The sequence below is a fragment of the Lampetra planeri genome, chromosome 3 (genome assembly GCF_965212315.1).
Source record: "Lampetra planeri chromosome 3, kcLamPlan1.2.h2, whole genome shotgun sequence".
NCBI classification, from domain to species: domain Eukaryota; kingdom Metazoa; phylum Chordata; class Hyperoartia; order Petromyzontiformes; family Petromyzontidae; genus Lampetra; species Lampetra planeri.
Genome location: NC_136109.1, coordinates 16,020,593 through 16,164,771, shown reverse-complemented (window position 1 = coordinate 16,164,771; position 144,179 = coordinate 16,020,593). Strand labels below are relative to the sequence as shown.

General features: G+C 43.7%; 1 protein-coding gene across 9 annotated transcripts; it reads left to right on the top strand.

Annotated features, from left to right (window-relative positions):
• The first annotated feature begins 40,138 nt into the window (after positions 1-40,138).
• LOC144738869 (RNA-binding protein, mRNA-processing factor 2a-like) lies at positions 40,139-118,505 on the top strand. Of its 9 annotated transcripts, none has more exons than XM_078621882.1 (10): positions 40,139-40,658; positions 47,345-47,407; positions 70,035-70,112; positions 80,498-80,536; positions 94,203-94,265; positions 101,174-101,324; positions 109,114-109,265; positions 113,119-113,191; positions 116,283-116,410; positions 117,730-118,505. In XM_078621882.1, the coding sequence occupies exons 1-8, from the start codon at positions 40,596-40,598 to the stop codon at positions 113,182-113,184; spliced, it is 675 nt and encodes a 224-aa protein (XP_078478008.1). In that variant the 5' UTR covers positions 40,139-40,595; the 3' UTR covers positions 113,185-113,191; positions 116,283-116,410; positions 117,730-118,505. The 9 variants fall into 9 exon arrangements, with proteins under 9 accessions (XP_078478008.1, XP_078478039.1, XP_078478016.1 ...); XM_078621868.1 differs by having other exon boundaries at positions 40,396-40,658; positions 109,072-109,265; XM_078621913.1 differs by lacking the exon at positions 47,345-47,407.
• Positions 118,506-144,179: the final 25,674 nt, after the last annotated feature.

Genomic DNA, 144,179 nt, shown 5'->3' with positions numbered 1-144,179 from the left:
AACTGTAGTGGTTATTTTGCCACTACAGTTATTTTGCTGTGCCTTTTCACACCTTATGTTGCCTCCGAAACGTCGTGATTTAATTGATTTATTTTCATGTATTATTATTTTATTTAGTATTTTTTTATTTTTTTACCTACGTGACTTTACCGAAAAAACCTAAGAGTATAAATCCTTGCAGTCACGAAAGCTTCAAATCTAGAAAAAAAATATGTTCGTGAGTTCCTAATGCAGCTCCCATCAAGTGGAGGTGAAATGTCGGTGGCTGATGCCAAACGACACTGAGAGAGAGAGAAAGAGCTTAAATGTTGCCGGGGGAACAGGTTTGTGCATCCGATGAAAGCCTTTGTCGAGTGAAGCTATTTTCGTGTGCTGCGCTCATCGGCGTCCAAGTCATTTTATCACTCGGCGATAACGAGGCCCTGGCTCCCGTTATTTTAAGTGAACGTGACAAAGGTAAGCATTTGTTGGCCACTCACTTGTGGTGTGCGAAGTCTAAAAAACAGCCTCGTTCATACCACTGCGTTGGTGTCAGCCGTCGTGCTGTATTTCTTTCCAAAGTGATTTCGGAGCGAGGTTGGGTTTCATAATTTACTGATGTGTCGGTGGTTTGAACACGGAAATGCTCTCTTACCCAATACATAATATACCACGTGCGTGTACTTGGCTTGCTTAAAGATTTACTCGTCCACCGGCTCCATTCATAAAATTTTCATATCCAGACCAAATTATGCCTATGAACAACACAAACGTATATCTTCAATTCGCCTAACTTTGGATTTAAGTTTATATTTTGTAACATGATGAATATGCTGCAGCAACTCCACCGTGTTTGGCACTGCGCGACCTTTATTGGGTTGGACATACGGGCGAGGTCATTCTGCAAGGTATCTTTCTTAGATAGGACCACGGGCTGAGATAATAAAGGCTGCGACCCGCTCGCTTTATTGCAGAGAATGACGGGGATCTTGACATTGACGAGTAAAGGCACGAGATAACAGCGAACAAGCAAAGCCACTTACTTGTATGTTATCACATATTTGGTGGGCCACGTTTCATTTTAATTGGCCATTCTCTTCCCAGTGATTACCATTGCCCAAACGAAGTGTTTTGATTTTAATTAGCACGCCTGTGCCTTTTTTGCCGAGATGACTGGTGTACGGTCCCTGCCTGCAGATAAAGCGATGTCACATCAAAGGCTTGCCCGCGACAATTTCACTTTCAGCCAGAAATCGCGTGCCTGCGTGCACGTGTGCGCGTAATTTGTATTGTGCGAATATATTTCACTGCATAGGTAAAGGTGCGGCCCTGCAATTTCTTACTCACACCACTGCTGGGAGCTGTATAGAGCCTCCCTAGGGAGTATTTGGCATACTGCTGCATGCTGGATAGTACATAAAAAGGTGATATACAGTGTATGCACCGTATGACAAAAAATGCGCACGCGTGGGTATTTTCTGGATACTTTGATTACCGGCCACATTAATGGAGTTGGTAAAACATCCAAATGTAGGACAACAGAGCTTGGGAAACTGTTGGTACCGGTTCTGGCTGTGTTTCCCACATGTCTGTGGTTTCCCGCGCCTCCATGAGAAAAGTGTTCCCTCAAATTTCCACAGCATTTGGTTTGGAGGCAAAAATATGGAATTATTTTACGCCATATATAAAATATTCACTATTCTCTGCAGCCTTCATATCTGCGACTTCTAGTCACTGTAGGCCCAGGCTGATGCACACATGTTCATGTGTTTGGAAATCAAACCTTCTGGCATCGTAGTGGTGTCCACAAATCCGGTGACCAAGGGGATGGTGACCTCAGACGAGTTGGTGGGGTAATGTTCGGGCAAATCCTGGAGGCCACGTGCCCACCGTGGAGCAGATGCCGGATCTGGAGGACGGTGGAAAACGTCGGCGAGGTGCGGTGGCATTAACGGCTTTGACCGTGATGACACCTTGATCTGAAACTTCTGGGCCATCACTGGAAGTCCTGCTACAGAACGAACCCCTTGAGGACGATGTTGTCGTTAATGGTCATGATTCAGGTGTGGAGCACAATGCTGCCAGTAATCGTCTGCTAGTATCAGCAGCAGAGGTCATTCATTTATTCAGGGAAGGCTTCAGTGACTCTAAACACTCCTTCAGATGAGTCGTTTACATGTTGGTATGCGAATAAACTTCACGCATGTCAGAGAATAGCACTCAAAATCCACACCGATGCATTCAGAAAAATCACTTGCTCTACTCTCATCACCTGACCATGCAACCTAGGGGGTTAGGGAGTTTCATAATGTATCATGTTCCACCAACCCTTTTCACGAAAGCATCGGATCATAACCAATCACCACCACTCCAGCTGCTACTGTAAACCATGATGCTTTTGCTGCTGCTTGCTGCTGCTAATGATGAAAATGACGATGCTGATGTTGATGATGATCATCCCGTTGCTGTTTATACCGATGATACTTCTGCTGACGATTATGATTGTATTATTGCAGCTCATACAGTAATGATGTTTTCTACTGTCGCCGCTGATGATGATGATGTTGCTGCTGATATTGCTGCTGCTGATGATGATGATGATGTTGCCTCTGTTGCTCATGATCTGTATCTTTCAGGAAAGGAGTGTTTGGTACGTGAGAGGGAACAACAGCGGCACCCGGAGAAACCCCACGCGTGCGAGGCAATAACGTTCGAAGTTCCACCACCCACCTGGGTTTAGTTTAGGAATGTAGCGAATCGCGCCCCAACGAGGCAATGAACCGTTAGTTAAGGAGCGATTGTAATTCGATTCAAGAACAGATCATCTTTGTTTTAGTCTCGTAGCTATCGTCTCATTTGTAGTGTGTCGTTTACCTCGATAGCCCTCGCAGTATCGCTGTAACAGATTGTCGGAAACGCACGATTCAATGCATGGATCGTGTTGGAGTATTTCCTGCAGTCACGAAAGCTCCAAATCTCTCATTGACATGCTCATTTCTTTACCCCCCCCCCTCTCTCCCTGCCCCCACTCTCACTCTATTTAAGGCATCGACACAGAGGCATCGTTTCTCTGTGTGCCTATGTGTGTGTCTCTCTTTGTGTGTCTCTGTGTTATCTCTCTCTGCTTGTGTGTTTGTCTATGTGTCTCCATGCCTGTGTTTTGTTTTTCTCTCAAATTTAGCAATCTTTGGAAGAACGTAATCAACAAGGTGGGGTGTTGACTGTTATGTTAGCCGACTCTCTGTATTGTATTGCATTATATTTCTAAGTTTACTATGTTTGTTTTCTCTTTCATTTGTACCTGATGATGATTGCTTGTGTTGCAATCGAAACGTCGTATGCTATTATTTAATTTATTTTCTTTCTACGTGACTTTACCGAAAGAACCAAAGAGTAATCCCTGCAGTCACGAAAGCTCCAAATCAAGTTAGAAGCGTCACTGTTAAGTGTAATTCCGTATAGGGTATTCGTATCAATCAATACACAGCGCATAGGTCTGTTTATGAAGCACAGCATTAGATGTAGATTGTTATGGCATTAGCATTGCAAACTTTTGTGTGCTAGCACTTGTGGGCATTTTAATGTTTTAAATTATGCAATTTTTAAATGATCCCTTTTACTAACGAAAAGCAACCTCAGGAGGGCATCAATTAAGATCCTCTAGCTCACTGAGACTTGGCACACATCCTCGGAGCTCCACTCTCTCTCCCTCCGAAGTTGCCCTCCCCCCCCCATAGCTACCATGTCTATGAGTGTGCTTGCTGGCATGGCAGGGCTCTGGTGGAATTGCCGTCATTCCTAAACTTGTCTTTGAATGCTCCAAAAACATCACCTCTTTCGAGGATATATCCCTTCACCTGCCCCGACCTCCTTTCAACCTTAATCTCTCTGTTGTCTACCATCTGCCAAAACCAAACCTATCCCCTCTAATCGCACTCTACCCCCCTTCCATGCCGCTCTCCGTTTCAGCAAACTCGGCTTTCTAACGAAGCTCCAGCCAACATTCGCTCAGTGGGAGGTCACCCATCCCCCCCCCCTCTGCTGCCCACGTGGTCTGGATCTCAATGTTTCCCCCATCCATCCCCGCTGTTGACTCCCTGTTCAAGTCCAGGCTCAAGACGTTGCTACCCCCCCTCTCCCCCGCTGTGTTTATGACTGAGTGACGGTGCGAAGCGGTTTATGCAGAGTGCGATGTACTCCAGTGACATGAGTTCAATTCCCAGCCATGCCTGTTCATCATTGGAGAGTGATACGTGGACTGGTTATGGGGAATCCACTCCGCCAACCCACACTGTGCGTGTGGTGTGGGAGGCCTTGATCGAGTAGTGGATTGAAAAGGGTTATAAATTATCAATTGTTATATATTTATGACTGCACGACTGCCTCTTTCTCTCTAGAAAAGAAATAAACATGCCCACTGCTTCGGTAAATCATCTTGACATGCGGTTACGTTTAGATCCTATATAAATACAAATTGTAATTGTGAAACTAGATGACCTTTTTCCATGTTGGGAGACAGTTCTCCGCCAAGCTGTGAACAAGCGATATTTTTCCGTGCGAATGAAGAATTCGTACGGGTTATTACAACTGTAGATGGAAGCGACTTCAAAGAACGCATGGACCGAGGATGTACTTATGTAATATACACGACTCTATGCTGTATAGTATTGTATATAATTTGACATATTGTATAAACACATGGCATGTTCTGACTTGTACCCAGTGTAATGGTTAGCACACCGCACTTGCAATCCGGAGGTCGTCTGTTCCGAGGCCTACAGTAGCGTATTGTATTACTCTTCTCTATTCTGTCAGATACAAATGTTTGACAGCAATCAGTCACTCATTGATATAAGTAAATATTGTGATAATTTAAATTGCTGTATGTGGTATCTGTGAACTCGTTAAAACCAGGTTTAAACTCTCGTCATGTTTTCCCCTGTTAAACAAGTTCAGTTTAAGCTCATTATTTGAAGCCGATTAAAACGCAAAATGGAATTCCATTCACAAACACAAACTACCTGAACGTACTCTACGTAAAATGAGCGATGCGGGGCCACAGTAAGTGCACGTGCTGTGGCCATGTAAGAATCTTGCAAATGATTAACCCAGGAAGGCAAAAATTGAGTCTGAAACACTTTGTTTCAGGAGGTTCCTGCAATTGGGATGTTTGGCCGGGTCTACGAATGAGTGTTTGACACGAGGGAGGAATCCGGAGAAGCTGGAGAAAACCCATCGCACACAGGAGAGAGAGGGAGATCTTCAACTCTGTCATCTCCTGGCTACTTCACAACCCCATGACGACAACACCTTGACATCTCTGGTGGTCACCCACACACAGCGTCTTTCCGACAGACCTGTTCTTCACCTGAGGACGGCTGCTTGCGTTGTGGCCGAAACGTCGTGAGAATTATTTTCTTATGTTTTATTTTTATTATTTTATTATTTCCCTTCTACGTGACTTTACCGAAAGAACCAAGAAGATTAATCCCTGCAGTCACGAAAGCTTTAAATCGAAATACACACGTACGTAAGACAAGATCAGGCACATTTATAGGGTGAGTTGGTCACGTGCTTTTTAGAAATGTAGTGTTTGTATATACCGGGTACAAATGCATGTGTATGCATGTGTTTGTGCATGTGTGTGCATGTGTGTGCATGTGTGTGCATGTGTGTGCATGTGTCTGCATGTGTGTGCATGTGTCTGCATGTGTGTGCATGTGTGTGCATGTGTCTGCATGTGTGTGCATGTGTGTGCATGTGTCTGCATGTGTGTGCATGTGTGTGCATGTGTGCTGCGTTGAGTATGAGCAGTGGTCGAGATGGACGTTTATAGGTCCTTGTGTGGGAGTCCTTTTCATGCTGCCGCCCATTGTTAACTGCCACTTCCCCTCAAGAAATACTCGCGATTGTTTACGGCTCAAACATTTTGACCACTGTCGACATCCACGGCGGCGCCACGGTGGAGAGAGTTTAACTACCCTTGCGTGGTGTTTCGGAGGTTGTGGGTTCAATCCCAACCCTGACGCGCCTGTGGTCGTGTAGATTTTCCTCCCGGGTCCTTTCGGTGTTTCCTTCCACATTAAACAAAAAAATACGTGTTGTACATTTCCACGTGATAAGCCACTTCGTTTAGTTATCATTTGTGGCCAGGTCGCATCTGAAAAAGAGCTAGATAGCTCAGTGGGCCTTACCTGCTAAAATAAAAAAACGTTTTCAAAACACGTTGGGTGTTCTGAGAAGTCAAGCCGTATTATACAGCCCCGGCTGGATCACGAGACACGAGTAAATAAATATCAAGTCAAGAGTGATTGTAACATCTGTGCACTCGACCGCACTACCTTGATAGGTGCGCAATTACCGTGCATCGAATCTCTAAATGACGGACGAGAGAACTCATCGACAGACAAATCAGCACATGCTGGAAAACCACAAATGACTTTGTATCCACGGTCGAGAGGTCGTATCAGCAAATGCAGTTGATGCCACCGCATCATACCTTTCTTTGAACAGATTTCTGCGGCTGTTGCACGGTCAGCTACCAGGAACCCAAGTGTTTTCTTGCAGTATCCAAACCATCTGGCTGTAGGCATCTCCCGGAGTCGCCAACCTCTGGGTGCTGCTCCAATCTCCGTCTCGAGAATAGGCCCTCCTCTGTCAACACATGTGCCACACACATCGCAACCGCCTCTTCCTGATTCATTAGGAAGCCCCTGGAGCTATGCAATATTAAATATAGATTGAAAACTAATTTCTTTAGAACTGTGTTTCGTTTGTTGTCCTTCCCCCACACCTCCGATTAGCACTGTTGGCTACAGAAGGTGCGAAAGAAGTTCAACATACATATTTACGAACTTTATATCGCATTCTATGATTAACCCCCAAGTGTTGCACGCTGCTACGCCATGATATTGCTATCATTCTCCTTCTACCATATTCATACTGCAGAAGTTGTTTTTTAAAGTTGCGTTATTAATGACCCGCTCACTCACAGATACTTGGACGAAGATGCTACTGCCATGTGAAAGAGTATTTCACGTCTTAAGGAGGACAAGCGATGTATCAACGGGCCACATTTTTATGGGCTCCAAAAACCACTTTGGAAGTGCGGAGAGGTCAACTTTCGTGTTAAGAGACGGTTGTTAGAGGCGAGAGTCATATTTGTGTTACTCTGTGGGTCAGGAGGCTAGAGTTTAATTAAACAAATCTGAAAGAGCCATTGCCCTTTGAAAAATAGACAAATGTGGAGGAGGCAAGGAATGTCATTGTATGAAAAGTTCATAATGGAACGTGGCACAGAATCATTGTGAATATTATCAGGAAGGGGAGATTGTGATCTGTGGGACACAAACGCTGAACGGAGGAGATCAAATTAACCCAGGCAGGGATTTGGGTGGGCGCCAAAAGGTTGGCGACAAAGGGAAACATCTCAAGCCACATGGCTGCATACAGCAAGAACCGCACTTGGGTTATGGGGCGGTGAACTGTGCAACAGATGCGAGATGTAGTAGATATAAGATGGAGGGCCTCATGGTGAAGTATGGTGGCATCAATGGCATTTTGCCCTGGCGACTTATTGACCTCGGATATAAACTGACAAAACTTGTATGAGTTTAAATAGCACGCCCATTCCCAGTGTGTATACTGTGGCAAATGTTCCCTGCTCGAAACATATGTTTTTGTACCTTTTTATGCAGATTAGGGTTGCCACCTTTTCCACTGTAGACCAAACCCAGACATATTTCTCAGTCAGCCTAGGTCTATCAAAATCATGCTCTATACTTTAATGAAGTTAAATACAATACCACCAGATTTCGGTACCGATCAATCCCTGCCCCCTTTAAAACAGATGCCAATGAGTGGACTGTCTGGGCTAAAACCCAGGTCAAACCCAGACAGGTGGCAACCCACTGTGAAATTCGTCGATATTGCATTTTTGTTGGCCAACTTCTTTCCACATATTGTCAGTAACAATATGTGCATATTCCTGCTGTCTTTCCAGCTTACAGATGTGCTGTTGATGAATCTACCTCTTAAAGTGGGGTAATGTATTTTTCCAGTTCTTCAGCATTCTCCACCTCTCGCAAAAATGTCCTTCCTAAGTTCACTGATGTTTATCAATGATTCCCCCTTGAGTCTTGTTGCCCTCCCCGTTTTAAGGCTGTTATTCGGAATACCGTATTCCAAAAGCAAGAGACATGGATATCACCATATCCTAAGACGTAGATGCCGATAGTTTACATCATAACCAGTTAAGATCACAGGATATTTGTTTTGAGACTAGTGTGTTTGCAGGGCTGCAGAACTCTAAGCTCAGATCGTGACCCGGTTGTTGAGCAAGAGTACATCTGTCACGTGAACAAGTGGCAGCTGTAGTAAGGGGTAGATAGCTCTCTGATGTGTTTTCAGGTAAAACCCAAGAACACATAGAGCTGTAACATCGCATTGCCATATTCATTGACAATGCTGAATGTGAAAATGCTCCTGAATACTAAGCTAAGGTACTTAGAGGCACGAATACAACATGCGGATGTGTCAAGTCAAAATGTGAGCTGGGCGCGTGCAAACAAAATTGAAGCACATGTGGTACCACCCAAAGAGAGGTATACAGCACAACCGCAGAAGTCTTCGCAGAACAGTAGTGGCGTGGGCTACATTTAGAAACATGCGTTGAGATTAGTCGACGGCTATAAATAAGTCACTTCGATAAACTATCATATGTGGCCATTAGCTGAAAAACAGCTAAAACAGCTAATAGCTCAGTGGGCTTTACCTAATAAATGTAATAATATAGTAGATATTCTTGGTTCTTTCGGTAAAGTCACGTAGAAGGGAAATAATAAAATAATATAAATATATTATTTTACAGAACCAAGAATATGAATCCCTGCAGTCACGAAAGCTTTAAATAAAAATATAGTAGAAATTTTAACACAACAGAGCTAAAGATTTATAAATGCATCATTGATGCCATGTAAACATTGTGGGTGGATTTTCCCGCGATTACAAACCTTACGTAAGAGGGCAAAATCACATGCAGAAACACCTGCAATTGATTTAAGGAGATGGCTATTTTTTTTTTCAATGAAAATGTCATAGTTTGGCATTACAATGTGCGTGCATGATCCGGTGCTAAGGTCTGATTAGCTGTGGTGAATGCGGTGGTGATACAGTATATATATAGCCTATGGTTGATGCCCCGCGTATCTCGATTGTGTCTTATTGATCAAAAATAATAAGGCACATCACACATGTAACAACATTATTTGATTCAATTTGGTTTCGTATCGCATCAAATCACCATGTTATTCCTCAATAGGCTGGCATGCCTACTTGTTTGTTTAATTCAGCATTAAATTACGCTTAGCTGAAAAATGAATTAAACCCCATTGAGAAAAGAAGTATCTTTTTCAAGAGATTCCTGTGGTGGGCACAAGAGCGTTATGAGAAACCCATAAGTCTTAATTGGAAAATCTGCAAATCAATTTCGTTAATTTTGAAGCAGGTGACAGCCCTGTGATATACATTAGTATTATTTTTTTGTCAGGGAGCATTCATAACAACATAATTAAGTTGTGTATAATTGTCAATTTATAATTCCCAGTTATGACTTGAAACACATCTGTATGCTCTTATAAATAGCCCTTGTCACTGGGTATTTAATATCTACATTAGATTCCCTGTTCTCTGGTAATGACCACAGAATTAATGGCCGTCTGTGGGAATTGTACTGTTCATCCTGTCCAATAAATGGCATCCCTCTCTCATACTGGGCGCGGAGCAGTGGCGCAGTGGTTCACACGCTGCGCTGTCAACCCAGAAGCCTGAGTTCGATTCCCTGCCGTGGCTAACAGTGGTGAGTGATGATGTCTGAATCAGTCCTACCCCATTTGCACACCAATTGTATCACCCCCACGCTGACTTTAGCGAGTGTATCAGCAAACAATCCCCATAACGTATACGGCTTAGGGGAACCCTTTGTCTAGCAGTGGATTGACAAAATGCTGGAAATATGACGATATATCATACGGGGTGTGATGTTACTGGATCTCTCTACCGCAACATCGGCCACTGAACTGAATGTTTGTCCCATCCGACAGGTTTACAATTTTACTCGTTGCATTCTCACTCATGAAATAACCATCGGGTTGTCGAGAACAGCACAGCAGCACTAAGAACGCTAGATGGAATCAACTGAGGAAGCATGCTGAAACACATCTATACACACAAGCGTATGGAAATCAAGTCCGACAAATGTTTGTGCTTGCTGTCTGTACGTGTGTCTTTCTTGGTAAGCCCAATGGCTCAACTTCGCTTTGGGCTGGCTCAATTCACACTCTCACCTTACAGGGCAGTCTGCAATGTCACCAGCAGCAGTGCACAGCTAAAAGTCTTGGGGGTTATGGTAATGCTCTAGTTTGACACACAAAAAAACCCCAGATAACATAGGGCACTTTCACGTTTTTTTCCTAAGTGCGCTTATTGATTCCACATGGAAATTGACAAATCATGTCGCCTTAGAGGATCCCCCTTGTTGCGATGGAGGTTGAAGAGAGAAACTGAGTGATGCACAAGGGTTGGTTTACCTTGTACGTCCCATGCCCTTGAACACGTTTTCACGTCTTGTTACTCACGAATACACTAAATACTGTTGTGGGTAGTTGCTGTTACTAGCAGCTACTGCTGGAGGCCACAAACAACTTAAAAACTCGTTGGTATACGTTGGCATGTAACTAACGATGGATTGGTTTATCAAATAAAAGCCATTAAAATTCTTATGTTCCCATTTGGTAGAATTATTTATTTACTATGAATTCAAGTATATGTAAATAACAAGATAATGTTACATTTAGGGTATAAACAACACGCAAAAAACCCAGAAAAAATATGAAGACGATAAAAATTTAACAAAATAAGTATTTATTGCATTACACCATGTCCCTGAATTGTGAAAAATTATTACATCGCTGGTTGGCTGAATCATTATATGTCCATAGGTTTTAGAAGTAAATATGTTTGGGTATATGTCAATGTGTGTTTGCTATGTACTGTATACATGCCACTTTGACACCCTCAGCACCCTTGTATATATGCATGTTGAACTTCTTTCGCACCGTACGTAGCCAGCCGTGCTAATTGAAGGTTTACACGACACATACATTCCATCCCAAGGGATTGTCGAGGTAAAACAAGAAAAAAAACCTGCCTTCTCGTGCTCACGCGGACCCCGAGGGCCAGTGGCGCGGTGCTGGCCTTGAGGATGGGACATCGCTAGCCAGCCGGGTGAAGACTGCACTCACTCAACAGTCGGATGGCGAGGAAGGGCACGGCAATGCGTGTAGTGAACACGCCACGAAACGACTGCTAAGTGCATGCTGGTTAATACGACACGGCCGCATCACATCCAACCCGGCAGCTGTTGACCTTTCTTGCAGGTGGAGCTGTGGTGCAGCGGTTGGGTTGGTTGGCTCGCTACTCTACGAACCTGAGTTCAACCCCTGGATTAGCCTCGTGGCAAAAGTAGCTGCATATGCTACGGGCCCCGCACTTTCAAGGGCCCCGCGCTAAATGCTTTCAAGCTATCAATACCGGTTCAGTGATTCTGCACTTGCTCTATTACTATAGTACTATACTGCCTTCAACTTTTATGAACGACTGGGTGACTTTACCGAAAGAGCCAAAGAGTATGGGTGTATAAGGTTAGCGGTTTGTCGTATTTGGCTGTGTAGCAAATGAAAAAATACAATTACTTTACTATGCAAGTTAAGAGTTTGTGTTTTAATATTTAGGGTACATTTAAAAATATATATGCTACAGGCCCCGCACTACCTTAATCCGGCACTGACCAGCATGAGGAAGTATGACCAAACCAACAATAGAAGGCCTTTAACCAGCAGCTTTTATCCAGCAATAGGTTGACAAAACTAAGGTGGTTATGTAATTAATGCAAAAGTCAAGTACAATTAAAACGTCCCACTCTTTTTGACCCGCACCGATTTTGACACTTTTCAGACGTGGAAACAATCGGGTTGCCAGTGGCATTACCTTGATGCAGTGTACGCAAATCTCGTTCACGCAACCTCTACGGGCGATACACTTATAGATGCCCCACTCTTCTCAACAGGTGATTGAATACTGTGAAAGCAATGGCTCCATGTCTTCCAGAGGAGAGTGCTCACATATATACTTTGAGATTGAGTTAATGGGATTTGTTACACAAATGAGATTGGTGGGGTGGATGCGGAGAGGCTTTGAAAAGAAAATGCAGCTCTCTCTATAATGTCGCCCTATTATTTTAGTAGAGTATCAATATTCACCCTGTACAACTCATGTGTGTGTGTATATATATTGTAATGCATAGGCGGTCGGGCGTAGTGCTGGCCAACCCACTCCCTTGCGTACCGTTTTGGCCTGCATTGGTGCTCGCTAACAACACTTGTTCCAAATCTGTTAAGGCTATACGGGGGATCTTTGTTTTGTAATGCATATATTGGGTAATCAGCCAGCTACTGCCAGCCTCTCCCCTGACAGCATCACACCACGGTGTGACCATCTGGCAATACGAGGTAGGGGTTATTTTACCAGACGCATGTACCACTAAAACGTTGCTGGCAGTGTCACCTCTATTGACGCCACTGAAGTAAAAATGTTGATTCGATCAGCTGACTTCAAGGGATGAATCCGTGCGTCGGTAGCCGACCGTGCGAATCGGAGGTGCGTGCCGAGTGTTGTGCGTCGGTGGCGCCGCGCACGTGCGATGCGACACACCGCGTGACGTGTGCACGCGCACGCACGCGCTGCCGGCTCACGTGACACAGGCCCAGCGGGTTGTTTGAGATGATCCAAGGGCAACAACCCTCCTTTTTGCTCACGACATTCTCTTCGCCGCAAATGCAGCCGCACACACTTCATCGCGGTGGTCAAGAGTGTCGTTGTGCCGTTTGCTTGCGATTGCAGTTCGACTTTTGGCTTTGTGTCGGGTGGGAATTTGGAAAGGGGGGAAGGGTTGAGTGGATTTGTTGCTTGACGAACTTGATACTGGACTGTACATTGTATGTTTGTATCATTTCTCCAACTCGTGTTTGTTTAGTTACGATGCCGTGCTGCTCGTGATGACGCTTCGTGTCCTCGAGGTGAAAAGGCACTTGAGGACAGAAACATTTTATGAGACTTTAACACGAATCTCGACATTACACTGTCTTGTTCTTTCAGTATACAACTCGAATGTCAACTTCTATTCAACGAAATCCTACATTCCATGCAGAGGTGGTTTCAGTCGAACCGAGGTTTAAAAAAATACATATTTATAGTTACAGCCATACTCTGTCAGTCCCAAGGTCACAACATATTTTCTTAGGATTCCTGGAAGCAAAGAGCGTAAAGCGTGACAATCCATCAAAACGAAACCAAATAAAACATAAACTCGGTCTTGTATGCACCATTATTGGCACTTTAATCTGATGATACACAGTACTAAATAATTGAACAGATACAGGCTATGAGTGAGTTGAGATGTTGCGAGCAGAAACATTAATGAAGTTTATATTCAAGTTGACGTTAACAGTTTTTAATAGATATTCATAAGCAGTGTTTTTCTTCTCTCTCATTAAAATGTCTCAGTTTTCTCAGGATCACACGTGATATGGCGCAATCTCCAATGTAACTCATTGTGATCACCCTCTGCTCTGAAGAAGGCCCATGGCCTAAAATGTCAGTCGACTAAATATTTCAGAATCAGAATCTTTATTGAGACTGGAAGAATCCGATGAGCTATGAAGCTCTTTCCCACAGATGTTCATGATGATTACGGTACATTTTTTGTTCGTGCACCGCAAACACAATTTTTCTCTCTTAGTTTTTATACTTCAGAATCAAATATACACGCAGACTCTCTACTGCTATCGTTTATGATCAATACACGATTCAAATGATGTATGGGATTTCCAATCTAGCATAATATATCATCATCTGATTGTATCCTCAGAGCATTTTAAAGTGTTTTTATCGAAATGTATTTTCTTCCCCATGTGGTTTTGTTACAGTGTAGGGAGAATGTCACTTGTTAGCGGGAGCCTCTGTGACATTTTAGCGTAGAGTTTGTATTGCTGGTGTCATTGCTTCATGCAAGTCGTGTTAATTATGCAGAATGGGGAAGCTACTGTTGACATCCTGGGGAATGTGTTTTTTATTATTGGACGAAATCAGGACCCCTGTGCAATGAGGCTAAGGTGATGCCAGAGATCTGGTTGAGAGGACACGGAGAGGCCTGCTTACAGAGGTGTAACAGCTACCAATGCATTTAAGCAGCAATACTGAATGTCATTTATTCAACAATGCATTCACGTTTTCGTCTCCTTCAATAAAATACGTATCTGGTTAGTCTGTCTTTTTTTGTCTGAGGTCGCAGTGCAATATACTGGGGACAAACTTATGCAGATTCTTATATTTTTTTTAGATGTTAGAGGTATGTGGAAAAAGTTTGCTTTCTGATCAGGATGAAAATGCAGATGCCAGAAAAGAAATTGAGCAGACAAACATAGGGTCATCTTGCCTTGATGAAAGACCGTGGTCAATAATTGCAGAAAAATGCTTACAAAGTTGTTTTATCACTCTGCGCAACACGGTGGTCACCACAACAAAGAGAGTCTTCAGCTTCAGATTTTAATAAAGAACAGGATGTTTGTAGCTGGAAATATGTTTTTCGCAAGTGACCCATGATGAAAGGGATGACTTGGGGCCTCCCTCCAGGAGACCTCTCTTGTCGCATTGTCCTCAGAAATCCAGAGAATAGGTTGATCGGTTTAATTGGATGGTGTCACAGTAGGTCAAAATAACCTCCTCTTGCACATCCTACGTGGACAAATGCCTGATACAACTCAGTTGTTGAGATTCTCGTAGACTCTGCTACATCACGCAAAATGGGATCCAGTTTCCCTCTGGCAAACAACTTCCGTTGGGTGTTTTAAATCCCGTTTGTTGACAGCATCGCAAATTCAGTATTAACTCCTGGCTGTGTGGCGAAAATTTTGGGGCTCTCAACGGTGACCACTGTTCTATATCTGGACCGTTAATATGAGAATTTTTGGTGTCTTTAGAAAATTATGCTTTTATGACCGAGGACGTTTCTGCAGTTGTTCCGGAGGAATCCATCTCTATTTTTTGTAAGCCAGGGGCCTGTTCCCAATGGGACCATCTTTAGCTCTTTTCCACTGGACAACCGAGCCATGCTGGCGTCATGCCGAACCAGTTTGGCGCAGCTCTGAAAGGTACCTGCCATTTTGTTTCTTCTACAGAAGCTGAGCCATGCCATTGTCGTCACACGCAATGAATGAGTTCAGATTCTTGCAGATGACTTGGTTATGCTGTCTTCACCGTGTACCGACTAACTTTGCAATAAATGAATAATTCAAGGCTTTGTAGATGACACAGTGAGGCTGTTTGAGTTGTGTACTGACTGACTTCACATACAATGAATGCGTCATTAGGCCCACCCCTAGCCCTGCTTAGCCCCTAGCCAGATTCAGATGTCTTGCGAGGCCAGTTTTGTTCTCCCTCGGTTCGGCAAATAGGCAGTGGAAAATCATCCATAATGTCCGGGTCCTGCAGTGGTTTTACTCGAATGTTCTAGTGTGAAAGAGGTACTTGGGGCTTTAAGGATTGTTTGGGCCTTTTCTCTCCTTGTCTTCCCCAGTATGCTGGGTATTGGCAAAAATTAAGAAACATCCAGGAAAGTTTGACTCCAGTCCTGCTGACTCGCTTCAGTCACGGATGCTTCTGCACAACGGCATCACGAGGGACGAACCTTGGGAGTTTACAATTTTGAGTGGAGGCAAATAGATCCACTTTTGGTGACCAGATAGAGCTGAACGTGTCGTTGAAGACAGCGATTTAGTTCCCAGTCATTTGGGTGCAGTCTGCTTCTACTCAGGCTGCCCAAAAATTTAAGTCCTTATCCATGTGAAGTGTTGTGCATTGGACAGCCCTCTCCTATGACCACACGAATAGGAGATGCTTTGCACGAGGTTCTTGTGGTGTGCAATGGTAAACATGCCCTGATTGTAAACAAGCCCCCCTGCTTATTTACCATTGCAACCACCAAAACATTGTTACATCTCATTAGAATGCACATCCCCATGACATACGTTTTAAAAGCTTTTAAAAGCAAGTCGAATTGCCCTTCACTCTTCTCTGTTTATATCTCAGCCGGAGTCTCTTGGGAGCCAGGCTCCTTTGGCCAGTAGACCTCGCAGCTGAGTGTTCTAACCCCAAAATTATACAGTACAGCTCGATCATATATATATGAGAATAAACATCTCTTTGACATGTGGACTCAATCATTGTCAAACTTAAGTCTCTGTCTGCATCACTTTGTTTTCTGAGCACTAGACCCAGAGGCCCAAAATGCCAAGCAGCTAACTACACACAGCGCTACTGAAGGTTCAATATGTAAAGACTGTGTCAGCAAGTCTCGATGTGAAGACAGGGTGTCAGCGAGGCTGGATGCAAAGACAAGGCGCCAGCAAGTCTGGAGGATCTTGGTTGAGAAATTCCCCAGAGTGTCCAACACAGGCAGCTGGGGAAATTCCCCCAGAGAATCCACGAGGATAAAAGCAGGGCAAGAAGGGATGTTCAAGGCTGTCGAGAGGGACTCGGGCCATCGTCGCTGTCTTCACGTCGTCACTGTCTGCTCGGTCATACGATCTCCACGTCCGCATTATCTCATGACGATGTGGTCCTAAGCTACATCACGTGCAATAAAATAAACCTCTACAGCTCGAGTCCGGAGTCGATACAAATATATAAAAAAAAGTCTGATCCTGGTCATCTACACATTTTCTGAGGATCAACTCAGACAAGACTGACTTTCTCCTAAATGGCAAAATCTACCTAACAGATTCAGCTTTAATGAGATTCCAATTATAATTCTGGTCCTTCCAATATGAAACCTGTTTCTTCCATAAAAAAACACAACAGAACTGGGTGTATTTTTTAACGAAGAGCTGAGATTTGAAAAGCACAATCACCACTTAACAAAAGTCTATTTCTCTGCTGCGAACAGCGCTGCTCTGCTATTACTATCATTGGTTTGTGCAACGCTATAATGGTAGTGCATACCTTGAGAAGCTCATATTAGGTGGTAACACTCTTTGTCTTAATGCCCCTCTTATGAAATATATTCACTTTCAACAGCTGTCAAATCGCTATGTGCAATGTCCTTTCTCAAATACGTCAGCAATCATTGCCTTTCATTTAGCACTGTTCATGTTATTACACAAAAATAGAGACTCCTAGTTGTATCCAATTGTTTAAATTGAACAAGTACTTAAATTGATGTCTTCCCAGGTGTATCTATATTTTATCAGTCAATATATTGCCATATGTTGTGCCAAAATACTTACCAGCGCAAAGGCATCGCATTATATTCCACCTGTCTTAAGACTGCTCCATTGGCTTCTCATTCGAAACTGTGTACAATTAAAAATTCTCCTCATCATCTTAGAAGTAGTTCAGACTGCAAGCTGGGAATGTTTGAAAACACAACATGGCTGGTCAGCTTCGATATCTAATGTCTGCCAAAAGATATTAGGTTCAGGGATATTTGTTTTAATCACACTCCACAACTTTGGAACAATCTTTCCCTAGCCATCTGACCTATAGATTCAAATGACATTTTAAATAAAGTTTAATACGGCAATCATGTCCAACCTTTATTCAGAATGTTTAATTATAAATTTCTCTATGCGTGCATTTTCAACTAAATACTTTTATAGAAGTGAAGCTCATTTTATATTAGTCCTAACAGGTTCTAACAATTATCCAGTGAAGCCCTTTGAGGTGGTCCTCAATTAACAGTGTAATTCAATAACATCGTAAATTCAAAATCCTTTCATGCATCTTATTTACAATTCAGGTAAATAGGAACACATGGTTCAGAAAATATGTCCAAAAACATCACATTAACTGTTAAGAAATGTAAGGTTGATTGAACAAGACTCTGTCATCAGTAGCCAAGACTGATGACAGAGTGGCAGCCAAAGCTGAGAACACGCCGAAAGATGCCCAATGTGGAGATAGGGCAATGCGATCAGTTCATGTGCTACATACATTGTTGTATCAGAAGACCGTGAGAGATGACGATGACTTGGGGGAGGCCTTCATCCAGCAGATGACGGCTGATGCTGATGCTGATGATTAACATATATATTTATTTTTAGCGACTTTTTTACCTTTCCTATACTTTGCTCTCCTGTCGGTTGTCGTATTGTTGTTGTAGCTTTCTGGCCCACCCTTGTCACGGTGGCGAGATGTTAACTACCTTGCCTGGTATACAGGAGGTCATGGGTTCGATCCCGACCCTGACGCCTGCTGTACATACTCTTTGGTTCTTTCGGTAAAGTCACGTAGGTGAAAATAAAATAAAAATAACTAAATCACGACGTTTCGGAGGCAACACAAGCTTTCGTCATCAGGTGGGACAACCACAGCAATTTTTTTTTACTGTAGTGAGTATTCTCATATATATATATAAAAAATAAAATTGCTGTGGTTGTCCCACCTGATGACGGAAGCTTGTGTTGCCTCCGAAACGTCGTGATTTAGTTATTTTTTATTTTATTTTCACCTACGTGACTTTACCGAAAAAACCAAAGAGTATGGATCCTTGCAGTCACGAAAACTTCAAATCTAGAATTAGCCTGCTGTACATTTGGAGTTTGCATTTTCTCCCTGTAATCGCGTGGATTTTGCTCTGGGTCCTCCAGTTTGTCCCTCCACATTTAGAAACATGAGTTTAGAATATTTGGCTGCTATAAATTTCCACACGATAAGCCACTTTGTTGAGCTATCATTTGTGGCCAGGTCGCTTCTGAAAAAGAGCTACATAGCTCAGTGGGCAATACCTGGTAATATAAAAAAAATTGTTTATTTTTGTTTAGTGGATGTCTGTGAAAAAGTGCTTCATAGCTCATCGGATTCCTCCAGTCTAAATACAGATTCTTATTCCGATGTATATGCCCAACACGACATATTCCTTTTCCCTACATTCTCTTGCACATGCGATATAATTTGAATGACTTTTCACAACTGCGATGCTTAAGTATTTGTGAATAACTAATGATAGCTGTCAGTTGCGATCTAAAAATTGACCTTGACCGAGAGGCGGGCGGAAGCCAAGCGTTTTAGAGAGCAGAGTCGGCGCTTTGAGAGCGATTGGAACCCGAGGCACCCGCAAGAGATGACGCGGCTCCACTGGATGGGGAATACACAAATGCGCCACTCATTCAGTTGAATTAATGTCTCTGATTTTAGGGGGCCGCAGTGTTCAGGCAAAAGAAGAAGAATAGTTTGGGCATTTAACCAGGATAAATAATAGGCCCGGCCATCTATGAGTATAACTGCATCGGAGAAATTGACCTTCAGTCAGAGGATATCTTCTTTCTCTTACTCGAATATTTGCATTGATCCACTCAGCAAATGTTGATGCGGTATATTTATATTAACTTAAACATATCTATGTAAATATGTAAGGCCTCAAATAAAATGTAATGCGAGAATAACAACTTTGCCCTCCACCCAACAGTTAAATGAATTGTGACGATGCAGGACGGCGATCCAATTGAAGAGCTAATAAATACAAAAATATGATAATTGTTTTTTACCCTTTTATCTGGCAACAAAACTGACACCTTTTTTTACAAGGAGTCATGTTTGCATAGACCACAATACCTGCAGTCGTAATGCAAACAAAAAACATAACTCTGATCATGTATGCACTGTCTTTGAAGTTGATTGGTCCAGAAGAAAAAATATGATAATAGTTTTTTTACCCTTTTTTTGTCAAATGAGGTTCCAATGGTGTAAATGCTTACCCCGAGCTCTCATACGCTGATGGTGCATTGTCTTTGAGTTGTGCGCCTTTTGGCGTCATCTGGTCCAACACCATGTGAGACTAGGCTCAAAGGAAAGCTATCTCGGGTGTGGACCAATCAACTTCAAGGACAGTGCATACATTATCAGAGTTTTGTTTTTTGTTTGCATTACGACTGCAGGTATTGTGGTCTATGCAAACATGACTCGTTGTAAAAAGGTGTCAGTTTTGTTGCCAGATAGAAGGGTAAAAAACCAATTATCATATTTTTTCTTTTGGCAAATGAGGTTCCAATGGTACAAATCTATTTTTTCCTCGTTTTTTTCCATCTTGTTGGCAGGATTTGTCATTATTTTCCTGCCTTGTTTACACAATCATGTTCACTCCGCCAGCCTCAATGCAACGTTAATATATAATTTTCACACGTAAAAACAACAACAACAACAACGACGCATTGATTTTGACATGTCAGATTCTATGCCGCTAGTGTGAGCCTTGCGAATCTAAATTAATCAAGTGAATCGAAGTACAGTAAAACCTTGGATTCCGAGTAACTTGGTCTGCGAGTGTTTTGCAAGACGAGCAAATTTTTTAATAAATATTAAATTGATAAACGAGCGAGGTCTTGCAATACGAGTAGTGCGTGTATACGCTTTGTCTGCCGAGCGTCACGTGATCACAACTGATATACCGAGTGCTTTGGATTACAAACACGTTTATGGAACGAATTATGCTCGCAATCCAAGGTTTTACTGTACCTTTAACCCCCAATAACACGCTAACGGCTAATCATAATATTAACATAATAACACATTTAATAATAACAACGGTGACGTCCCACAGCACCAACGTCTCGCAGCACGAGCAGGAGGGACTAGGGAGCGATGTGGAGCAAAGGCGCGACGTAAATCCGACGTGGCGTTAATGGGGCTGGCGTAATGCAAGCGTCTCAGCGTGCTGCCTGCCCAGCTTGACTCCCCTGACCCCTTTCCCGACTTCGCGAAACGAACGAAACGACTGTCTGGTCACAACAGGCATTGGCTTAGAACGTGGCACGCGCGGGTGGTTGCATGAAGCTTCCATCGTAGTGCTGTTGTTCACATCACCCTGTAATGGGGGGCCCGGGGAGATGGATTCTTGATGTATGGGCCTTGTTTTGTTGTTGTCGTTGTTGTTATAATATGGTATCGTCGTCTGAAAAAACGTCGTGCTTTCTTTTTATGCCCAGTAATTTTTGTCACGTTGTAAAACGTAGTTTACATATAGATGAAAATTAAGTGATGTATGCACGTAGAGAACGTACATTTTTCCGATGTGGTAACGTTTTAAATATTAAAGAAACCATTGGTTGAGTTTACACCCAAAATTGGGCTTTGAATCACAAAATTCTGAGTCAAATGCTTTTAACTTTAGCACCACTCAGCCAATCGACACGGTCATAACAACAACAAAAACTCAACACATTCGTCATCAATAACATCGCCTTGACAGGAAAGAAATATAGATAATTCGTGACGTTTCAGGCAATGGGCCTTCTTCATAGCACATCAATTGCATGTGGTATGAGCATGACCATTGCCCAAAACGTTGCCTATTTAATATTCCTCCTTTTAAGGCCACAGCGCGATTGATGATTGTATCGAGTTTTTATTTCATTTGTGCTCGCGAACCACTGCCAAATCGCCAAAGCCATGTCCCATTATAACAAAGTGGTAACAATTAATATTGTGACCACGCCGATGGAGTGGAGCGATGGCACAAGATAGTGGTTTTGCAATTCCCAGCCATATCGGACGTCAGCGGCGTGTGTGACGTCTGAAACCGGGAGTAGATCTCCCTCCATCTCCCCTTTGCCAATCCGTCCTGTCCCCCCTATTTAGGGGCAATTGTTGACTTCAACGTTATTGTGCCGGTGGCAACCTGATGTCATCCCTGTTTTCTTCACCGAGGGGTTAACTGCTTGGTGAAGTGTGGTCAATCAACTGCCTTGGCCGATATGATGTGGGGAGCTCTTCATTCGGCAGTGGATTGACAAAGGCCTGTAAATTCTCATCAGTATTATTATTATTCGTATCAAGAAGTACAGGAGTCATCCTAGCAATCTGGTCTGTGCCCTGGGCGGCCAGCGCAGATGGGTGCTGCACTATCCATATTCTAGACAGATGTTGACTGTAACGTTGTTCTGCTGGTGGCAACCTGGTTTCATGTCCGTTTCCTCCATGAATCGATACTGACATTGTGTAATGGTTAGCACACCGGACTTGCAATCTAGAGGTCGCCGGGTCAATGTCCTGTCACAGAAACCCTCCGTCCACCCAGCAGTATAAATGAGCATACCAGAGCTGGTCGATTTTCAGGACGCGTCGGGTTGGGTAAAATGCAAGCTGTAAATGAGGACACAAATTTGCACGGCTGCACCGCTACCGTTGTTTTAGCACGAGAGGTGTTGCATGAGAGAGACACTGTCATTATTTGTCCAAGGGTGGACAGGTAAATACTGTAACTTCACTCATGTGCGTGTGTAAATCTGCAATAACGTATGGGATTATTCTTATCCAACCTTCTATCACCCACTCATTCTATTATCTGTAACCCATAATTGGAAATCGTATTATCCACGCATCGAGCCTTTATATTATCTGCGCTCATGTGCAGATAAGTGTAACCCAGAAGTGGCAGCTATTATTTCTTATACGCAATTATCCATGGATCAATCACCCAGAAAAAGTGAATACATTTTCTTATCCGTGGCTTTCTATAGATGACAGTGAAACATAAGTGGTGGAGAACGCATCCTGTCATCTACATGATGTCCACAATAACAGCAGTAATCTCTACAGATGAATGTGAATATTAGAAAGATGAATGTGAATATTCACATTCATCTCCATATAGCCTTAACAGATTTTTATGGCAAGTGCTGTTAGCGATCACCTGTGAAGGCCGGCACGGCACACGAGGGGTTAGGTGGCCAAACCACGCCTGGCCGTCTTTGTCTCCCGAGTGGCAATGTTTACACATCGCATCAGGTACTCATTTGAGGCTGAGTCGACTTAGGGGAGGCCCAGAACCGGTTCAGATAATCGTTACTGTGTTGGCCGTGAATAGGAATTGAACTCAGGTCGAAATTCGCTAAGCGCCATGCCACCGCTCCCCAACTAGTAGCACCAACCACATGAGCACAGGCTACAGAAGTTTCATCCGTAGGTTTATTGCCAGTGTCGGCTTTTCTCCAAAAAATAATAATTGTAGATTTAGCACCGCCCTAAATCCCTAGTTAAATCAAATGAACATTACATTAAACATATCTCAATTGGCTTTCGATCAGGGACGTCATGCATGTGTAGATGGGCTGAGGCAGGGCAGTGAACGCCACGAGCAGGGATGATGGTAGACGGTCAAGAAGCGTGATGGGAGTGGCAGCCAAAGAAATTAATCGTGTGCGAGAGAACGTCCAGCAAGGATATGGAATGATGAATTCAGCTCGTGTGCAAGGAGAGGTGAGGTGGGTAGGACACGGTAGGATCAAAATCAGAATTTTTATATTAGACTGGAGGAATGCGATGAGCTATGAAATGGTTTTTTCACAGATGTCCATATAAGGGCCAGTGCAGAAATCCATCATGAGAGATTTTTGGGTTAAATCGCGTAAATATATAAATGTGTCATTAAAACCCGCCACCACCCGACACAGCCAACTAGTAAGGGTTGTCACGTAAAAAGAACGTGCCAATTTGTCACTATGTCATACTGTCATCAGTATGACATAAGTATACCAAGTTTGCAGTCGATACCACATTGGGAAGTGGGTTAAAATTGAGTTACAAGATTTGAGGATACGACAACAACAGAGTGTGTTCATAGAAAGCGTGTAAAAAGATAGTTTAAAAAAAAAGAATGATAGACTATAGTATTGTCATCAGTATGACATAATTACACCAAGTTTGCAGTCGATACCACATTGGGAAGTGGGTTAAAATTGAGTTACAAGATTTGAGGATACGACAACAACAACAACAGACAGAGTGAGTTAAATAAAAGCGTGTAAATAAAAAATACCGGATCATTGAGAGATGGCGGTGTCTTGGGTAGGCCTTCGTCCAGTAGGGGTTGATGGCTAATGATTATGAATAACCGTGATATTACTGCTGGACTGTGCATTATGCAATGGGGCACCCGCTAATATATGAGGGACACCCATCCCGACTCCCTCAATGTACAATTCTGTATGTGGAATACTCTTAGATCAGACTTTGGAGGTCAGGTGTCAAATGCAGCTCCCTTGGGATCTGGCAGAAGAAGAGAATGATGACGAGATACGGTGGCATCAACGGCATTGGCCGTGATGACCTCTTCTTTAATTTGACCTTGAGCGCCTCCCCTGTCACCCCAGGAGACTGCCTCTGAGTGGGGCATCATGCAGAAAGAGGTGAGAGGCAATGCCCTTTTAGTGCCCTCCCATGAATACTCTTAGAGCCCTCCAATGAAAACACCACTGATGTGAGTTTTTGCGACATTTTTTCAAGAGTCTCGTAACTTATACGACAAAACACAAGTTCAAATGTTAAGTGTTTGCTAACGTAGTGCAAGAACACAACGGACCCGAGTTGGTGTTGTTAGAGAAGATCTTTCGTGAAACGGTTGGAGCACGTTTGACCACGGTCCAGCAAACATTCGTCCATGGAATGCACCTGGGACGAAGACATTAAACCCATCGTCTGTCTAACTTCACCGTGGGGAGAGGAAATGAATCAATGTGGCAAGATAGAAGGCGCACAGTGCCGGAGTGCCACAGGAAATCAAGAAAACTTGGGTTTATCCTGACATTGGGGTTTGTCTCGAATAACAACATCATAAGCACCATCATCATCCTGCTGTGAAGTTGGCTCACTTCGACGCACTGCGAGGCTGCAGTGTTGTCAGGCTTGGACCGGGACAGAGTGACCATGGATTGTGTGTGGATTTTTATCTGGGGGGGGAGGGGAGGAAGAAACAAATATTTTGGGGGGGAGGGGGTAGGGAAATGTGGCCACCCTGCCCGCATGTTTATACGCAAGTGAAAGAAAAAAAGTGACTCGTGTGTATGCAACTAATGGTGGAATTTGTTTATAATAAAGAAGGGAAAATAGAAGTTATTATAAACTGCACGGATGACGTATTTTCTCAATATTTTTGTTTCATAAATTGGTTAATTATCAACTGTACATCGCATACCCGAAGTGACATTTTTTCATCTCCATTATTACACTTCAAACCGCCACGGCCAAAAAGGGAACACTATTTCGCATTTTGACAACAACATTCGCAAGACTCAAAATGCATTCTCTGAAACATCGGTAGGCGCACACACTTGCCAAAGGGGCACAGTTTGTGTTTAAGAGATTGTGATAAAAACACTCCGTGACAAATGTGCGGCCAAATAAATTGCGTGCACGTTCCACTTTGGGTGATGGAGGGGGGTTGGAGCGGTGGGGGACGAGGGGGTGGGATTTAGAATGAGCGGGGAGGGAGGAGTAGAGTTGAGCCAAATAAATATTATACAGTGTCTATATATGGCCGCAACGTCTTTTCAAACAGGCCAACAAAGTGTACGTTACAGATGTTTCCATCCATTCAGAAAACATGGCTATTTTAGGGATTTAAACAAAGCTCTGACAATCACTGGAAAACAGCCCCATCACGTTGCGAGCACAGCGGCCGTGCCGTTCATTGTCCAATAGAATCGCTCGACTGTGGTTGCTCATTTCAGAATACCCCGGGCTGCTGCCGTTGCTGCCATAGGCGACTGTAGCCACCTGCCCTAGAGTGGCCTCCTCCTAACGCAGTCACCCTCTGTTTGCGAGATGACCCCGAAGAGTGTTTTTTTTTCTTTCAAATCTGCACCGCAATCAGCGTACCCGTTCTCTCTGCTACACACACGCCTATTCATCCACTGTTGGCAAGGCATCCAATTGCGCACACGGACAAATATGGCAATACATAAACAACGACACAACCCTGAGAGAGTGTTACATTGGTGCAGTATTTTTTCAATGGAATCATGGCTTATCTTCTTGATTCTTTCGGTAAAGTCACGTCGAAGGGAAATAATAAAATAATAAAAATGTAACATAATTAAATAAAATTCTCACGACGTTTCGGCCACAATAAAAGCAGCCGTCCTCAGGTGAAGAACAGGGCTGTCGGAAAGACAGCGTCCGAATCTCATTCGAATCTCATTGAGACGCTGTCTTTCCAACAGCCCTGTTCTTCACCTGAGGATGGCTGCTTGCGTTGTGGCCGAAACGTCGTGAGAATTTGATTTTATTATGTTTCATTTTTATTATTTTATTATTTCCCTTCTACGTGACTTTACCGAAAGAACCAAGAAGATGAATCCCTGCAGTCACGAAAGCTTTAAATCGAAATTTAATCATGGCTTAAATAATGCCATTTTTTTTTACTCACACCCATTCCAATGAATGTCTCTATAAAACCGATTTCACGATAATTCTTTAAATACTAGCCTTTGCCCATCCAAGGACGGGTGTATTGCAGTAAATCTGAAACTTGCAAGCGAAAAGCAGACCGCGACGTGATATATTCATTGCATCAATTCGTGTGCAATTTGTCAGGCCGCTGTGACACAGACTTACTTCATTTGAAGGTTATAATCCCTTGTTCATCGTGACGTCCTTTTTACTTCGATGTCTCAACAGCGTCACGGAGATCGCGTGACGTGCGGGTTCTGCCTTTGTAGTGAGGGTTGTCAGTTGACGCCGAGGAGGGGGGAGGAGGCGCCTCGGCCCCCCATGTGGAGTGACGTCACCCGCTGATTATTATTAATGAGGGGGGGGCTGTCCATTTGGAGGAAGTCGCCTGTTCATGATTATTAATGAGGGGGGCTGTTCGATGTGGAGTGACGTCATCTGCTCATGCATATTAATGAGGGGGGCTGATGTGGAGTGACGTCACGAGCGTTAAGGACCTTTCTGGGTGATTATAGTAGGTATGGCATTTATCGTTTAATACAAATTGTGATGATTGGAACTTTTGAAAGTGCCCTTTATATACTCGGAGGGGTGTTATCAGTTTGAGCGATGTGACAATTTGACCTGTTTAAGGCTGTGATTATATATTCTGAAGTGGCTTATTTTGTGCATGCTTAAAACTACACAATGGGTGTCTGGGAATGCAAACACTCACAATATTTTTTTGCAGAAAAGCCTTAGAATGGCCAAGTGAAGACGTGTCGACTACAGCAAGGAATCTATAGGCCTCATCTGCAGTAATCTACCCAAATTAAAGGCTGTTGTGCTGCAATTTCTTATCATAAGTTCTCAAAATTGTAAAACATGTAACTTGTTAATTGTAAAAGAGTAGCACAGCTTACCGTATATTGTAATTACCTCTACATCAACACAGTTGGGGAAAACAATCAATCATACGACCATTGATTTATTGAAAGATTTTTGTGTTCCTGCTGTTTGTAACCCAAGGGCCAAAGTGGTAGAAGGGTGAGCAATACACCACAGCCAAAATTTCCTTTTTCAAAACACGTGCTTGTGTGAGAGGACATGACCTGACCTATGGGGAGCGGTTGTGTAGTGGTTAGCACGCTGCGCTTCGAACCCGCCGACCCGGGTTCGATTCCCCATCACACCAGTGATGATTATATGAACTGGTCCTGGACCTCCCCGAGGTCGACTCAGCCTCAAATGAGAGCTTGGTGTGGTGTGTAAACATTGGCACTAGGGTGTGGTGTTGGTCACTTACCCCCTTGTGTGCCATGCCGGCGTTCATAGGTGCTCACTAACAGCACTTGCCTCAACAGTCTGTTAAGGCTATACGGGGGATATTTGTCTTTGTTGACCTGACCTAGAGAACGGCCAATACTGTTTCATGGTGATAACATCTTGGGGACCAGACCACCACCTCACTGCTACCTGCAAGTGGTGAAGCAATAGTTGCTGAGGGAATTGCGATGATTGTACATCAGTGCAAGTTTAGAGAAGGCAAAGTCAGTCGGACATCGTCATCCAGCCATTGCAGACAACAGATGACAACTCTGTGGATATGGTGGTGGTAGTGAGATGGCACCAAAGGCGACACGGCGTTTAGTATGCTATGGCCAGTGGCCAGACTAAGCGGTGGATTTACCAATGCTGTCATGGCAGCGAGTGTTGAAAGTTTTCTGAGATTTGCTTTTTCAAATCACTCTATATTCAGTTTGAGCAGATATCGATAGAAATGTTTTAACTACTTTGACTCATACCAAGAAAATTTAATGTGACTCTACAAACAGGCCTGGATCCGGTAAAAAAAATGGGGGCATCGTCTCAGGCACAGTACTTGAAGGCCTGAGATACCTCTTATACCACTGGCACATCCAAACCATGCCAGCATGGAACGCTCATGGTACGGGTGGTTTTCCACTGGCTATTTGTCCAGCTGAGCCAGAACCAAAGCGTGAAACTCTGAATATTATTTGGGGCCAAGCAGAGCCAGGGGGTAGAGTTCATTAATTTAATCATACATTGCATCAGTACACTCGAACGTGTGAATTTGACGTCACATGCAATTAATGTGATGACAGCATGGATCGGATTCTTCAGTGGAAAAAAACAACCACGGGGCGCCTTGAGCTCTCCGGGCTAGCTCAGCATGGCTCCGGCACCGCTCGGTTGTGCAGTGTAAATGAGGAATCGGGTTTCTTGGGGTCCAAAATAGAGGGCTTTTTTGGGTTAGATCGCATAACTATAAATATGTCGTTAAACCCACCACCATCCGACACGGCAAATTAGCATGGTTTGTCACGTAAACAAATCATGCCAATATGTTACTAAACAACCTTCATAATGGATAATATTGTTCGGTTTTGCGACCAATATTAATATTAACATCAAACGTTAAAGTCTATCGTCCTCTAGATTTTCCAGGCCAATTGATGAGCACAATCGTGATGGTTGAAACCGGTTGAGAGTTTGGTTGCTTTAACAGTTGTTGCTCTATGATATTGTTCTGTAAAGCCCCATGGGATGATAGGCGAGCACATTCGATTTGTTTATGCCGTGAGATGAATGGAGGGTCTTAAAAGCGGATGTTGATCAGCACAGTTAGCCACACCACAACGTAAAGATTAGTCAGCTCCATTGTGGCTGGGAGAGCATTGCAAATAGTTTCATCCTATGCCACATCCGACTTGTACAGTTCTTGCTTGTTTGGATAACTGTTCATCAGCCTTTGTTTACAATATTATTGTTTAGAAATACAATACCAATGGCAGCGGATCTTCCAAAGTGACATTTTTTTACTGTAATATATATTATTCAGTGAAACTAGTTGTTAATAATAAACTTGTTTCAAGCTTCCAATTTGATGTGAAGAACTTCTCGACCTAAAACTTGGGAGACACATTGCTGATGATTAAAGAGAGAAAAATTATTTCATTTTCAGTACCTGAGAATTGAGTTAATCTGAGTCAGTTGGAGAATACTGTAACGAGATGGAAGCGCTGCGAAATTATGATGAATATTGTATCAATATTTATGACTCATGAATTGAATTTTAAATCATTCATTTTTTAAATAATTTTCATTCAAGCAGTGTAATAAATTGATTGCAATTTGTTTTAGTTAACATGGACCAGATATGGCTTATTGCTTTCATTACATGCATTGAGTCATTTTATATGACCAGTAATTTAACATCTGGTTATGAAATAATGTATATCTTCGTAAATAATAAACAGCCTTGAAGTGGTGGCAGAGTGGTTAGTGCACTTTAAAATGAACCAGCCAACCTAGATATGATTCCTGACGACAGCTAACGTCATTGTGAGTACTATCTAAAACCCTTCAGCAATTCTCACTGAACAGTTTGCCGAAGTATGATCAGAGTACGGTAAGACAACCCTCATGACCGGCCCGGCATGGTGAGGCCTTCACTCACCAGCCACTTGACAAGGCTCTGTAAAACAACATCAATGAACATGTTCTATTTTATATAACTGAATTCATTAATATTGTTAGGTTTTTTTTGGTAAAGTCACGTAGGTAAAAAAATATAATTAAAATTAATGAAAGTAAAATAAAAATAAAATAAAAATCACGACGTTTCGGAGGCAACACAAGCTTCCGTCTTCAGGTGGAACCGTCACAGCACGATAGCTGTATCAAGCACGATAGCTGTATCAAGTGATACAGCTATCGTGACGGTTCCACCTGAAGACGGAAGCTTGGGTTGCCTCCGAAACGTCGTGATTTTTATTTTATTTTTATTTTACTTTTATTAATTTTAATTTTCTACCTACGTGACTTTACCGAAAAAACCTAAGAATATGAATCCTTGCAGTCACGAAAGCTTCAATTCTAGAATGAATTCATTAAGGCTGTCGACACTATATACAATAGCAAGTCTTGACATTAGACTGTGATGGCTGTTAAAGATGATGATTGAAAAGGTTTTGGCTGTTCCACGCAGAAAGTCGAAAGTTAACGTGCCTTGCTGCTCCAACAAGAAATGGGGCAGCAATATTTTTGTGTTGGCAGTCTCAAGCCAGTGGTGGAAATTCCACATTGCTATGGTAGTACCCAGTCTCTCAGTAAGACCACCACTGTAGGCTGAGTTGACCCCTAGTTAAGGACATCACTATAAGCATTTTTATTTCTTTGTGGAAAACTTTACTACTTATATTAAACAGTGTTAACTTAATGCATAAACTTTAACATTTAAAGAGGAAACAAGTTCAATGTGTCTTCCACTCATTTATTTTATACAGTCCTAAGCCAGTCATGGTTAATTCCTCATTCGCGTGGTGGGGGTGAGTCTTCTTTAGGACAATCACAGTTGAATTTTCCCACAGCGTGGTAGAGTGCTCAACTTGTATTATTGCTGTGTCATCTGGCAATTAAATTGAAAAAGCATGAAAACAAAATTAAAGTGGAAAATTATACTAAATAGTACATGAAAAAATTGAAAAGTGACTCTAAGAGTTGTTTTTACAAGGGATATCTAATGCAGTTGTTTTCGGGCCTCATAACATCATTACTCGGCTGTGCCATGAAGGTTATGTCAACAAAAGAAATTGTATGTGTGACAACTGCCTCACAACTGGTTCAAAAGTGCATCCTGACAAGTCCTTTCAACAACATCAAGAGCATCCGCACACATTCAGTAAGTGGCCCGTCCCTTCATCGGTTTACTCAAAAGTCTTTGAAACCTTTAGTTGCATTCAGTGGGGAAAAAAAGCCCACTGGTTACTTTAATGGCTTTCACTCTTAATGTTTACTGGGTAGCTGTGTGCTCGCACATTTTCTTTAATGTCTCATGATATGTTTATCAATGCTGACAGTTATCTTTAGCTGCTTGCAGTATGCGCACCCCCCCCCACACACACGCGTCAACTATGTTACGGTAAAATCTTGTGACGGGATATTTTTTTTTTCCCATTATAAAAATTTACTGCGGTTTTCAAAATTTTGCCTTGCGAACACTAATGACAATTCTCTTACTCTATATTATCTATTAATGAATTCAAACGTCTCATTACTGTGTATCACACAACAACGGAATTTTTTATTTTATTTGATCAGGTATATAGCTCGTTTTCAGAAGTGACCTGACCACAAATGATAACTCAACAAAGTCGCTTTTCATCATCATGTGGAATTTTATAGCAACAGACGAATAATCTAAACGCATGTTTATACATCTGGAGGGAAAACCCGGAGGACCCGGAGAAAAATCCACGGGACTACGGGGAGAACACGCAAACCCCAAATATACAGCAGCAGGCGTCAGGCTCGGGATCGAACCCACGACCTCCTGTATACCAGGCAAGATAGTTCACATCTCGCCACATTGGTGTCTGTAATTATTCCCCACACATAGTTCTCTGATTCCACTCTGTAGGATTTCATTGCTGCGCTGTATAGCTCTCCGATGTGTTCTAGAGTTGTATATTTTGCAGTTCGGCGTGATGTCCCATGTTTCGCTCCACATGTTGGGAGCTTCTTCAGGAATGAAAACATCGGACATCACGATAAACAACTCGTGGTAAAAGCCGAAAACACATTGGACTGGTGACCTTGAATATCTTGGCTTTTAAAAATATATCTAAAATCGGCTATATTGTTCTTAGCTTTCCTATTAGTTTCATAATAATTCACAGCCCTTTGATAATCTACTGCTGGATTTGAGGTTTCCCCATACAGTGAAGGCCAGACAGGTTATTTGAGCACACGTCACCACACTGGCTTGTGCAAGTGCGTGAGGCTCAGCCCAGGTCCAGTTCAGATATCACTCGTCACTGATGTTAGCCACCGGGCAGGAATCAAACTTACGCCAGGCCGGTTTTGAAGTGCAGTGCGCTAACAACCACAATAATGTGCCATGCGTTATTGAACATGTCCGTTCAGCAAAAGTTACGCAAAACTTCTATGCAGATGACAATACTAAACACCCACATATTGCAATGTACATTCCAGAGTGTCAACCCGAGTTGGAGCAGTTGTTTGATGGTAGATCAAAACTCCTCTTATCTGTGGCTCACTTTTCCAAGACTCCTTTTTTTGGGGGGCACTGAGAGATCCAACATTTTTCATGCTACCAGTGGATGGTGCTGTGCAGTCGCCGCAGTCTGCTGCTGAATTCGCCATAACTTAAACTATTAATCGGGGGATAATAGATAATGATGAATGACAATGATTACGGTGATGGGTGACGATAACGACGGCTGTCATTTCCGTTTTTCTTCACCATTCGGCCGCCTCTGCTGATGTTGCTGCTGTCATCGGTGATGGATGATAATGACGACGACGACGGCGACGATGATGATGAAGGGGACGATGAGGGTAATGGTTGTCAATTATTGCCGCTGCCATAGCCATTCACTTCCACTGAAAGGGCTTTACCTGGAGAGGCGATGGAGTAGCACCCAGGGTTTAGCAGTGATGCGAAACATTCGCAGCGCACCGGTGTCACGGCATGACTGACATACGGGCCCTGGTGCAAGGAATGAAATTGGCACTCCCGTTCCAATTTCCCCCTTTCTCCGTGGCCTGGCACCTGGGTACCCCCCCCTCCTCCCTCCATCCCTTCCCACGGGTCCTGGGGCAGGCGCCACCTCATCCACACTCAATAGCTACGCCACTCGCAGTATATTGTGCCGACACGGAGCGGTGTAAGGAAAAATAAAAACACGAGAAACCTCGGGAAATGAATGCGGATAGCGTAACAGCTGTGGGTTACAACAAAGATTACCGGAGGACGATGGAGGGTGATGCGAATGGAGATTGACGGATGAGGATTTCACCGCTAGTCGCCAGCGATCACCAACAACACCGCAAAAAAAGTACTGTGTGCTCACCGCATCCTGTTATAAGTAATTGCTGTAAATTGTAGTCATAGGTCAACCATGAAACTCCACGATCGTCGCAGATAAGAGTTGCAGATAAGAGGCGACTTGTCTTCTCGGGATATATGTGCATATGAACAATAACAACAAATGTATCTATATTGTGTCTAAATACAATTGCATATCAAGATGCTGAACAAAAAACAACTACGTTTACAGTAGCTAAGAGGCGCTAAACTATTGTCTCAATCACAGAGATCTGTGAGTGAGATGGGCAAATCAGGCACTACATCCATCCCGTTATCTATGATTTGCTTCGTAAATGCCTTTGGCTGGCTGTAAAACATAGTTTAAACCACATGTTTGACAAACTAATCACGGTCAAATAGACGACGACGACGATGAAGATGATGATGGACACAATTAATTATGACAGTGTATAATATGGTGATGCTAGATTATAGCTTAAATTTTGTTTGTCTAAGTTTGTTTCGTCCGTTGCCTGGCTATTTGACAAAGGGGAGATCCGTGGTGCATGAGCGCAGCAGCAGCAACAAACACAAAAGAAACCCCCCCCCATCAATATCGCAAAGAACGAGTACAGGGTGCTGAAGCAATATTGCACAAATAACAAACAAGGCGTTCAATGGTCATAAATGAAAACATCGTGAATCTAAAACTGTGCAAATATAATAGAAGAGCAAGAAGCTCCAGAATAAGTTAGGCGCAAGTGCAAGTGAGCTGCATCTTGTAGTCTAACAGAGACATGGATCCCCGATATGGCCTAGAACAGACTGATGAGGCAAGTACTCTGAGCGAGCACCTACAAAGGCTGGCATGGCACACAAAGGGGTGGGTGGCCAGCACCACCTCCGGCCACCTTTGTCTTCACAGTGGCGGTGTTTACACACCGCGCCAGGTTCAAGTTCAAGTTCATTTATTAGGTATAGCCCTGTGAGCCATTCGGCTCTTGAATCGGGTGCAACCGCAACAAACAAAAAACAAAAACATGAACAAAAAAACATCTTAAAGTGAATATGTCACTGAGTGCAAACAGAAAATTCAAGAAAAGACAGCAAAATATTGCAGAAAAAATATTGAAAAAAAGGTACTCATGTGAGGCTGAGTCAACCTATAGGACGCCCAGGACCGGTTCAGATAATCGTCACTGGTGTTGGCCGTGAGCGGGAAATCAAACTCGGGTAACTGGGTTTGCAACGCAGCGCAGCGCTAACCGCTGCACCACCGCTCCCCACAACAGTCTAACAGTGACATAAACAAGCACCGTGGGAGGAAGCCGATGCTATTAATGGAGTAACATATCTTAGTTATGATGGAAGATGATGATAGACGACTAATTAATAAGATGATATATGATGATAGACGATGTACACAAGGAGAATGAAAACATTGCACGAAATCAGTGGCTGGAGAAACCCCAACCAGTTCACGAAAAGAACTCCGCTAGAAGGGTTAACAAACAATGGTAAAGAAGGAAGCGGCTGACGGTTCCCATCCCGAGGCTGTGATGAAATCAGCTCGCCGTGCAGGAGGCGAGACAGGATTCTGAACATCGCAGGATCGTGAAGGATGGCGCCGGCTTGAGGACACCTTCATCCAGCAGTGGATCAATCATGGATGATGATGATTATGATACTCTGCACAAAGTTCACAACGCTACTCACTTTTACCAACTTCTACAGGTACCCCAATGTAGTTTTGATGTATGTTTGTTGACCTTGTTTTGTTTCGCACGCAGCCAACCGTGCTAATTGGAGGTGCGGGGGTAAGCAGAACAAACTAAGCGCAAAAAATAAGTTCTAAAAAAAAAACATTTACAATCTATATATATAAAATCGTAAATCTGTCTGTCTGTCTGTGTGTCTGTCTGTCTGTGTGTCGCCGGACCATACGCAGTTTCATTGGACGAAATGTGAGGGATTTGCGAGACACGATTGGTCCGTTTGGTTTTCCACGGCGGTTGCCCCTGGCAACGGCGAGCGACGCATTCGCTGCGGGGTGGACGCCATTTTTAATTCCCGTTAAAAATATGCGCACGCATTAACACGCGACTCTGAGGTAAATTCATCAAAGTTTCACGTCCTCTTCACTCCCCCCCCACCCCAATGTGTGCAATTACTATTATAGGGTCGGAGGCTCTGCACGGTACTAGGCCTCGACACCCCACCACACTATAGGCCGTACATATTACTGCACAGCGGCCGAGGAGATCGTGGCTGGGGGGGGCAGGGGTAGCAGCCCATCTGTGTATATATGTAAGGTTATTAAGAAATATATTTTTCACCCGGGCAACGCCGGGTACTTATGCTAGTCTATATGTAAAAGTGCATAGCTCCAGTGGCTTCCTAATATTAGAAGATGGTTCCAGACGGCCGCAGAAGCTCAGCTTGAAAGCGCGCGATGCGGTGACCGTCTTGAATCGATGATGATGATGACGATTAGCCGAATGCCGCTGCTGTGATGGGTTTTGCTCCTTGCCGAGATCAGCAGGTTAATATCGCGAAGGCGTTTAAACAATTTGTTTGTGCGAAGCGAATGTTATACCAGACGATGTAGTTCTAGTAAAATGCAGACTGGACCCCCAACATAGCAATTAAGCAACGCGCAGGGTTTAGTCTGCGCACCACCAAGCGAGCCGCCACTTCTGGAGCGTGGAGACGTTGCAACCTTTGGTGCAAATTCCTGTAACTCGCGGTTATTTTAAGACTTACAGTAGTATCATCACACTGGCAACGCACGGAGGCAATCGAAGATGCGCGTTTCACTTATTCTGCATCGTCTATTGCGCGATAAGAGACACCGGGACCGTCCATAAATGACGTCACGCGATTTTGGACAATTTTTGACCCCCCCTCCCTCGTCACACGGCGTCACAAAAAGTCAGACCCCCCCTAATATTTGACGTCACAAAGCTCTGCTCCCCCCTCCCCCCCAAATATAAAACACGCTTCAAATCGCTTTAAACTATTGTCATTGTAGTGTGTATTTAATGTGGCGCTGCACTCTGATGTTGTAGGATAAATCATTTATTAAAAAGTATATTTAATTAAGTAGAACGTGTTGTCTATATTTATTTAAAGTTTCGCATTTTGATGTGACGTCACATCTCTCACCCCCCCCCCCTCGTCACACATCGTCACAAATGTCTGACTCCCTCCTCCCCCTAGGTGCGTGACGTCATTTATGGACGGCCCCATATCACGCGCATCTGTTTACCAATCCGCTGCTGTTTGAAGGCCTCCCGATACCATGACGGACATGGGTGAGGGGAGGGAGGGTTGGTGGACCATACTTCACCACGCTGGTCAGTGACAACGCTGGTGAAGATGTATGCACAATGAACTTCTTTCGCACCGTACGTAGCCAACCGTGCTCATCGGCGGTGTGGGGGAAGGACAGCAAAACTCAACACAAAAACACCGGATTGCCTTATTGTAACAACAGCACCGAACTTTTCCCAAGCAGCCAACATCTCAACATACAGTGTTAACAAAAACGAGCATTGCGTGTGCCCCAATGTGTTTGTACTAGGCTGCCGTAAATAAATTAACGTAATACACGGTCCTTTGTTAGACTGCATCAGTACATACACACACACACAGGCTATTAGGCTCGCGAAATTGAGCCGCAGATGGGTTCACTGAACCCATGCGCGGCTGGACGGGGCCACGTGGACTCAGGCGTGGCCCTCCCAGTGGGACACACAGGCGAGTGGCCAGGGGGGTCCACACAAACCCTGCTCCATCAACACAAACGCTTGAAACTCGCCAACTTCACAATGATTAGTATTCATACTTGTACGACGCCACACTGTCGTAGAGAAAGAACGACTCAATGGCACAGGCAGGAATCCGAGACAAGGCGGAAAGGCAGCAGCCAGGCAGTGACCCAACAATTTCCCAAGCTCTGCGGTCCTCTATATAGAGAGGTGTTATCGTCCAATAAATAATTGTTTACATATTTTTTGTTTCTTTCGGTAAAGTCACGTAGGTATAAAATAAAATAAATAAAATCACGACGTTTCGGGCGCAACACAAGCGTCCGTCATCAGGTGGGACAACCACAGCAAGAAACAATTGCGCCCGAAATGCCGTGATTTAATTTATTTGATTTTATACCTACGCGATTTTACCGAAAGAACCAAAGAGTATGGATCCCTGCAGTCACGAAAACTTCAAATCTACATTGTTAACATGTGGAAGGAAACTGGAGCATCCGGAGAAAACCCAAGCGTGCGAAGGGGAAACACTCTATCCCATACAGAATGAACAGGGAGGGAATCCACATTTTTGCTGTACCGCCTTCTCCTGGCAAGCCATGGTGTAGCATCTCAGACGCCCAAGGGGAGTTTCACAACCATGTGTGTGATCCACCGGTTAGCAGTCCTTCGACTTGCGATGCCAAAGACGCCTTCTTAGCATCCGATGGCTCGACTTCGTCAGAAATGTCACCATTCCCTCTGCGACCGGTCTCCTAGCAATTGAGAGTTCAGTTCAAGGGAGACAGCTGCCACTTTTTGGACACGTCGCCCCGTCCTGATGCGCAAACTCCAGCAAATTGCGCACTTTAGTTGGTCATTGACGTTCGAAATGGACTTGCGACCCTACAAGGAGTGGTGCCTCCCCCGTGGTCTCCCCGCGTGATCTGTGGATCAAACAACTCACTTGAGACGCCAATACGGCAGCAACAGCAGTCTATGCGAATGCTTTCGCAAGGGTCACACGTTTGGCGCAACGGTCTTTCGCTGACTATGTGTGACGAATGAATAATCCACCAACACTCGCTTCCACAGTGCTAGATTACAGGCGTGCGCTACCACGCCTGTGATCTTGCACTGTGTTCAGAAAAACGAGTAATGCGTGTGCCCCTACGTGTTTGCACGAGGATTCCACACCTCCGACTCGCGCGGTTGGCTACGTACGGTGCGAAAGAAGGTCAACATACATACCGCAACCAGGCAAAATATGTGCAGTCTATGCCATCGGTTTGGTTAATAACTCCAAGAATAATAATAGTCGTAGTAATAATAATGGAATCTGTAAATGACAAGAAACCCCCATTGTAAAAAAATACTTGCGCAGGCTGGAAAAATAATACGTTTTAAACAATGCGCAAAAACATGTAGTATGAATCCTTGCAGTCACGAAAGCTTCAAATCTAGATGTAAAAAACACTTGTGCTTTCATGCAAAAAAAAACAACAGCAGCAGTTTGCAAAGAAGTGCACTGTGGTCCTGTTATCAAAAATAAATGTGAGTAAATGTGACCGACTGAGGCTGGCAGCGGTGATATAGTGATAGACAACTGTGAACCGGTTAGATTTGATTATTGTTGGCATGAGCCAAACCAATTGGTCCCCATAGTGTAAACTCCGCATGTATGGCTTCCATAGGCAGTCTTTGCAGCAGCGAGCGTTGGTGACTTTAACTGTGCTGATGGATGTATGTGAATTTCTTTCGCACCGTACGTAGCCAACCGAGCTTGTCGGAGGCGCGGGGGAAGGACAGCGAACGCACACGTGTCAACCCCTTATCAGTGCCCTACCTTATTACAGATCAATTCAGACCTTACTGGTCACCCAGTGCCCTTATAAATATCAACGTGCATCCTACAAAGTCGCAAGACAAAGGAGAAACAAACAAATAAACAACAAATGCTCGCCCGTTTTGAAACGGCTGTACGCCCTATGGACCTGAAAACTCAATTTCCCTGTACAAGAATACGGGTAAACCGCGTGGGTTGACACGGTATGCAAACTTAACACAAAACGCAGTTCTAAAGAAATGCCTTTTCAATCTATATGTTAAAGTGCAATTGGTTGCCTATCGCTGTATCACACTTGCCCTGCCCGTCGATCTTCACATTTTGCTCAAATTAAGTTTAATGTTGACCCACACCTCTCTTTTTGGTGACCTCCACCAAGCAGCTGGGGGCGGTAGGGGGGGGGGGTTATATAGCCCCGCCCCTCCAAACAACCAAGGGGGTTGGGCTCAATGCAAGGGGGCGTGGCTCTGCGTGGTAGCCCCACCCCTCCAGCACCCGGGGAGAGAGGTGGGGCTCAGTGCGGGTAGGGGGGAGGTGTGGAGGGGTAGGGGAGGTAGGGGGGTCTGGGGGGGGGGCTGTAGGGGGGGGTAGAGGGGGGTGTGGGGGTAGGGGGGTGTAGTGGTTAGCGTGCTGCGCTACGAACCCAGCCTCCCCGAGTTCGATTCCCACTCACGCCCACCAACGCCAGCGACGATTTATATCTGAACCGGCCTCCGGGCCTCCCCTAGGTCGACTCAGCCTCAAATGAGTTTCATGGTGCGAGTGTGTAAACGTCGCCACTGGGGGAGACAAAGGCGGCCGGGCGTGCTTGCTGCCCCCCCCCGTGTGCCCGGGCCCCTTCAATCGGTTTGCTCCTCGCTAACAGCACTTGCCCCCAACAGCCTGCCCAGGCTACACGGGGGATCTTTGTCTTTGGAGGGGCGAGGTTGTAGTGGTGGGAGGAGCGGGGGGGTTAGTGGTGGGAGGGGCGGGGGGTAGTGGTGGGAGGGGCGAGGTTGTAGTGGTGGGAGGAGCGGGGGGGGTTAGTGGTGGGAGGGTCGGGGGGGGGTAGTGGTGGGAGGGGCGAGGTTGTAGTGGTGGGAGGGGCGGGGGGGGGTTAGTGGTGGGAGGGGCTGTTGTAGTGGTGGGAGGGGCGGGGGTTAGTGGTGGGAGGGGCGGTTGTAGTGGTGGGAGGGGCGCGGGGGGGTGAGTGGGTGGAGGGGCGGGGTAGTGGGGGAAGGGGCGGGGGGGTGAGTGTGTTATTGCGGGGCGGGGCTGCCCCGCTCAGCTGTGAGAGGCGGCGCGCGCTCTGGATGAGCGCGCACGCGGCGGAGGGGTGCGGGTGCAGCGGGCACCGTCAGCTGCGCGCGCGCGAGCCGCTCGTATAAAACCACCGTCTTCCCCTCTCTCGTTGTCACACTCGCACGCACGCGCGCCACGCGTGTACATCTCCCACGCCGCACGTGTACATCTCGCACGCCACACGCACGCTACACGTATAGAGATCTCACAGCGCGTTCGGAAAGGAAACAGGAGCCGATCGTAGCCACTGAACCCGCGTCTTGAAGTGTTAAAATACGAGTGGTTACTTGGTAGCCCTAGAAGGTTTTTTTTTAATCTTTTAGTCCTGTTTCCAACTTTGCTAGCCGCAGTCTGTTTTTACATTTCTATTTTTTTTTGTTAAGCGAAGATATTTGTTGGGTCCGTGTATTTTTAAATTACATCAGCACTGCTTTATTATTAGCGACATTACTTGTCCTTAGTCGTCAAGCGCAAGCTTTGAGCGGAGTTCACGGCGTCACTTGCGGTGTTGAGTTAAAGGGCGTCAGTAGCAGCAGCAGCAACAGCAGCAGCAGCGGCCACCGGTGAAATGAGTAAGAACCACTCCGAACTTGAGACCTGCCTGGTGGTGAGCAGCCACCACGAGGACGAGGTATGTTGTGGACGCGTGGTGCTCACAAAGTGTTCCATTGCTGCTGCTGCTGATGTTGTTTGTGATGATTGTGGTGGTTGGTGGTGACGATTGATGATGGGTGAGCGTCATCGCGAGTGCGTTCACCGGCAACTTGAGAGTTTGCGCAAAGCCGTGAACTCCGGCGTTAGAGACGGATTCAATGGTCATTTGTGCCCTTTTGTAAATTCCGATTGAGATTCATATTCTTAGGGGTTTTTTCGGTAAAGTCACGTAGGTAAAAAAATATAATTAAAATTAATGAAAGTAAATTAAAAATAAAATAAAAATCACGACGTTTCGGAGGCAACACAAGCTTCCGTCTTCAGGTGGAACCGTCACAGCACGATTGCTACGTGACTTTACCGAAAAAACCTAAGAATATGAATCCTTGCAGTCACGAAAGCTTCAAATCTAAAACCCAATTGAGATATTCACAATCACATACATTTGCGCGCTTTAATTAAAATACGCAACTTGACCATTCTGAAACCGACCACCCTAATGCCCTTTCAATGAATGTAGCCACATCTGTTTCGCTGTTGTGTTTAAATTGCCGGATCGCTTTAAAAGAGTCGCAAATAGATGAGAATGACTGCCACCAATTTGTTCGACTGCGCGACATTTGTAGGGAGGAAGTGGGTCAGTGTTTGTCTGCGGCCGACACTGGCTCCCCGCCATAGACATGTGGAATTGCGGTCATTGACTCAGGTTCGCTAAAGTTACAGAAGCTTTGCCCACAGTGGCTTTACTCTGGATATGAGGAAGCAAATGACGGGATGTCTGCCGTTAAACCAGCGGGGAATGGAAACTTACATGACTCTTAAAATATTTTCGGTGGCTTTGAAAGTGCATTGGTATGAGAGTGAATATGAGAATAAGCGCAACATAATTTCGTTCCCCACTGTGTTTAAAAGACTGTTTTGTTTGTTTCTCTCGTAAAGACTGATTGTGTATCGAGATTCTGCATACATTTTTTGGGGGAAAGTTATCTGCGCACACCAAAGTTGTTTTAAAAATACATTTGTAAAAAGCGAATGATTTATGGTGAGCCGGAGATCTTAACGTGTAATGTGCACATGACTTATGTGAAATTTAGTGTTAATGTTTGTCACTTGCAACACTATTTTTTTATTATCTCATAAAACAGCTGAAGGGAGAAGAGCTATAAAAACTAAACGTGACATCTCATAACCTTCGCACAGCGGAGCATTTCGGGCTTGCAACATCAGCAAACAGTAAATAAAAAGTAGTGCCTTAGACGTCCCGTGTAATTTTTTTTCTCCCTCCCTTGAATAGAGTTTTTATCGGACCATTTCAGTCCAGCTTGCGCCAATTTCTGCTCATTAGTCAGGCCACAGCTGTTCCACAATGTATGTAAGTTGAACTTCTTTCGCACCGTACGTAGCCAACCGTGCTAATCGGAGGTGCGGGGGGAAGGGCAACACGCTTAACACAGTTTTAACGAAATGAGTTCTTAATTCAGATTTAAAAGTGCATAGCTCGAGTGGCTTCCTAATATCGGAAGGAAGAGCGTTCCAGACGGCCGAAGAGAAACGCACGTGATCGCGCGCAGTGCAGTTTTTGTGTACGCCAGCCTCTGATGTACATTGTGAAGCATGTGTTTGCAGTTCTAGATAAGGTTTGCGTTTACTATTAACATAGTCCGATGTGCGGTAAGTGAATATTGTATTTCCTTCCAAAGCACTTGGCTCACATTTTAATTGGACAAGTTAAACGTTTTAAATAATTTTCTTTGTATTCCTGCATTTGGGTACATTCGCTTTGTAACCAGGTGCATTTGTACTTTCAAAATGACCAGTGAATATTAAATAATTTAATGCCATAAATTCTCTGATGCGTTTTTGGGCTTTTGCACTGCCCCGTTGTCCGGCATGCAACCCGACATTTCACTCCACGTTCCTGAATAATCCTCCAGCCACTCGGAGCGAAACGCCAGACATCCCAAACAACCCGAAAACACATCGGAGAGCTCTTCAGTACAACCACAAAAACCTACGCAGTCAAATGACCTTTCCCACTTGTAGACTATACAATGGGGATCAGCCGTGAGGCATTTCAAACTTTTGACCGTCCCCAACATTGGGAGTTAAGATCCATACATTAACGTGCACAATCCCTGCAATGGGTCTTTCCCAAGTTAAGACTCGTACTGTGATTGTAATGCCTGGTTGTATCGTCGGCGTCACGACTACTGGGAAGACACCCGCTGGTCGGTGCCGGTTTCCTCTCTTCCTCCTTTATCTTGAGGGGGTCACCATTTGTGTAAATAGCCTGAGACATTCTGTAAGCAATGCCCCCGAGATTAAGTGAAACAAAGGGTAACGAGTTTAAAGCCACGAGATCCAAGATGCGCTAAATAGAACGGCATTTGTTCCAACAATTTCAAGCGTATTCTTAGTTTATTTTAAAATTTCCAGTCAAAAACCGCTAGAGTCATCGTTTCTTCTGAAACGTCAGCTGATAGAATAACAACGGCAAGCGCCTGGTTTTTGTTACTAAGCATGATACCAAATATATTTCATATGTGGGGGTCATTAATATTCCAGCGCAACTGCATAGGGCTTTGCTTCCAAAGTTCTACACATAATGTTCCAAATTAAGCCAATAAGTTCTTGTTACATAAGAATATGGGTTGTTGAGAAAATGTAAAAATAAACGTAGCAAATTGGTCTAGTTTATTTAGGAAATGTTACACTGAATGTTTTACTCCTGTTTTGTAAATGTAAAATGAGGTTTAGCGCAAGGTAACGTAACATGTAAGAGGGTGAAGTCACTACTGTAGTGGCAAATCATGTTGTTGGTAGAGCAGTGGTGTTTGTTACTGAAAGTAAGTAATCTTTATCCTTTCACATTTATTTAATTGGTATTTAATCCTCTTAAAATAAAGGCACTACGTCATACGTACACACCCAAGTATATTAAGCATTTATAGTGCATTTAAACTTTTATTTACATTTATGGGCTTGGTATAAATTAATGGGCTCCTATTTTAATATTTATGATGTCACTAATGTGCTATCATAAAATCACTTCCTGGCATGGTACACAAACTGATGCTTGAATGCACCGGTTTCAGAAATGACCATTTTGCAAGAATTTCAGTTATGCATCTAAAACCCTGAACAAGCACACAATGAGCATTACACATATGCATGGTTTACAGTTCAAGTCACAACATTCCATTAAATATACGCACACATAGACCAATTCATGAATCATAGTTTCATAAAGAGTTGGGGGTTTCGGACCAAAGCAAGTCAAGTATATGCATATATCCTGTTAACAATTTTATCGATATGCTATGAACTCTATATGCTATATTGTGTGTCAAGGACCTGGCCATGTAGGCGCAGTGGTACAAGGACTTGTCTCAAAATGATAAAAGTTAAATAATAATGTAATACTCTTTTGGTGCTTTCGGTAAAGTGACGTAGGTAGAAAAATAAATAACAAATTACGACGTTTCGATCTGCTGAACTTGTTCAGCAGTTCTACGGCTGTATCTTTCTACCTGATGACGATTGCTTGTGTTGCGATCGAAACGTCGCAATTTATTATTTATTTTTTCTACCTACGTGACTTTACCGAAATAACCAAAGAGTATGGATTCCTGCAGTCACGAAAACTTCAAATCAATATTTAATAATGTAATAATTTACATTTGTCAGTCCACTGCTGGCTGAGACGTTAACTTCGCCTGGTGTACAAAAGGTCGTGGGTTCAACCCTGACCCTGACTCCTGTATATTTTTAGTTTGCATCTTCTCCCCATGGTCGCATGGATTTGTATAGGTATCTGGGTTTTATCTCCACATTTAGAAACATGCGTTTAGAGTATTTGGCTGCTATAGATTTCCACATGATAAGCCACTTCGTTGCGCTATCGTTTGTGGCCAGGTCACTTCTGAAAAAACAGTTATATAGCTCAGGGGGCCTAACCTGGTAAATAAAAATAGTTTAGTTTGTATGTATGTACGTTGAACTTTTTTTGCACCGTACGTAGCCAACCGTCCTAATCGGAGGTGCGAGATTGAAGGCCTCCCTATACTGTGCCGCTCATGAAGAGTAATGCTGCTGGTTAGTGTGGGCTGCTAAAGGAGTTGCCCAGTACTGGTTCAGGTTTCACTCGCCACTGATATTAATCGTGGTCAGGAATTACTGAGTTCACAGCAGGCTGCGCTCATCACCGCACCACCACTCCACCCCGTAATTAGAGAGTTGCGATTTTGAATATTGCAGTTTGGCGCGGCTAATCATCCCTGGAAGGTCAGTAAAATTGCTATCCCACAGAATACGCCTCTGTGGGATAGCAGTGGTCGTTCAAGTTCATGTTTATTTTGTTTAACCAGGTGAGAACTCAAGAGACCAGACTAGGATAGGTTTCTCGTTTGCAAAAGTGACCTGAGAAAAACTTAGTTAAAAAGGAAAACGAAGTGTAACGTCGTCCTCTTAATGGGAATGTCGAGTTTGCACCACTGACTTAGCACCATCAACAAATATGCTGATGCTTGTTTAGGCAGCGAGACACTTCGACTTTTAACTTTCTGCACGAAAACCTTTTGAGAATGATAAACAGTTACAGCAGTCAAATATCAAGGTGTATTATATTTTGTTGATGTATGCAGGAGCTCGTGGGCTTCGATCCGGACCCTTGACGCCTGTTTATTTAGAGTTTGCATGTTCTTCCCGTGGTCGCGGGGATTTTTCTCCGGGTCCTCTGGTTTTTCCCTCCACATTTAAAAACATGCTTTTGATTTCCACATGATAAGCCACTTCGTTGAGCCATCATTTGTGGCCAGGTCGCTTCTGAAAAATAGCTATATAGCTCAGTGTGCCTTACCTGGTAAATAGAAATTGTTTTAGTTTAGTTTATAGTTAACATGATTTAGTAATATAAAATGTACCATGTTCATTGATGGTAGGGGATACTTATTAAAAATGTGTACTCCAAAAAAACACGAGGTTAAACAGAATTGTAAAATAACATTGTCACACCATATACCACCACTTTTTAAATCCTTTATATTAAGTTCGCTTGCTTGCTTGCTTGCGTGCTTGCTTGCTTGCGTGCTTGCTTGCTTGCTTAGGACCGTGCAAATCTTTCGCTCGTTTTTTAACCCACTTCCCGTGATCCAATCGAGCTGACATTTTCCACACAGACTCGTTGTGCGAGACAATTAATGTTCGTGAAAAAAAATTCCCAAAATTTTACACTATTTAGGGAAAACAAATTAAATATTTAATTACCAATTGCTTAATACTGGCAGACAATCATCTGACCCATAGGTGGCAGCCATCTCAAGCCAGAGGACGAGAAGACTCTAGCCGCCACGCATATAAAGGATTTATAGTGAAAAACTTTGTTTTTACGGGTTACTTGTTTATTATGGTTGAATTCTAAATGTGATAACATAGACAGTATAATAATATTACTACGTGCCGATACTTTCTCCTGTAGAGTGTTCATACTATGATTTGGTTTCGTCTTTAAAATATCTTCTAATAATTATCATTATTTACTCAACAAAGCATAATTCCCAGAACTTTTCAGGAGAGGGTTCTGGATATGCATATATTTGGCCGAAGGGGGGTAAACCACTCTTAGGCTCCGTACACAGAGATATTCAAGAATTAATTGCTGTACTTCCATCTGTTGGCCAATGTGCAGCTCAAGCCTAACAACACGTGGTATTCCCAGACAGTCTCCCATCCAAGTACTCGCCAGGCTCAGGCCTGGCGAGTACTTTAGCTTCCGAGAACTGACAATATTGGGTACATTCAGGGTGATTTGCTCCTAGGCAATGTAATGTTTACGAAGCGAGATTTCACACGCAAAAAGATATTTTTTAATGTGTCACATCGTTACATATGAATGATGGTCAGAATAGGGTTTTTTTTTGGTAACAAAATGCCTTTGTGTGTCCCGTTGTAAAACAGGCTGTGTACCGTTCTTTGTATGCACACTGTACAGCATAATCTGCACTTGCATGTAAATATATTCAGGAAAATTCACTCAATAAGTCATACATACTTTCATATGTGTTGGATCTCAGGTTCACCTCCTTATCAACAATTCAAGTTTAGATACCGAGATAATAAAAAGGGTAACTTCAAATGAACGTTAAGCATGAGATACTTTATGTATGTGTTTGTGCCTTAAAAGCATGACCTCGGCAAGTGTTAACCACAACTTATGTATATGTGCACTCACACACACACACAAAGGTCTCACAGACTGTTGGGAGCAAGCTATGTTAGCGAGCACCTATTTAGGTCAGCACGGCGTTAGTACTGATGCTTACACAGCTCACCAACTGCTCATTTTAAGGCTAAGTTCACCTTGGGGAAGCCCAGGGATTGGTTCAACCACGACTTGCTCATTCATGCATCTATGTCTGGAATCGAGCTCAGGTCGCCGAGTTCGTAGTGCAAGTGTCTGAACCACTGCACCATCGCTCCACACTCGCACACACGCACACGCACTCACACGCACGTGCTTATGTACTCAAAGTGTGCTCTTTGGGAGTGAACATTACCTACAGATTGTATGAAAACATTCTGGGGCCATGTGTTGGAATGTTACTGAAAACAAACAAAAATGTATGATTTCTTTCCACCAATTTGACCCTTTTCCTGCCAAAATAGGCAGAGAGCGCCGTGCCACCGCTGTGCGAGGCGGACCTTCTGTGTGCGCAACCGTTACGTCAGGTGAAACATTATGCTCACTTTTTTTCAGCGATTGTTTTTTTTCTGTTACAAAAATGTGCCCGCATTGAATGTAATTTTTTTAAAATAAAAAATCGCCTTCAGTTTAATGGAAAAAACGTAATGAATACTTTTGTGCTTTAAACAATGAAATCGTTTCACATCGTCTCAGGAATAAATGTAAGTGTGGTTCCGTGTCATACATGCCATCACGTACGACGACATCGTCATCGCAACATGTGTGATACCATAATATCACATTGTGCTTCGCATTTTTATAAAGGTACTTGCTCGGTTTTGACTTCATCTTGCCTTCAAGTATAATGGATTGAACCCGAAAAATAAAAAAAACAGGATACAAAAGCCCTATGGTGGATGCCAGATGCTGAATTCAACTAAGGCAATCGTGTCATGTAAAATCCTCCCACTTACCCGAAATAAGATTTCCATGAGTGTGCGCCTAATGGCATGTTTTTATAAAAGTGTATGTAAGCACATTCCAGCGAGAGAAAAAAAACGTTGAAAAACAATGAGGAAACTCGCTGTCCCATCGTGTGGGGGGAGTTTTGGTCATTTGACCCCTGCCGTTGTTTGAAAGACCCAGTTCATTTTAAAAGCCAATTTAACACCACCACTCTTCCAAGTGGACAGCATGACGTTGATAAACATTTTCGTAATGATTTTAGAAATATTGCTGAATTATTATTGTTTTGGCGTGCGTTCACATATATCCCTTGTGTCATGTTTATATTGCAAAATCCCACTCTAATTAAGTCACTGCCTGGTTTAATCATTAACCGTGGGAGCTTTTAGTCTGCGTGCAGTGTCTCTATGTGTATAACCTCTGCAAACTACACAGTGCAGGGTTTGAGTTGATAGTCACAACCCATGCCTGTATGGTCACAAACTAAGCGTGTTCCTTTATCATCTTCTTCAACTCAAGTTACCGCTTTATTTTTATGACATTGCTTGTTTACCATGGAAAGCCTCACATATACCCACGACTCTTTTTTTCCGGAGCGTACTGCCAAGTTTCCACAGTAGTGAGCCATGATAGAAATGTATAATCACAATTGTGTTATTTGCAGGTATTTTTTTCTTCTTCAAATTGTAGTGCTTTTTTTTCAAATTAGAAAAATTTGGACATACAATCTCCTGCTCTTGAAAATGCGCCACAGGATCTTTAAACGTCCACTGTACCTTTACGGTGCATACACCCGCAGTAATGACCAGGGGCGGCCACTCATTTCGAACCGTGAACCTCTGCAACAAGCAGTGAATGAATTTCGATTTAAAGCTTTCGTAACTGCAGGGATTCATCTTCTTGGTTCTTTCGGTAAAGTCACGTAGAAGGGAAATAATAAAATAATAAAAATGAACATAATAAAATAATTCTCACGACGTTTCGGCCACAACGCAAGCAGCCGTCCTCAGGTGAAGAACAGGTCTGTCGGAAAGACAGTGTCTGAATGACGCTGTCTGAATGACGTCTTTCCGACAGACCTGTTCTTCACCTGAGGACGGCTGCTTGCGTTGTGGCCGAAACGTCGTGAGAATTATTTTATTATGTTTTATTTGTATTATTTTATTATTTCCCTTCTACGTGACTTTACCGAAAGAATCAACACGCAGTGAATGCACTACCGCTGGGCCGTGCCACTGCCTTAAACTTTCATCCAGGCTTTTTTTAGTACGGGCTAAGCTTAATTTGTTTTTATTAATGTAGAAAAATGATGAAACTAATCCCGAAAGGCAGTGTTTTTGTGCACTGTACCTGGCAACCTAAGTTCAATCCCAGCAACGGCTAACGTCAGAGGGGAGACATCTCTCAACCGGTCCTGGGCTGTGACTCCTCCAACCCGCACTGACCAACGTTGCAGGCCTTCCCACATCGGTGGATTGACAAAGGACTCATAGATGAGATGAGAATCAATATTTTCCACGACCACACTTTGTTTGATTTTGTAGGCCTATGCAGTCAAATGCAGTGAAGCATTTTATTTACATTAAAGTGTAACCTACAAAACAACACATGTAATGCATTCATTCAATGAACAGTTAAACTGCGCAGACATGCATTAGATGCCGGTAATTGTTGGAAATAGCATTGGGAGTGCCATTGTGAATACAAACATTGTTATGAAATAATTAGTAACCTAATTTTGTTTGTTTACAAAAATGCAATTATTTTTATTTAAATTAAAATAAATAAATGAACCCAACGACAAACACATTGCGGAGTGCAGAAACACAGACGCTTGGTTGCATAACTGTGCGTAAGGCTACAAGACTTTGTCACGGTCAGCCTTGCTCGTAGACACGTCCACGGCTGTTCGCCACGCACGGTGCAGTGTAATGTATTTTTACGACATTATTTAACAGTATACTTTATGCATACTCTGTATGCGTGCGGATTTAAACAACGAAAGTACCTCCATTCAATGCATCTACGACTGATTCGGTCATTGGGGTGGAGCAGCGGCCCATTGATCAACGTACTGGGCTAATAATCCAGCAGACCTGAGTTCGATTCATAGCCATGGCTAACGTCAGCAGCGAGTGATATCTGAATGGGTCATGGGCCTCCGTTCTCTAGTAGCTTGCACTTGGCGAGCATGGGGAAGTATGGTCAAATGACCCTCCAACACCGGCAGTAGATTGACAAAGGGTTGTGCACAACATTCTGCATCTATTAATTGATTAATATCGGTCCTTGGGCCCACAATACAGCCACCGATTCGATCTCGACGTATAGCTTGTGTGCAATGGGTTCCCGTGACTTACGGTGGTATAAGAAGTCGCTAAATTTACCAAAATAGGAAAATAAGAATACATTATTGAATCAAACTTTGATTCCAAATCACGACAATTCATCTGATTGTGAAGGCAGCGAAACGTGACAAATGCTTTAAATAAGGCGCACATTCACACAGTGGATAATTAGCCTGTTGAGTGGATTAATCAACTGAAAACTGCAATCGACTATTTTGCCGTAATGGATTACTCGGGCCCACTTTTAAATAGCGGCCGGCCCCACATATCCTGCTTCCTGAAGGCAGGAAACCCCCTACTACTACTACTACAAGCCACACTCGTTGCGACGCAACTAATGATGTCGGTGCCATCGTTAAGCCCTCACCCATCACCATCTGTCCAGTGGCACACGTGGGAAAAGATGTGATACTCCCCCCCCCCCCCAAAGTTTTCTGTCGTCCGATTATTCAAATAATCCAACCGATACAACACGGTAAAGTCATTGATGACATTACTCAAGTAGCTTTCGTGACTGCAGGGATTCATCTTCTTGGTTCTTTCGGTAAAGTCACGTAGAAGGGAAGTAATAAAATAATAAAAATAAAAATAATAATTGTTTTATTATGTTTTATTTTTATTATTTTATTACTTCCCTTCTACGTGACTTTACCGAAAGAACCAAGAAGATTACTCAAGTAATCAGATATCCGAGCTCGAACTCTATTCAAATATATTTCAATCTATTCACTGTTGCAGGTTTAACACATCCACGCGTACACACACCAGAGGTCGCAAACGGGTTTTGATTCCTTACCCGTACCCGTACCTGGCCGCACCAGGGTCGCAAATGGGTATCCGTACCCGGCCGGGTACGGGTACCCGTTCCCTACCCGTACCCTACCCGAAATGAGTGACAAACAGTTACTCACCAGTGACTCACGGCCTACCCGTACCCGGCCGCACCAGGGTCGCAAACGGCTACCCGTACCCGTACCTGGCCGGGTACGGGTAGCCGGGTATCGGGTAGGGTACGGGTATCGGGTACCCGATTGCGACCTCTGACACACACCCACGCGTGTGTGTTCGTATTAAAAGTGACGTGACAAATATGCGATGGAGGCTTTGTTTGTTCTTTTAGGTGCTTATGTCTGTTGTCATGAACGTGTGTAAACAAACTAATAAACGGCTCAGTCCTGGCTGAAACTTGAAAACCATTTATGGGCATTATGTGTGAAGCTAATGAAAGCCCTTCTATTAAAACCCCCACATAAATTACTCTTGCAAGGGCAAAGCAAGAAACACGGTGTTCCGAATGAAGCAAAAAATTGCCCAACATAGGGAATGGTCGAGATTGTGATAAATTGTTGTCGTCATCGGTTTGACAGCCCCGTGCTGAATTATGATGAACAATATGCACCTTCAACCCCGGTAGGACTTAGTTCAACATTCCTGGTGCTATTTTTTGCACAGACCGTTCGTTTCCATGCTGTTTTAAGGTTACGCTATCTTTCTGGCACTGGCCTGCGTTGGTATTGGCTGCCTCCATTGGTATTTTGCATTGTTACTACAACAAAGGTGCACGTTAAATGACGATAGTTCCTGTCGAATACAGTAGAACGCCTCTTGATCACTGCCTCGTAATCCCCAACGCTTTATTATCCCAGCGGCCTGTAATATTCACTCCCAATGATCCATGCCACATATTCTTTCTAATAAATGCGACTATCCATGTCCATCTCCAGATCACCGAATGGCTTCCTATTACAATATCTGCGATTTTTGTTTGCAGATAAGTGGAGGCGGGTGCAAATTCATCATATCTCCCAATAATTATCCGTGAGATGTTTTATTCTTGGATACGTCGAGTGAACCCGTGAATAACCCCTAACGATAACAGGATCTGTGATGTTCGCCCCCCACATTTCCTTGGATAAGAGGGCTCTTATTCTTAGGTTTTTTCGGTAAAGTCACCATGTAGGTAAAAAATTTAAATTAATAAAAGTAAAATAAAAAATTCACGACGTTTCGGAAGCAACACAAGCCTCCGTCTTCAGGTGGAACCGTCACAGCACGCTCGCTGTATCAAGTAAATGAGTCGTGAATTTTTTACTTTGTTTTATTTTACTTTTATTAATTTAAATTTTAACCTACGTGACTTTACCGAAAAAACCTAAGAATATGAATCATTGCAGTCACGAAAGCTTAAAATCTAGAAATGAGAGGGCTCTGTTGTTCCATTACGATTATTTGGGGGGGGGGGGGGGTAGGAGGGTTTTGGAGGTCATTCCAATATAAATAATGAGTTAATGAGTCCTTGGAGAATAAGCACCTTGGTGCTGAGTACGAGATGGTGATGTGCTACAATCGGAATGTGAGCCGTGCAGTGTGCACAGCATTGCGTAACCTGAACGCAAAGAGTTCACCAAGAGAATGGAGTAGCACCTGCAACCCGTGGCCTCTTTTATCGTTTTGGAGATGTTAAGTGCTACGCTGCATTGGGGAAATCTGAATTTAAGTTCAAGTTGTGTATCTGAAAACATTTGTTATCCAATGTCACATCCTGTCCGTGACAATTACACTATTTTTAAATTCGCAATTGTATGAGCCGCATCTGACCAAATCACCCAGAATAGGTCCGATGTCATCATATCTCGGAAGCTAAGCAGGGTTGAGTGTGCCGAGTGCTCGGATAGGTGGCAACCATGCACAAAGATAGGTGTCAAGGGCGTTTTACAAGAGAGGGCAGTGCAGGAAATGTATTATTGTTCTACCCCCCACCACCACCCCTCCTCCAATGTACTGTCCAGTGTGATGAAGTATCGTCAAATAATCCCAACGACCAACAACAGCACAGTAAAGTTACAGAAGCGCACAATTGTGCAACCTCAACTGCCTCGCAGGAGTCTCGTGCTCCTGCCACGCATTAGCAGAGCACAGGTACACAGGTGCACGCCTGGATGTTATAGCCTGTACTGGTAAAAGCCATCATAAACGCGTCGCGACTGGAACAGTGGAAACTAGAAAAAAGGTCGCTGCTTCAATATGCATGCAATTACCATAAATTACATACTCAACACAGGACACATTGAGCATGTAATAATATAACGTATGCATTAGATTTAACTTCAGAAAAAAAGTTAAATGTATGGGTTTACTAAATGTACTTACATTTAATTTCTATAACGACCATCGTTTAGGAGTTGAGCTATTGCGAGGGGCGCTTATTGTTTGTAATGCAGGCGTGGGGAATTTTAACTGCTGCACTTGGAATGGCATCACAGGGTCTGTACCATCCAGTTTTCAGCAATAATTAATCACAGGATGTATCAGGTGGTCATGGGAATTAAACTAATGTTGACTTCGTGGCCAGTGGACTAACCATTAGATTTTGGTCTGTGTACAATTTAAATTAGCACGAGACAAAACGGCAAGCTAACAGTGATATTGTCCAATTGGGATGGGTTTAGTCAAGTGATAGCAATATTTCCAACGTCAGAGTAAAGTGGTAACCGAATGCTATTCCAATGAGCAACCGGAGAACATACAGTGTTGCACGGTCTCTTGAGTAGCGTTGACATAAAGGGTTTAATGAGTGTGGTCATGAACTGTGGAAGTAATTCATGATCCACTTTGAAAACTGAGATTTGAAATCTGGTTTGTAGTTTTAGTTTTACGGTACTGAAATAGGGGTGCAATAATAATTGTTTCAACAATTGTGAACAATCCGATGACAATGAAACTAACAGCAGACAACATGCTTTATTCAATGCAACACTGGAAACACTCTCATGATCTGACACTGGTACATCATCCTCAGTTGGGCGATAGCTCGCAACGGCACACGGCGAACGCGCGACTGTTCCCCAAGTTAAAACGGCACCGTGTAATCAAAAGCGCAATCATAAATAAAATACGGCGCTGACATTTGTTTACGCTGGAACTTTCCTCTTTGCGAGAGATGTTATTTGTTTCCTTACGGGTGGCCGGAGGAATTGCCATAATTATTGAGGAGAAGAAACAAAAAATATGAACGTTCATTTTGGGGGGCAGTGGTTAGATTAAAAAAAACGAGTCGCTGAATTTTGATTTAAAGCTTTCGTGACTGCAGGGATTCATATTCTTGGTTCTTTCGGTAAAGTCACGTAGAAGGGAAGTAATAAAATAATACAAATATATTTATAATACAAAAATAGTAATATTTGCATTATTTTATTATTTTCCTTCTACGTGATTTGTAATACAAAAATATTAATATTTTTATTATTTTATTATTTCCCTTCTACGTGACTTTACCGAAAGAACCAAGAATATGAGTCGTTGAATGTTCATCAGCACACTCTGCTCCCTTTTTAGCCCGAGCGCCACTCATTAGTGCACGCGGAGCCGTCCTTGAGTCTCTGAACTCGAGCATCTGATACCTTTCAGCCATTGTTCTTTTCCCGTGGGGATGGAGTGTCATTGCCTTTTATGTTTAATGTATAGCTAATAAAACACGAGGCTATGGTTATTTTTGGAATGAAGCTAAGTATGGCACCAGTGCGCACTACCTAGTTTCGACATGTGGTGCAGAAACACGGTCGTTAATGGGGGAAATATCGAACGAGGACGGAAACGTGCACCAAAAGCGGCGTGGCAAAGACCAATGCTTGGGGAAACAAGAGGCGTTCGTGGATTCAAGAATGCGCACGTGTTCACTACATCTTCCAAACTCTCAAGACGAGTCGGCTTGGGCACGATGTGTTGCTAGAAGGGATGGTGGACGATGGTCAACAATAACAACGGGAAGGAATGGAATTTGTCTGGGACGATGCATGCCGTGTTAGATGGAATCATGAAATCAGTTTTTGCGTGCAGGTGCGGTGACAACTTGGAAGGCTTACCGTCCAGCAGTGGATTTGGCATGGTCGATTATGGCGATGGCATTTGTATGTGGGTTGTAAGGAAGTAGAATGTCCTTCGTCGTAGTCTACGGTCTTGTAAGTCAACTCGGGCTGCTGCAGCGGTTAGCCAGAGCTGTCTATTGTGTTTTGATGATGTAGTAGCGTGGCCCTCGTTAATTTGCGGTGGTTCCATGTGTTTCACTCCTTTCAATGCATACTCGAGTGTGACAGCCCACACGTGCCACTTCAAGTGCAGAAACTAAACTCTTCACGGTAACATAATCTCAGTTGCTCATTTCAATTGAATTCAACGTCCTTTATGTGGAGATGTGTTTAGAGGCAGTTAACAAAATATATTTTTTACGGGGGAAATATTAATAATGAAGTGTCAAACAAATTGCTTCTTTCGATAAGTTCGTCATGATTTAAAGTAGCGATTTCATTAATATTGTTTTGCTTTACCGTGATGTTAGTCGTCTCTAGTGGCTGGAGGGGGTCACGTGAACCCATTTTGTACAACATGAATCCATAAAATTTGACCCTTACACAATATGATGCATGTATTGTGAGAATAATGAACATTAATGGATGATTGATGAATTCATTACACCCCTATTGAAAAGACAAGATGTATTATTATGTTTGCTAATTATTTCCTTTGCTTTCGCATTTTTACCTCGATCATAGGTCGCATGCGCAATGCGCATAAATTTGCTGAAATGTCACGATGTCTCACTGCGCTGTGATGTGACATTTATTCGCACTTAATTCACTCAGTTTGACGAAATTGTCACAACCGGAACAAATAGTCGACAGTGGTTGGTGAATATAAACTGTGTCGGTGTCGAGAAATCTCACATGTTACTGCAGATTTTGAGGATTTTGAGAGAGTTTAATCACCCAGCCCCCCAACATCATCCAGAAACCCACAATAATCAAATAACATGCCAACGATACTTGAACATATCAACAATCAAAGGGTGTCACAACAATACTCTTCCGCCATCCAGGAGGAATCATGTTTCAAACAGATTTTACAACCAGCGTGTGTTTCTGTCTTACAGTAGCACATTCACAGCATATATATTTTTTTCACAGTGGCAGTGTTTTTTCCCCTCCATCACCGCCACCCTCATCAGTTTTACACAATCGCACATTCATCAGAGACTGACATCCCCTTCGAGGTTAGACTTTTGTCTCATGTTAGCGCCTCGCCTTTGGTTGCTTCCCAAAGCATCAACTTGCGCGCTCTATCGAAACAAGCTTCGAATCAGTCTTGAGGACCTGCTTGGCTCGGCCTGATAAGTTTTGTCCATCAGACACGGGGGGATCCTCTTCAGTGACCTCTGTATGCCAGATTTCTGAAAGGCTTAAAACAAATAAGTAATATTTAAAAATACTCTTTTAAAAACACGCTTTAATGAAATGTACCGTACGAGTAATGGAAGAACTCCACGCCATAACGTAAGGGGCCTTTGTGATTTACAGCCAACGTCAGTTGACCGTGGACAATTAGACCCAAGGCGAAACATAACATATAAAAAATATTTTAAAAAAAATTAACGATAGAATATAGTATTGTCATGAGTATGACATACATATACCAAGTTTGCAGTCGATACCACATTGGGAAGTGGGTTAAAACTGAGTTTAAAGATTTGAGGATACGACAACAGACAGAGTTGAGGATACAACAGACAGTGAGTTAAATAAAAGCGTGTAAAATACAGATTTCCTTTGCTTTATACGGGTTCGGTTTGTGCTATTTCGCATACCTGCGTTTAACCTATTTCTGCCCCAAAATGTGTTCACACGTGGCTATGAGGTCGGAGGTAGAACCACAGTGTGTGTGTGTGCTGTACGCGCTACTCAGCAGGCAGATGTCTTGTGCTGTTTCGCTTTGTGCTCCCTGCTTTTGGAACGCACCTAGTACCGTATAAAGCGAGGGAAACTTTTCCTCTCTTATTCGACATATAAGTATATTCCCTGTAATGGGCTCCGTCTGACTTACTCAGGTATTGCTTGACAAGATGCCCATGAATGCTGCCGGCTTGCCTCGGAATAAACAAAGCTGTAGCTGCTCCATCGCTCCGCCATAATGTAAAGATAATAATTTGTCATACCTGGTCTTATATTTAAAACCTGTCTTCCCCTCCTCGAAATCGAGCTTGGGTAACAAATTCTCATAATTTCTTCAATTACCTCATCCCATTATCTCACTGCCTTGCATAGTTCCTTGTAGAATCTGCAGATATCGTTTTTTTAACGTCTGCTTTGGGCTTATCTCCCGGTCAATCAACAAGCCGTAAAATCCAATGACCTTTTGACCCCAGCAACAAAAGTAAAAAAAAATTCAATCCTACGTCAGAGTTTGGCAGAGAAACCACCCGGAATGCTCCCCCCCCCATGTCATCAGATCTGGGAAGCTATGCAGGGTTAAGCCTGGACAGTGTTTGGATGGCTGACCACCATGCATAGTTGGCTGTGAGGCTACGTGGTGGGCAGAGTTTCGAGGTGAGCAGTAGAGGGCATTTCCGTAATATCAGAATCAGAAACTTGAATCAGACTGGAGGAATCCGATGAGCTATGAAGCTCTTTTTAGCAGATGTCCAGAATGGGCGGGTCAACAAGTTGCAACAGCAAACAATACCAAAAACACGATAGGAGTGAAAAATAGAGAATATAATTATTATATAAGTCCGATTTATCGAACTTGGGCGAGGTAGCAAAAGCAACAAGATAATCCCAGACCACACAGCATCGCTGTACTGTAATGCTGTGTTCCCATACCTTTACTCCTTGTCTCACGTTGACCAGCCCGGGGAAGTACTATTTAGTCAAAATAACTCCTATGGCGTGTGATAGCACGACACGCCATAGGGAGGCCCTCATCCTGCAGTGAATTGACCAAAGGGCTGTGTGTCTCCACTCACACGGTTAAATTGTTACAGTTCATCGAATTGTAAATCCTTGTAATGGTAAATTCTTTAATTTGAAATCTGTGATAGTATTGAAAGGGATGTTTCCACTAATCTGACGCCTGCAGTATTTGGAGTTTGCATGTTCTCCCCGTGGCCTCGTAGATTTTTCTCCCAGGTCCTCCGGTTTTTCCCTCCATAAATAGAAACATTCGGTTGTGTATATTGTATGTACAGTGAACTTCTTTTGCACCGTATGTAACCAACCGTGCTAATTGGAGGTGCTATAAAATTCCACACTTCGTTGAGCAATCATTTGTGGCCAGGTCACTTCTGAAAAAGAGCTTTACAGCTCTGGCACTCACCTGGTAAACAAAACATTAATAATGCAAAGCTTGAGCCAATCATATCAGATTATTGGTCTTAACCATGCATTTTAAACAAATATATTTTGGTGGGTGGGGGGGGGGAAATTTCAGATCAATTTAAAGGCTGTTTTAAAAGTGATTTGCTCATGAAAAACACACATTACATCCACGACCGCACAAAGCTACATTTAATTTCCATTTAAAAGCTGTGAAAAATGAATTTGACTTAACCTCTTAAGCATTGTGATAATTAAGCATCCTGGCACTTGTTCGTTGCAGTATTTGACCACAGTAATAAGTGCTAATCAATGGATAGCTTCAGTGCCAAATGGAGCAGCAACTCGTATGTAGGGCACAGTGTCGAATATAAAGATGGGTTTCCGAACACGCAGAAGGCAGGCGCTGTGGTGCCCTTTAGTTGCCGTAGTTTGAACTTTTGAACACATCGGTGATATCGAGGAATGATGTGCAAGCGCCAACAACTCAGGGGCGTATTGATGCATCAATTCATTGATCGTTACCGATTCTCTGGGCCCACGATACACGCATAAAATCACAAGCCTGATATAATCAATGTGCTTCGATTTGTATATATGTTGTATGTAATGGTTTTTTTTACGTGACCCCTTGGCCTGGAGCTGCAAGGGACCGCTACTTTCACCACAATGTTAGCAATCGATTCTTGAATCAATTCTTGGCCCCGAATCATGACAATTTATCACATCCCTGGGAGAGGATGATTTGTCACGATCCTATCTGCAATCCCCCTCCCTTCGCCTTCCCTCTCTCCCTTCCGCCCTCCCGTCCGCCCGCTCGCCTGCCCACCTATTAGCCTGCAAAACTTTAAAAAAAATTATGCAGTATAATTCATACACTCAAAATATATGTACAGTATACAAATTCTGCTTGTGGGAATGGATTATGTCAGATTTGTACAAAGGAAATACATGGCAATGTTTCTTTAAGGCTCATTGGGTGAAGAAACCCGTACAAATGAAACTACAAACAACAAACAAAATACTATAGTGAAAACAGAACTGGAGAGTAATCGATTTTTTTCATCGAATCTCTACCCCAACATTGTGATAATTCGTCGAATTTCTTGAGGATTATTACATGCCCACATTAATACATTCTGTACACAACGGGCAGTCACAATCTTTTGATGCCACGATTCTGTATTGTTCCACCTACAACTCTCCACCAATTTAAATGAATGAGGTGTCATTTCAAAGCTTATTTTAAGTAGTTTTTGCAAAAGAGGTTGAAATGACAATTTTTTTTTTATCTCCAACCCGATAATTTGGCTAATTCACATTATCGCTCTGGTGCGGCTTATTGGCTCCACTATTTACAATCACTCCCTATTGCAGGAACCCCTGTTTGAAAAATCATATAACAGCATGGATGGGTGCGTACAGGGGACAGGAAAAAATAATGTATTCCTGTTGATTCTCAATGGACTTTCCACTGCAGCAGATCTCCGATCGTCCTATTGCCCGCAGCAGCTGTAGGGTCCAGTTAAACTCATCCACGGACTCCTTTTTGCTTATCATCTGCGATTATCATCCGTGACTTTTCCCATAAATTTGTGCGCATCGTCATCCTATTATCCGCGCTTTTTTACGTGGATAAGAGGAGTCGCATGGTAAATGCATCCTTTTATCCGTGGGTTATGCACAATTTTTACCCTGCGGATAAAATGGAGTAAAATTGCAGATAATAGGATCTGTGATATTGATCCCCCATATTTCTGCAGATAGGAGTTTTCCCTTAGTATGATGTTATGATTAGGTTATGACGTGTCACCATGTTGACATATATGTAAACGAACATGTAAGTGTATTTGATAAGATTATGTATTATATCACGTGATGTTAAATAGATGCTCAATGTTATATTTCCATATATAACATACTGTATTACAGCACTGCACTAATTATGTTATGCATGATACATTGTATGGACATAAATCCTGAAGGTGATAAATGCTACAATATTATGAAGCAAATGAAATGAGTATACGTGGTTACAAAATGAAAATAATTTTGTTCCCACCGGTAATACTCGCAGAACTGTATTCCCTCGTTATTCACGAACTTGCTATCTGCGATTTTGGGTATCCGTAAATAGTGTCGAGAAAGAAAGTGGTGATGTAACGTGATGAGAATTATTTAAGGTAATTCAGAAAAAAGATACATTTTCATAAGCCAATGTCATCCTTGACATGTGCTGTTCCCGAGCATCTCCGGAATGTATCCCTCCCGAATGACGAGGGCATGATTGATACGATATGAAAGGAAAGTATTTATTATTGTTAATGAGTGAAACCTGCACTATGAAACAGCGCTGATCTCACAAGCGAACCTGAACCGAACACTTAAAATATAGTACCCCCTCTGATCCACTGTGGTTCTCATTGCTTGTTCGCGCCACTCCTAGAGGAAGGACCTTCACCACAGAGATCTGGAGGGTGTTTTGGCCCACCCTTCCACAATGGCCAGACGTCTTGTAAGAGGTGGGAGTATCCACACTTTACCCCACCACCACACCGGTGAACGAGCGGTATTTTTTTTAAACATTTGCCCATTGTTTCAACTCCCATGTGGGGATCACGAGTCCGGGGGTGCTAACCATTACGCCACCGTCTCTCATCGAGGAAGAACAAGGACACAAACGCCCCCCGAAGTCAAAAACCCAGTGACCAGATATATTGCACGGCAGAGGTGCGTTACATGTATGGCAGTCGCTCGTAAGCGGGGCTCTATTGGCGAGCATCTTCAGGGCTTCCCTGCGGTGTAGCCAGGTTTTGTTCTTCGTGGGTACGATCGGGGGGGGGGGCTTTTTTTTTTTACTGCGTAAGTGGGTCGGCATGCGTGCTGCTGCAGGTGGCCGGAGATGGATTCTGTTTGTGCTCGGGCCCCAATTGTGGCGGGTTGCACCAATTAAGTCGGCGGTTACTTTGCACCGCTCGGCTAATTGAAGTTAAAGGGTGACGACGGTGGTTGTTGAGGTCCGTGCTGTGTTTTAATTGGGAGTTTTTTTGTACATTTCTTAGTCTGCGGGTACACGGATTTTCGGATTGCTCTCTTGATGTCTTTCCGGGATCTAGCACAAAAAGGTCGGAGGTAATGCGGAACAACAGGCAGCAGAGCTAAAAAAGACACCAGAGAGCCGTGCAGCACAATCTCGGGTCAAGTCTCGTTTATTTGTTTCACCAGTTGAGAACTCACGAGTCTCATTTGGAAGAGTGATCTGGGTCGTGAAAATGACACAAAAAGGCAAAAAAAAGTCAACAAAAATAAGTAAATAGAAAAACTAAAACCTTGAAAACCTTCGTAGGATGAGATAAGTAGAGGACGTTGATTGGTTGTTCACCTGTGCTAAGTTAAAGTGTGGGTGACACGAGCCACTCTTAATTCACCACATGGCAGCCCCTCCCGGTGAGTTGGAAGAAAACCCGTCGGTTAAATAGCGTGGCACTGCTTGCTTCTCTACCTCTGTATAATTTAGGGTATGTATATACAGCTGTGCACACTCCACGTGTGAAATAAGTACACCTATTGTGCAAACGTGGAGCCGTTTAATTAGCGGTATCCCGTGTACACCATCTATTTTATTGTTAGTTTCTAGCCGCATTTGGTGTCACTCGTCTAATCAAGTTTGAAGTTTCCCCCTGCTCAACAGAGCAACGGGGGAATTGCTGTGTGTTAGTCGTCTTCAGACAACTGTTGAAACTCTACATTCTCATGATGGGGGGCCAGATGTATTTATAGACAGCCCACTGAAATAATGCGAATACATTATCGTGACAATAACATTTTCACTTTCAAGCCTCTCTACACGTGGTTCACAAATCTCAATTCACTTATTAAATATTTCAACACTCTGCCAATACATGTTGTCCAACACAACTGCTCTGCTTTCCTTATGACATTCAACGACGCGTAGGCTCAGACAATTGACATCCAAGTCCTATATATGTATGGTCGTTTAGAAATTGGTGAGGTGTATTTAAATGAATCGCCCAGTATTATTCGCAAATTTCAACTCTCTAGCCCTTCTGGAACTTCACTAAAATTGACATCAATTGCTCGGCCACATGCATCTACAGAATAACTTTATTCGGTACCTACCCAGTCATAAATTCCTGCGAGTCGGTTGGCTATCCACCCTGAAGTGCTCCTCTCTATATGAGGACAACTGCGAGCCAGCCCTGCTAAAGTTTGCATCGGTCGGTTGTTAAGGCACAATCATCGTTGTGCAATTGGGTACGTACCCATTAATCAAACCCCTAACAGTCAGTCTATTGGCTGTCCCTCGCTAAAGCGTTCTTCTCCGTGAGTGCAGCTGTGAGGCACGGCAGGCAAGCCTCTTCACCCAGTCTGGAGCGAGAAGGAAATTGTCCACACAGTGGTTGTCTGCCACCTCGCCTCGAGACCCAGCCTGCCATTAGTGGTAACACTCAGTGCCTCACGGCAAAAAGACCCTGGCTTCTATTCCCGACTCAGGTGCTCCTCGATACAGAGTTTGTTTTCAACTTTGTTTCGCATGGGTTTCCTCCAAATTCTCCACTTTCCTCCCAAGGCAAAAAAAACCCAAACATGTTATGTAACTGGTATTGGCCAAAAAATATCCAAACGATGAAACTTTACCTGCAAATGACTATTTATAGATGAGACATTGCAACATTGTCCCCGACTGAAAATAAAACTTGGGAGGATCCTCCTGAAAAGGATGAAACTCACTGGAGCTATCTCGAGTAAACGAGCCGAACTTAATGATGGAGCAACATTTTCAAGTGCAAAGTGTACAGAGAAAGGAATTAATTACCAATTGCTAGTGGATTTGAATAGCTAATCTTGCACTATTGTGTAATTTGGAAGTGAAACTGCATAGCAAAGATATTTATTTATTTATTAATGGTGGAAGATGAAAATAAGTGTTTAGAAACTACATTCCCTCTGTCCTCCATATGTTTCAGGTTTCCGTATTTAGAAATGAGCACTTGTATGAAGCATAATTAATGTGATTTATGTCGTCATTAAAAAGATTTGTTATGAAAATAAAACACTACTCAGAGCTGTAGGACAGGAAGCTGACAGAAATATTTGGAATTAAATTTAGGAAATTCCAAAATCAACATTGTTCATTTCAACATCGCCTGCCGCTAAATTAGAAACAAACGGAAAATGACAACTGAGTTGTTGTCACTAGTACCCACTACACTGATACGCAGATCTGGTAGATGGCTTAAATGGTGTGTATTTTGTGAATCAAAAAATTAAGTAGACAAACACATTTTGACTTGAACCGGTGTACAGGTGTTTACCATGTATATGTGGCAGGATGACACTCATTTAGCAGCAAATAATTCGTGGCAAGCTGCACAAAAATTGGTAAAACTGATCATTCGTGAGTCCACGATGGCTCAGCAAGGAGAACCATGTTTTTTTACAAATATTCACGTGACAGGAAACAAACTTGCAAGGTCCTCAGTCAGTCAGGCAGTCCGATGACATTGTTTCTGATGACATTGTCAGCCCATGACATTGTATCTGTTGGAGAATTTTTCAGGCATGAAGTAAGGACAGCTCTTTGATGCGTGTGTTTTTGGTTTGCACCCTGTGTTGTTCGTGCATGATGTCTGGCATTTCGCAGCAAGGTGCTGAGAGCTTCATTCTTAAATTCCTGGAGAAGCTCTCAGCACATGGAGCCAAATGGGGTGCCATGGTGGGGAGATGTTATCTCCCTCCCCTGGTATGCCCGAGGTCGTGGGATCGATCCTGACTCTGACGCCTGTGTATTTGGAGTTTGCATATTCTCTCTGTGATCGTGTGGATTTTTCTCCGGGTCCTCCAAATATTCCCTCTACATTTAGAATCGCCATGCGTATAGAGTATTTGGCTGCTATAAATTTCCACGTGATAAGCCACTTCGTTGATTTATCATTTTGTGGCCAGGTCGCTTCTGAAAAAGAGCTACATAGCTCAGTGGCCTTTGCCTGTAAAATAAAAGTAGTGAGTTACGTAGTTTTTAGTCATAAATGTCAGACATCATGACGTATAATTGGCGGTAGTTTCGTCATAACAACACATTGGAAAGTTATTCAGCACAAGTGCGAAAACCTACGCTGTCTTATTACACAAGGACCTGCGTTACATAAAATGAAACCGAATCTCCAAAATGGCATATACACAGTACAGTAATATGTATTACAGTACTTTAATTCATTAAACATCTAAATAGAGGAACATCGCAAGACACTTCACCGAATGAACGTAAACACGGCACGCGCAAACAAAATAAAGCGAAAATAAGAATGGCAAATAACAATATACGTGAGATCGGTGTAGTGGTGAGAACAAAGCATCTTTTTACGGACAGCTCTTTCAGATGAGATGCAGTTTGTTTATTGCACCAGTTGAAAGGTGGGCTTTATTGGGCCCCTTTTGCTTCGTGTGACGACGGTCCAAGGGTGAGATCAAGGCGCAGGTGGCAGTGAAACACTTGAAAGGATTATCGCTTCCTTATTGCACCCCGTGGCATTTATGATCACAGCATCTTTGAATTTTGTTTATTATAAACAAGATGCTATTCATAGTCTGCCGGCTTTTTCCGCGTATACAGTTTGGCGTGTCTTGTGGGCATTTTATACTGTATGCCGTATTTACTTTATATTGATAAGCAATTAGCCGGTTTGTTTATAGCAGTTAGCCAAAATGTAATTACATCTTCACCCGAGTGGATTACAGCCCTTTGTCAAGCCACTGCTGGGTGAAGGCTTCGTATTGGTCATGTGCAAGGGGGTCGACAACCAAAATTAAACAAGAAGAGCCATTTTTTGTTCTAATCCGGTCAAAAAAAAAACCCTTCAGTATTTCAAGAGCCGCAATGCACGTAGATACGAGACGATGGTCCTTAATAAAATAACGTCACGAGGAAGCAGTCCTCATAAAGAGCCACAGCATGCGGCTCCGGAGGCTCGGGTTTTGCCGACCCCTTGGTCACGGGGGTTCGCTTGAACAAACTCCCACCACACTGGTCAGTGCGAGTCGGTCTCCACTCATGTTAGCCGTGGCGATAAATTACACTTCAGTTTGCCGAGTGCACAGCACGGTGCGACAGCGACTAACATTTATGCCTAGTTTAAGCCAGATTGCCTGGGAGGAAATGGGTATGGTTTTCGACCGACTCGCTTTTGCTTACCACTGAGCACCCTATGACCTCCAAGTAAACTATTAAACTTTTTTTTAGTTTACCAGGAAAAGCCCACTGTGGTTTATAGCTCTTTTTCAGAAACGACCTGGCCACAAATGATAGCTCAACGAAGTCGCTTCTCATCACATGGACATTTATAGCAGCCAAATACTCTAAAAGGTTATGTTTGTAAATGTGGAGGGAAGAACTGGAGGACCTGATGAAAAATATATGCGATCACGGGGAGAGAAAGAGACATGCAAACTCCAAATATACATATTATATGGTTCTTTTGGTAAATTCACGTAGATAGAAAAAAATAATAACAATAAAATAATAAAAATACAAATTAAAATTAAGTTAATAAAAAATATAATATCACCGTGATTTTGATTATTCTTTTTTATTCACTTTTATTATTTTATTGTTATTATTTTTTTCTTCTTCTATCTACGTGACTTTACCGAAAGAACCATAGAATATGAATTCCTGTAGTCACGAAAGTTTTCAGCAGAAATCCAAATATACAGGCAGGCATTAGGGTCGGGATTGAACCCAGGACTCGTCGAGGGAGTGACATCCCGCCACTGTGTACCCTCATCACAGTCCCCCTAAGACCCAAGAATATAGACACTAAGTTGGGAAACCCTAGAATCTAGTAGCATATATGGCTTTATTTGAGGCATTTGTTCATAGAAATGAAAACATCTGATAATAGTCAATACTGTTTTATTGAATCATGCAAATAACTCTCCAAGTGAAACATTTCAGCAAATGTAGCGTATGGCATTTTAAACGATTGTTATAGATTCCCTCCCAAGTGTTTGTTTTATTTTATTCAGTTAAGAAAAAATATATATAAATAATAAGTAGGTTTTTATTTGTTATTTATATATTAGCTATTTCTTCTGAACGGGTGCATCTTTCGCTGATTCATAGTGTTTTGCACGAAATGCCCAACAATCCTAAGATTGTTGTTGTTGTTGTTAGCCTCTAACTTCCCACTGTTGGGTACAGGTCTCCCCGGATGCTATCCCTTCCTTCCCTCCGTTGTTGTAGTTGTTGTTGTCTGGTAGTGGCCTCAGAAATTCTTTGATCTCGCTGCTGCCATCTTTTGCCTCTGTTTTCCTTCCAATGCTTTTCTCTCGGTATGCAGTCCGAAGTTAATTTTGGCTATGGAGATTGATATGACGCTTTAAATATTTATGTCACTTTTTCACCAGCTGCACGTTATTGTTTTTTTCTTCCCTCGGACGTTTTTGTTAAAACAACCTACGCAGATTTCCGCATGCGTGAGTTAAAGTACCCCTCGGGGTGGTTGCAGTCGGCTTTTAGAAGGAGCGCTTTAAAAATTTATATAAGGAAAACTCCCGTTGTTTAAAGGTCACGCTCGCTTACAAAATGCCAGCGTGCTGGTGCTGAGGAGTGCGGATTAATGTTTAGCAAGTTGATGGGTTTCTGTTAGCGTTAATGGGAATCACACGAGCGCTCGGCACCATTATTGCAAGTGGATCATTTACTGAACTCCAATTTCGTGGTATGATTCCTAAGGGCAGTGTTGGGCAACATCATCGTCATCCAATCACTGCATTACAGGCACAACCATTTTGTCAGTCCACTGCTGAATGGAGCACTGCCCGAACTGTGCAGGTCATGGAGGTTATTTGACCATACTTCACCGTCCTGATGAGTGCAGATTAGTGAAGGCGGAGAGCACTCTTCTCTGCCAACCACCACGGTAGCGAATGTAAAATGAGCATTTTAGCGGAGAGCAACATTCATAATCGAATGCGTTGCATAATATAGTCGTGCCATTTATTTAACAATGTAAATTATTTACCCAGGAAAGCCTCGCACAGTCTCAAGACACTTCTTCAGGGATCTTTGGCCCATTGCGTTTGTGAGTGGCACGTGGAGGAAACCAGGGAACTCATAAAACCTCCACACATACGACGAGTAACACCCAACACTGACATCTCCTAGCCATCTCGTAGCCCTGGGCCTACCTCACCTGGCAAGCCGATATATTGTCCTTGCTAGATTCTGAGCATATGGTGGAGGGATTGACATAAACTAGCTAAATATTTTTTTCAAGCAGGGCTATAAAAATTACCGATTGCAGATGATTGGTTCATTCACTCAGATATGTTTTATCACCTCTGTCCTCACGTGTGCCGCTGGAAGGGAAGTGATGGGCAGGGCTTGGCGATATCAATATCACCGTTCTCGTCACGCTGGGCATGTCTTTGAGGGAGTTTCGTGCCTTTGTGAGGAAGAGTGTTGGGGTGGCCACCTTTTCAAGAGGCCCCTCGAAAAAATAAAGTAGACTATTAAAATGTTGAGTCCATGCAAATCACTTAATCGAATAATTACCGCAGCTCCAAAGATGTTGTTGATGGCCGTAGCCTTTGCTGAGCTCATCTAAGAGGTATGCGTTTCCAAAGCAATTGCTCACAACACACTAGCAAGTGCCTTAAAAGGGCGACCATGTGAAGAATGATCAAAAACACCCATTGGAAGGCCTTTATCTAGGAGTGTATTGACAAAAGGGCTGAGAATTATTATTATTATTCATGTATGATGTGCATGGTTTTTGATACAACTTGACCCTGAATTTTGACAGTGCATGGTGTGCAGGCCCAGTCATGTTTCTCATCTTTAATAAAAAAAAAATCATTGTTTTTATAATTTTGCTTTGTCCATTCACTTTAATAGAACTCTAGCGTAGCATTTTCATATAATGTTCATAAATGGTAAATAAAGCAACACATGTTTACGTGCATTGTTCAATGCCTACATTGTGAGTGTATAAATACACTTACATTCTATTAATTGTTAAAAAAATTTAAAATTTTCTACCTACGTGACTTTACCGAAAAAAACAAATAGTATGAATTCCTGCAATCACGAAAGCCTCAAATCAAGATTACACTTTCATTGCCGAATCGATGCGTTGGTTCACACCTAATTGTCATGGTAAGAGTAATGGTAAACGTACATGAGAGTGTTTTAACTCTGCTCGATCGCTTGCCTAGCCTTGTTGCTTCGCCGTGTGCATGATAGCAATATTGACAGGGGAGCCTTTCAGCAGAATGTATGCCTACGAGTGGGTAAACTTAAAAAAATCTTTAATAATATATATTACTTCACTCGTGCTGTTTGGTCCTGGCCGCTTGGCAATTTGAGTCTGTGCTCGGCAGCTTTGGTTTGAATTAAATAAAAAATCTGAACTCTGAGGCATTGAAGGTGAGATCTAGGGCTGTCTGCTTGAAAGCAAGGCGGCTTTGCTTGAAGCGGATCGTAGATATCACTTGACGTTTCACTTTTTAAAGAAAGTTACAAAAAAATTATAACATGTAATTTTCTATATATATTGTGTCATTCATGCTAATTGTATCTCGAAATGCTTAACATTTTGATCCACCATACAAACGTCTTAAAATAGAAAAATAACTTCATAAAAAAGCTAAAATAACACCACGGATAAACATCATCAACCACTCGAGCACCCGACATCCAAGGAAGTCCAGGCAAAAACCATCGCATTCATTAGATTTCGTAGAGCATTGTGCATTCAAATAGCAACCCAACACACTGAACTTCATGAAACCCTTGCACATATCAGCTTCCTCTTTCCGTGTCCATCCACCAAAGTCGAACGTCCTTCAAGTGGCAAGCACATCCTCAGCGCACGCAGGTGGCTTGCTGCAAGATCTCACACGGTGCAGGGGCCTCCCTTGGGCAGTGGGCAGACCGAGATGAGTCGCACGGTCGGCCTCTCATAGCCACAGTAGTCGTAGCTCTCTGGCTGTATGGAGCACCGCCACGTGGCCAGGTTGGATCTTAACCTGTCAACTTGTGTGCGAAGTCGGTTCAGAGTTTTTCATGGGGGTCCACCCCGTGATTCCTCCCGTGGGGAGTTGTTCACTCGGCCTTGTTGCCCACGCTGATCGTGGCTGTTAACAAGAACGTTCTAAAGTGTGATTTGAGTGTTGAAATGGAGATGATCAGACGACGTACGTGCAATGGGAGTGCATTTCCATGCAGATGAAGCCGCAATAGAGAAAGCACACCGGCCAAAGGTCGCTCACTTCATCTTTGGTGTGACTCGCAACTCACGACGAGATGAGCAAAGGAGTCTAGTTGGGGTATTCAGAGAAATTGGAGGTGGATATTCTTTGAAAGGCAGTGCAATTATGACTTGCATATAAAGAGACTACCAAGGGAGAAACTCACACGTGAAGCATCATTCATTGTGTCATTTATAACCTGTATCAATTTCTTCTCATACATCACTATTCAGGTGCATACTTACAATTACGGTGGTGACAGACGTTGATGATTCATATAATACTGATAACATTGGAAAGGTTCATTCAGATAGCGATGCAACATCTGTCATAACATAGTGTGCTCGACATGGGATGTGTTCATAACCAATGATAAAAGTATAACTGTCGCATTAACTTACACACCGAATTTCAATGTGATCTTTTTTTTTGCATGTCAGGTTCGCACCCTGTTCGTGAGTGGGCTGCCTATGGACATTAAGCCCAGGGAACTCTATCTCCTCTTCCGACCTTTCAAGGTAAATGACTTCTCATGATGATTTTATGTTGTTACCATGGTGTCACAGGAAGAGATGGGTGCTTCACTGATCGCTCCACATCAAAACGATGAATTCTGTGAATAGCCCTGGACTGAACCTACACATCTACTTGCATGATGTGGTTGGGTAGCGCTGATGGTTGTCGAGAGCTCTTGACTCACAATGCTAAGGTTGTGTATTCAAACCTAGGGCGAGGGTTGGCTACGCCAATTCTAAGTCCAGCGCCGCAGTGGCGAGATGTTAACTACCTCGCATGGGCAGCAGGAGGTCGTGGGTTCCATCCTGACCCCTGACACCTGTATATTTGGAGTTTGCATGTTCTCCCCGTTGTTGCATGTATTTTTCTCCGGGTCCTCCTGTTTTTCCCTCCACATTTAGAAACGTGCGTTGAGAGTATTTGGTTGCAATACATTTCCACGTGATAAGCCACTTCGTTTCAGAATCATTTGTGGCCAGGTCGCTTCTGAAAAAGAGCTATATAGCTCAGTGGGCCTTCCCTGGTAAAATATTTATTTTAGATGCCCCATTATCGGAATGCTTGGATTAAACTGTCTGCATCCCTGCCATGTTAATGTGGAATTTCCACTACTGTCAAAGGGTAGCAACAATAGAGCTAGTGTCTCCCAAGTGCACGTTTTTGGATGGAGACATTGACTCGTTGAAATGGTGAAAGGAATTTTGATAAATCAGCAAGTGGCCCCATAATATATAGCCTTAACTTTTGTACTTACACTCGCTTTGGCTGGACTTGGCACTGAGAATAAGAGGCATCTAGGATGGAGGGAAACTGCATTCTGCAGCTTAAATAATTTTCTCTGCATTCGACAGAGTCATCGATTATATCCTGTGGTATTTTTGTCCAAGGCTTTTTGACCATTGAGCATGAGCAGGAGCTCTTGGGTTGCTGCCCCCTCCCATCCCTATATATTTTGTCTTTACCCCAGGCACCAGTTTCACTTGAAATGGAGCAAATAATTGAATAATAATACAAATAATTCAACATGCACTGGTATTGTTGTACGACATCACTCTTTCTTCAGGTCTTTGTATGTCTCTCTGCCTCACTCCAGCTTCGTGTCTCATCTCTATGACTCTCTGTGCCTCTCTTATTCATTGCTTTGTCTCTCCCCACGTCGGTTTCACCTCCATATTAGGGTTGCCACTTTTTTTCACAAACCAAACGCGGACATATTTGTCAGTCGGTCTATAAAAAGAACCAATGCGCTACACTGCAATAAAGTTCAACACAATAGCGCCACCAGATCTCGGTACGAATCAATTCCTGCAGATGCCAATTTCCAGACTGTCCCAAGTAAAACCCAGACAGGTGACAACCGCATTCCGCATCTCAGTGTTTGTCCCTCGCTATATATATGTATCCTATTTTCTCAATGTGTCTGTGTGAATGTATGCATTCCTTGCGGTGGTGTAGCGGTTAGCACACTGCGCTATGAACCCAGCGACCCGAGTTCGATTCCCGCTCACGGCTAACACCAGTGACAATTATCTGAACCAATCCTGGGCCTCCCCTAGGTCGACTCAGTTTCAAATGAGTACATGGTGCGGTGTGTTAACATCGCCACTGGAGAGACAAAGGCGGTCGTGTGTGGTGCTGGCCACCCACCCTCTCGTATACCGTGCCAGCCTTCATAGGTGCTCGCGAACAGCACTTGCCCAACAGTCTGTTGCAGGCTAGACGGGGGATCTTTGTCTTATTCCTTCTTGTCTCTTTTTGTCTCTGTTTCCCTCCTGTTTTTGCTGCTCGCCTGGTCTCTCTGTGCTTGTGTCTCTTTGTCTCTCCCTCGTTGTGTATTCTGTCTCGGTGTGTCTCCTTCTCTGTGTCTCTCGAGCAGTGACCCCCCCACACACCTTATCCGCTGCCCCACCCACTTTCGCTTTTTGCCTCTCCCACCACCACTCCCCCTGGGCTGCATCCGCCAAAAGTGATTTCACTCCACCACCTATGACAGGAAGTGCGCTTTGTTGTGAGTGCCAGTGATGGAAACACATTACACTCTGCAAATGTCACAAGCGGCACCGACAGAGGAGATGTTATTGTTTTTCTATCGTAATAAGGTGTAAAGTAAAAGAGAACCTACCTTTTTAATTTAATAAAACATAAATAATAATGCCACTCTTGCAGCGACCAGGTTTATGTTCTACAATGCTATCTCCAGCGATTAAAGCGGTGCAACTGATGGTTTAGAAATAATCCAGGTGTTGTATTTGAGTCGTTTTGCCTTCCACTTGTATTCCACAGCATTTTGTTGCAGTATCCATTACCAATTGGGTCATCTAATACTGTATTTATAGTGGTGTACCAGCACTAACTGCTAGACTATCTGATCATGTTCAATACAAGTGATGTGTTCACTATGAGATCTCTTTTACCAGTGGCAAAATATAGTAGTAGGTTTTTACCCTTTTAAACTGGTACAAAACTGACACCTTTATTCAAGGCATCATGTCTGCAATAACCACAACACAAGTAGTCAAAAAAGCAAACAAAAAGAAGCAACTCTGATAATGATAATAATATGCACTGTCCTTGAAGTTGATTGGTCCACACCCGAGACGGCTTTCTTTAGAGCCTAGTCCCCATTGGTGTTGGACCAAGTGATGTGTTGTTTGAAAAGGTATATGTCCAATGTACACTCATCGACAAACCCAAAGGCTTCCAGTGAGCTCCAAAATAGAATAAACCAGTATTTTATGGGGTCTATAAAGAAAGGGGGCACAGAGAGTTAGGTGAAAAAAAGCCTTTGACACTGTCCACATTTCCTCCACCCATGCTGTTTATTCTGAGACGCCTCTCATGCTGTCGATTCTTTGTTAACTCTGTCTTAGGCACCACAGCCTCTTTCCTCCTCGTGCTATTTTTGGTCCAACTCGCAGAGCGATTGAATATTTATGAGGTATTGTATGGTACTGTGCCACAAAGATTGAAGTGTATATTGCCGAGTTATATTATTATTGTTGTGTTCAATATGTCACCTGTTTTTAGATGCATTGTGTTTTGATTTGTCGTGGTCTTTAATAGAACATCTTCAGTTTGTTACCTTTTCTGCTTTTCCTTTTGTACATATTACTCTGATGTCCGTGTTAAGAATTAAAACCATCTGGCTAACACTTTTTGCAAATTAAATGATAATCTTAATAGACAATATTGGAGAAACGTATAATTGTAAACTGTTAGTGTAGCACACCTTTGCACTTGTCAGTAATTGATGATGTCTAATTAAGTTAAAGTTTCGTCATTCCCTGTAGCTATACCCCCTCAGCTCTTTCCACAATCAACAGCTGATCTCCAAGGCCTGCTCAACCATTTGGTAGTACTACTCCATTGTGTGTCTTGTGGACCCCTTTCCCACTGGCACATCGAGCTACGCCAGCACACACAGAGCCCTCGCGGTACGATTGTGTTTCTCGCCCCTCCAACCCCCCTTCACCGTTGGCTATTTGCCATCACAACCCAGAATCAAATCGTGAATCTCTCACGAGCATCACAAGACATCTGAATGTGGCTCAAGGCCAAGCAGAGGCAGGACTAGGGGGCCGGGTAGCGGCACCAGCTCTGGTTTAGGAGTGGGGAAAAACAAATCTTGTGCCTAAATTTCGATGTAAAGCTTTCGTGACTGCAGGGATTCATCTTCTTGGTTCTTTCGGTAAAGCCACGTAGAAGGGAAATTAAAAAAAAGCAATAAAGTAATGTTTTATTTTTATTATTTTATTATTTCCCTTCTACGTGACTTAATAAAATAATACAAATAAAACAATAAAATTACGTAAAAAAAATATATTTTATTATTTCCCTTCTACGTGACTTTACCGAAAGAACCAAGAAGATAAATCTTGTGCCTCCCCATCCTCGGCATCAGCCTAGGCATAGCTCGGTTGTGCGATGGAAAAGCGGTATCAATTGATCAATTGATCCACTGCCTCGCTCCATCCTGCACACGGTGCCGAACCCACCCCAAATTGCACCTCCTGATTATGTCCACAGTGCTCCTGTTGCCGCTTTTCTCTTCTGAACTTCCAAGTTGATATATTGTTTTTCTCTGTTCTGCCATTAAATATCATAGGATCCATAATGAATACACTGTGGTATAATCAGGGCCGGATTAAGGCACGGAGGCTTTGGGGGGCTGCAGCCCAGGGGCCTCCGCCAGCTGGAAGGGGCCTCCAGAGATGAAGTGAAAAGTTATTTCATTTGTGAATGCCGAATTTTATTTGTTGTTAGCCTTGTAAAAATAAATTTATTTTTTCTTCAACTTTGTTTTCCTTTTCGATTTAAAGCTTTCGTGACTGCAGGGATTCATCTTCTTGGTTCTTTTGGTAAAGTCACGTAGAAGGGAAATAATAAAATAATAAAAATTAAACATAATAAAATACAATTCTCACGACGTTTCGGCCACAACGCAAGCAGCCGTCCTCAGGTGAAGACCAGGACCGAAAGAACCAAGAAGATTTGTTTTCCTTTTGAAAATATTACTGGGGGGCCTCACAGTACCTTTTGACCAGGGGCCTACACAATCTTAATCCGGCCCTGGGTATAATTGAGTAAGCTTGTTTATAGAAGCTAAAGCTGTTACGTCATTTAGCGCTCACGAGGAAAGTCCCCTCCCCCAATGCTCAGAGCAATACATTTTGAATAGTAATCATAATGTCCACGAATGCTTAACCACTTGTAAGACATTTACTGATGGCAACACAAACGCTCATGCGTGGCTGGAATTCTGTATCTTCCACATGCAGGATATTTGATTTCCCATTGCTCTGCCTCTCATTTGTTTCAACTGATGTGATCTCCTTTTTTCTTCGTTGATATTTTATCCTTTGTAGCAAAATCTCCACAATTTTTTCTTTGGTCTCTAATTTAAAGTTAAATTAATTATAATCGAATCTTTGGTTTTGACTTAAAAATGTTCGTGCTAATGTTTTATGTTCATACAGAATGTATGTGTAATGGTAAAAATTGTACATTAACAATGACGTGTACATAACAATAACAATAATCTGAGCAAAACCTGAAATTCTTCCGTAGATATTAAAAATTTGGATAATCTGGGAAATATATTTACTTCACATTGATTCAAAATACTGTTGCATTACGTTTATACGACGTGAATCCTTTCCTTTTCCCACTAAAAGTGGTGTCACTTAGCATCGGGTGATGTCACTTTTGTTCGTACGAAGACGCATTAAATGATTGCATATTGTAAACGATCTCAAAATACCAAAAATATTTTCGTGATTGTACTCAAAAATTAGAATATCTATTTACATCCAAAACTCATCACTAGGACTGACTAAAATGTGATTGATAATATTACTTGTCATAACAGTTTGTTAAATTGGGGATATATATTTTTTTTGCCTAGGGCCAAATTCTTAGGTCGGCAGAAAGTTACCTTTCACCAATTTGGCTATGTTCTTCCACAAAGGTACAGGATATCATAATTAGAATTAAAACCTTTATCTAGTCCGGAGGAATCCGATGAGCGATGATAGCTCTTTTCCACAGATGTCCAGTCGGGGCGGGTCAGAACGTTGCAACAACACACTATGCCAAAATAAACGATAGTATTGCAAAATCGACAAAAGGTAAGCAAGTCACTCTAGAACATAGCTCAGTTCCTTGGTTTGAACATGACACGTGGCACATATCAGTTCACACATTTCAAATCTGAAGAACGTTTGGAACAAACAAGATAACTTCTTTTGGAGGATTCATTATGTCAGGGAAGAAGATAAGCATAAGAGGCTTGTTCAAAAGTTAACTGTAATTTAGTTCAAATTGGTTGCAGCGATACCATAGTGCAGTTTTCTACTGCTTTTGCCAAGGACGCTGTCATGTGGATCCTGCCACTCACACTGTAGCTCCTCCCATTCTCGATGTAGGTCCTCCCACTCACCATGTAACTCCTCCCACTCATCGTGTAGCTCCTCCCACTCTGAATGTAGCTCCTCCCACTCAACCTGCAGCTCCTCCCACTCTGAACGTAGCTCCTCCCACTCTCAAGTGTTCTGAGTTGATGCTCTCAGCCCGGTCTCCATTGTCTGAACGAAAAACCATCACGTTAATTTTGTTGTTGTTTTAATTTAGCTACATTTATGCTCTTGCAAACAGACATTACTCTATGGCAGGGTGTGCATGTGTGTGTGTTTCCCTTACTTAGTATGTGTAGATAAAATAAGGTGTTTTAAAAATATCTAACAAGTATTTCTATGATATCCGCTTCTGTGGACCATTCTCTAACAGATGGGGTGAGAGTTCTGAATAAACAGATACTTAATTTCGTGACATCAAACATAGAATGATTGTCCACTTCATAAAATATGCATATGTTTTTTGAATTCCCATAAAAAATAATCTTACTTGGCAAAAACAGTAAACTAAGTGTTGAGCTAGTATGAAGTCCTTTGTGCTTATCTTCTGAAATATGGGAGGATAATGTATGTGTCATCGTAGCTGATGTGTTTTGGAACATGATCACATAGTTGGAGGAACTACAAGGTGTATTTTGGGGGGGAGGGGGGGGTATGGATTATGCAGACACACTGGCACGATCGGAAGCATTTGATGCTGGTTGGCACAGTACAGCCGTCGTGACACATTGTCTACTTGAAATATATCAATGATCAAATGAGACAGGCACTAAATTATGTTCTTGCATATGGCAATATGTTCAGGAGCCAAATGCCAATGCCGAGGTCTGATAGCCAAGTGAGGGCTTCAGGAGAGAGAGAGAGAGTTGGGGTAGTTGTGCTATTCCTCCTCCATTGAAGGAGAGCACACAATGTGGTTTAACCGATTGCATGAGGTCTTCCAATTGGATGAGGCCTTCGAGACTTCCAACTATGAACATTGAAGTTCTCTCAAGACCTAAATGTCACTTCCTGGCCAAAAACCTACGGGAAAACGATATAGATGCCATCGCCTACAGGAGACTGGCACTCAATGGAGGGGGGAAAACAACGAGTTGATGAACTTTTTGTTCGTGATACTGTTTGCCCTGCCTTCACCCGTGACCTCGAGTAATTGTCCCTGTTTGTATCTTTGGTAGACACGGGGAAAGGATCCCTTAATTTCTTCTTACAAGTGGCAACATCTTTCTTCAGTCAGTGTAAATATTCGTGGGGATCGATCGCTGAACGTGGAGCGCTGTGGGTAATATAACGTCTATCGCCTTTCCGCCTGCCGCTGCTGGCATTAGGGACCTCAAACCGCAGGGAGCTCTGGAGAGCGCACCTCGCGAAGGGATATTTAGTCCTCATTTTCCACTTTGGCCAGACTATCTTGGAAGTGATGGGAGTGCACCCACACTTTACCCACCAACCACGGCCTACTGATAGACTAACCTGCACCTCCAATTGGCACGGTTTACTATGTACGGTGCAAAAGAAGTTCAACCTACATACATAACAGAGGTTTTTTGGGTTAGATCGCGTAAATATAAATGTGTCTTTAAACTCACCGCCACCCGACACCGCCAATTAGTAAGGTGTCTCACGTAAACAAAACATGCCGATTCGTTACTAGCTCAACAAACCGGTGTGTTGGAGAGTAAACCCACAACATTTACAATTGCCATGTTTTGTTCACGTGACAAACCTTACTAATTGGCTGTGTCGGGTGGTGGCGGGTTTAACGACACATTTATATTAACACGCTCTAACCCCTCAAAAAAACCTCTTATGGATAATATTGGTCGCGAAAGCCTACGTGTTAAACATATATACATACAACTGTTGTGTTCCTAATTATTTTGCGTGCTCAACAAAGAGGCGGTGGGGGGGGGGCTAAAATAAACTTTTTCCCCCATTGTTTCAATTGCCGTGCCGTGGGGTAAAACAGACCGGTGACCTCTGGATTTCTCACCATTTCACCACGGCAGCCCCCCCATTCCACCATCTTCCTTTATCACGACATAGAAACAGATTGCCGTTGAAAGCTTGTTCCATTGAAAATAGTTGTAGACGTCTTTGTATACGCAGCAGGCCAGTGTGCTTGCACGGACGAGAGAAGAAACGTGTCACAACCATTTGTGATTTATGGACAGGTTTGGGTAACGGGTATGGAGAGGTTTTTTTTGTTTGTACAACAATAGGAATCTCCATTGTTAAGATAATAATTCTGTATCTATGGGCTGATGAAGTATTCAACTCAATTGCTTTCTAATCTCATTATACAGTTCATAAGGCTGTAATATCTGAACACGTTGCAGAAGATTTAATGAGGTTAATATTATACTGTAATTTGCAAGTACTGACAACATGCGATGCAACTGGAGATTAATGTTGGTTTATGTTTGGTACATTTTTATTTTATCATGTTTTTTTCTGACGTAAGCACACAAGCCCGGTACAACGCGCCAGTGGTTTCTGGGGAGCGGGAGTTATGAATTGTAACTTAAAAAACATATTTACAGTGTAGTATAACGTCACATGTCCGACCATAAGGATTTAGTTTTGCCACAAGTAAAACCCAATGGGCAATAAATCGTCATCGTCAATGGGGGGACCTGAGTACACCATAGAAACCTGGTTACAGCAAAAAAGTACACGAGAAAAAAACAAGTGTGCATCGTCAAGTTCCGGATGGCAAGGCCGTACATCGACGTGGTACAACCAACAACAAAACATGCAAGGCTAATAGAACAACATCGCATCAGCGGTATAGGCGGATATGTGAAAAGGCGGTAACTCTGTAAACATTGAGCATTGAGCCAACGTTGGCACGCTTCCTGGCTAATTGGTCAGGACACAGATTTGTGGTGGTCAGTTATGCGATGTTGTTGTTGCACTGCCGTTATCAATAAGGCCGCAGGTAACACTGGAGTAAGCCTTTCATGCACGTGTGCAAAATATGAATCGCTGCATATAAATAACGTTTTTTGGGGGTTAAATCCCATGAATATAAATATGTCGTTAAACTCGCCACCACCCGACACGGACAGTTTGTAAAATTTTATATTTGATTGCTGAATAAAGCAGAGGCATTGTATAATGATTTATTTTAGATAATTTTAAATCGATTCTTATGTTCTTGATACACATCATATTGTGGCTGTAAGAATCGATTATTTAGGCTAATGGAAGAAAATAACTGCACAAACTAGGCAAACATATAATAATAAAAACAATACAAATGAGGAGGCAAAAAATAAACCTATATATTTATTAATCCATTTGCAAAACCAAATCGTGACAATTCATCAAATCGCTGTGAGCTTGAGTTGCTACATTCCCATTAAAGAGATTGACACAAATAAATAGTGCTCGCAAGGTATTTAAATCCTGCACCGGTAGACAGATCAACCGACAACGTATTAAACAGGACAGTCTTCTCTTAAAAGCGTTACCAGCAGTGTACGTCTCGCAGATCACGGTACACTTCCAGTGCTGTGCACAAGGCAAAGGTGCAGCCCTGCAATTACTCCATGAGCCTCACCGCCAGATGGGGGCTCTAAAAAGAGGGTACTGTGCTTGGCCTACTCTTCCACACTGCGCAGGCGACTTGGATAGGGGTGGGACTACCGTCAACACTTTGCCCCCAACACGCGCGACCTGCCGGTCGACCGTGCCATTGCGCCGCTGCGGATAACGAGGATATCACTCGAGTGAGCGTGCCTTAGAGGTATGCGCCACGTACAGCGCTTCCAATAGAACGATGGCCTCTCTCTCCACGTTGGTTTTTTTTGGCATTCCCAACAGATCCCCTCGTCCTTACCCCGTCTGAAAGCGAGAGTGGACGATTTACACATTTACTCATTTGGCAGTGACAGGCTCGCGCCTCCGCCATAACAGCACCATTACTGAACCAGGAATGAAATTCACTTCTTTTGGTCAAGGTCATTGGTGCTAGAACAGACCTGTCCTGATTATAATGAAACATGTTTCACGGTGACCACCGTTTTTATTTTATTTTCGTCTTAGGCTCATGCCGTACTGTACTGGTAAATCACGTACACATTTTTTTTTAATAGTTTCTTCTCACGGTAAATTGTATCTTTGCTTTCGTGCAGTGTGTTTCATATTCACGTACTATTTTGACGATTAATAGGTTGCTTTTAGGATCACGATGAATGCGTCGAATCGCAGATGTAATAATTGATGTTGTTTTTTGTATTGTGTATATTGTATGTAATTGGGTCTCATCCGCTCTGCAGCAGCCACTGGAGGTGCTACTATTCACCACGATGTAATGAAAATAATTGATACTTGATTTGAATCACAACCGTGAACCGTGACAGTCCATCGAATCGCTGGGAGGCGAGTCTCCACCTCTCTTGGTTTACGTCAACGGGTTTGCGTTCCACTCGTTTGTTTTTATTAAATGCTGCCTGTGTCGTGTTTTACAGGGATACGAAGGATCTCTTATCAGGCTCACATCTAAACAGGTACAACTTGTGTTTTCTTTTTAAACTTTCAAAGCATTCAAGTGTAATTTGCTTCCAGTGTGCCCAACTTGAACGTATGGATATGTTTTCATTTCATAATTCTTTTTTTGCTTTTATGGAGCGAAGTTGTTGTTCCCGAAACGTAAATCCAAGACTTGATAATTTCATTAAAAAAACCAAATGACTTTCAATAACGGAACAACTTGTGCATTATAACATTCCAATGGAAAAATAACTTAAAACAGCCATGAAGTTGTACTTTTTTTCTATCTACTCTGAAATGACACACACAGAGAGTGCTGTATATCGTGTTGTTGTACCCATTTCAACTTCAATATTCTACACGTGATATTATTTTAAACCATAACTGTTGTCCTGACTTTTAGCACACAGTCAGATGGGGATGGGAAGGCACATTACGTTTTGGAGAGGCTGCAGGAAAACGTCCTCCGGCTATTCCAGACCTGGGCATATGGGCAATTACGACGTGATACGTTATGCAGTTTGGACAGGCAGCAATGTAAACCGAGCAAGCACTTGCAGAAACAAGGCATCTGCCACAGCCCTGCTGTGGCACATTCCCTTGTAAGGCAAGACAGGGTAGGAGATGAGTGGGAGACCGACCTGAGTCAAACCCAAGGTACGTCATCCCAACATTTTAACGGTTTATCTTCACTCCCCCCTCCCGTCCCCTCTCCCCCGCAACCACCACATTTTTATGAGATCTAAGGCCGCTTGTGTACAGCGCCAGTGATTTTTTTTTCATTGGACACCCTCTCTGTTCATCGCAGTGATAGCAAGGCAGTTGCTGTCCCGTGCTTTTGAACCCAGTTTTGTTTGAAACCAGTATTGAGTCCCTCGGCAGTGAACGGCATAGTTCATCATCACCGTCACCATTGACTATGTGGTATGGAGGGAATTAATCTAAAGGCTCATTAGTGCATCCGCAGAGAATGGCTGTACCTTCCTTACGTCCTATTTATAAAAGCACGGTGACATATTTGCGCTCCATAATTCAGTGCACTTTCAAATCGGCCCACATTCCTGGTGTGGAGGTTAGAGGTCTCGAGAATTTTCCACTGGCGATAGGCACGGATATTGCTCTTTACTCATTTTCCTGCTCCCTACACACCACCCACCCACCCCCCATATACCCCTGCACCGTTCGAGGAGCAGCCACAGTGCCCAGCTATCGTTTGTCGTTTCAGTAGTCCCGCAAGTTCTCAAATTTGCTACAGGTCATTTCTCGCGTAGCCCACACATGGGCGACTCGGAATTGAACTGCCTTGTTAGGTTTTGTCACTCAGCTGTTTTTGTCGACCTCCTATATAGATCCCTACCCCAGTCAGGGCCAGACTGCCAATGTCAATTAAATCCCTTGCCACTCGTGCCCTGGCAGGTTGTTACAGCTCGCAGACCTGACCTTAGATGGGGTAGAAGGACCTTTGCCTACAGGCCTGCTCTGGCTCTCCCTCCAAACACAGCTTCCCTGCCCACCCGGCTACAATCTCCTGTTTATAACAAAAACTGCCCTGCCAATGTAAACTCGTAAACTACAATTGTCTGTCACTTAACAGACCAGCGGTAAATTATGGGGCGCCGAGTATAGGCAATGTCAGCTTTCGTGATGTTTGTCAACACTCTCACTCTGCCGTCGGTCTTTTGAAAAGCAAAGCAGTGGCTATTGCTCACGGGGGTAGAGAGGCGCTTGTGATTTTGAGAGAGGAATACTACCAAATTAGGTTAAGCACTTGAAAGCATCTTTTTGCTAGGCTCCCCTTGGTTCCTTTCCAGAGTTGTAAATGTGAAGAAAAAAAAGTGAAAGTGGCAAGTACTAAGAAAACAGGCAGGCCAGTGAGGAAGAAGCGTGGGCTACGTGGAGACTTTTTACACGTCTGCTTTTATTGTGTACGCTTTAGATACGCAGCGATAATGCTATTCATTAATACCGGTTACGTTACTGAAATATTTTACGATCATCTTTGACAGAGCAAATTGGATATTTACATGTAAATGCTACACTTTGTTTATGTTATACAAGCCAAACGTGTGTGTGTGTCACTTTGTATTTTTAAGTAAGCCGTTGAGTAAACCGGTGTGTAACTTATTCAGTGCAGGCCAGTACAGTTAAACAGTTTCAGGCAATTTCGCAGTGTTGTATGAGCTTGTGCATTGGTTAACGGTGGTGCATTGCTTCGCGAGCTGCGATATGAACATAGCCACCCAAGTTTGATCCCCAGCCACAGATAACATCAGTGGCAAGTATGATCAAACAATATACCACAACTGACCAGCATATGTAGACCTTCATCCAGCAGCGGATTAACAAAGAGCTATACATGGTTATTTTTGTGTTTTTTTTTAAATGCACTTATCAACCTGAAAGGCATTACATCATGGGGGCTTGATAATTTTAAAATAGTTTGTGAAACATACGTTTTCATACACAGTTAAATTCCATAACGTTTGACGATAATGCTAATAATACTGTACTGTACTCTTTGGTTCCTTCGGTAAAGTCACGTATAAAAAGAAAATAATAAATTAAATACTAGCATACGACGTTTCGATTGCGACACAAGCAATCATCATCAGGTATAAATTAAACAGAAACACAAATCTAGTATACTTAGAAATGTAATGTAATACAACAAAGAGTCGGATAACACAACAGTCAACACCCTACCTGGTTGATTACGTTCTTCCTGAGAATGCTAAATTTGAGAGAGAGATAAAACACAGAACCAGAGACATATAGACAGACATATAAGCAGACAGATATCACAGAGATACATAGAGAGAGACAAACATAGGCACACACAATGTACTGTACTGTAGTTGATGTTCAGGCCAGTGGTTTAAGATATTTCCACCGCTGGGCTCATCCTGTTCTCAAATCTATTGGTCAAAAGCCCACTTCGCTTTCCTCTCATTTGTTTATTTTCTACAAATGAACTGTATCGCATTATGAAAGGTGAACTCGCTTTCACATGGGTGCTCTGCTGATGTCAGTGATTGCAAGTAAAGTCAGGTTACAAAATCTAAACCCTTGAATCGCAACAGAGTGTACATATATATAATCGAGTTGAGCTATCGCAACGGTGACGGAGTTTGATATTTTTACCTTGTTTAAAGTTTAGGGAGAAACAGTTTTTGTTTTCAGAAAAACCCCAAGTTTGTTTTATGTTACTTGCATAAAAACTGGAACGTAATTCGGTGTTCTGTTGTTGGTAAAGTATGGTATTCGATGATAATTTACAAAACGACAATTTAAATCTTAATCTGAGTCATCCGATCTACTCTGAATGAAATTTCGGTCTCAACGAATTGGATATGACAGGTAATACACATTATCATAGCTATCATATATGATATTAACAATACATTAACTTTCAATTTAGTGTATGCTTCCACCATTGTATGCTTGTGCACAAACCCATTGAGAGTAACTGTACCCGATGTTATTGTATAGTACTTGGTAAACATACGCTTTTGCACACTTTTATTTTGAACAGAAACCGTGGCGAAATATTTTCCCATATGAAATCGGTTGCGTTAATACGTTTTGAAAACACCCCCACGAGATGATACTAGCCCACTATTTTACACTGCCACTATTTAATGCTCACCAAATTTTCACGTAATAAAAAAAAAGTAATTTTCTTAGGAGGAGCATACCTTATGGGCCTGCGCGTGTGAGATTGTGCGTGTCTAATTGTACATGCACACTCGTGGGTACACGCGCAAGCTTAAGACATTCGAATGCATGTCCGTTGAACATAGGTAATTAAATTATTTCGTGGATAATTGGATGGCTGTATCCACTCAACTCCCTCTCTTTCACATGTTCCTTACTTGGCCGTGATGCGGGGAGCACACAACACTAGGGAGGCACAACGACGTCTCCGGTATTTCTGGACATTGCAAAATGATGCGTGTTATAGCGTAATGGTAGATTAAAAACGGAGTGTTAGATTGGTCCTAAAAACAATGTAACACGTGACTTAGCAAAAGGGTAGTGTGTGCGTAATCGTGGCATTTACACAGTGTGCATGACCTCCCTGAGGTGTATACACATGAAAAGAAAGGTCCCGCGTATAGTATTTTAAGAGACTGTAGGGGCAAGTGCTGTTAATGAGCACCTGTGAAGGCCAACACAGCACATGGGGTGGGTAGGCCAACAGCACTTCCAGTGCTGATGTTTACACACCGCACGGGGTACTAATTTAAGTCTCAGTCTACCTAGGAGAGGCCCAGAACCAGTGCAAATATCCGCCACTGTTATGGTCATGAGCAGGAATCGAACTTGGATTACCGGGTTTTTGGCACAGTGAGTTAACCACTGCACCACCGCTCCCCACGCACACAGTCAGAGACACGTCTCAGGCAGTACTTTTTTCCTACAAAAAATACTGTGCGTTAAGCATAACTCTAAACATGTTATCTAGTGGTTTATTCCTTTTATCCATAAAAGATAACAGTAAACCCTTCCTGTTGTCGGTTACAATTGAGTGTTTCTTTCCATATTTTTCCAATTATCTGTATATTGGCAGAATTTAAAAAGTGCAATCGGATGCCAATTCAACCATATATCACCATGGCAAACCAGTGCAGGTTGGTAAATATACCTACTGCCATTACAGTTTACTGCACCAATTATATGACGTTCACAACTATACAGCAATGCGATGGTACCTTAATGCAATCATAGTCTACTATACTAATTACTGCTAAAATCACAGCCATTGTATCGATTTATTGCTCTAACGTATATCCTGCAACTACAGTTTTAACCTATTGATCAGAAACGTGTGCAAGGAAGATTGAACGATAACTGAACAAGTACGCAAAGAGGCGTGGAGGGAAGCTTTCTTGGAATTGCTGAGAGAGCGACACCTGAACACGTGGATCAAAGAACAAATGCAAATATGAAACATCATACGGACTATTTCTAACAGTAACTACGGTCTGTTCTATCATGCGGTAGTTGCATTCCTGAAGAACACCACATAATGGAAACATCGTGTTATAATCAATAATATATAATACTAGGATAAAACACAGTCTGTGAGATGCGTATGCTGGCTGAACAAAGACTGAGGTGCATGGGTAGCATCTAGAAGCATCCATCAGCATCGCTCCTTGTGGGATTCTGCACTAAGGCGGCCACGTTTGTTCCTACGCGCGCGACATTAGCTCTGTTCACCCAATCGCGTTATATCCAATTCGCGTTATGAAAACATGTGTAGAAGGAGTAAAGACTGTAGGCTTAGGCAAAACGCATTGCTAGCAGGGATGACAGCTGACGGATGAATCTGATGATGTAATGGCAGCCAAAGAAGAAAACACCCGGCAGGACCACCTCCAGAGAGATGGAGCGATGAGATCAGCACACACAATAAAATAAAAAATATTTCATGAACTAAAATATTTTTTTATTTTACCAGGAAAGGCTCACTGAGCTATATACCTGTTTTTCATGAGCGACATGGCATAAAGGAGAGCTCAACAGAGTGGCTTATCCAAATAATAAGCCAAATAATCAAATAATCTGTAGCATGCTGACCCACTTCTATTGGATATCTGTGAAAAATAACTTCATTGCTCATCGGATTCTTCCGGTCTAAATAAAGATTCTGATTCTATTTCGCTCCATTCTTCGCGCAGAAATATAGAGGCACGACAAGGTGGCACGGTGGATAAAAGGTCAGAGCGCTGAACTGCAACCGTTGAATCCTTGGGTTCAAGTTCAGGCAGCCACCTGTGATTAAGCCAGGTTCTCAAATGCAGTGAGTTGTTCTGAGCCCAGACTGCTCTGCGGGGGATCCATCATCTTTACGACGTGACGGCAATAGCACGGTTGTTTTTAAATTGGATAAAGAGACCACAAAGACAAAGATCCCCCGTATAGCCTCAACATACTGTTGGGGCAAGTGATGTTAGCGAACACATATGAAGGCCGTCATGGTACACAAGGGTGTATAGCACAACCCCCTGCCGCCTTTGTCTCCCCATGTTGATGTGTTAGGCAACACACCAGGTACTCGTTTGAGAATGAGTCGACCTAGGGAAGGCCCAGGACCGCTTCAGATAGTCGTCACTAGTGTTGGCCGTGAGCGGGAATCGATCTCAGGGTTCGTAGCGCAAGTGCACTAACTGCTACATTTCTGCTCCCCACAAGAAAAAGACCACACACACACATTCATGGACGCACCTTTTACATGCGCAGGGACACGTGCATCCAAAGCCACACAAACTCTAGCGTGCAATGGCACATGTACCCTCTCACAGAAACATGTGGCTTTCATGACATCCTGCTGTATATCGTCGGACAATGATGCTGCATTTTGGGACATTTCATTTTTTGTATCAGGGCTGGGTTTTTTTTTGACACATGGACCGCACTTGATGATGAAGCTGAATTTGATATGAAAGTAGTTCCCTGAAACCCCCGTTAATTAGCTGGAGGAATAGTAATGCCTATATGCAGAGCCCAGAAGTGGTGATCTAGCACGAAAGCAAAGTGGCCCAGACAGTTGAAGTTCATTAATCTTGCTCTTGAATACATAAGTAATGACATCAAATGCAAAAATTCGTACCTTTATTTTTTACCGCGAGTCTTCAAAAATGTGCATATGCTCAAATGTAATATCTTTTTGCTTTTGAAGGGTTATTGCTCAAGCTGAGACAAGTGCAGTTGAGTTTCAGAGGCAGATAGGCAGATCATTGCATGAATTGAAATCCTGTGGTGTGAGTGAGGTCGTATACAGGCCTGGGAGATTACATTAAATAGTTTCATAGATAGATCCACGTGGCTTTACCGAAAGACCCAAAGAATATGAATTCCTGCAGTCACGAAAGCTTTCAGTCAAGATTAAATCGTTTGTCTAAGTAATAAGCTTTTCTGCAAACAAATTGATAGCGATGGACACCCATGTTTTATTGCAGTTATCATTTTCATTATAGGGTATTAGTAAATGCGTTACATGTGTCTTTTGTAGTTGGGAGTTGTTTGTTTAAATTGAAAGGCATACTCGCGCACACACAATCTAACTTTGAAGCATTGCTCACGCTTAACATATTTTGTTGTGTTTCCGCATTGATCTTTTGTTTATAATTTCGTAGAACAGAGACAAATATATACCGTATGTGCCTCTGTTCATAGCTTTGGAATATTACAGGCGCTCGATGTTAAATATTGTTCATCTGTATTCAAAGCGTTTTATAATGATGCGATTGTAATTGGTACTCAGTTATAATATATATTTAAAAACATATATTATTTAGTTTCTTATCAAAGTGTTTATATGGGGGCGGTATTGGCGTCGAGAATGGCCAGCGATGTAAAGGTTAAACCGTCACGTGGTTTGAGCAGCTGTGAGTCGTCTCTAGGAGCACTCTGAAGTGCAAGCCCATGCCTCACTTGTGGGATGAGAGCAGGTTGACTCATTTTGTATGAAAAGAGGGGGAGAACACCCCCACCACCCCACCTCTAACACAAAGACAAAGATCACCCGTATAACCTTAACAGGCTGTAGGGGCAAGTGCTGTTAGCGAGCACCTATAAAGGCCGGCACAGCACACTAGGGGGTGGGTGGCCAACACCACGCCCGGCCGTCTTTGTCTCCCTAGTGGCGATGTTCACACATCGCACCAGGTACTCATTTGAGGCTGAGTCAACCTAGGGGAGGCCCAGGACCGGTTCAGATTATTGTCACTGGTGTTGGCCGTGAGCGGGAATCGAACCCGGGTTGCCGGGTTCGTAGCGCAGCGCGCTAACCGCTACACCACCGCTCCCCACTAACACACACTAACACACAAACACACACTCACACACACAGACACACACACAGACACACACACACACACACTGACACACACTAACACACACTCACACACACATACAGACACTAACACACACAGACACACACTAACACACAGATGCACACTAACACACACAGACACACACTAACACACACAGACACACACAGACACACACTCACACACACATACACACTAACACACACAGACACACACTAACACACAGACACACACTCACACACACATACAGACACTAACACACAGACACACATCGACACACACATACAGACACTAACACACAGACACACACCGACACACACACTCACACACAGACACACACAGACACACACTAACACACAGACACACACTAACACACACAGACACACACTAACACACACAGACACACACAGACACACACTAACACACAGACACACACTAACACACACTAACACACACAGACACACTCACACACACCGACACACACGCACGTTACACAGGGGGCGGGGGCTGCTTGTTATATTACACAGCACTTAACCGACCTTCCACATTTATAAGAAATGTTCCTAACAGAGGAATTTGCCAGAGCACAAACTGGATTCTGTTTTGTAAATACCGCACTGTATCAACGATGTTTATGGGAGTTTGTCCACCTCAAGTTGGTTTAGTTTTCCTATCTAGAGTGCAACGGTCCTTTGCAACTCCACTGCTGGACAAGGCCTCTTCGCCGATGTTGTGTCACTCCTTAAGGGGGGGGGGGTCGTTGACCATACTTCGCCACGCTGCTCAATGCGGATTCGGTGAATGGGGGGGGGGGGGTGCTCACGACTGGTTGCGTTGCCACTCGCCACTAATGTCAGCCACCGCTACACCCCCATCCGCACCCCCCCCCCCCCCAAGTTGACATGTACACACTGCGGTCGAACTGGGCCAGTATACGACGGCACTTACACCAAACGTGTGTCGAGGAGCGTTGTGAGTAGCCATGAGGGGGCCAACAGAAGCAGGTGTGAGGTACCTTCGGGAACAAAGGCGGGTCCGAGCTGGGGGGAGGAGCCGCCAAAGGGGTTCTTAAGGGGGACCCCGTGACGAAGGCCGGGTCGTTGTGGGGGGCCAGGGAAAGGATCGCCTGCAAGGTGTCTCTCCCTCAAGGTGTCTCTCCCTCCTCGTCGCCGGGCGGTGTTGGATGAACCCCCGCTCCGGGCAGACGAGTGAGAGAGCCCCAAAGGATAGCCGAGGGCAGGACCAGATGACGTTCAGTGTCCGGGGTAAAGGATCGAGATCGAGAGCACCTCTACCTCTGGTGTGAGCCGAGAGTGTTGGGTGTAACAGTGTTTCATAAAGGGCAACAGCCCTTGTAGTATTCCTCGTCTCTGCGTGGTTCTAGGGCACGGCACGTGTACACTGGCGACTATCACAGCAGTTGCTCTTCCCATACTGCAATGGGAGTTACCATCGGCTGCTACAGGACGCGAATAGGTTTCATATCAGAATCAGAATATTTATTTATACTGGAGGAATCCGACATTACAACAACCAACAATACAAAAACGCGATAGGAGTGCACAGTGTAGGAAGGTTAAGCAAATCACTTAAAAATATATACAAATAAACTATTTTTTATCTTACCAGGTAAAGTCCACTGAGCTCTTTGCTTCTTTTCCCGAAGCGACCTGGCCACAAATTATAGCCCAACGAAGTGGCTTATCATGTAGTAATGTATAGCAGCAAAATAATCTAAATAATCGATGCGATGGTCACTCATGATATAGGGACTTCTGCAGTTCCATTTCTACCGCTGTGTCTATGTGTGTGTATATATATACAGGGTGGCCGAAAAGTCAGGACACATAGGGCTTTTTCATGTATTTTACCACTGGAATTAAAACCAAGTTGTTTCATCTTTAAGTTAATATTTGATCTATTATCATTACAGTATCACTGTCTGTGTTTCTTCTTCCCGTGAGGTTACCTCAAATCCGTCGTTGGCAAAACTCGACCAAGAATCCTGAATTATATCCATAGTACAGGTGTTTTTGGGTGAAGTCGCGTAAATATAAATGTGTCGTTAAACCCATCACCACCCGACACAGCCAATTAGTAAGGTTTATCACGTAAAAAACATGCCAGTTCGTTACTAGTACAACACACCGGTGTTTTGGAAAGTAAACCCACAACTTTTACAATTCTAGTTTTGCCAATAATTACAACTAGTATCATCAGGCGACAGCCAAATTTATTGAGAAATCTTCCTGTTTCATTCTTAAGTATTACAGATAATATTTTGCCGCGAAAGCCTACGTGATAATCCTGAATGAATTGAGACAAAACCTCAGTACCAAATGTTCAAAGATTACAGCTGGAATCTTCAAACAAAAGTCCTTAATCCATTTCAAAAGATAATTCATGCATAAATGGTAATGGAAGTCAGTTTGGATAGTTATTTTTAAAAATGTAAATGACCCTATGTGATTTATTAAAATAAATTAAATAACCTTACATGTCTTGAATTTTAGGCCACTGTATATGGCGCCACGGTGGCGAGATGTTAACTACCTCGCCTGGTATACAGGAGAGTCGTTGGTTCGATCCCAACCCTGACTCTTATATATTTGGAGTTTGCATGTTCATATTCTTGGGTTTTTTCGGTAAAGTCACGTAGGTAAACATTTTAAATTAAAATAAAAGATTTTATTTTAATTGTAATTTTTAATTTAAATTTTTTACCTACGTGACTTTACCGAAAAAACCCAAGAATATGAATCCTTGCAGTCACGAAAGCTTCAAATCTAATTTGCATGTTCTTCCTGTGGTTGCGGAGATTTTTCTCTGGGACCTCCGCCGGTTTGTCCCTCCACATTAGAAACGCGCGTGAAGAGTATTTGGTAGCTAGAAATTTCCACGTGATAAGCCACTTTGTTGGGCTATCACTTGTGGCCAGGTCACTTCTGAAAAATAAGCTAATAGCTCAGTGGGCTATTCCTGGTAATATCAACTGAAATGTACAGTATAGCACGCACAAAGAGATGGGTAGAGAAGACCTAGCCCATGGAACAGAAAGGTCAAGCTGGCTGGCTGACTGAGCATTGTTTTGCTCGGCCAAAAGCCCCCTGTTGGTTCTCATGCTGCCCTTTTCCCATAAAAGCTGGCAGGAACCTGAGTGCCGTATGTGCATTATGAGTGTGTGCATGTGTTGTGTGTGTGTATGTACATGTGGTCATCTCTGTCTACATGTGGTCATCTCTGTGTACATGTGTTAATCGGTGTGTGCATGTGTTGTGTGCGTATATTGTGTGTTAATCTCTGCGTGTGTGTGTGTGCAACGTGTCTATCTGTGCGCATGTGACGATGTGTGTTCCTTTGTGTGTGCTCTTTTATGGGGAGCGGTGGCGCAGCGGTTAGTGCACTGCGCTTCAAATCTGGCGACCGGAGTTCAATTCTCACTCAGGGCCAACGCCGGTGACGATTATCTGAACCGGTCCTGGGCCTCCGCTAAGTCGACTCGGCCTTAAATGAGTACCTGGTGCGGTGTGTAAACATCGCCACTGGGGAGACAAAGGCGGTCGGGCGTGGTGCTGGCCACCCACCCCCTCGTGTGCCGTCTCGGCCTTCATAGGTGCTCGCTAACAGCACTTGCCCCAACATTCTGTTAAGGCTATACGGGGAATGTTTGTCTTGTTTTTTTTCCCTTTGTGTGTGCATGCACGATTGTGCGTGGCATACATGCGCTTGTGCCAGTAATAGACCCTCGCTGTCGGCACCTTGCCTGTGTTTTCTCTCCTGCCAGGCCTGTGCAAGCGATAACAGAGGCTACAGATGTCACTTGAGACACAATGCAGCTTGCCTCTCGTCAAATAATGCCCTCTAATCGGCCATGGTGGGGGGGTACAATAGGTGGGATGTGATTCATAGCTGACTCCATCAGCACAGAGCTGATTCTGTCACTTTGAAACTGTACAGGATACATAACGCGCACCCATACAATTAAAGAATTATTCATTCTCCAACAATGTCTGTATTTTTTGTTAAGCATCGCACCAGTACGCGCTCTATATAGATTAGTCGACCTACGTAGTTCTCCGCAACGCAAAGTATCAGTTATAGTCTTAATTTGATGTTCACGTCAATTTTGCACGTTTCACGGATTGCCCCGTTTATCCAGTTGCCCGGCTATTTTACGAGCGAGATCCGTGGCGCGTGAACGCAGCGTCAAAACAAAAATACAACAAAACGTGAATATTGCGGAGAATGAGCACGGGGTCCAGAAGGAATATTGCACTTTGTGGACGCAATTAAGAATCTTGTTGAGCTTTCACGTGTTATTGTTTCGTGTGTGTGTGTGTGTGTTGACATTCAGTACTTTGGAAAGCAGATTGAATTTCTCCCATCTGACAATCATGATACAGGACACGTGTTTATCAAATGTTATTCGACTCTACGACATTACATTTGTCAATAACAAAAAGAAAAGTCGTTTAACGTGTACGCAGACATTGTCAACCAAATTATGTGACATTAAAGTTATGTTTAAGTTAAGTTCTGTAGTTATAAAAAAAAACTACTTGATGTTTCGGGCAGTCATACTCTTAGGTTTTTTCGGTAAAGTCACGTAGGTAAAAAATAATAGAAATAAAATAATAATAAATGAAAATAAATCAATTAAATCACGACGTTTCGGAGGCAACACAAGTCTCCGTCTTTTACAGTAAAATTTACAGTAAATTTAGCTGTCAAGGTCCCACCTGAAAACGGAGACTTGTGTTGCCTCCGAAACGTCGTGATTTAATTGATTAAATTCACTTATTATTATTTTATTCTATTATTTTTTTACCTACGTGACTTTACCGAAAAAACCTAAGAGTATGAATCATTGCGGTCACGAAAGCTTCAAATCTAGATTTTCGGCCAGTCGTCCTTCTTCACAGCACATGTACTGCAGCAGGTGATTGTCAACTTACCATGGGTGATATTCACATTTTAACTTTCAACTAGCATTTAACTTGCACGATGTGACTTCAGCAGGCAAGCAGTCTTATTACATCTGAGCTCATGGCTATGTGCGTGTGCACAGCAGTATCGTCGAACTCTAATGTGTTGCGGAGCGGTGGCGCAGTGGTTAGCGTACTGCTATTCACCGAGAAACCCAAGTACAATTGCAGCTCATGACCAATAACAGTGGTGAATATTTTAACCGGTCCTGGGCCTCCACTAGGTTGACTTAGCGTTAAATGAGTACCTGGTGCGGTGTGTAAACATCAGCATTGGGGAGACAAAGGCAGCTGGGTGTGGTGTTGGTACTCGCAAACAGCAGTTACCCCAACATTCTGTTAAGAGGCTATATATATGAGCTCTTTGTCTTTAAAGTCTATCCCGAATAGATAAGTTGCCCATCTGGACAAACGCTTGTGTCTGCCCTTTATCTCTTAAGGTAAAATGTGACGTTCTACAAATTTCCAATGACATCATTCACATCCACCCACTTCCTTCCATACATCTTGCGCTGATAAAGCAATGCTCAAAACTTAAGCCCGCACCACTTTTCAATCTTGTACACAGCACTGTCTTGCCCAAGAAAGTTGAGTAACATTTAAACATTCCGTACCATGCTTGCCCGGTAGCACGTGTTGCAAACTGAACCATCTGTTAGTGAGACATCACACTTGCGATATCGCTTATGTCGCTAATGTAGCATTGTATATCCTCTCTGTGAATAGTAAAACTACAAAGTCTTGTACTGCCCCGCACTCAAATATAAATATTCAAAACCACACTTGCAGCCAATGCTGAATTATTTAATGACGTATAAAATATGCATCGGTGAATGTGTTTGTTGTTTTCTGCGTTGCAGCCCGTAGGATTTGCGATGTTTGACAGCAGATCGGAAGCAGAGGCAGCAAAAAATGCTCTCAATGTGAGTACGGTTGGATGCACACGTCACATGCACTTGGCACGTTCCTTTATAAGGTCGCGTCTGCTGGCCTTGACGTCAAGTGGTTCGCTGTCGAGTAAGGTGTTTTGCTGGGACTTTGGCTCGTGATTAAAAAGAGCTTCTTTGGGTCTGTTCACACTTCATTTACGCCGACCCAAGTTCTGAGCGATTGGCGAAAGCTGCGTGGCCAAGCTTTGCCATGATTGTGTTGTTTTTCTTCCTCGTGAGACAGAGCACAGGAAACAACCTTCACACAGTCGGTGGTATCACTGCAGTTGAATGCATTTCCACTGGTGCACCCCGGCATAAGTGGACTCAAGCGATGATTAATTTGTAGCTCGATTGATGTTTGAGTGCACTCAACAATAAATTCCTTGCGGCTTCGGATGACAATTTATTGTGGCACCCATCGTTATATTGGGGTCCTAGCGGTCATTGATAGTCGCTTCGGTTTTTCACAGTTCAACAATTGAACGTCAAACGAGCGGCCAGGTCTTGATCGTCGGTTGTTCGCCGTCGGATTGATTTTGGGCCGAGCACTTTGAGCAGCGGCTGTCGCTGCCAGCTGCACCGTCACGAGCTGCTGGACGCCGCGCTCATGTGAGGGCTCGGTGCGAGCGCTCTAAACTTGATTTGGAGCTTTTGTGACTGCAGGAATAACTTTTTTTGTTCTTTCGGTAGAGTCACGTAGAAAGAAAACAAATTGAATAATAGCATACGACGTTTCAATTGCAACACAAGCAATCATCATCAGGTACGAATTTAAGAGAAAAACAAACCTAGTAAACTCAGAAATATGATGCAATACAACACAGAGAGTAAGTAGGCTAACATAACAGTCAACACCCTACCTGGTTTCGATTTAAAGCTTTCGTGACTGCAGGGATTCATCTTCTTGGTTCTTTCAGTAAAGTCACGTAGAATGGAAATAATAAAATAATGAAAATAAAACATAATAAAACGTCGCGATAATTTTTTTTTATTTTTTTTATTTTATTATTTCCATTCTACGTGACTTTACCGAAAGAACCAAGAAGATGAAACCCTACCTGGTTGATTAACGTTCTTCCAAAGAGTGCTAAATTTGAGAGAGAGACAAAACACAGACACGGAGACACACACACAGACACATACCGCTCGCTGTTAGCGCTCGGTGCTTGTGCGCCGAAGGTGATGGTGAGCACCCCTCGACGGGTGTCGTTCATCAAAGCGCCCCTGGCGAACGCCTTGTATAATTACCCCTTTGCGAAAATGTTTACATTTTTACTACAGGCTTCCCCATGCCGATGCCATCCCACAATATTGACAATGACCACAATCCATGTCGCTGCTGAACATATGGGGTGGCGATCTTAATGCCCTCGCCTGGTATGCAGGAGCTCGTGGGTTCGATCCCGACCCTGACGCCTACATATTTTAGAGTTTTCCCCCCGTGGCCACATTGATTTTTGCGCCGGGTGCTCTGGTTGTCCCCGCCACATTTAGAATCGACACGCATTTAGAGTTTTTGGCTGCTATAAATTTCCACGTAATAAGCCACTTCGTTGAGCAATCATTTGTGGCCAAGTCGCTTCTGAAAAATAATCTAATAGCTCAGTGGGCCTTACCTGTTTTAGGTTATTGTTGTAACGTTCTGACCTGCCCTTACTGGACATCTGTGAAAAAGAGCTTCATAAGCTCATCGGATTCCTCCAGTTATACATAAAGATTTTCATTCTGATTTCGCACCGCCCACATGATGGGGGGGAGGGTTGGTTTTTTTTCTACTTGTGACGTGCCATTTGTTTTTGAAGTGACATGCACACCTCGTTGGCAAGACGAGCCGTCGACTTGCCCGGTAACGATCCTGCGTGTGCGTTTGTAGCGGCCGTTTGTAGTGGCTTGTGGAGTTGCCGTTGTGAATTTGCACTCCAAAGTAACGTCGTTTCGCTCTGTTGAAATCAATTAAGCTTTATCGAATATGCCACCATTCACAATAAAATCGTCACAGAGCATTTCACAGGTCAACGTAGCATTGCGTCGATACAATTAAAGTTACACGAAACAATACAAAGCATAAACATTCCTTCAAATTCTATAAAAGAGATTATAAAATGCATCTTTAGCCTGATTTTAAAAACCGCGACACCTTCTTTATCAGATGTCGTTCATTGTGAACGCCACATCAACAAAACGGCAACAAGCACGCTTCACCAAGAGACACGTAACCCACAAAACCGGACTAAGATTCCTCAAACTCGGACTTGGAAATGTTGTACTGCTAAGGGTCAGCATGTCTACCGATGAGCAGACCCTTCCCCAGAGCTCACCATAGATGTTCACCATCAACGAGTGTGAACATGTGCTCGATCGCTTCTCATCTCAACATGTTAGTACGTAAACGACTGCCTTGACTCATGCATGATTGCATATTTGTTGTCCGATGATAGTTATGTCACAAAAATGAGCATTCATGGACGTGTAAGATTAAACACATTTTTTTCAAAATAATTCCCTTTGATTCTCCATAAAATTCTTGCTGTGTCTTGAGACTCTTTTTTTCAGTACGGGGGGTGGAGGGGAGGGTCCTGGATTGAGATGTTTGGCCGATTTATACATTTGGGTTTGGCTTTTATGGGAGGGGAGGTATAGGGCCCAGAGAAAACGTACACACGTACGAGGGGATAACACTGCAAGTTTCCACACAGATGGATTTGGTACACTTTGTTGTGCTGCCATCTCCTGGCCACGTGGCAGCCCAGCAGGTTTGGAAGATCTGCCGAGAACGACTGCCCCTCCCACCTCGTGCTGAATTACAGCACGCCCTCGTCAAATAAATATAGGTTGTTTTGTAAAAAATAAATAAACTGTTAAGTATATTTTTAGTTTTTTTTGTTCAGTCTTAATAGCTGTCTCATTCATTAAACAAACAAAAAACATTACTTTCCATTAATTGCCTTGCATGATGCCTTAAATGTGTGTAATGCATGCTGTAATATGTTTCAATGTTTAAGTAGCCACTAGTCATATTATGTTGGAAAAATCATGATTCAATGTTTTCTTCAAATTTTTACCCATTTTTTAATATTCGGTTTTGCATGAATTTTGCGAAATATGAGAACTCACAATTTATGATTAGCACTATTACATTATAGAGTGTGTTTACAATAATGCCTTGCTCAATCATGTGGAGAGCTTGAACGCACAAGGCTCATCATATTCTTTGTGAATGTGGCCCTACCTGGCACACTGTGGGGTCATTTTTTTTGTTTTCTGATCCTTTATGAGAAGGTGAATATTGAGGGTGAAATTTGGTCTCAGCGCAGAGTTTAAAATAACCTAGAATGTTTGCAGATGTGCACTTCATATCTGTCTGTTTTTTTCTTTTTCAAACAAAGAAGTGCTGTGAATGTCATCACTAATTCTACATTTGTGTGGAATCATTAATAGTCCTGCCCTGACAGCATGTGGCTTGATGTTTTTTAATCTGATTAACAATTAGATTGAGTACGCTGAACCTATGTGCACTTACGAATTTCATCTGTGACCTTATTTTATATCTCTTTCAACAGGAGCAAAAAATATACTCATAACACCCTGGCAGACCATACTGACAACATAAAAAACCCACGTAGTTGATACATTTCGTTACTTCCATGCATGAGGTATCATTTACTGAAATCTGTGAAAAAATGACATCGTGTGTGCAAGGAGCTAGGTGATAAATCATCCCCTGAATAGGTCACCAACCTGCCGCGAGATGTTTTAAAACCAGCCTCCAATCACAGAGTCCCAAGTGGCAAGCGGACGGACAGTCGTTGCGCAATTATTTTAAGGGCCTCTGTGACAGCCCGCAAAATCAAACCTCCGACACCAAAAGAACCCAAGGCCACTCTGTAGGTCACTGGGTTCATTAATGCAGGCGTTTCAAAAGTAATTTATAAACTGAAGTACTTCCTCTAACAGAACATTATTACCTGCGTTTTATTGTGGTTTAGTGGCTCAGTGGGATAACCGTCCTGTGCCTCTGCGCCGAATCAACAGAACCTCTACGCTTTGAGCTTGAATTCAGCCAGGAGGAGATCGATTGAAAAGCTGTGAACTCTGGGAGACCCCTCGAGTGTGCGGTGCTCAGGTGCATGGTAACTTTGTGTCCCTGCACAAAAACAGCGTCTCCAAATAGCTCCTTCCAAGGGCTTCCTGTCTGCTGGCCTCTTGGGTAGTTTCTGGTAAATAAATATATAAATGCGCTTCTTTGCTGCTTGTGTGATTGTACAATTAACTTGCTCAAATACATTGCGCCGTCGTGAAAAGTAATTTCTCGTGTTCGTCTAAGCTATCAGTTGCCTTGGAAAAAACATGATTTAGCTTTTATTGCAACTGTATTTCAATCCTGCGATTTGCATATTGTCATAAAATGAAGAAGTTGACGTCAGAACTCTGCAGCTAGCAGTGCACCATCCTCTGAAGTCACTTGGTCACGCCTCGTTATCCACACCAAGAACGCACATTTTATTTCTTGGCGATGACAGTTCGTCACGTGTCAATTAAACCTAATTTTTTTTAAGTTTAAGATGTTGGAATACACCATACGAAGTGATTGTTGAATGTGTTGGGTTTGAGTTTTTTTTTTATGCTGCCTATTGGTGATTGGGATGAAACTATCGACAAGAACCCACTTTGATCAAGGGTGTCTGTCCGTATTCCAACCCAGGATCTCAGTCTGTGGTGCTGGCTCACTGATCTGATCCCTGAGCCACCCGGCCACCTTCAGCTAATTGACTTCTGAAGAGATTTACTCTTTTATAAATTCTTTGCGATGGCACACAGTGCAAGCCGCGCCGTGTAGCACTGTTGATATATGTGTTATTGCAAGGTCACAAGAACAGTGCCGTGCACTGTCTCAACCACACGAACGATCGTTCGATATTGTAGACTGCACAAATATTTTCGCATTTTTATTTTTTGTATTGTAGTTGCTAAGAAGAAGCCGAGACATGTAACACAATGTGGCCGGCATTAAACGACAACTGGACGGAGGATAGTGGGTGAGAGATGATGGACCTCTATCATCGAGTTGGGTTACATGAGGGTTGTGACGGAGTTCCGAAGTTGAGCTGTGAAAGAAAATAAAAATTGGGGTACCTGATGATAATATGTTGAACTTTTGTACCGTACGTAGCCAACCATGCTAATCGGAGGTGTGGGGGAAGGACAACACACTAAACACAAAAGCAGTGCGAAAGAAATTGTTTTTTATATTTAAAAGTGGATAGCTGCAGTGGCTTCCTAATATCGGAAGGAAGAGCGTTCCAGACGGCCGCAGAAGTGCATCTGAAAGCGCGCGATGCGGTGGCTAACCAAAAGATTCAGTGGCTAGCCCAGAGATAATAATCATTAAGCATCTCAGCTATTTTAAAATACTGTACACAATCACATTATTCTATGAGTTTTAAACTCATTCAATTGATTCATGTTTTGACGTAATCATCATTTAATACCACCAGGTAAGAGCACATTTAGACGTTGTGTTTTTCAAGGGCAATCTTTGAGAAAAAATAGATCGAAAGCTTAATTGTGAAAGTTTTTTATGCACAATATCATTGTCCCATTATGGTCATCAAAAAGAGTTTCTAACTGGTGGAATATTTGTAACATTTTTCAGAGTTTGACTTTTTTTTGTGAAGAGCACAAATGGTCTTTGTCAGGTTAATCGATAAAATAAATAATGCAACAATGATATTAAAACACTTTGGATGGAGGGAATTCGTTCTGGCAATATAACTTGTAAATGTGGAAACAGTGAACATCAGCATGTGTGATTTGCTAGCCCTGTAAGTCAGTACAGAAGAAACAGGGCTCAAGCCTTGCTGATGACTCACAAATTCATTGAGTCGACCTTCACGTTTCAACGCAATATAGCGATGACTGTAGCATTGAGTCTTGATACAGAACGTAAAAAAACCCAAAAATAGTTGACTTCTGAAGTGTCATGTGTGTACGTTAACAAATGGAACAAAACGTCATGTAAGAAAGTAACAGTTGTACAGTTGCCATAAAGAAAGTTTAAAAGGTGCCGTGTACAATAAAATTAGAGAAAACAAGACCATCTTTTTAAATACCTGGAGTGTGACAAATCCAATTTCTATATGAATGAAAACACCGCAAGCAAATGCCTGGGATACATGGGCATTAGAGAATACTTAGTATGTTGCAAAACAATGCGAATCTGTGGCAACACTTAATATCCTGTTCAGAAAATGTTTGGATTGTCATTCTCTTAATATATATTGTATTTTTTGTGTTTAGTAGATGTATGTGCAGGGCACGTTGTGCTCTTATTTGGCATTACCCGGCTGCTTAGCGTCCACGTAAACAGCCTCGCCATCTGCTATCGATGCCTTATTTGGGTGTAAATGCCAGCACGAGGTGGAAAAAAATTCATTGAAATTCCCCAACCCTGAACGGTGTCGGCCACACCAGCGAAACCCTCCGTTGGTGTCGCATTCCCCGCGCGCGCTGCCGCTCCTCCCCAACATTTTGACGCGCAGACGGAGTTCGACACTCTGCCTCTGGGCACGAACTACAAGGTGGCCAGGGGACGGCAGAACAGCCGTGGATTCTTGACTCTGTCTGTGCTGAACTTTGAACGTTACCCTCTCGTATTTGTGAGGGGGTACCTTGTGACTTTGTCCCACAAGCCAAAGCACTCATATTCCAAACAGCCGCCAACGTGGAATCTTTCAGGAAAAAATAGTCTTTTGGCTCGTTGAGGCTTTGCTAGGTAAATACAGGCCATTGCTGTTATTCAGATTCATGTAATTTCGTGTCATCTTGTGTGCACATCAATCCCAGTGTCATGATGTCTGAATACTCACGCACGCGGTGCGGTTTACTTGTTCCCCTGACAGGGAATTCGTTTTGACCCGGACATCCCTCAGACGCTGCGGCTGGAGTTCGCCAAGGCCAACACCAAGATGGCCAAGAACAAATTACTGGGGACACCAAACCCCACGGTGCCGCATCCCGCTCTCGGCCCACACTTCATCGCCAGGGATCCTTGTAAGTGAGCTATGGGGCTCGAGGGAGTAAAGGGTTTGTGGCATGAATGCAGGAAGCAGGGGGATTTTAATTGCGGGAGGAAAAGAAAGCAGTGGCATGATGGATCGGGAGGATGGGATGGATGGGCTTAGGGTAGTTGGCAGGAAAATAAATAAATAGTTGGGTAGGAGTGGAGGGGATGGTTTGGAGGGAGGTCAACGGGTTTGCTGGATGAGTAGGTGGGTGAGGCTGAAGAGGGGGAGGTGGCGTAAGCACAGGCTGGTTCTGCCGGCCGACGCAGTGTGTGTGTGGGTAATTTTTTGTGACTACATGTTAACATTCGACCTTGTGCAATCACGCGCTTTGCACGTTGTTTGCAAATAATTGTTGGCAGTGGGCTCGGTAACACACCGGGTCGCGTGCTTCTTTCATGTGCGGTGTGTAGCCACTACCAGGGTGGAACAAGAGGAAGTGGAAAAATAATAACTGGCCCTAAAAAAATCCAGAGGGGTTAAAAGATGTTGCGTCCCCACTGTCTTGGAGAACACCAAAGCCCTTTGGTTGCATTTCAACTATTTGTCTTGAATATGACGAACGTGTACAAATCACTCAGCTTAGTCTGATTGGCCTTCATAATCTCAGGATTTGCTGGTAACCATCACACAGCCCTGCGGTAATGTATGCATGTATGTTGAACTTCTTTTGCACCGTTGGTAGCCAACCATGCTAATCGGAGGTGCGAGAGGACAACAAACTGTACCCAAGAAGCACTTCTAAAGAAATGAGTTTTCAATCTAGATTTAAAAGTGCATAGTGGCTTCCTAACATCGTAAAGGAAGAGTGTTCCAGATGGCCGCAGAAGCACACCTGCAAGCGCGCGATGCAGTGGCCGTCTTTGTTCGTTGGCCAGCCTAAAGCCGCTGCGAGGATTATTGGAGTTCGTGTAATGGTTTATGTTCCTTGACGATGATGCCTGATCCAAAAATCCATTAGCGTCCAAGTGTTTACTCTGCTGTGATGCGTTGTCAGAGGCTCGCTTGAGCTCCATCGCTCGTTTCCTGCTGAGCCAACTTTACAACCTGCCCAGGGACTTGCCCACTCATGGGAAAGGATTTAGTAGAGGGGAGCGCACAAAAATATTAGGGCAGAATCCCTGCTGGCCCAAAACCGGGAAAAACTGGGGCCGTCTCTTAAATTAGGATTATTGCCATGAAGTAAAAATGTGTGGGGCTACACTAATATGGAAACATTGAAACTCTGGTCACTTGTTGGTCTTACGATTATTAGTTCTACCACAGTATCCTGTATGTATCAAGGAGACTATATAACCCTGTTGAGACAGTGAAACTGACTCTTTTTCAAGAGTGACCTTTGGGTGTAAAAGACAAAGTTTAACATTTAGGAACATCTTCATGGCCTTATTCAAGATGAAGTTTGGCAGAAAAGTATTTACACTACCATCTTTATCCATACAAGTATTGATTTGTGAACGCTGGAATGAAGTTTCCGTACTATTTGTACTTCCAAATGATGCGAAGACATTTTTTTGGTTCGGAGAAATTAATGACTAACTTAAAAAGCCGAGCTAAACCGTCAGAAGTGTTTTGTTGTTATGACAGGCAATTCATCTCACATATTTCCGTCCTTAACCTTAGAACTCACAACTTACAGCTCCACTTTATGGTGCCGTTATAATGCTCATCACGAGGGGCCTGTCGAGAAAATCTGCAGTTTTTCAACTTTGTTCTTGGCGCTCAGTGTCTAATTAGCTCTTGCTTCTGTGGTTGACACCCTACCACCCTGTGGAACTGTTGCAAGGCTGCTCCTTAAGCAGTGACCTCTGCTCCGTAACGTAAAAGCCTCGTGCCCCGCGGGTCTCGTCTAAATGTGTGTGCATGAGCTCCTTTGACGGTTCTCCTCATCACGGCTGTGTAATATTGAGATCTTGTGTCATGCCATCGCCACCCACGACACATTTTCCAGTACTGTATCACAATTTACGTGTTTCCTTCCATCATCATCGTCATCGTCAGAATCGGCCACGATTGATCCACTGCTGGATGAAGGCCTCCTTCAGCCGTCGCCGTCTCTCATGATCCTGCGATGCAGCAATTTACCGAGCACCTGCGCACATGAGCTGATTTTCTCACTCCATCTCCCTGGTGGACGTCCTCTCGGATGCGTACCATTACTTGGATGCCGCTCCATTTTCCTTGGCCATTGACCGTCATCCCTTGTAGCCACGATGTGTCCTGCCCAAGCCCACATACTTTACTTAACAGTTTAAATGTTGTATTTTAACTTTATCAGATCTGTTGCTGTGTGCGATCTCTGTCGCAAAGGATATCCGAGTACATGTAGCCACCTGGGGTTGGTTAAGCTTTCTATATATATATATTTTTTTTTCAATTTAGTTTCTCTAATTATCAACATTGTGGGTTTGGCAATCAACCCCAACATTCATACGAGTCGGTCATTCAGTGTTGGCAAGCCACATTCTAATAATTATCTAAATATTTATAGGCTGCTCAGAGCCTTTAATCAGTTACTATTTGCAAACTTTCCCTGTAGTGATAATGTTGATCAATAGAACCTCAATACACACTTTGATATATAAATATATTTTTTATAAAATTGCCTTTTGTAGAAATTTGGATTTGTCCTTTGGAAGGCAGTTTATTCGTATAGGTTGTATGTAACAGGTTCACTTGACCTCCGGTGCACCTTGAAGCCTCTTAATTCACCACAATAAAAAAAACCCATTAAATTTCTGAATCAAATCCAGACCACTATGAATGGTGACAATTCATAGAATTACATCGCAATAATTGTCCCCTGGCGTGTCGGATGTGTGCTGTGATCGCACGTGTTTTAGATGCTTTTATAAATCTAAATTGTGACCATGCTTACAGTGTTGATCATGAGCCACTTTCAGTCCACTGCTAGATGATTAAGGCCTTTCCACGCTGACAGGATCAGGTGGCTGCAGTTCATCTATCTTCGCAGCGGCTTTTGGCTAACCATCGAACAAAGACGGTCACCGCATCGCGCGCTTTCAGATGCGCTTCTGCTGCCATCTGGAACGCTCTTCCTTGCGATATTAGGAAGCCACTGGAGCTACGCATTTTTAAATCCTCTAGATTGAAAACTAATTTCTTTAGAACTGCTTATTGTGTTTAGTTTGTCCCTCCCCCGCACCTCCAATGAGCACGGTTGGCTACTTACAGTGGAAAAGAAGTTCAACATACATACGTTCGTCCCCAACATATGCCTTAGCTTCATTTATCCGTCTCCTCTCCGCTCGCCCGTTCGCACTTCTTTTCTCCCCGTCACCTCCCTTGCACCGACACGCTCTACCAAATTACGTGTGAAACGCAGTAATGATAGTGATCGTGATGTTCGTCCCCCAATTTCACGTGTCTCTTCTTGTCATTTAAAAAATATTCCAAGCAAGCATGTATTCACCCCTATGTGTGCTTTTCCTATTGTCACAGTTTTGCTGACAATTAGCAAATCTTTTAAATAATGTCACCACGCACAAAGGGTGAAAGTGTTATTTTCTATCGCAGTATATTGCCATGAAGATAAATAGGATAAATATGCCCTGTTATGAGGCAGACACCATAACATGATAGGGTTTTAAGACAAATATCCCCCGTATAGCCTGAACAGGCTGTTGGGACAAGTGCTGTTAGCAAGCACCTATGACGGCCGGCACAGCACACGAGGGGGTGGATGGCCAGCACCACGCCCGGCCGCCTTTGTCTCCCCAGTGGCGATGTTTACACACCGCACCAGATACTAATTTGAGGCTGAGTCGATCTAGGGGAGGCCCAGGACCGGTTCAGATATTCATCACTGGTGTTGGCCATGAGCGGGAATCGAACTCGGACGGCCACTCAGGGTTGCAAACACACACCCATGTGCACGAGCTCACCAGCTGCACGTACAGCGTTCATATTGACCGCAGAATGGTATGTACCTTCAAGTCGAATCCAAGAAGGGGGTGGAGAGACCATTCGGTTTCCATGGCTGTCTCATTGTTCGGTCAAGTTGTGACTTTGCAAACTGTGGGAGAATTTGCTTTTACCAGCCGTGTACGAGCTCGGCATGTCTGGTAATCATGTCATCATAACACGAATCCTCTCGGAGGGGCAAGTAACTGCAAGCCTTGTGTTAGGTTTTTTTTTTATCTGTGTCAGTGCCGCTGGATAATAGTTCATTTTGGAGAGAGTAGAACAAAAAAAAGAGGGAGCTTGGTGCCTGCCTTTGAATTTGACTTTTGACATTGACATTTGTTATTCCCTTTTTGTGCAGGGTTGATGGACCTTTATTGAAATATTCATACATTACTGAGAGCATTTATCATAAAAAAAAAAAAGCCAAATTAGTGGCACCCGAAGCCCACCTTTGATTTTCGTTGCGCCGTGGGATATAGAACGTTACCAAATCAACTAACCGCCCCTCCTCTCCCGCCCGCCCCAACCCCCAACCTTCTATTTTGTGAAAGATTTCAAATCCAAACACGGCATGATCGTCCTGTAATTATTCTATCCACGGCGCTGTTGGTTTTTTGTGGGGGTTTTGGGGCCGCTGGCCACATGCCCGCAGCGACAATTAAACAACTGAAACACAACTGAACGGTGGCAAAGCATTTCAACGTATTCATCGTAATCGACTCTCAGGCCCCTTGCATGGGAAAGTGCGGCCGCCACACTTGACTAACATGGTCACGAGGCACTGTGAGGGAAATGGCGGAGGATTGTCCTGTGAAATTACGTCTTTGCGTTTCTTCAAAGCGATTATGTAAATTAAGACCTTCAAAATGCGTTTTAACGTAATCCTCGCAAAAAGTGCACGAGTTGAGTTTTTGACAGCGTGCGTTATAATGGGGGCTTTCACAGCCGGTATCTTGGACATGGGCCGTGCCTGCCTCGCCCATAACTCATCACAATATTGGCTACGTTTGATTAGCTTTCATTCAGGGTTAGCTGAGTTTATATAATGTGCAATTTGTGTATTTTCTCTCCAACACTGGTTTATGGAGGAGAAAAACCAATTTCTTCAACATTATTTGACCCGGAAAAGCCTCACTGAGTCTTAAGATACTTTTCTCAGGAGTGTCCTGCTAATTCTGAAATCTAGGTGGTAATGTTGCCACGTGTTTTCCCAATTGAGTAGTTTGCAGGTGACTTTTCTAACTGTACGTAGAACTTCTTTCGCACCGTACATAGACAACCGTGCTGATGTGGAGGTGCGGAGCCCAAGTTCTTATCATTTCAGCACATGCCCAGCATGTTGGGATAGCAATCCACAACATTTATTTATTCTCGGTTACTTCTCCGTTTTGAGCTCATAATGAAATGCTTTCCGCACGCTTGTGTGAAATCACAGAGGACGTCGTAATTGGAAGACCGCATATGTTGATCTCCTGCTTTTGTTTCTGTGTGCGGACTCGACACGCTTGCACTGTGTTCGTAATATTTGGCGAGTTTGGCTCTGGAGGGGAGATTAGCAAGGAAGATATTTTTCATGGGTTTTTTTTTCTATATTTTTGTATAATATTTCGCTTTTTGGCAAGACTTGGTTGCAAAACATCTCAATGAAACCAAACCCCTTTGTTACACTGGAGAGAAAATCTTGACAATTAAGTCGTATTTGGTACGTCGTGCTTGTAACGTGTACATGTGTGTTGTGTTGTTATGCTCTTGTTTGTATGTATGTTGAACTTCTTTCGCACCGTACGTAGCCAACTGTGCTAATCGGAGGAGCGAGAAAGGGTGACGACTGTAAACACTAAATATTACCATCGAGGAGTATTGTGAATATTTATCTTTTAGCAGTAAACCAAATAATTGTTATTTCCTGTCGCTCTTTATTCGCGTTGTCTTGAATTAAAGTTGCTATTTTCTATCACGAAAGTCAGCCACACCTGCGAAGCAAGCATAATGGTTTCAATTCATCAGTCTAAGGACGTCACGTCCATCACAGTGGAAGCTGGACATCACCCGTGAATGATGTGCAAGTATCTTGTTAAAGCCTCATTACGTTTCGCCGTCAATCCCCCTGTCACTCTGCTGCCTTGTCGTGGGCACCATCACCGCTCGAATAAGTGTCACCGATAGTAGGCAACGTGGCTGAAGAGGAGGCAGGCAGGCAAGGGCAGAGATTCGCGAAGAATGCGGTGGCTGCAGTGGTTGGCTAAAATAGCAGCCTTATCGGCATTCTTCTGTCATCTGCACTGCCACTAGAATTAATTCGCTTTGGAGAATGTTGGAAAGTGTTGCTTACGCGAGTTGTTTTTTTCTCCACAAAGTCTCGTGGCATTGAACCCAGTAGGGAAATTCCACATTTATATGGCGGTGACCAGTTTCTTAAAAAAAAAAGACAGCCACTGCCGACTGACCTTGAGGTGGTGAGCAGAAAGTTGAGCGATTGCATTTGTATTATTGGTCCACCGACACGGACAAACCGCCCCCCCCCCCTCCAACACATTCATCATTAGCAATTCCTTGCAGTACAAACGGCTCCTCATAGCAACACAATGCCCGTTGCCCAACACATCAGTCCATTTTGTATTGTCCTGTTCTAATAATGCAATGCTTTTGGCGAATGTGATGATAATTTGTTACGCACGAAGTGGTGTTCACCAGTTGGCTCTCATATGACACCTCCAAGAGATATATATGTGTATATACTGTACTGTATACTAATATGTGCGCACCTAAATAAAGTATATAGTATATACAGGCATCATATTGACTCGAAAGAAAAGTTAATCAGCTAACTCACACCCACAACTTACATTTAACTTCTCTATTTTTTTACTTTATAGAATTGTTCATTATTGATTTGAAGCTTTCGTGACTGCAGGAATCCATACTCTTTGGGTCTTTCGGTAAAGTCACGTGGGTAGAAAAATAATAGATCACGACATTTCGATAGCAACACAAGCCATCGTCCTCAGGGGAAACAACACAGCAGACGGACTGCTGAGGCAAGGTGGCAGTAGCGCTCTCGCTACATTTCCTCCTGCCACAGCAGTCCGCCTGCTGTATTGTTTCACCTGAGGACGATGGCTTGCGTTGCTATCAAAACGTCGTGATCTATTAGAATTGTTCATTTTCATGTTTACATGTCTGACGATGTGATGACGCTTTGGGTGGCTGAATTGTACCAGCAAGGCGCCGCGTGTTAACCAAAAATAAATTGACTTTGACTCGAGTTGGCACGGACACGTTTCTAGAAGGGTCGATGTGCAGTGATGAAGGCTACCGATAGAGTGGCTGCCAAAGGAAGGAACGCACCCGAGAGGGCAATGAAATCGGCTCGTGTGCAGAAGCTCAATTGATTGTTGCATCACAAGTCCAATGGAGTTGTATTGGAGAAGCCTTTATCCAGCAGTGGATATAGAGCATGGTTGCTTGCTGCTGCTGATGATGATATGTGTGTTGAAATTATTTTGCACCATACGTAGCCAACCATGCTAATCGGAGGCACAGGGGAAGGACAATAAACTAAACACAAAAAAGCGGTTCTCAAGAAATTAGTTTTCAATCTAAATTATTTTAAAGTGCATAGCTCCAGTGGCTTCCTAATATCATAAGGAAGAGCATTCCAGACGGCCGCAGAAGTGCATCTGAAAGCGTGCGATGCGGTGATCGTCTTTATTCAACATAGAATATCCTGTATGCTGTATCTTAGTCGAGTATGCTAATGTTCAGCGTTGTGGATGTTGATATTACGTCACTTTATTGTTAATTTCCAGTCATCCACAATGGGCATCTAATCTTCATGGACCACATTGCAGATGACATGTCTGGGGCGGCTCTCATACCGGCGGGGCCGGAAGCGTGGATGCCTTACCCCCTGTACGCGGCAGAGTTCGCCCCGGGCCTGCCCCACCACGCCTTCGCCTACACGCCGGCCGCCGCCACCGCGGCCACAACGCTGCACACACAGGTATCTCAATCCTAGAGGGCCATCTGCTATCGCTACACACACAGGTATCTCAATCCTAGAGGGCCATCTGCTATCGCTACACACACAGGTATCTCAATCCTAGAGGGCCATCTGCTATCGGTACACACACAGGTATCTCAATCCTAGAAGGCCATCTGCTATCGCTACACACACAGGTATCTCAATACTAGAGGGCCATCTGCTATCGGTACACACACAGGTATCTCAATCCTAGAGGGCCATCTGCTATCGCTACACACACAGGTATCTCAATACTAGAGGGCCATCTGCTATCGGTACACACACAGGTATCTCAATCCTAGAGGGCCATCTGCTATCGCTACACACACAGATATCTCAATCCTAGAGGGCCATCTGCTATCGGTACACACACATATATCTCAATCCTAGAGGGCCATCTGCTATCGCTACACACACAGGTATCTCAATCCTAGAGGGCCATCTGCTATCGGTACACACACAGGTATCTCAATACTAGAGGGCCATCTGCTATCGCTACACACACAGGTATCTCAATCCTAGAGGGCCATCTGCTATCGCTACACACACAGGTATCTCAATCCTAGAGGGCCATCTGCTATCGGTACACACACAGGTATCTCAATCCTAGAGGGCCATCTGCTATCGCTACACACCCAGGTATCTCAATACTAGAGGGCCATCTGCTATCGGTACACACACAGATATCTCAATCCTAGAGGGCCATCTGCTATCGGTACACACACAGATATCTCAATCCTAGAGGGCCATCTGCTATCGCTACACACACAGGTATCTCAATCCTAGAGGGCCATCTGCTATCGGTACACACACAGATATCTCAATCCTAGAGGGCCATCTCCTCTATCGGTACACACACAGGTATCTCAATCCTAGAGGGCCATCTGCTATCGGTACACACACAGATATCTCAATACTAGAGGGCCATCTGCTATCGGTACACACACAGATATCTCAATACTAGAGGGTCATCTGCTATCGGTACACACACAGGTATCTCAATCCTAGAGGGCCGTCTGCTATCGGTACACACACAGATATCTCAATACTAGAGGGCCATCTGCTATCGGTACACACACAGATATCTCAATCCTAGAGGGCCATCTGCTATCGGTACACACACAGGTATCTCAATCCTAGAGGGCCGTCTGCTATCGGTACACACACAGATATCTCAATACTAGAGGGCCATCTGCTATCGGTACACACACAGATATCTCAATCCTAGAGGGCCATCTGCTATCGGTACACACACAGGTATCTCAATCCTAGAGGGCCATCTGCTATCGGTACACACACAGATATCTCAATCCTAGAGGGCCATCTACTATCGGTACACACACAGATATCTCAATACTAGAGGACCATCTGCTATCGGTACACACACATATATCTCAATACTAGAGGGCCATCTGCTATCGGTACACACACAGATATCTCAATCCTAGAGGGCCATCTGCTATCGGTACGCACACAGGTATCTCAATCCTAGAGGGCCATCTGCTATCGGTACACAGGTAGTCAAATGCAAAATGGTATCTTGTATCGTTACATAAATTTGTTTTTCATGCTGGTGAAAAAGCTTACGTAATTTTCTTCTAGATCTAAAACAAATACATTTGTCAGCTTATTTTAAGAGGTATAGTTTGTTTTTTCTTAACTAAATAAATGGTGATGTTATTCCAGTCTACAACAAACTTTAATTTATAGTCTGGTCACTAATTAGGTCAAAGTCTATTCATGGACACCTGAGCTAGAGTTATTATTGGCAACAGCATTGGTAGATTAACTACACATATCGTCGGTTTATTTTCTGATGCAATTACCTATTAAACCCTGTAGAGGTAATCCTTTTCGTGCCTTGACAAGTCGGCTGTAGGGCACTATGACAAAGTCCAATGCAATGTGGCACACTCATTCGCCCACCATTTCACCACATGGCCACTCGGTGGAGGCTCTGTGCATCTTCACAACGACAATTGTTCATATAATTTTTGATGCCAACATTATAACTCAGCCCAACCACTGGACATGCTCCCTATTGGTGTCAGCACTCTGGACTTGCATCCGTAGGTCACCGGTTGGATGTCCAGAATCGGTAGGTTTGTTAAAATCCTCCCGCCTCTATTCACCCATCGGTATAAACGGGTAAATCACATGCCGATGGGCAGGTTGTGTGCGGTGGGGCAAAGTATGGCCCTTCACCACATCTACCAAGGTGTTTGGTGAGCATGGAAGAGTAGGCCAAAAACACCCTCTAAAGCTCCAAGGCATTGTAGGGATGCACCTTCACCTCTTCCCAACGCAATCAAAAATGAGGTGGATCATTCCAATGAGTGAGGTCATTTTATCATCGTAAAGCCAGGCACAGAATCGTGGGGTATTTTTCCTGGAAAGTTAAAAGGCAACTATGTCAGTGTGTTGAACTTCTTTTGCACCGTACGTAGCCAACCACACTTACCGGAGGTGCGTGCGTGGGAAGGACAACAAACTCAACACAAAATGCAATTCAAACAACAAACTAATTGTGACTGCCCACTTCGAATTCCATGCTCTCCACATAATTCATTGGCACAATCACCCCTATGACACCACTAATATGGAGGGATACAGTGAATATCTCGTTCTTAAGGAATATAAATTGATCACTTAGTGTGGACCGCTATCAACTGAAGGTTGAAGTATATATGCAGTGCGTCGAGTATTCGTGTGTCCTTCTGTGTCTGTGCCATGGCCTAAATCTCAAATTCCAAATTACAACCAAACTTTGAAAATATGGATTCCTTTTGTAATAAAGTTAGAAGGGCCCACCTTGAGAAAGGAATATTGTATCTCAATTCAGTCTCACCTCATTTAAAAAAGCGATCGATGCACATAGGGTGTATGCATGTCTATGCCTTTATTGTGGACAAATGTGCTTGTGATACTGCATTGGGAGTGGTGCACGAAAACAAATCACAAAACAACGCAACACATTGGTCAATAACACTGTTCGAAGAAGAAATCGTATATCATAGGCGACGTTCCGGTCAATGGCCCTTCTTCAGCTCTGCAGTGAAGAAGTGCCATTGTCCAGAAATGTCATCTACGACATCATTTTTTTCTTCTTTCTCCTAGGGCAGTGTCATTGATGAATGTGCAGAGTATTGTAGAGAAACATTCAAGACAAAAAAAAAATACAATGGCACATCATCCATAGGCGTACGTGAATTATTTGTCAGTACAGGTAAAAAAACTATTTTTAATGAGGCCGTTCTTTTACACGAGAGCCACTCGCGTTGTGTTGCCGTGCAATCGAAGCGACACTTACAAGTCACAGGGCTGAGCACTTAGCAGAGCCACGGGGGTGTATGATGGTTGAGATCCAGCCTGGCAGGCTCGTGCATGTTTCATCATGCCTTGCCTCCACTCGGCCTCCTGGACACATTAAAAATCTGTTAATTTTTAACCACATGAATGTTTAACTGTTCCCGCTTAATAATTGTTGACTTTCATTTCCTTTAAACAGCCGTTCAATGCTTAGACTGGCACTGCATTAAAACGACTTGAAGGGGGAGAAAAAAACGAGACTGATGTATAACTCAGATGTAGCACTATGGAATTAAAATTACGATTCAGCCGTAGAGATATTGAACTTTACTTTACTATGATGCCATTCCAATGAACTTAACATCTGATGTGTGTGGCGGTCGGCTTGCTTATTTAGCGCACTGTAATAGCAGCCCTCGCCTGCAACAGTTCTGGGTGAGTGGGCAGAGCTTTCAGGAACAGTTCACCGCAAGTTTGTCCAGAAGACTGATGGTGAGGTGGATTTCTGAAATTTTATTTGCAGGTTCGCTGGTTGCCACCCCCAGCAGAGACGGCCCCACAGGGCTGGAAGGGAAGGCAGTTCTGTTAGGATGAGGGTGAGTGCCTCCTTTGCCATGTCATTCTGTGCTTTCTCCTCCTCATCCCTTTGACCTTTGAAACTACACTACTCTTGCTGTCCGCAAGCAGATGTCACAAGTGGGCAAAATATAACGGAGTGGATCGAGACGTCATGTTATGCTCGCTCGCTGTGTGCACCTCTTCCACAAGTGGGAAATTAAAGATGGCCCACAGTGCGTTGACCGTGGTCACCCTAACCAAACAATGGCCCTTACAGCGAACAACGCCCACTCTCTGGCAGATCGGACAGTATTGGTCACGCTACTCACGAAGCTGTCACATGGCTCACAAACTTAAACCTGTATGTATAATTGACACATGCTCGCCATGCAGTAGAAGAAGATTACCGCTGTGCGGCTTCTGCCAACACCGTGGCGAATCCAAGTTTGTTGCTGTCATCATTTCTCGACTTGTAATCCCCTTGTTGGGGTGGAGCAGTGGCACGGCGTTTAGTGCACCGCACTATGATCCAATTGTCTCAGCCGCTGCCAGCGTTGCCGATGAGCAATATATCTGAACCGGTTCTGGGGGTGGGGGGGGGCCTCCTTCACCAACCGGCACTGACCAGCGTGGTGAAGCATGGGTCAATCGACTCCGATGACCAACGCAGCCTGGAGAGACCTTTAATGCGGCAGTCACTTTACAAAGAGGCTGAAGTTATTAATGATAATAAAATATTAAGATAATCACGATTATTTAGTTTTCACATCCCGTCGTGTATTCGTTGCCGACACTTTCTCTTCCTCTCTCACAACCTCCCGTCACCGTTTTCACTGTTTCCACAAGATCTACTGTGGCCCGTCCCTTAACCAATTTTGGTAATTTTGTTAGATGAGTGGTCGGGGCGGTTTACATAGCTTTTGAACTTTTTCAATCTAAATAAAGCTCCAGCCATTTGGAAAATTGCATGATGTCATGCAAGAAATCAAAACTTTCTCGCTAATTCTGTGAAGTTTTGGCATGCTTTGCCATTGCCCACGTGTAAGCAATTTACTCACCCAACGGCTGGCTCCGATGACGCCAATATTCGCACTGCTTTACTCGAGGTGCTTGCAAAAACGCAATCGATCTCGCTCATTGTCAGAGCGCCTCTGTGAAAATAGTTACTTGTGAATGGTTTTTTTTCTCTCCCAATTTTTGGGCTGCGATTGGCACCAATGGAAATCCATGCAACGTTCGACCTGCATCAAACCAGATGTGCATCACTTGTCGAGGAGCTGATAATGTACAGGTCTTTGGATGGAGAGGCCTCCCCCTCGCCGCTTGGCCTATGGGGGGGGGGGGGGGGGTTGTGTGACTATACTTCATCACACTCTGGACAATACTGGTTGATACAAGGGGTGCCCAGGAACCGGTTCAGATAACAGCTGGCTGGGCATCAAACTCAGGCTGCTGGGTTCAGAGTCCAATGTGCCAACAGCCACTGCTTTCAGCAGCAATAATACCCGGGAACAAAAAAAACAACAACAACCAGCCTTCACTCCAAGTTGCAATTTTTAATTGTTTAAAAAATATCCAGCTGAACTATGTGCAACAAATGTGCATTTTATTGCAACAGCAGCCAACAGTGCAAGCTAGACGCGGCTGTAACTGCGCAGCTCCCCATTGTCCTCTGCCATGACCCACAGTGAGCACATTTGTCCTTCATGCTGCCTGCGCAGGATCTGCCCGGTACTGTTTGGCATTCACACGGTGAAAAAAAAATTAACCCGTAAAAACAAAGTTTTTCACTATAAATCCTTTATATGCGTGGCGGCTAGAGTCCTCTCGTCCTCTGACTTGAGATGGCTGCCACCTATGGGTCAGATTATTGTCTGCCACCATTAAGCAATTGGTAATTAAATATAAAAAAAAAAATTCCTATAAAGTGTAAAATTTTGGAAAACATTTTTCACGAAAATACATTATCACGCACAACGAGTCTGTGTGCAAAATGTCAGCTCGATTGGATCACGGGAAGTGGGTTCAAAAACGACCGAAAGATTTGCACGGTCGTAAGCGCGCAAGCAAGCAAGTGAACTTAATATAAAGGATTTTTAAAAAACGCCACGCCTGTGAACACAGAATACGTGAAGTGCTCCAGATTGACTCCACTGTACCCCACTCTGCCGAATGACAAAAGTAGACTTGGTGTGATTTTTCTCCCGTCACTTTTATATTTAGAACCTCTTAACATATTCTTGCATGTGTGCAGCTGCTTATCGTGGGGGCAGTAATGTCTTTTGTTCATCACCTGTGTGTGTGTGTGGCTTTGTATGCCCCTGTGTGTGTGGCTTTGTTTTTTGCGGGGGAGCGGTGGCTCAACGATTCGTGCACCGCACTACGAACTCTGAAATCTTAAGTTCGATTCCCGCTCACGGCCAAAATCGGTGGCGAATATCTGATCCGCTGGCGGGTTTTCCCAAGGTCGACTCAGCATTAAACGAGTACCCCATGCAGTGTGTAAACATCTGCAGTGGGGAGAAAAATGTGGTCAAGCGTGGATGCTTCCCCCCCCCCCAACCCTCTTGTAGCTTAACTGGCCCTTACAGGTGCTCGCTAACAGCACTTGTCCCAGCAGCTTTGACAATTCATTGTCTTTTGCTGATTTATCGCCTTCAGGGGCACATTAGTGGCGAGATGTTACGTTTCTCGTCCGGTGTGCAGGAGGTCGTGGGTTCAATCCCGACCCTGACGCCTGCTGCTGTATATTTCGAGTTTGTGATGTCTCTCTCTCTCCGTGGTCGTGTGGATTTTTCTCCGGGTCTTCATCTAGAGTATTTGGCTGCTGTAAATTTCCACGTGATAAGCTACTCTGTTGAGATGTTATTTGTGGCCAGGTCACTTCTGAAAAAATAGCTATATAGCTCAGTGGACCTTACCTGCTAATAAAGTAAATAAATCGATGTTCCATAGTTTAAAAATGCGGTGGGTGCCGGTGGGTAGGCTGTAATTATTACGACAACGTAGTCAATCAAAACTGTTATGCGATGCAGTAGATTGGTCGACCACTCGTACCCAGCTTTTGCCTGGTTTTGCACGCCCTTGTTCCTGACAACTGACGTGTGCCTCGCTGCTGTCCCTGTGCAGTTTGTTGGATGTGCGATGTGGCGTGTGACCCTGCTTGGGCGGCTCCCGGGCAAGATGAATTGTGGGCGACGCGTTGTGATGGGGCAGTCAGGAGCCGCATGGCCGTGGAAGGGAAAGGCTCCCAACACGTGAGTAATAGAGTCTGTCAGGGCTTTTTGCCGAGACCTGGTTACCGAGTGTTCACCAGCGCCGTTTAATATTAGGGGGTGGGGGGGGGCGGGCGGTTCTTTTGAGTGTGGGAATGGTCGTGTGCTTGCCTCTGGTCGGGTTTTCTCGGGAGTCAACAGTGGGGTTATCGTACCCGACGTGTCCGATAACGCAGGGTATTCTTCAGCGAAGCACAAATGTTGGTAAAACGCCAGTGTCATCTTCACCTTTGTGTGCGCTGTGCCACCAAAACTTTGGTTATCACTTTCATCACCCTTATAATATATGTGTGCACTGAGCTCTGGATCACGCATGCGCACACTCTGAAACGAACTTCCACGTTCCGCGCTAATTGTTACCGATTGCATTTTCGCCGCGCGTTTATAACTGCAAAAAATTCATCGCCGGAGCGATGCGCGTATCACGATGATAATGACGGAGGATGCGACGTTGTGGTTAAGACGACCGTTGAATCGCCGCTGTGGGCTCGGGTTCTGCGCTTGTGCCGTTATGAGATGGTGAGGGGAATGACGCGGCCCTAACTGTCGGGAACCCCTTGGCCACAATGGTTCCTTCCCATACTCATCCCCAGGGCACGCAGTGCCCTCTATTTGTCCTTAAAGGGCCAAGTTATTCTTTATTAAATCTTTACCTGCCGTTGATCATCAACCACAGTAACAAATCAACATGCTCCTATTTTGTTCGGTGTAAGATTGTTCGGATCTGCGTACTGCATCATATTTTTGTAGAAAAACATCTTTTTGGAAGCCCATATGATGGTTAACTTTACACGCGAAGGCACGTCAGTGTATTTTTATGAGCCTCTCGCATAAACGTGTAAATTTCTGCCTTTTGAATAGCAATGGCTTGGCAGACAAAGGAGTAGAATGCGTCCGAGAGGACGTCTGCTGACGAGACGGAGCTATTTTTTTACATCAGTTTTGAGTGAAGGTGATTGGTAGAAAATTCGATCGTGTGATCTTCACAGTTGGCGGTGGCTCGTGGGTATTCATCCAGCAGTGGATTGAAAATGGCTTACTGATGATGATGCTTACGTGAAATAACCGTCTCAAAAGATGATTATTCTCAAGATTGTTTTAACCTTTTGAGAGGAAGGGTTACCGTTTCATACCCGAACCATTACCACACGAAACATCTAATCGTGCAATCTGGTCGATGTTGCTGTCTGCGCCATTGTAGCTTTACAATTAAGATTGTCTCCTAAAAATACTCCGAACAGCATGCATCGAGTCAACAACAACAACCTGCCCTGCATTGTTTGTTTCCTTCTGTTTATCAGACTAAACGCGACCTCACATCTGATGCCCTGCATCGTTCCCCGGGGGCTACCAACAGCATCACACATCCAACAAACGTAGCAATCATCGCTCATGTTTTGCCTTTTGATACCTTATTCAATTTATTTAAGAACAACGACGAAAAAAAAAGATGATCTTTCCAATTGTATAAAGTAAATCGTCATGCTAAGCAACAAATTGTCTATGATATTTTTATATCCAAAAAAAAAATGTACGCTTCTAATCCGTTATTACGTTTTGGATTTTGTGTGTTTCTGTTGCATGCTCTTTATTGTAAAAATAATAATGAATAATAATAAAAAGGTAATACCGTATGAATTATTATAGATACATAATTGCTGTAACAATTTTATTAGAGGAGGAATTGTACTCGGATGTTTAAAAAAAATATTTCAAAAGTGCAATGTCTTTTGGTAACATTCTAAAATAATAATAATGGTTTTTTGTTAGTTTTGTTTTTGCTATGGAACACTTTTTCATGTAATATGTTCATACAGGTATACAATATACTGTCTGGTGCCATTGGTAAGAGTAACACAGTTGTATCGCTGCAGGAGATGTTATTTGAAAATTGTGTTTTAAGAAATGCGGTTATTTGTGCTCCATACAATTGGGGGGCGGGGGGGGGGAAGGATAAAGTATTTGCTTTTCATTTTGTAAAATATTTCTGGGTTGTGTCTGGCTACCCATGCTAATATTGTAAATGCTTTATGAGCATTGTACTTTTTTCTTCATTAAAAAAAACTGTTAAAATCAACAACTTTTCTTGTTGCTCTGTGACTCTTTCAATTCGCTGTTGGTATTACTCTGAGTCGGTACATTTGTCTGGCCAAGTGACCTCAACACTAGGGCCAGCGACTTAAAAATCAAAAGGTTGTGAGTTCATACCCTTGTTGTGGGGGGGGGGGGCATGGGCGTAGATTCAGCTCATCACCTCTCTGGGGTCGATAAAATGTGTAACCTTTTTTTGGAAAGTCAACAATGGTTGTCCTATGGATAGACTCACCCCTGCCATAAAAAATGAAGAAATTTCACCACTGTGTCCCAGGTCTGAATACAGGGAATGAGCACCAATGCCTCTGCTTCATTGAGCGATAATGATTGCTGGCGTTATCGTCTATAGAAGGTTAAACTTAACAAAACCACAAGTCTTGATAAAAATGCTCTTAAAACTATTCTTTTTTTATACCAGGTTCGGCCCACTTAGCTATATAGATATTTTTCAGAAGCGACCTGGCCACAAATGGTAGCTTAACGAAGTGACTTATCACGTGGAAATGTACAGCAGTCAAATACTATCAACGCACGTTTCTAAATGTGGAGGGAAAAACTGGAGGACCCAGAGAAAAATCCACACGACCACTGGGAAAAAATGCAAATTCCAAATATACAGCAGGTGTAAGGGTCTGGATTGAACCCACCACCTCCTGTTTACCAGTCGAGGTAGTTAAAATACCCACACCATGGCACCCAAATACCTACATGGTGCTAAATGCCAAGAGTCATCCAAGTAATGTGAACTTTAGTGGAACTTTTCTGGTAAAACCACGTTTAAATGTAAAACAGCCACCTTAGTTCTGGTATATATCTGATATTCGTTTATAACGAAATATTTGGACGGAACCTTTGAGCTCTTCCAGTCATAGCCGATGATTAAAGCGAGGAGGAGGAAGAGGAGGAACACGGCGCAACGCCTTTCTCTGAGCCTCCTTGCGCTCCCTGGCAGGGTTTCCCCTGTTGTCAGCTTTCCGCACTGGCCAAACGGTGGCGCATTCGCCACTTGTTGCAGAGGTTTCACGGTGGCATTCCAACGGCCGTCCTGATTAATGGGCGCCACATGATGGCCGAGATGTTAACTACCTCGACTGGTGTACAGGAGGTCGTGGGTTTGATCCCAACCCTGATGCCCGTATATTTGGAGCTTGCGTGTTTCTCTCCGTGGTGGCGTGGATTTTAATCCGAGTCCTCTAGATTTCCCTCCACATTTAGAAAACATGCGTTTCGAGTATTTGGCTGCTATAAATTGTCGACGCAATAAGCCACTTAGCTGAGCTATCATTTGTGGCCAGGTCGCTTCTAAAAATTAATCTGTATAGCTCAGTGGGCCTTACCTGGTAAAATAAAAAAAAATAGTTTAGTTTTAACAGCGGTTGTAATAACGGCGACGACACGCGCGGCCATCTGCTTCACAGTGGAGGTAAAAGTCCCCCTGATGCCATTCACAAGACTCGGCCATTGTGTGCCGATGTCACGCTCCAAATTTTCCGGATTCAAAATTCCCCACAAATTACTCAATTGGGACGAACGATCGTCGCCCACGCTTACAAATGAGACTCATCCTGATATCTTGATTTATCACCTGGTTAATATACTGTTTTAATGAAGAAAATGTACAATAGATGCTGGATCTAAGCACACCCTGTGTAAGCATATTTCTCATCATTGGACCTCCTTTGCCAGTTCCAAAATATAATAATAGGGTGTTTCCCCTTTTTTCTGGCAACAAAACTGAAACCTTTTTATGAGGATTCATGTCTGCATTAACCACAATGCCTGCAGTCAAATGCAAACAAAAAACACAAGAAAGCCGTCCCTTGGTGTGGACCAATCAGTTTCAAGGACAATGCATATATTATCATCGTGTTTTTTGTTTGCATTTGACTGCAGGTATTGTGGTTAATGCAGACATGAATCCTCATAAAAAGGTTTCAGTTTTGTTGCCAGAAAAAAGGGGGAAACCCTATTATCATATTTCTCATATTTAAAAACACATCCTATATTACGCTGGCTTGGAGGAAGGTGATGGGTAACTTCTGATACAAGCACACGGCGGAAATAAGCACAGCTCCACTTTCCCAATGTATTAACAGCAATGATAATCAGGAAGAATGTTAGGGATGAAGTTGGCACTGCACAGAGTGACAGGAAGTGCAGTGAAGTTGCAACAATCGCACACACCCTCATACTGTTGTTCTCACTTCTAAATGCAAACACCTATTTCCACATCCATTTGAGGGCGGCGGGGGGGGAATACCAGTTTATTCACTGAATGTTCACTACAATAGGCGTAACATTCAACATCACGTTTAAACAATTCATGGAATGGAACACTGCCTTGGAGTGGTGAAGAATGACCCATGCGGTTTGCATGTTCTCATTTTGGTCACGTGGATTTTTCCCCGGTCCCTCCAGTTCCCCCCCCCCCCCCGTTTAGAAACACACGTTTAGAGTATTTGACTGCTATACATTTACACATGATAAGCCACTTCGTTGAGCTATTATTTATAACCAGGCCACTTCTGAAAAACAGTTACAGCGTAAAATAGACTAAACACGTTGCTAGTCAAGGACTCCCACAGATCTGCGTTTCGGTCGTGCTGTGTGTTGCTCGGCATGATGTTTGACGTTTGGCCACACGTTCAATAGAGCTTCTACAGTAACATCGTGGCAAACAACACGCTGCACGACCCGAAAACAACAAATAATAACAATAGGTATTGTGATTATCGCAATAGGTATTGCGATTTTTTTGGGGGGCAGAATTTAATACACCATCTAATTTCGTGCTTTTACAGGTCACCACCATACGTCGATGGTGATTTACTGTGAGCAGCCAATAATGGGTGTTGCGATTTTTGAGGCCCACAAACGGCAGAATGTACATACATATAACTTGAATAAGCCAACCAAGAGGAGATATCCATTGTAATTTGTATGAATACACGAGCTTTACTACCCGGCTTCGCCCGAGACTTGGATTAATACACGGCCTACGCGGAGGGTGGGGGGGGTGACGTCAGCAGGCACACTGTGTGACGCTGCCGCATGCGGGTGACTTCACAGATGTGACGTCACTGCTCACTTGCCGTGCAAATATATCCATTATTGTGCCCCCCCCCCCCCCCAAATACAAAAGTCTATTTTTAAACTTTTTGTACAGTCTGGAAAGTACCCACATGGCAAATTTGAAGTTTGTTGCATGTCGGGAAGTATGCTAAACATTTTGAAGACACATATTCACAAATTTCCCTTTTACATATATATATAGACTAGCTTTACTACCCAGCTTTGCCCGGGACTTGGATTCACCACGCCCGGCCGCCTTTGTCTCCCCAGTGGCGATGTTCACACACCACACCAGTTACTCGTTTGCGGCTGAGTCGACCTAGGGGAGGCCCAGGACCGGTTCAAATAATCGTCACCGGTGGTGGCCGTGAGCAGAAATCGAACTCGGGTCGCTGGGTTCATAGCGCAGTGCGCTAACCACTACACCACCGCTCCCCCCCCCCACAAGCACACACACGCGCGTGTCCATAGGTACACATACACGCGCTTGCTGCAGACACACACAACTTTGAGGGTGCGTACGGCAGTAAACGACTGAAATAATAAAGCAGCAATGCTGCGCGAAGAACGTCTTAGACCTGCAAAACATTTGTATGGCACTTTACTCGCGGAGGGTTGGGGGGGGATGCGTGACATGAGCAGGCACACTGCGTTACGCTTCCGCACACGGGTCACATGACAGATGTGACGTCACAGCTCACTTGCCGTGCAAAATATATGCATTATTGCGCCCCCCCCTCCCCCCCCCCAAAAAAGTAGATTTTTATAATGTTTGCATGGTGTACAGTCTGGAAAGTACCCACATGGCAAATTTCAAATTTGTTGCATGTCGGGAAGTACGCTAAACATTTTGAACAGACACACATAATCACAACTTTCCCTTTTTTATATATATAGATTACCCCCCCCCCCCTCCGTCTGGTCTTCCCACGTGATTGGCTCACAAATGAGGACATCACATCCACCCCTCTATTTGAGACCGAAAACAGGAGGAGGATTTCTCCACAACTCTGGCTGTCGCCTGATGAGGCTGGTTGTAATTACCGGTGAAAACGTCGAACTCGGATTGTAAATGCTGTGGGTTTACTCTCCAACACAGCGGTGTGGTGTCAGGTGTAACGACACATTTATATTTACGCGATCTAGCACACAAAAAAAGGCGATTATGACAAAAAAAAAGGAACTACACGGCCACACTCGCGAAAACATATGCTGGAGTTATGTACATCCATGACAGCTTCCGCAGCAGGAGGTAACGGCAATGTCCTGATTTACGTGTCCCCCTTTCACGTCGTTTCGCAAATAAACGTCGTCACGTGATTAACACCGCGACCTGATTTGTGTCGCATCAACCCCCCCCGCCCCCACACTCACGTCGCTGACAGCAGCATCGTCCGTCCTTTCTCGTATCCGTCGCATCCACCTTGCCCTGGAAATCGCCTTGGGTTGACGTCGTTTCGATATTCGTCGTCGCACCTCGCAGGAACGCAACCAGCGTTCCTGAAAATTTCACTCTAAATCGTGCGTGATTATTTTGGTCGTTGCGGTGACATCTCCGTGTTTTGATTGTCACCCGTGCAAATCGCAGCACACGCGTCATCGGCCAAATGTAGTAGTGCAGCCGCGGAGGACTTGAGGGTGATACCATCAAAACATTGGCCAACATTTTACTGCAATCTGTCAGTGGGCGGAAAATAGGTAATGAAGTTGGCGATTATGAAGCCAATTGTGAAGATTGTTAACGAGATTTTTTGGCATGTTCTATAATTGATTTCTTTGGGTGAGATGACGTGAGTAAACGATGAGTCGTGACGACCTCCTCCACCAGCCAATAAAGTTGTCACGAGAACAAATGTGTCGATTTATAACCGCTGCAGCTCACCTGCGTGTTTGGAGAGCAACCCACAACACATTTAACAATAGATTGTGGATTGCTCTCCAACGCATCGGTGTGCTGACGCAGTAATGAATTGGCAAGCGTATCTACTGGACCTTTTTGCCAGAATTAAGATAATAAAAAGGCTCTACCCTTTTTGGCAATAATAAAGGTGTTAAAATGTCAAAACACCAAATAGACACGTAATACAAGGCATCCAGTCTGCATGAACCACACATAGTTGTGATAAAACATGTAAACAAATATGGTTTGAAAATGTACACATTGCCCTTGAGACGGATTGGCCTACGCCAGAGACGGCCTCCTTCGCGGCTTTGTCTAACCGGCGGTCAACCGAACAATGCCAAAAGACAAACAGCACAATGCCAATGCAAACGCCAAAGCATTGATGCAGTAGCTCGGCTTAAGCAGTTTTATCTACGGGATCTTTGTTGTCAGTATTTAAACAAAGGAAGGAAAGGCTTTATTTAACATTTCTGGCAATAATACTGTACAGTTGTTAAGATGTTAAAACACCAAATAGGCACACCTATTACAAGGCACTGAGTCTGCATTAAGGATACATACTTGTGGTAAAACATGCAAACAAAATATGCTTTGATAATGTATGCATTGTCATTGAAACGGATTGGCCTACACCAGAGTCGGCACTTGAAAACTTGATTCGGGTTTACGACACACATTTTACTCACCAAAAAATAAATTACCATACGTAATATTGCCCATAGCTTTTTATTTTAATTATTGGCACGGCGATTCGTCCCGTTTCGGGCCGGATAATGCCAGATCTGTCTTGGAGGATGCAGCTGTGCCGGTGGCACTGACACAATAAGGCAGTTGGAAGTGATTCATCGCTTCGGCAGGTCGCACTGCCATGCGAGCCAGAGCGATGATTTACTGGCTGCTTGCAAATAAGTCTTCGGTTTGTTAATGCTGTGAGCAGCAGCCAGCGTCGGAATGTAAACCCATTTAAGTCTCAAGCCGACGAGCAAAGGGCACCGCGGGAATGCACCCAATCTCGGAAGCTAAGCAGGTTAGAGGCTGGATAGTGCTTGGATTTGGTTGACCAACAGGCGGTAAAGTGGAGTGCAGCGAAACCCATTGTTGTTCTGCACTCCCCCCCCCACCACCTTCACCAACCCGCACTGACCAGCGTGCTGAAGTTTGGTCTAATATCCAAGGCGTGGAGGTGTCCAACATCCAGCAGCAAATTGACGGGCCTGAAAAATAAGTTTCCTGCTCAATTGAGCGCGAGAGAGCGCCAATCGTCTGTCTGCAGCCCCTGCAACCGGTGTTGAAAATTCCACATTCCTATGAGAGAATTCATTTTTTCTATAGGAACACCTTTGCTGACGTCCCACAAAGCCGCAACTCGTCTTTACAAGCCCCAGAGGGATGAAGGGCTAATTCGCCCCCATGGCTGGAATTTGAACTCGCAACCTTCCCGATTTCAAGCCCACTGGCTGCGTTCAACTTCATATTAAGTCACTTTAAGATGTTTCTTGTTCATGTTTTTGTTTGTTGCGGTTGCACCCGATTCAAGAGCCGAATGGCTCACAGGGCTATACCAAATAAATGAAACTGACACTGTTATTCAAAACGTCAACGTTAAATTTTAAACTAAAACTGTTTATCGTTATCAGAAAAAGGTGATTTTATGCCTGACATGGGCATTAGCATGCCAATGCTGCTGACACCTTGCTCCGCAGAGGGCCAGCTGCCACTAGCGGAGTGGAGGTCCCTTTTGCTAAACTGTAGCAGGACATCAGCATGGGTTGAGATGAGATGTGATGTAAGCCACTTTGAGTTGCCAAGGCATTTAAGCACTCTAAATGCAAATGCTTGCGAATATTCTTTCATGTGTGTTCAATTTATTATTGATACAATAATGTAAAAATAAAACGTTGACCCTTTGGACTTATAAAAAAGAAATCCACCAGTGAAAGGAAAGAAAGCATTTCAGTACTTTTACTTTGGGGGCCCTAAGGAGCCTTAAAATAAGTCAAAATGCGTGTTCAAGCCAGGATACAGGCTTTTCACTGAACATTTCTCTCAAAAAGCTTTTAGCGATCTGTGTAACATCTGTTCAATATACGAACGGAAAACGGTTCCATTTGAGGGTTGTTTTAAAGCATCCTGTTGTGAATGTTTTGGCAGCCGGTGCCAAATGTAGCAATATTGCTCACGTAAGGTCTAATTTTGCAGCTCATTCTCACAGTTGGAAGCGTCTTACCATAGTCGCAGCCAAGGTTGACGAATTCGATTTTTTTTTTACGCAATGAATTACAACAACCAATAAATTCTGACATAAAGCAGAAAATAACATGAGATTGTGCCTTTATTATTGTCATTTTTATTCAAATACACAGTACAATTGTAAGAGCATATTTATGAATCATGGTCATAATAACAAAATCCTAGCAAAGGTCAACTCAACCCATCATCTCTCGAGGGTCGATAAAAGAAGTACCTATTTATAGGTGTAGGTTTAACGAGGTTCTGCTGTATAGCGAAGTCTGACGTTTCACCCCAAGTGCCGAACAACACGCGGTAGAATTCAGCGACATGTTGGAAAGAAAATAAGTGCGATCTTTCTTGTCAGTATCAAAATATAGCAATAGGGTTTACCCTTTCTGGCAATAAAACAGTTGTGTTAAGATGTTAAAACACCAAACAGAAACCTTTTTCAAGGAATCCTGTCTGCTTTAACCACACGTACTTGTGGTGAACATGCAAACACCAGGGCATGCTCTGCGAAAGGTATATAATATTTGGTTCACCACAAGTTTTTCCCGTCACTGGCTTAACGATGTTATTTAATAGAAGCCCTGCCGCATGCTTATTTAATGAGCGGATACACTTATCATATGCCTACCATAATTAAACAAATAATTTGCTGATACTGCATTGACAGTGATGCACAGGCACAACTGACAACAAAATAAAACCACCCTGAACCCATTAATCAATAACACTGTAGCCTGAAAAGGGAAAAATATATGAATAGATTATATTTCGGGGAAATGGCCCTTATTCACGGCACATCGCAATTAAGAGCAACGGTATACGGGGCAGTGCAGGGGATGAAAAAAAACATTGGTATTACCAAGAGCTCAGGGGAATCCACTTAATGTCACCCGTTAAGAGATATAAATAGCTGGTGGGTGATAATCAGTGGGTTCAGTCCACTTATTTATATCCTCGGGATATAAATATGGGGCGGTGCACGTGGGTTTAACGTCCCCTCCGAAGGGCGATGGGCACCCACAGCACTGTACCCACGACAGCGCAGCGCGGGCTGAGGCATTGGGGTTGTTGTGTGGCCACCGACAAGAAACGTCAGCTGGGAGGCGCGGAGACAACGGCCAGACATGCAACACGTGGCCTCATTAAATCTCACTGGAATGTATACAGAACGTCAACCCAGCGAAGCGGTGTTTATAAAATTGTATCGCTTTCCAATTGTATGTACGTGTGCACGTTGAACTTTTTTCCCACCGTACGTAGCCAACCGTGCTGATCGGAGGTCTGCGGGAATGACAACAAACTAAACACAAAAAGCAGTTCTAAAGAAATGAGTTTCCGATCTCGATTTAAAAGTGCATAGCTCCCAGTGGCTTCCTAATATCGGAAGGAAGAGCGTTCCAGACGGCCGCAGAAGCGCGTATGAAAAGAGCGCGATGCGGTGACCACAGTCTCTGTTGAATGTTTCGCCAAAAGCCGGAGTTCGCGCGATGATTTATGCTCCTTGACAATTGAAGTGTTAAGTGTGCATTTTTCTTTCCCCGTCACATTGTTTGATGGTGATCGCATTGGCTGACACGGGGTCTCGTGGACGTATTTGCTTTATAAGCAGGTATAGGAGAAGCCCATTGGGAACGGAAGTCGCCTTATCAGGGGAAATGTGACGAATAAACAGCGTTTCGACATGAAGATAAACAAATGGTACACAAACAAAATGTAAACGGATACGGGGTCAATGCAATCATCGCACAAACTGCCTTGGCTACATTCCCAACGTAAACGAAATACACGCAAAATTATCGAAAAACAGGACACAAAATTACGATGAAATGAAAATACACAACGATCAATGAGGAGCAAAATATAACGCAATTCAGCCATGAAATGCAGCAGCAACGACAACAAATATGAAATACAATTACAATGTTGATGAGATTAGCAGTTTATTATCGAGTTACGTTACCACCAAGTTAAACGCTTCATTAAGAACGCACGTGCATTTCTACCGAATAGGCGACTTCAACAGCCTGTCCAAAACTAGACCATGAAGTTTCGATTTAAAGCTTTTCATGACTGCAGGGATTCGTCTTCTTGGTTCTTTCGGTAAAGCCGCGTAGAAGGGAAATAATGTAATAATAAAAAGAAAACAATAAAATAAAATAATTATTTTATTATGTTTTAAAATAATGAAAAGAAAACATAATGAAATTAAATAATTGTTTTATGTTTAATTTTTATTATTTTATTATTTCCCTTCTACGTGACTTTACCGAAAGAACCAAGAAGTTGACCATCAAGATTTGCCCATTGAACTCAATAGTCTGGATGTGAAGTTGAATACGCTTCACGTTATTCAAAGCGCCCCCACGAAATGAAACAATGTTTTATATGTGTATATGTGTATGGCTTTAGGGCAAACATTTGTAGAGTAGTAGTGTGGAGACGTGACGTCATATGCGCTCTGCGGTACGATTACGTCATGTCACCTCGAGATACTTAAGGGGGGCCCCGTGACGAACGCGGGGTCGTTGTGGGAGCCCGGGATGGAGAGCGGTTGAAGAGACAGCCAGGGGTAGAGCTGAAGTCTGTAGCAGCCGGAGTCTGTAGCAGCCGGTGGTAGTTACGGAAGGTGCTGCTCTCCTCGGTCGGTCGGTGTTGGCTGAACCCCCGACCCGACTTGAGGGAGAGAGCCCAAGAGATAGCCGAGGCCAGGGACAGACAGAGCCAAGGGTCCACGTGAAGGACACAGTGCAGGACACCGACCTCTGGTGGAAGCTGTTACCCAACCCTTGTTAATAAACCGGCACAATCCCTTACCTGAAGACCTGCCTCAGCATCGTCATTCACAACACAACACATTTGCACCCCGTAGCTTGTGATGTGGATCTCAGTAAAGCAATAGGTATGTTCTGTGCATCATACACAGGTATCACAAGAACCACAGCAAACAAGGCCCTCCCAGTGCCATCATTATTGTTGCTGTCAACATCATTGACATACCGATGGCATTGGTGCCACTCATTGGCAGATTCAGTTATTCCGCACTTAGGGCAGCCAGCAGATCCAGTCATCCATAAGAGGTTTGTTTTGGATTAGATCGCGTAAATATATAAATGTATCGTTAAATCCGCCACCACCCGACACAGCCAACTAGTGAGGGTTGTCACATAAACAACATATCAATTCGTTAATAGTGTAATGAGCGACTTCCGTGACACGTCGTGTAGAGGGTACTTCTTCTTTGATTACTCGCACTGGGCACAACACAGGCCAACACTTGTTCTTCCTCACACTGAGTACAACAATTCATATTAACGTCTCTACTGGCTACACACAGCTGATCACTCGGCGTGGTCCCATCGCCCTGACTCGGCCACACCGCTGGCTGGCGGCATGACGATGACGCGATGGAAACCACGCAGGAGATCTTCCACGTGGCCGGACGATGGAGAGAGATGTCGGTGAACAGCGACACAGCCAGGACCCAGGACCCCACACACGAGACCCGGGCTCCGGGTCCGCTCCCCCTTATATCCCCCCCAGGCATGGCTAGGCCCCGCCTCCGGCCACGCCCTCTCGTGGAACCTTCAAGCAGGTTCCTGGAGCATCTCGGCTAGCCCCACCTGTTACCTTTGCCCCAGATACGCCTCCTTCCCTGATTGGTTGTTACCTCTGTGCCTGTACCCGTGAATCCCTTACCAGGCCAGCAGGTGTCACCCTGTCATTACAATAGTACAGCACACCGGTGTATTGAGTACGACGTTTCGACAGTAATTACAACTAGCTTTATCCGGCGACAGCCAGATTTGTGGAGAAATCCCTCTGTGTTAAACCCACTTGTGAGAATATGGGTGTGTGGGGAGCGGTGGTGCAATGGTTAGCACACTGCGTACAAGGCCAACACCAATGACGATTATCTGAACCGGTCCTGGGTATCCCCTAGCTCGACTCAGCCTCAAATGAGTACCTGGTGCGGTGGGTAAACATCGCCACAGGACAGCCAAAGGTGGTCGGGCGTGGTGTTGGCCACCCGCCCCCTCGTATGCCGTGCCGGCTTTCATAGGTGCTGCTCACTAACAGCGCTTTCCCCTAAAGTCCGTTAAGGGGATCTTTGCATTATGAGCCCGAATAACATCCGTAGCGTGGTAGTTATTGAACAGATCCTGGGCTCTGCCTGGAAGCTGCGCTTACCAGTCTGGTTAAGTATGACCAAACGACCCCCATGACTTACACGGCATGGGGAGGCCTTCATCTAACAGTGGATTAATATAAAAGCTAAAAAAATATTTTACTATTTGGTGATGCTGCTGCGTTGGCAGTGGTGCACATACAATAAACCAAAACACAAACTCAACACACTCGTCAATAACATAGCCTGAAAAAAAAAATATTGCAAAAATATAATCAGTAACGTTTTAGATAATGGCCCTTATTCATAGCACATCGTGTGCTTTAAGGCTGTGTTGTTGACGAGGATGTTGAGTTACTTCATTATGAATTTCCATTCTCCTCCCAGTCACGGCATTCTTCATCTTTAAAAGTCATTCAAGCCTAATTACTCAATTGGGATGACAAGTAGCAAGCATCGCTCGTTCCGATATTAGGAAGCCACTGGAGCTATGCGCGTGTAAATCTCGATTGAAGACTCATTTCTTAAGTACCGTGTTTTGTGTCCAGTTTGTTGTTCCCCCGCACCTCCGATTAGCACGGTTGGCTACGTACGGTGCTAAACAAGTTCAACATACCTACATACATTTTAACACGCAGGCTTTCGCGACCAATATTATTCATAATCAACGTTTTTGGGTTGGATCGCGTTATTTATAAATGTGTCGTAACCCTCCACCACCCGACACGGCCAATCAGCAAAAAAAAGTGTCACGTTGACGAAAGACAAATAGTTCACTACTTTAGCCCACCGGTGTGTTGAAGAGTGAAATCACAACATTTACAATTTTTGAGTACGACGTTTCGCTGGTAATTGCATCCAGCATCATCGGGCAATTCGCCAGAATGGTACTTCTGCAGGGTGCTGCACAGGGAGAGTTGCCACTTGGGGGGGGGGGGTCCCTTCAAATTGTTAATTTTAACTGTAATGTAAAGCGCTTTGAGTTACCGCGGAGTTCAAGTGCCATATGAGTGTAAAGATCGTTATCACATATGGCACAGCAATGCAGAACAACTTTCAGGTATTTTTCCCCCCTTTTATGGCTGGAAAACCACTGAATGTCCCAGAGTCCTCTTCTCAAAACTTGGCCATTGCGTCTTGCTTTCAACATGCAACAAATTCCGTTCATCGCAGCAAAAACAAGTTCAATTGACAGTTGATGAGAAGCCATGCCACTTGGAGGAATTTACAAATATAAATGATAATAATTTGCAGCTACATTTGTCAATCCACCGCTGGATGAAGGCCTCAACCTTGCCGTGCAATTCACGGGGGTCGTAAGACCACACTTCAGCAGCATAAGCCGTACTTCACAATGCTCCCTCGTTCACCACTGGTGAAGTATGCAGCCCAGAACTCGTTCAGATTGCATTCGCCACTGATGTTAGCCGTGGCGGGGAATCAAACTCAGATAACAGGGCTCGTAGCGCGGTGCACGGGACACTGTACTACTGCCCAAGCAGCATCAGTCCATGGGGGAGTTGTTTGACCATACTTCACCACGTGGTCAGTGCTGCGTTAGCGAAGGCAGAAGGCCGAGGACACGCGAGTAACCGATGTTAACCACATGGCCAGGAATTGAACTCGGGTGGCTGGACGTATAGCACCGCCAAGTTCAGAGTAGGCCTCGACAAGGTAAGGTAATTTACCCTTTTTACCGGGTAAAAGGGTAAAGGTGTCGACATGCCAAGGGGTAAGGTAAAGGGCAGCATAAAGGTAGCGCGGAAGAATTACCAGGTAAACACCTTGTTTACCGCTCACTAAAAGCTCCTTGGCGCAGTCCGTGGCCTCCATTTCAAATTGGAATCATCGAGAGTATTCTATATGAATAAAGCACTCTTCCTCGCATTTACCTGTTATAAAACTTGTTCATGTGTAGTAGTACCCCAGTAATTGACCTGTAATCGGGTAATTTGTATGGGGTAAGGGTAAAAGGTAGGGTAAAGGTAGGCTCGTTGCTTTTGACCTTTTACCTTACCTTGCTAAAGGGTAAAAAGGTAAGGGTAGAGTGATTGTATTGTGGTAAGGTAAAAGGTAGGGTAAAGGTAGACTAGTTTTGTTTTTACCTTTTACCTTGCCGATGCCTAGTTCAGAGAATGAATAAGGGAGATAAGTTAAGGAAAGCGAAGGCATGGAGAGACCTTCGTACAGCAGTGGAGTGATCATGGCTGCTGATGATGACGATGAATAAACGAAACTGCACACTGTGTATGTTGACTCATGCAATTGTGTTGCTGGTTGGGATAATTGGACTCCCATGTAGTTTCTGGTCAATTAAGATGAGTCGGAGGTAATCCCTCGGTGGTTATCAGCTCGCCGAGCACAGAAACTTCATTTGATTAATTCGCGTCGCGAGAAGCAGGTAAAATGAAATGTTTGATGAAATGTCTTGCACGGAATTTTAACACGGCGCATCTTGTTTATTAATAATTGCATCTTCTGTCGCGACTAATGACGGCAGTCAAATAAATGCATCCAAACTAATCTCTGTGTTTATTTATACCTTACATGACACAAAAAAACATTGCTGACATTTTGTGGCGGATCCCATTTGAAATAATTGCTTTGGTTTCTTTTTTTTTACACTCCTCGAGGAATATATCCAAAATCCATTATGGTAATCGCGAATTATAAATGTTGGCTGCGTATCCTGAAGGAAATCTTTTTGCAGGAAAAACAGTGAAGTGCCTCGTTTCTAAATATAACACGTCGACACGCTTTAGAGGATTATTTTGTAAGGGAATTATGCAAATGTTACGCTTGTATTATTAAGTGTACTGACGTAGCGAAGTATAATTATTACATAACTTAGAATACACCTCTGCAGCCAATTAGTTATGTATCTGCCACTGTATATTTCCTTGTCTAATTGAAATTCTAATTATTATTGATGAACAAAAGTGCTCATTAGTTTATCTCCTGATGGAATGCAGGCGTTTTTTCCGAACATATTTTCGGAAAGGGGCTAACCTATTTGTGACTTCATTTGAGCAATCAAGCCAACGTGGAGAACACCAGTTGGAGCAAAAATATTTCCATAAAAGGACATGGCGAACATAAATTCTCTGCGCTATATATTTAGTCGTTACGTCGTGAAACCGTGGGAGATTGCGACGGTTTCGGGAGGGGGGGGGTTGGCCTTCGTCCACCAGCGGATTGATCATGGATGATGACGATGCTCATGCTGATGGGCTCTATCTGGCGTGTTGCAATTGCGAGCACTAAGAAGAGAATGTCGATTGCTAGAAAAGTGATGCCGTCCGACGTCCGGTTATTTTTGCCGCGGCCACTGGGGTCTCGTTTTTAGTGGGGCCTCTTGGGGGCGGGGGGGGGCTGTGGTTGGCGTCATGAGCCGTGGAGGAGGCTCCTGCACACATGACAAAGACAAAGATCCCCCGTGTAGCCTTAACAGACTGTAGGGGCAAGTGCTGTTATCGAGCACCTATGAAGGCCGGAACGGCACACGAGGGGATGGGTGGCCAGCACCACGCCCGACCGTCTTTGTCTCCCCCAGTGGCGTTGTTTACACACTGCACCAGGTACTCATTTGAGGCTGAGTCGACCTAGGGGAGGCCCAGGACCGGTTCAGATAATCGTCACTGGTGTTGGCCGTGAGCGGGAATCGAACTCGGGTACCAAGGTTCGTAGCGCGGCGCTTTAACCGCTACACACAACAGACAAAGAATCCCCCTCCCCCGTACAGCCTTCACAGACTGTTGGGACAAGTGATGTTAGCGAGAACCTATGAAGGCCGGAACGGCACACGAGAGGGTGGGTGGCCAGAACCACGCCCGACCGCCTTTGTCTCCCTAGTGGCAATATTTAACCACCGCACCAGGTACTAATTTGAGGCTGAGTCGACCTAGGGGAGGCGCGGGACCGGTTCAGATAAATCGTCACCGGTGTTGGCTGTGAGCGGGAATCGAACCCGTGTCGCCGGGTTCATAGCGCAGCGCGCTAACCGCTACACCACCGCTCCCCACACACGCACACACACACGGACACACACGCGCACACACACGCACGCACACACACGCACACACACACACGCACACACACGCGCGCACACACACGCGCACACACACGCACGCACACACACGCGCGCACACACGCGCGCACACACACGCGCACACACACGCACGCACACACACGCACACACACGCGCGCACACACACGCGCGCACACACACGCGCACACACGCACACGCACTGACACGCACACACACACACGCACACACACGCGCGCACACACACGCGCACACACGCACACGCACTGACACGCACACACACGCACGCACACACACGCACACACACGCGCACACACACGCACGCACACACACGCGCGCACACACGCGCGCACACACACGCGCACACACACGCACGCACACACACGCACACACACACACGCACACACACGCGCGCACACACACGCGCACACACGCACACGCACTGACACGCACACACACACACGCACACACACGCACGCCAGCAGTGGAGGTTTCCTGATTGATGCGAATGCGTCGAGGGGAACATTCCCACAGTCGTTTTGAGTCGCACGACTGCCCCCTCCCCTGCCCTCCCTCCCCTCCCTCCCCTGCCCCCTCCCTCCCCTCCCCTGCCCCCTCCCTCCCTCCCCTACCCCCTCCCTCCCTCCCCTGCCCGCGTGTTGTGGGAAAGCGGCGGCGGCTCGCCACAGAGTGGGGGACACGGGGGCCGAGAGCATGGGAAAAAATAAAAATGTCTTCTTCTTATACTTCAGCCCCTTATTAAAGACGCATTTGTGTGCGGGTGTGACTCACGTCATCCGTTAATTGTTCAGGTGTTGATTTATTAAGCAAATGTACAATCTCGATTGGAAGCTTTCGTTAATGCAGGAATTGCTCTTTGGTTCTTTCGGTAAAGTCACGTACGGAAATAAAATAAATTAAATAAGAAAAGAATACGACGTTTCGATTGCAACACAAGCAACCATAATCAGGTACGAATGAATGAGAAAACAAACATAGCTAACGTATTAATTATTTAAATAATTTTCTTTCTACGTGACTTTACCGAAAGAACCAAAGATGCAAATGCACAATTTTACACAATGCGGGCGATTGGTTGCGCCGTTTATATGAGCGTGTTGCCGTTGGGTGCACCGCAAGATGAACGCGCTGAGTGTTGTTCTGCCAGTCATCACCGTCGGCAGAGCACATTCTTGTGAGTGCAACAACACGCGCGCTGTCCGCCACTCCGTACAACACGCGCGTCCGATTTAGCGCGCTTAGCGACGTACGGTGCGAAAGAAGTTCGCCACACACACACACACCGCACCTGGGGCAGCGGCGGTGCCACACAGCACTCCGCAGCTGCGGGTGACATCAGTGTCGAGTTGCATTTAAACGGTCCCCGTCATTAACGCCGGTGTGGTGAAGAATGTTCAAAATGGCTCGAGACCCTTGAGTTCGCATCGTGTTGGGTGGACAAAAGGGGGCTTCGTTGAATTTATTTTACAACGGAACGCAAAAATAAACACCCCTGTGAAGGTGCGGCCCCGCAAACTCCCCGCAACAAGAGGGAGCCTCTCTCTCTATCTTCTTCGAACGATTGGGAGCCGGAAAAGCTCCTATCTGTACCAGCGTGGACGGCACCCTCGTGTTCACCTTCTGAAGCGCTCGCTCGTCACCGTGGCGTGCGCGATGACCACCACCACGACCACCACCACCACGTGGCTTTTCTTTCGTGTTGTGCGCGGGGCTTTTAGCGCCACAGCGCGTGAATTTGTAGCGTTTATTTTCATGTGTTTGCTGGTGACTGTGTATTTCATATCGAAATCGCCTCCAGTGCTGTTGCTGCTGGCGGCAATAAAAGTTGTTTAAAAGTATCTATCTTTCTCTCTCGAGACAGAGAGAGAGAGAGAAAGAGAGAGAAAGATAGCGAGAGAGAACGCTCCAGAACAAGGGTGTTTGCCGAATCCCGGTCATGCGTTCCGTGTGCGCACGCGTTTCACGTGACGCGGACGGCGTTCATTGCCCAGCGCGTGACGCCTGACGTATTGAACAATTATCGGGCGCGCGCAGCGTGGAACGAGTTCATTTGAGTGGTGGCGGGGGGGGCTGTGGAAGCAAATTTGGTTAACGCGGAAAGAGGGTAGCGTGGTGGGTGGCGAGGAATTGAGTTTTGGGGATCGCACCGTCTAGAAGGTGTTTGGCCTACTCTTCCACCCTGGCCAGATGTCATGGAAGAGGTGCCGGGGAGTATACTGCCAGACGGGCAGATGCGGTGGGAGAGACGGAGGGAGGGTGTGGAAAATCAAACCAGCGACCCATCATGGATTGCAAAATCCAGCATCCGAGGATACATAATTAATCATTTGCACACACACAGACATATTGCTTTAATATAAAAATCACTTAGATTTATAATGACTCATATTTATGTGCAACCGAATTCCTTTCTGTAACGAAGGATAATTAGACGATAATTACATTCAATGTTAGCCCACTGTATTTTACAAAGGTGACAGTTGTTTTGGTCTGACGCACTCATTAGCAGATACCTACTTTGTGCAATAAGTGGCTCTACATCTATACACATCGTGAAAACCTTAATAAACCCTCATTGACCCCTCCTCTCTACGAATCTCTTCTCGACTCCATGGCAAGGCACCCGTACTTACTCATTGTCCTGATTCTGTAAAGCAAATCCCCCCCCCCTCAAGTGAAATAATTACCTATTTTTCCAATTAATTGTGCGGTCTGCCCAAACATGTTTTTTCTTTTTTTACAAAACCACACTGTGCCGGGCTGGTCACTTGCGATTGCACACGTCCCTAGAGATGGCCACGTGCCATTCAGTGCTGAACCTGAGGACGTTTAGGCCGAGCAGAGATGCGGAGGGAACGCTTTACGGCATCGGTTTTGGCTGCTCACAGAATTTACAAAATAAAACCAGACCAGGGCCTGCAAATGCTCCATTTATCAGCTGTAGGTGTCAGCGTTCCCACAGAGAGTAGATAGTCGCAGAATGACTTGATGTACGAGGATCATAGCGACTCTTCTTCTTGCTGTGGTATTTATGATAAGTGCTTTGCCAAAAGAAGCGAGTGTCACATTGAAAAAAAAGTTGGGTTGCAGTCAAAGTCAATACACTTCGCCTTTTAGCACATTGTCATTTCGACTTGACTTCAGCGTTTTCTGATGACATTTTCAAACTAGAGCTTGCTGACCACCCATATCTTCTTCATTCTTCCCATAGCCTAATGGGATGATTTTGCTCGCTTGGGTAACATTGGCCTTTTCAAAAGTACCTGCTGTTCATTTATAAGGCATGACTTATAATTTGCTAGAACAACAATCGTTACTGTTAATAGGCTGTTACACCAGCCTAAATTAAAAGCCCCAATCTCTGGGTGTGAAGAAAAACAACATTTGAAACATTAAATATATATATTTTTTAAATTGGCTTTTGTTAACGCATCACTGTCAAAAAGCCATCTTACATCACCAGTTATAAATGTATTCCCAATGTATTCGCACAAATGTATTACTTATATTCTCAGAAAAGTTAACCATGATGAAAATAAAAAAAACTACAATTGACGGTGCTTTGAAAATTCACTGCTGGGGTGGAGGCCTCCTCCCGACACAGTCTCAGGCAAGGGGGCTGTTTGACCATACTTCACCACGCCGGGTAGTGCAGCTGAGCGAAGGGGTGGGGAGGCACGCGCAAGACCGCGTCAGATGTCACTCGCCATCGATGTTAGCCACTGTTTGGGAATCAATCTCCGTTTGTGGGGTTCATGCTGGGCTGAACGATTAATCGATTTCAAATCGAAATCGCAATTTGAAACAATGCGATTAGCAAATCGCAAAGGCTACGATTTTTTGCGATTTGAAAAGTCCTTTTACTTTCTTAGTGGAATTGTTTTATTTTTGTATTATCACTTTATTAATTTAACTTAACAATTGTTCTATGTTTTATTGTTCTATTTCAATTAAAATATTTTAACAGATACATGTTGGAATCAATTCATATCTTTTAAGTTCTCATCCTTGCATTAGAATATACAGAGCAGTTCATATTTTGATGGGATCATGTGGTAATGCTCCATCACATTTTAAATCTATTATACAGTGAATATTGAACTGAAGCTTGTCTTTAAAAACAAGTAATCGCAAATCAAATCGCAATATCTGTCAGAAGAATATCAATCAGATATTTTCCCCAAATCGTTCATCCCTCGTTCATGCTACATGTAGTGTGGTGCACGGACACATTCCACCACCGCCACTGCACCCCAACCGCGTAATGATAGTGGTCAGTATGTGTCACTTTCCAGACTTACTAGAAAGTGTGATTTTTTTAAATCTTCCAAGCACAAGAAACGACGAGGAGGTACTCTGTGCTCTCGGCAACGTAGTCGCTGTTTGACAGGGTGAGGGTTAATCGACTGCGGGCCTGATGCATTCATTTAGAGGTCTTAGGGGATCACAACCCCCCGAATTTTTTTTTTATTTTGAGCCCTTTTTTATTCACAGTCGCGGGGCCCCTGGTGTGACCATACATAATTGATGCGCCTCCCAGTAATCAGCGCCTAATGGTAATTCCTTTCTGCTCAGCTGCTCCTGTCCTAAGGCTGAACTCGACATGAAGCGGAAGCGCGCGCATCGAAGGAACGAGACCAATTAGTCGGGATGAGAAGGTGGCGCATTATTTTGGGTGGAAATGTATTTCCTTTTTTTTCATATTTCGCTTGTTACAGCACAGTAGGAAACCTGAACTTTGAAAAGATCAAGGACAAGGGAGCCTCAAAGTCCATAAAAGTCATGTGTGTGTATTTTGCCTGTACATATAAGCCTATTGTACCAAGCACGACCTAAGAATAAGTGGCACAATGGTTTTCAGAGTGCTTGTTATTTTTTTACAATATTTTTTGACTGCATTCTAATTATTTTGTAATTGGCTTTCTCTTTGAAATGCAAGGACACATTTCTGAAATGCGAGTTGTTGTTTTTTCTCTAAACATATTGCACTATAACTGTGTTATGAATAAATCTCCCAGTATCTCAATTATTGATCCACACGTTTGCATTCTTGCACAGTTGATGCATTTGATTCAGTGATGAGAGGATTAACAAGAATGAAAAAAATATGGTAATTATTGTATATTGGCCCTGACCACAAACTGTTCCTTTGGCCCACAAGTTCACTCTCCTTAGCGCTGCCAATCACTGTTATGGTGCCCCCCCACCCACACACAACACAGCTCTTCCGAAAGGAGCTGAATCAAGGCCAGTTATTCAATAAAGATAGATTTCAGAATGCGGGGGTTAAAGAACTGCATTTTATGTTTAGTTTGTTGTCCATCCCTTGCACCTCCGATTAACACGGTTGGCTATGTACGGTGTGAAAGAAGTTCAAAAGACAAACATCCAGAATACATTTAGAAAGGCTACCGGATATATGCAGTGTTTGAGTAACTATTTAGAGCTCCATTTTTAGGCTTGCCCTAATTTGCTGTGAATTAAATATACACGTTTAAAACATTAAATGTTAACCAGAATCTGCTCCACATGTTCCGTTAAGTCAACATATTAAAAAAACGAGTGTTTGCTATTCTCTAATTTGTTGTTTACATTTGAATATAAAAAGTGATTTGTTTTGTCTGGACTCTAAATTCTCGAAGGCTTCAGCCAAATTTGTCCCCAGAGTATAGGGCGAGGGCTGGTCAAAATAAGAGTCCCTCAGGCACGAGTGGCAGCAGTAGGCAATGATGGCTACAATGTGCTGATGAGTTACAGCGATAATGAAACCAGTAAACAATTGCCTTGCCCTTTCACCGCCTCGATAAAAAAAACATCCACAGTTGTTTTGGCACATTTGAGCAGGTGGCAGGCGGCATAGCCTAGCACACAAATGGTGATGTCATCGGTATCTGCAAAGCATGCTGGCATTGCTGCGATGGTTTTATCTTGAACAAAAAGACTATTTTGCACGGAAATGTGTTATTGTGCTAGCTGTGGTTCACCATGCAATGGCATAGATATGTAATATCGACTTCCAAACAAGAATTAAAAATGTAAACCTATAGAACCCGCAGTGTTCTTGTGTTAGATATGTGTCAAAATAGGAAAATAGGTTTTACTTACTGAAATCATTTTGACTTTGTTCGTCGAGAGCGGCGAGACTGGACCGGCAGTAGTGCAATTACCGCTTGTCATAGACGTTCACGATTCGAATGGGCGCCATGGTGGCGAGATATTAAATACCTCGCCTGGTATACAGGAGGTCGTGGGTTTGATCCCGACCCTGATGCCTGTATATTTGGAGTTTGCATTCTCTCTCCCCGTGGTCGCGTGGATTTTTCTCCGTTTTTTCCTCCAAATTGAGAATCAACATGCGTTCATAGTATTTGGCTGCTATAAATTTCCACGTAATAAGCAAATTCGTGGAGCTATCATTTGTGGCCAGGCCGCATTTGAAAAAGAGTTACATACCTCAGTGGACCTTACATGGTAAAAAAAAAAAATATCTAGCGGCCACCCTGGTTAACACTGCGGGTGTCAAAACCATAAAATGTTGCGCCGTCTACTTCACAGTGAACATTAAAGATCCCGTGGTGTCGTTTGCAAGAGTAAGCCGGCTTCGTGGTCCAAATGTTCCAATAAAAAAGCAAAATACCCGCAAATTACTCAATTGGAATTTGAGGAGCGATCGTCGTCTGCTTGGCTGGGAAAACTTTGCACGGCTCTCCTGAAAAAGAGTCATGAGGCTCAGTGAGGCTTTCCTGGGTAAACAAGGATAATATGCATAGTGCATTTTATACAACGCTGTAATCATTATCGTGTAAGTTGCAATAAATGCAATTGAGGTCACTGGTATTGTCTTTAAGTTTTTGCCGTTAAAAATTGTCACTTGAATAAACTGCATGAAACGTTTTTATGTATATATATATTTTAAATATCATTAATAATTAAAACGAAACTCATTCCTTTTCCATCTTGGGACTGAGTTACTGTCATTATTTTTTTTAACAGGGCGAGGGCATTTAGTGACTTTTAAATGAAGCCCGAGACCAACTGTTGCCTTGGCTACTTGATCCATTTTCCCGAGCTGCCCCTGGGCTAGCCTGGAGCTGATGCTGCCATGAGCACGTATGAGAACTACAGAATCAGCCCAGAACCAAGCCAGGTTCCCCTGAGGAGGATTTGAGTTTCCCTGAGCAGTGTAGCCTCATCTCATCCTTTTACGCCATCCAGATCATCCCTCTTACTCTATCTGCAGCCTAGAGATTGACCCGAGGAAGAACACACCTTTTCACGGCTTCAATATCTAAGGTAATATAAAACGAATCAGGTAAGGAGGAGGGGGGATGATTTTAAAGTCGGTAAAGACAATGCTCACGAAATTAAACGTACACTCGTAGCCTGCTGCTTTTTTCAAATGTCGATTAACACGGTTGGCTATGTACGGTGCGAAAGAAGTTCAACATACATACAACGTACATACAAACGATGTCAGTATTTCAGTATTTGTAATATTATTGCTTTACTTAATGATTACATGGTGTTAGTTAATAAACAATGCTTACACTCAATGTATACAGTATTTAAAATTTAATGTGTAAATTTACGACTTGCGCCAAACATGGTAGGAAAACAAAGTTGTTTCTCTAAAACATCATTTTGCCCAGCTTACATATTATCGCCAGCACCCGCATCGCTTACTCTTTGGTTTTTTCGGTAAAAGTCACGTAGGTAAAAAATAAATAAATGAAAAACAACTCAATTAAATCACGACGTTTTGGAAGCAACACAAGCTTCCGTCTTCAGGTGGAACCGTTACAGCCAAAATCACTTACTACACTTACTACAGTGATTTTGGCTGTAACGGTTCCACCTGAAGACGGAAGCTTGTGTTGCCTCCAAAACGTCGTGATTTAATTTAGTTGTTTTTCATTTATGTAGTTTTTACCTACGTGACTTTACCGAATAAAAACAAAGAGTATGAATCTTTGCAGTCACGAAAACTTCAAATTTAGAACCCGCATAGTTTGTTTATCGCCCGATGAAGGGAAATGGCATGGGTCACTGAAGCCCACACGGGGCAAGGAGACATTTGGATGCTTGTGAATACGTCTGTGGGAGAACTCTGTGTACCAGTTGTGTTCAGATACAACAATGCAGACTCGTTCAAAACTTAGATGCACCAGCGAGGGGTCTTAACAGACAACGTTGGACACGTTTACCGATAAGCCTCGTTATAAAAGTTTTCAACTTTTCGTGCCGGGTATTTTATTGCAAAATGTGACAGAAAATAGCTGTGGCACTTGACTCAAGAACTCTTTCAAAAGTTGTCTCTTTCTCCTCGTTACCTGCAAGCCGAGTAATGATCAGATGCCCACAAAGGTAACTGTCAGGTACATATTTTAAGGACTTGCTACAATGTACGAAAAGTAATAAATGCCCGTTAAAAACACCTGTCCTGCTCACGAGGTTAAAAAGGGAATAATTAACCAAGGCAGCACGTTGACTAAGAATGTGATCTATAAAGTTAGCGAATAGGCATCAATGCATTGTGAAATATGCAGGAGATGCAGGAGCATGAATACGCACATTGTGATAATTGCCTTGGATTCAGTGAATTCTTCTGGGAAGACGGTACTACGATGTGTTCACTACAAAGATTGTATTGTTGTTTTGCCTGATTCTGCCAGTTAAAAGTAAATCGCCCACCACAGCAGTTAAAAGAGGGCTTTCAACCATTTCACAATTGTTAGTGGGCTTTCTGGTAAGTAGTGACAGATGCCATTTGGCCAAAGAATCTCCATACTCAACCGATCTGCGGCACATCTTCATTGTTGGCCCCTAGGGCGGTAGTGGAAATTCCACATTTCCATGGCATGGGCCTGTATCTCTGTAGGACAACCACTGGTAATACCCACAAAGTCGTGCTAATTTAATCCACTCAAGAAGATAATAGGCCGTGCTTGGAATTACATTGAGAGACAGAAAGAGGAGCCCATGGAATAGAGGACATCTTGAGCAATATTTAATTTGGCTGTACAGTCTTTAATATGGCTATACTGCAGGGCCGGATTTAGGTGGTGCTGGGGTGGGCCCTGACCACCAACTGTTCCTTTGGCCCACAAGTTCACTCTCCTCAGCGCTGCCAATCACTGTTATGGTCCCCTCCCCCCACCCACACACAGCTCTTCTGCCCCCCCCCCCCGAATCCGAGAGGAGCTGAATCCAGGCCAGTTATTTAATAAAGATAGAGTTCAGGATGAGGGGGCTAAAGAACTGCGTTTTATGTTTAGTTTGTTGTCCATCCTCCCGCATCACCAATTAGCCCGGTTGACTATGTACGGTGTGAAAGAAGTTCAAAAGACAAGTGTATGACACAGAGGTGTGGACTCGAGTCATGTGACTTGGACTCGAGTCAGACTCGAGTCATGAATTTGACGACTTGCGACTCGACTTGGACTTGCATAACAATGACTTTGTCCCACCTATGAGATGTGGACTCGAGTCATGTGACTTGGACTCGAGTCAGACTCGAGTCATGAATTTGACGACTTGCGACTCGACTTGGACTTGCATAACAATGACTTTGTCCCACCTATGAGATGTGGACTCGAGTCATGTGACTTGGACTCGAGTCAGACTCGAGTCATGAATTTGACGACTTGCGACTCGACTTGGACTTGCATAACAATGACTTTGTCCCACCTCTGGTATGACATCAGCTGTAAATACATCTAAGTGCGCCTGGGCAGGACACATCCTTCCTAGGGAGGATGGCCGATGGTCAAAAAATATGATGGAATGGCAGCCAAGAAATAAAGAGCACCAAAGAGGATGGATGTCCACCAAAGACACGGAGCGACTAAATCAACTCGTGCGCATGTGCTGGGTGGATTATTGAATCACAAAGCTGGAAGGGAGGCTTGAGGAGGCCTTCAACTAGCGGTGGATTGGCCATGGCTGATGATGATAAATCCAAATGTTATTGGGAGTCCTCTAGCCATAATGCCAGCTGGCCAGGTAGCTATTGTGTTACCATACTCTCATATGAATGCCTACCATAATGTTGTACATTATCGAATAATTTCTATGCACTTTCGTTCGTGCAAAAAATAATCATAAACTGAACACAGCTGACCAGAGGTGTGTTCTTGTAGACTTTTGACTTTTTAAACAACTTTTATTGCCGCCAGCAGCAACAACACTGGAGGCGATTCCGATGTGAAATACACAGTCACCAGCAAACACATGAAAATAAACGCTACAA

Coding starts and splice junctions, on each gene's coding strand:
- LOC144738869 (XM_078621868.1), top strand. CDS start 40,596: ATGAGTAAGAACCACTCCGAACTTGAGACCTGCCTGGTGGTGAGCAGC. Junction 101,325..109,071: donor CTTCATCGCCAGGGATCCTT/GTAAGTGAGCTA, acceptor GTTAATTTCCAG/TCATCCACAATGGGCATCTA. Junction 109,266..113,118: donor CCACAACGCTGCACACACAG/GTATCTCAATCC, acceptor TTTTATTTGCAG/GTTCGCTGGTTGCCACCCCC.